This window comes from Rhinolophus ferrumequinum, chromosome 7 (assembly GCF_004115265.2).
Source record: "Rhinolophus ferrumequinum isolate MPI-CBG mRhiFer1 chromosome 7, mRhiFer1_v1.p, whole genome shotgun sequence".
NCBI lineage: Eukaryota > Metazoa > Chordata > Mammalia > Chiroptera > Rhinolophidae > Rhinolophus > Rhinolophus ferrumequinum.
In genome coordinates, this window is record NC_046290.1 from 6692037 (window position 1) to 6835803 (window position 143767).

The 143767-nt window shown below is 47.2% G+C and overlaps 2 protein-coding genes across 2 annotated transcripts; one reads left to right on the top strand and one right to left on the bottom strand.

Moving 5' to 3' along the window:
* Positions 1-4078: 4078 nt before the first annotated feature.
* Positions 4079-70982, top strand: ANKRD33B (ankyrin repeat domain 33B). Its single transcript, XM_033110831.1, has 4 exons — positions 4079-4444; positions 42964-43093; positions 56438-56578; positions 64352-70982. Exons 1-4 carry the CDS (start codon positions 4079-4081, stop codon positions 65188-65190), a joined length of 1476 nt encoding a protein of 491 aa, XP_032966722.1. The 3' UTR covers positions 65191-70982.
* Positions 70983-86333: 15351 nt separating this feature from the next.
* On the bottom strand, positions 86334-135032 carry DAP (death associated protein). Its single transcript, XM_033109954.1, has 4 exons — positions 134842-135032; positions 125050-125146; positions 89541-89583; positions 86334-88230 (listed from the first exon to the last, which is right to left on the bottom strand). The coding sequence occupies exons 1-4, from the start codon at positions 134894-134896 to the stop codon at positions 88117-88119; spliced, it is 309 nt and encodes a 102-aa protein (XP_032965845.1). The 5' UTR covers positions 134897-135032; the 3' UTR covers positions 86334-88116.
* Between the last annotated feature and the right edge of the window lie 8735 nt (positions 135033-143767).

The window sequence follows — 143767 nt, forward strand, 5'->3', positions numbered from 1 at the left end:
ATACATGTACTTCTTCCAAATATTTAACCACAAAGGCAGAAATTCTGCCTAAAAGAAAATGAAGTTCTTACATGGTTACACCAGCTGCTGTCAACTGAATTGAGTTAGGGCCAAACAACAGCTAATCTCTTTAATAGGGAGATCCAAAAATACGCACAGAGACTTTTCGTTGTATTTCTAAGCGGGTCAGAAAGGTAACCTAACTACTAGCCGTTCTGTAGATAGATCTCAGGATACTCTAGATTGCTTCCACTTCTTGCAGTCAACTCAGGGAAATTTGCAGAAACTCCAAGCCAAATAAGTTTGGTTTACTGAAAATGTTTTTAAAAAACCGGTGACTAAGAGACGTCCCATCCCCCACTCACTTCTAATTTTTCACATAGGGATCAGAGTTGCTGGAGGGACGTGCTGCAAACCTGAGGGGACTGAGCTTCTCCAAACTCCATCCTTGAAAATAATTCTCTGAGAGGAAGTGGAAGTGAGAAAGTAGAGCATCTCAACCTTCATGAGCCAAGCCTAGGGTCTCCTCCCTGGGCCCCAGACCCACTCTCCAGGCCCCGCCCCCAGTTTTTTTTTGTTTTTCTTTTTTGACACCAACCCTAGGCACTGGCCTGTTTTCTTTTATCTGTGGTCACTCAGTCCAGACCTTAAGAAAGCAAGATTCAAGCCTACCTGGGGTGCTCTTCCGAAGCCACCAAAGGCAAGCACACACATTTTATTCTCATGTTAACGAACTTTATTGCCACTATTCAAGGGACAACAGGGTTAACAAAATGGATAAAAGTGCTCAGTTTTTTCTTCTCCATTTGCAAACACTCTCTCTATATTCTGGCCGTGCAGCACTCAACACAGGCAGCATAACTAATGTGTTTTCTTCATTTGGCCTTTTACAAAGTACCGTCAAGGTGAATGGATACTTTACTTGCAATAATAATGAAAGTTAACACTTATTGGGTGCTAAATTCCAGACAATAAGCAAAGGTTTAAAATCACTCTCCCATTCAATCCTCACCCAGCCTGGAGGTGGGTCCCCAGTTATTTTGTGAACAGTGGGTGGGTTTGTCCCACCCTTAGGTAACCCCCTCCCCACTGCATTCCAAACAAAGTTTGGGAATGGTGGCTACTACAGGGACCTTCCCTTTTCAGTCTTTAAACACCGTAATTTTGAAAGATCTTCCTATTGTAGGTATTACAGTTAGGCGGCCTGTTCCAGAAATATAACTGAAGTAGTGGATTTTTTTTAATGGCCCAAAGACAAATTTTTCAACTAAATTGTGTAATTGATGTATATGAGACTTTAAGAAGTCATAAATTAAAATAGTTCACTGGAACTAAAAATTCTTGGATAAAATACAATTTCCCAAAATGTTACTGATTTTAAAAGTCATCCTGAGTGCATTGGCAATCTCGATAAGCTACTTTCTCCTTCCTATGTAGATTTTGTACACATAATAAATAAATGTGGACTTCACTAAAAAATACATATGCTTAATTATGTGTTATTTTAGCAATGTTAAAAATTGCTTGTCTTTGTGGTTAATACCGAGGGTGGGTCAGGGGGTGGCCAGATCCAGGTGTGAACTGCTTGGCCTCTACAGCCCGAGCTGGGGTCACCAGGTGCATTTCTAAAGGAGGAAAATGATCAGCTTGGGCTTGGAGTCTGAGCACTCACACATCACTACCTCTTATTTGGTGCGGACTATTCCAAAAACTTATCTTTAAAGGGAAAACCACTGAAGTGCTATTGGGACTCAAATTTCTAAGAAGGAAAGGAGCAAGTGGTGTGCTCTGAAGACAGAGGCTGAATTCCGTTGCTTGGTGACCGGGCAGGCCAGGACCGAAGGAGAGGGCCGTGCTCCACTCTAGGGCTGCTGCAGCCTTCGGAAGGACCCAGGGCGCCATCCGCCCAGACCGGTCACAGCCCGCTGAGCTGCTTACTTTAATACCACAGAGCCCTAGCAAGCGCGACCTTGCCAAAGGAGTGAGGAGGCTTCAACTTGTAAATCCCCTACTTCATTTAACAAGCCTCTGGAAACGCTAAAACAGCTGTCAACCGTGAAAGGGGAAATTCCCGGTGGGAATTTATGTAAATGTGGCCAGTTACAGAAAAAAGTATAAAATGCAACCCATGATTTGGGGTATTTTTGGCTTCGGAAAGAAAGCCCCAAGTGCAGAAAGAAGCCAGTGCGCTCAAGTTCACGTTTAGCTCTGCGTGCGCTCAGGCATGGACGTGTCCTCCAGGTGCTGCGGACGCGTTTCTGGGCCAGCACGAAGGACACTGAAGGCCCTGGTGACCACAAGAGGGGGGCTGGCCCAGCGCCGTGTATCAGAGGGGCTCAAGAGGCCTCACAGCTCACACCTTTCTCTCCTCACCTCCCACCCATCCCGAGTATTTTTGACCGTGTTTCCCACTATGCCTCTCCCCTCGCCTGCCCAGACCTGGGGTCCTCAAGCTCGTGGCTGCGTCCGCCCCGTTTTATTCACCTTTGGGCTCTGAGGGCTGGCAGCTGGTGGGCACGTTGTCAGGAGCGGTGGAAAAAAGGGAAGGAAAGGAAGGAAAGAGGACAGAGAGGGAGGTGCTTCCCCTGTAGTCTCCGCATCACCCCTGAACCCGCGATGCTACCTGTCAAAGATGCAGCACCCCCAATCCAGGCTCGGGGTGCAACCTCACCACTGCGCCCCCAGGCACAGCCTTCCCACGAGGATTTGGCCCACGGTTCACCTTCTTCCCGGAGGTTAGGGGCTTCCCGCGGCAAATCCTCACTCCCAGCACCGGGATAGACCGGTAGAGGCCAAGCTCCAGCCCGGAGGGCGCTGAGAGTGGACCGCGGCGGTCGCCTGCGGCCTTGCTCTCTGCATTTGGCAGCCAGCCGCGGAGTCAGCGCCCTGTGGAAGCCTCACCGGGTTAATCTGCCTCAACTGTGTTTCCCGCACGGTGACTTTGGCCAGGGGTAGGGGAGGGGAAACCCCTCAGCGCTCTGGCCTGGAGCAGCCTTTTCCCACCCAACATCCCCTCTTGAGCCTCCTGGACGCCTCCCCCGCGTCGGTCTTTCAGGAGCAACATGCAAGCCACAGGTGGCCTGGCTTCTGCTTGGCCGGGGGATTGCGGATTCTCCCCTCCGAGTTGGAACTTGGCAGCCCGCAGTTCCCGGCTCCTAACCCAAGGTCCGCAGCGCCGCCTGGGTCCCGGACCCCCACGGTGGACCACACCTCCCTCCGTGCCCAGTGCACCCCGGGGTTCTCCAGTATGTATGTAGGTATATATGTATGTGTGTATTATTTTGCTTCCCCTCCTTTTTTTGCTTTCTCTCTCTTTTCCCCTTCTCTCTTTTTTCCCCCTTTTCTCTCTGTCTCTTTTTTTATTTAGAGATTTTCCGGTCTTAAGCCTGGAGTGGAGATAGCCTTGGAGCCCAGACTTCTGGGGAGGTGACAAATGGGTTCGGTGCCACCGACGCCGAGAAACTCCCCCGCCCCCGCCCGCAGGCCACACGCCCTGGGCAGCCAGCGCCGGGTCTCCAGGGTTTGGATGTTCCCGACGCGCTACGCAGGCTCAGCCTGCGGCGTCCCTCGACCTCCACCTTCGTCCTAATCTTGGTGGCCGCCAGACGGGAGGGCGGGGCCACTTGCCGCCCGCGACACTGACGTTCGGGTTCTTATAGCTTCTAGCTCTCCCGCGCGAGCACTTCTCAGCTCCCGGACAAGGCAGCCGGGTGTATTGTCCGCGCGGTGCCTAAAAGCCCCGGCTACGTTTTTAACTTTTGCCGGGAACGCGCCGCGGGCAGGGGCCGTGGGGCTGGCACCTCCCCTGCGCAGCCGCCCCGCCCGCCTCTCCGCCCGGTCTCCGCCCGCGCCCGCGCCCGCCCGCCGCGCTCGGAAAGCCCCCGCAGCTCCTCCCACCCGCGAGGGGCTCTGTCAAGCCTCCAGTGACTTTAGTTCTCTAGCTCAGCCGCCTGGCGTTCGTTTCCGCCGGCCTGGAGCGCGCAGAGCACGGCCTTTCTGGGGCCGCAGGGGACAAGGGGCGGTGACCTCTGTGCGCTCCCCACGTCCGAGTCTCCCGGCCCGCGCCCGGGCCGCCAGCATGGTGCTGCTGGCGGGGCCCGGGCCGGAGAGCGGCGGGGCGCTCTGCGTGTCTCCGCAGCCTACATCGTCACCTCGGGACGCGCAGGCCGGGGAAGACCCCGCTGAGTACGAAGAGTACGAGGACTTCTCGCGTCTGCCCGACACCAGCAGTTACGCCTCGGATGACTCCTTCTACCCTCCTGTAAGCGAAGAGGAGTACGGCGCCGTAAGCTCCTTAAGCGTCGGGGAGGGAGTCCCGGAGGACGTCCCGGAGGCGGCGACCCTCCTGCGCGCCGCCTGCTCTAACGACGTGGGGCTGCTGAAGGCTCTGGTGCGGAGGGGACCGCGCGCCGAGGAGGTGCGGGAGACGGATCCCAACGGCCGGGTAAGCCTGCAACCCCATGGGGTTCGGGTCCTCTCTGCCTGTCCTCCCATTCCCCGCGCCGCGCCACGCCACGCCACGCCGCTCCACGCGGATCCCGACTCTGTCCAGGTCCCGCGGTGACTTTGCTACTGCAAAGAGAGGCTTTTCCTCGCTCGTGGGCGTGAGGCGCGCGTAGAGCCTTGAGTGGCTTCCCCGTCCCAGGCTGGGGGAGGGGTTTGATTGGTCGGAGGTCACAGTCCCCGGGAGAAGCCCATCGTTCCGCGTCCTCACAGCGTCCTCTTCTCGTCCCTCCACTCCCCACCCCGGTCCTCTGGTCCCTGAATCTCCTCTGGGGCCGGCTGGCAGCCTCTGGGTTGGAAACCTCTCGTTGGGTGTCTTCAACCTGGCCCCCCTCTGACTGTTATCTTCCTCGCCTGCAGGGGACAACCCCTTTCTCCCAGAGCCCCAATTGCCCCCCTCAGACCCTCGCGCTATCCTTTCCGTTACACGTCCCAGCGTGGGTTGGCTCTTGGCCTGACCAGCGTTCGGGGTTTCCTCCCAGATGGTCTGCTTACCACCCCCCACCCCACGCCCGGCTGTGCCTGGTGACCCGTGCGGCGACCAGCCAGCGTGATCTCCCACTTGATGTCCCCACGGTCACCGCCGCGAGCCAGTGCCACTGCCCTCCCTCGCTCTGGCCTGGGGAACCCAGCGGAGGGGTGGGCACCCTCCTGGTAGGGCAGGCGGGGTAGGGAAAGGCACGGCAAAGAACATTTAGAAAAGGAAAGAAAAAGTTGGCTTGTAAAGACTTGAGATGGGCTGGCTCACCAAAAACAGCCCACTAAGCACTTGGAGGGAAAAACCACGAGTGACCACTGTGGTCAAGTGCTGGGTAGTCTGTGCTGTGTGGACAATTAGCGGTCTCACCTGATCGTCACATTCCCCAGGTCCCTAGGGATCTGCGGCCTCAGCCCAGCGCAAATCAGGAGTGCAAGCGCATTTCCTTGGCTTTTACTTGGAAACTTGCGTCACCCTGTGCTTTTGGTTTATCAGGGGCCGGGTAGTTTGTCTCTGACTGGTCTGCGCTGCAGTTAAACATGCAGGAGCTGGGAGTGTCACGCCTGTGTCTAACTTGACATCGCATTTGAATTTGGGGAAGGGCCAGTGCTTGTTGCAATGTGTCAGGCAATGCTGGCCCTGAGTCCCTTAGGACTAAGAGAGCCAACTGGGGCCCTCATGGGCGGCATCATCTTGGTCTTGGGTGGCAGTGACTGCTCCACCCCTGCCCTCCTCTGGCCTTGCTGGGGTAATGGGTTTTGAGCTTCCTGAGGCACTAGGGGCTGTTTCTCCAGGTGTAGTTTCACTTTTTCTAGGTGAGTTTTCTCTCACAGATGTTTATTTCAGAGACCTCTGTTTCCTGAATTCCACAGGGATCTGGAAGAAAACGGGTGGCATAGGTGTCTCCCAAGTCCTGGGCAGCCCTGGGTATCCAGTGGGCTGGGGTGGGCACAGGCAGGGCCTCAATTGCTGAGCCCCCACACTGAGGCTCCACTGGGCTCAGATTTGTTATTTCCATTGGGGATAAAATTTTTAAAGTTTGAAAACAGCTGCATCGGAGCCAACAGAGAACAATGGGACCCATCCCCAGGGGGCTTGGGCCTGACACACTGGGTGCTGGGTGCTTTTGAAAGCCCCTCCCTTAGCATAGTTAGAGGAGGGCAATGGAAAGGGGAGGCTGGCCCCAGCCTCTTAGTGGCTCTCTGCCTCAGTTTCCTCATTGTAAAGTGAGGGCTAACGACAGCTCGTACCTCCAGGGACTGTGAGCATGAGATGCCCTGACACACAGCACTCTGACATGGCCCTTGTTTCCTTTGCCATCTTATCCTGTTTCTCACTCTCCTGCCTTCTCCTTGCTCGGAAAAGTGCATCCTCCAGCTTTTTTCTTTTCCTTCTGCCAGGCAAAGGTACTTTTCTATCTGCTTTTCCTTTTGATTGAGAGCCTCCCTTTGTTTCTCTGCTTTAAGTCTCCTCCTCTCTGCTTCCCACCAAATAGCGATGGAGAAATGGCACATGGGCTGCAAACCGGAAGACCCCTGGGCTCTTTCATCTTCTGATCAGAAGGAGCGAGTCCTGTGTTCTGTGCTCTGAGGAGGGAAGGCGAGAGCTTCTGTTCTTCCCATGACTTCTAGATGCTATTGATCAAACGGTCTCTGTGTTCCTGGAAAACAGAAAGAATATAGTGTCCCAATGTGCAAATGCACAACCCCGTGGCAAATGGAGTGTAGTGAGTCACTGTATAAGTGTTCTTTGCAGACCCACTATGTGCAAGGAACTGATTATGGACTCTAGGAGATCAAAGATGAACCGAACAGTCTCTGCCTTGGAGAGTCTTAACCTTTAATTAGGGTGGTACAAAAGGAATTGCGGTTTAAGAGGTTAATAATTGCAAAAACCGCAGTTACTTTTGCATCAATCTAATAAGGTAGCTGAGACGAGAACTCAGAGCGATAATGCCTGGTGCTGATGGCCAGAAGCGGGATGTCAGAAGCTATGTGGGGTAAGTGTCTTGGATGCAGGGAGCTGAGGACAGTCCTGGAAGCCCCAGGAGGGGAGACTTGGAGGTGGTGGCAGGAGGACATTCTAGTCAGGCAGACGGAGCCAAGAGAGTGATGGCAGTGTGGTTGGTTGTGGCATGGCACATGGGCGAATGTGGGAGCTAAAGCCAGAGAGGCTGACCTGGGCCACGTGATGCGAGACTGTTCAGGAGAAGCTGGCTAAAAAATGGGAAATTGGGAATCGAACTGGTTTCAGCTTGTCCAGCTCTGGGGCCACACGACTCGCTCACTGCCTTCCCTTAGGGGCACCTTCTCTGGGAGGCCTTTCTTCCTACTCTGCCTATGCCAGCAGCACCCGGAGCTGCGTAAGGGCCATCCAGGGGTTCAGGGATTGAGGACGGTTATTTGAGAGGGTAGGTAACGTTGGAATAAAGATGTAGAGAAGGTATGGGGTTGGGGGGGAGCACTCCCTGCAGAGGGAACAGCAAGTACAGAAGCCCTGAGGCAAGAGCCCTTTGGGCCTGGTCTACATGCTCATCACAATTACCGTGTTTTCCCGAAAATAAGACCTAGCTGGACCATCAGCTCTAATGTGTCTTTTGGAGCAAAAATTAATGTAAGACCCGGTCTTATTTTACTATAAGTAAAATTTACTTAAATTTACTTATTTTACTATAAGTAAAATTTACTTATTTACTATAAGTAAAATAAGACCGGGTCTTATATACTATACTATACTATAAGGTAATACCAGGTATAATATAATATAATATAATATAATATAATATAATATCGGGTCTTATATTAATTTTTGCTCCAGAAGACGCATTAGAGCTGATGGTCTGGTTGGGTCTGATTTTTGGGGAAACATGGTAGAGGCAGTTAAAAACCTCCTAGAAAACCCTAGAGCTTTGGTGGGAGTAGAGGGGTAATTGCATTAACTGCGGAACGAACAGCTCACAGTTGCAGCCCCCAGTCAGCTTCTTACAGTGTAGAAGAGAAATGTAAAGGCTTTGAAAAGTTTTCGGGGCTGTGTTTGTTGAGCTGCTGGTCTCTGGTCAGTTATGGAGGGAGTTCTGCCTGAGCTGACAGATGCTTGATTGGGTTTGAGTAACGAAGGATCAACGTGGTTTGTTTAAGAAAATTTGTTCTTTCCTGGTTCCTGAGATTGGTAGAATACTGGCTGCAGCTCAACGCACAGTTTTCCTTCTAAAATATTTATTGTTCTAAAAGGATTACATAATTTAATATGCAACATGTAAATATTTGTCAAATAATTCTCCGGTAACATTCAAAGTGTGTTCTCACTGTCTCTCAGATTTATGTTCCCTTTGACACAGGGACAGTGAAAGCTGCCGTATTCTTGTTCTAATTCTTCTGCTTAAGGCTCTGGAGACAGACCTCAACCAAAGGAAGTGTTTGTGTTGTCTTCATTGTTACAGGGCAGTTTGAGTGTCAGACAGCTCTTGAACCCAATAGGCCCAATTATGCTAAATTTAAAGTGCTGCACTTTTTTCTTGATGTAATTCTTCTGACGCCCTTTAAATTCCAGAGCCTCTGATGAAATTTTTCAGAGGCCACTCCACCCATTTTTTTCTATTGGCTCAGCAAAGCCCATCACACACCCAGTATGGGGTGTGGGGGTGTGTGTCTTCCTTGATTCTTGAGGGACTTAAGTGTTTTTTAGATTTGTAGTGGTGATCAGGACTTTCATCTTGACATGTACATGAGAAATTTTGTGGTTGGTTTTTCGAAGGCCACACAAGATGCATCAACTTTGGAATCACCTTCCCCTAAAATGAGAACCAAGTTGTTTGCAGTTCACAGCTCGCCTTTCCGAATTGACCAGGCCTCAGTATTCATGGCCTGTATGTGTGTAGCATGAGTTGGTTAGCGAGCACAGAAAGTGAATTCTGGCCTCACTCCTTCCCACATGTAAGTTGAGGGCCATCAAGCCCAGGGAAAGCAGGGGAGAAGGGAGAACGAGCAGATTAGACTGGGGCCCACAGGGCTGGAGCAGAGAAGGTGTCTGCTAAAGTGAGCCTCGGCAGGCCTGGGCTTGTGGTGGACAGCCGGCTGGCTGCCTCTTCCTCCTTCCCTGACCACGGCGGGGGCCGCTCTGGGCCCAGTAGCAGTTGAAAGGCTGATGTGGTGTTTTTTTTTTAAAGGACTTAATTGTTTTTAGAGCAATTTTAGACTCACAGCAAAATTGAGGAGAAGGTACAGAGATTTCCCGTACAGCCCTGGCCCCCACACGTACAGAGCTGCCCCATTATCAATGGCCCCCTCCAGAGTGGGACATCTGTTACAAATGATGAGCCTACATTGACACATAGTCACCCAAAGTCCATAGTTCACATGGTGGTTCATTCTTGGTGTTGTGCATTCCATGGTTTGGGCAAATGCATAATGACATGTATCCAGCATTATATCCTAAAAAGTACCCCATGTGTTTACACACAAGTACATCAGTTACCTGTGGCCACAACAATGCCGCATAACAAATAACTATGAAACCTCACGCATGTATACAACGGTACACATTTTGCTAAGGGTGGCCCATCTCAGCTGATCTTGCTGGTTTTGCTTTCACCTGGGGTCGGCCATAGATGGCAGGGAGGGCCAGGAAAGTCTTGGCTGGGTGACTGCTTCGTGTGGTCTCATCCTCCAGGAAGCTGGCCTGGGCTTGTTCTCCACGGCAGGAGCAGGGTTCCAAGACAGCAAGCAGAGCCACTAAGGTTTATGTCACTTCTGCTGAAGCAAGTGACAAGGCCAAGCCCAGATTTAGCCTCTTACGTATGAATTTGCTTTTGTTTGTGTAGCATGTTATTCACTAACCTGAAGTGTTTCTTAGTTTATTTTAAATTTATTTGTATTAAGGAAGATTTCAGATTAGTACCCAACTAGAGGATACCAAGATCCTTCATGTCCTCCCATCCAGCGTCAACAAGCATCACCTCCTGGGGCCTGTTTTAATTGTGATGGGAAGGGTTACCGTTAACGCTGCTGTTGTGTGTGTGTGTGGACGAAGGTTTCAGAAGTTTAGGAGGACCACCGTCACGAGATTTTGGAGCTGGAAGGGATTATTGGCCCCCATCATTTTGTAGTGGAAGAAAGGAAAGTGGGGCTCAGAGAAGAGGGTACCTGCAGGCGTCAGGAGCGCTGGGTTCTAGCAGGACCCCAAAGCTGCTCGTGGTGCCCATTTAAACCCCCACGGTCTCTCCAAGGGGCTTCTGAGCTTTCCACCTTTGCCTTCTGGCTGCTCCTGAGAAATGGGCCAGCTAGAAATGTGGTGGGGTGGTTGGGTGATTTTGAACATGCGATTTCCATCCTGTACTTGTGAAGAAAGACTAAGGGAGAGGTGTTATACAAATCTGAAGTAATAGGGTATATGAACTCTTTTGGAATCTCATTGATTCATCTACAATTCTTATCAATATAATAAGCAAGCTATTATTCAGGACCATTTTGAATGACAAGTTCTGGTAGATAACGGTTACAACATAGGAAAAGCTGTATGATTTAGCTAATTATAAGTTACTAAAATTCAAGCTCTCCTATCAGACCTTTAGGTCAGTAATTTTTGAATGGTTGTAGAAGTATTCAGATTTTCTCTTTCTTCCTGAGTCTGTTATGGTAACTTTTATTTTTCTAGGAAATTGTCTTTTTTCCTAAGTTTTAAAGGCTCATAGTATGACTTTTTTTAGAGTTCTGTTTTTAATCTCTGCTATAACTGTATTATATCCTATTTTTCTATATCTTTCAACTTGTGCAGTTTCTCTTTTGTGACAAATATTGTCAAAAATATCTATTTTATTAGCCTTTGCACAGAATCAAACTTTGCTCTAGATCTTTCTTCACTATGTCATCAATTTCTCTTTTTCTTTTTATTATTCCTTCAGGTTAAATTCTACCTATAACTTGCTCTCAAAGAATCACTTTGGCTTTTCCCACAAGTTTTGGTAGATAGTATTACAGTCATCAGTCTTGCTAGAGGTGCTAATTATCACTTCAGTGGCGATCATATTACAATATATAAGTGTATCAAATTAACATGTTGTATACCTTACATTTACACAATGATAATATGTCAAATATATTCTAATTTTTAAACAAAATTAAAAAAAAATTTTTTTAATTTATTGGGGTGACAATTGTTAGTAAAATTACATAGACTTCAGGTGTACAATTCTGTATTACATCATCTATAAATCCCATTGTGTGTTCACCACCCAGAGTCAGTTCTCCTTCCATCACCATATATTTGATCCCCCTTACCCTCATCTTAATATATATTTTAAAGCTTTATTAAAAGGTTTAAAATATTATAAAGCTTTCAATTTTATTTTAATATTATAAATTATAAAGCTTTTATAATTACTTAACCTAATTCAGAGAATGCGGTCTGTATGATACTTCTTTGAAATGTCCTGAGACTGGCTTTACAGCATGTTGGACCAGTGATTCTAAATCATAACCATGTGACATTTTATGTTTCTCCAAATTAAGTCAAAACAGTTACATATGTAAAACAATATGTGCTTCCCTTTAATTAAAAGAAATAAGGATGTAAAGAAGTTGTTAAAATATGTGAACAAAGAAAACATGTTTCATTGAAGAGAATTGGGAAGTATTATAATCCATTTAGACAGTCTGGTAGACTGATGGTGTGTGTGTGTGTGTGTGTGTGTGTGTGTATGTGAGAGAGAGATAGAGAGAGAGAGAGAGAGAGAGAGAGAGAGAGAGAGAGAGAGATCAGCTTTTAAGATGAAGCAGGATGTTAAGAATCCTTGATGTCATTCAGTGAGTGTATACATAAAAGAATTTGGAAGAGACTGTTTTTAAATGGTGTTCCTGAATTTGAAAGACATTGAAGGTGGATTTCACTTATTTCTGCTAAGTCAGAAGTAAGGAAATTAGGGTAGACGTGAAATCCCAAGTGATTTGGTGGCAAAATTGGATTGGAGTGGTGGGATTTGGGAGCAATTTCAAAGTAAAAACAAATGTGTGCTTCTGGAGGCATATAAACGTCAGCTCTGAATGAGTTCAGATCCCAGGTAGGCATGTGATGGGGTTGGGAGTCTCCTCTGGCTTCTGTTTCTGAGGTTTAACTGACTTGAACGAGCCCACACCTAGCGAGGGAGGCACAGGTAGAAGGTGCGGAGGTGAGGCCCAGGAAGAGGCAGGAACTGTGCTCGTGCAAGGTGCCCAGTAAAGGGTGTTAAATAATCTTATAGTAGCACATTTTCTGAGACAAGGCAGGGCACATAAAGTTGGTTTAAAAATAAAGGAAGGTGGAAATTAGGTTGAGTGGGAAAAGTCCATCTCAGCGGGTTATATGCTGTATGATTCCTTTTATGTAACATTCTTGAAATGATGCAGTTGTAGAGCTGGAGAACAGACTAGAGGTGGCCTGGGTTAGAGGTTTGGGGGGAGGACGTGTGGGGCTACTGTACCAGGGTAGCAGGAGGGAGGGGGCCCTGCGATGACACAGCCCTGCATGTAGAATGTGGTGGTGGTTACAGGGAACTACACGTGGGTTAAAACGGCACAGAACTAAAACTAAACACACACACATGTGCTTGTGTGACTGGTGACATCTGAACAAGCTCTGTGGGTTGCAGCCATGTCCATTTCCTGGCGGTGCTCTCGTACTGTAATTAATTAGGCAAGATTGAAGTTGGGGAGGATGGCAGAAGAGGGCAACTTCCTGTGGGCCTATCCCTAATTCAAAGTCAAAAGTTTAATAAAAATGAAGGAAAGCAACCCTTAAAAATGGTTAAGATGATAAATTGTATGTTGTGTGTATTTTACCACACACACACACACACAAAAACGAAAAATAATGGAGGAAGACATGCGTTACCTTTTTCTCTGTAGCCTTTCCACTTTTGGAAACTAAAGCAGGGTCAGACCTGGTGAATCTGTAGGACTGGGACCCACCAGGAATATTGGCTGTTTGAACCGTTGCTACTAGAGTGGTCACAAAGGTACCCCGTGGTGCAACGCTGGGGTCACCTGGGGGCTTTTCCCAAATGCGGGGTCCCAGCCCCCTCCCTAGATCCGTCGACTGGACCAGAATCAGCACTTTACTCAGGTCTTGGGATGGTTGGCATGTACACTTGTTTGAAGAGCTCCAGAGCCTTTCTTCGAACCTTTCTCCAGAACGCTCCCCACTCACGTCAGGGAGAGTCACTGCGTGTCTCTTCATTCTACACCTTCCAGCTTTTGTATCTGAAAACAGGATGGACCAGAGTCATGTGCTAAAAATAGTGACATAGCTCCTAGGCTCTGAGTTAGGTTTTTCCTTTGGTGTTAGGTCATGGGTGGGTCTCCGGGAAATTACATCCATTTACAGTAGCACCAGGCGGCGGCTGGACGCTGGCTGAGGAGACTCTGAGGCCAGCTGCTGCGCGTGGGTTCTCTTTGTCACTGGGAAACGCAACTCCCTCCTCTGAGCTACATGCCTGCGAGGATCCAGATGGCTGGGGGAACTGTTTCAGCCACCATGGAAAGGGACATGAGAGGCTCCGTGGAGCAGGGGGAGGGGCTACTCTGGTGCGTCTTGTCTTTTGCACATTGTCCTCTGTGGAAGGGTCGGTTGGAACAGGCCACCTCCACCGTCCCCAGGCTCAACTCCAGGTGCTATGATGGGAGGCGAGGCCTTTCCGCAGGCACGTATTGTCCCTCTCCGGCGAACTGCTCCGTCTGCCCTGCTCAGGACTTTCCCATTTTGGCACTGAGACTCCCACATCCTGGGGAATCCCTGTGGCGCCCAGCAAACTGGATGGTTGGTTGCCCTTCCTGGGAAGGCGACCTTTGTGTTGGGAACCGCACGCCAAATGTCACCTAAGTGAGGCTGAAAGACCCACAGACCTCGGAATTCCTCCTTTAGCAGAACCTGGAACCCCTACTTTTGAGGAAAGCTGTTAAGTTCTATTGGGGAGCATATCCCCTGGGAGAGAGCTTGGATGCTTAGACTAGGCTCTTTTATCACATGAGAGAGCCGCCACCCAGGCAGACTCAGGACAGATGCATCGTGGGGGGTGGCTTTTGGGAGACAGAGGAGCCCCTGATCAGGGAGGGCCCAGGGGGGGAGGGCCGGCAGTGGGGGCTTAAGTCTCCACTGCCATATGTGAAAAGAAGGATAAATACATTTCTCTAAAAAAATTCAGTTACTCAAAATGCACCAGGGAAGCTGTGGATTTGTTTTTAATATAAATCATTAAAACTTTTCCTTTGGTGTAAACAAATCTAAATCCATTGGGTTGCTTTAGAATAAGGCACAAGTGTACTGAATTGATTTAAAAAACAGCAACACCTTATCTCATTTGTTACAGGCAGTGACTTACAATGACTCTACTGATAATTTTATTGGATCCAAAAATACTTGAGATACAATCAACTTAAAAATATTTCCTAATCCTAATTCAATGGAAGGGACTTTGAAAATAACTAAAAACATATCAACGTTTCGTTTGCCTCTGGCAAGTTCTATCTACCAATTTGCAAATGGCTTGATTTCAACATAAGAGTTTCTAGCAAGTACATGGAGGCCATGTTTCCTTATCAATAACATGGTACTTTAGAAAAATGTCTCTGTAAAAAGAAAAAAGGCTCTCCTTCCCCCTCAAAGGAATGGATATTCCTGAATGTCTGCTGTTAAAACATGTCTTAGTCCCTTCAGGCGGCTATGACAGGCGGCTATAAGCGGGTGGCTCCTAAACAACAGACATGTATTGCTTATAGTGCTGGAAGTCCAAGTTCAGGAGCTGGCAGATCTGTTATTTGGTGAGGGCAGGCTTCCTGGTGCATAGATGGCTAGCTTCTCTCAGTGTCCTCACATGGCACAGGGGTAAGGGAGCACTCTGGGGTCTCTTATAAGAAGAACGTGAATCCCATCGTGGGGGCTCCACCTTGAGGACCAGTCACGCACCCCCCCACCTCTAGACACCCTCACACCAAGGATTAGGATTTCAATGTAAGACTTTTGGGGGATACACAAGCATTCAGTCTATAGCAAAACAGTATCAATGCTGAAGGAATACTAAAAAAAATTAAAAACTTAACATATTTTAAATATTTTTCCAGTTGCAGAAGAGGCACGTAATTTTTGAGTATCTGAATAGAACTACGTGTGCATGACTTGAACTAAAAAAACCCCAGGGTCTCTACCTGGAAAATTGGATGGACTCACATGTAGAGAGACGATCTCCATCTCTAAAATATGGAATTCTCCTGTTCTGTGATTTTTAAAAACATGTTTAAATGAATAAAGTTAGATAATTAAAGTTAAGTAGTCATAGGATGCCTAGAAATAGAAAAAAAATTTTTTTAAAGAAAGCTTATTTAAGCCTTTAGAATTCTGAGTGATGGGAAATGCCCCAAAATGCAAAATAAAAGGAAGTAATTTGAAAGGGAAAGTGAAGAAAAAAATGAATGTTTTAAGAACAGCTGTATTGATATATCATTTACATCCCATACAATCCACCCATTGAAAGTGTAAATTGAATGGCTTTTAACATATGCACAGATGCGTGCGTGCAAGCATCACCCGTCAATTTTAGAACACTTTCATCACCTCAGAAAGAAACCTTGTGCCCTTCAGCTGTCACCCCCTGTCGCCCAGCTTCTCCAGCCCTACGCAGCCACTCATTTACTTTCTGTACATTATTTATAACACGATTTTTATGAAAGAAGAACCTAGATCCTTGTAACTTCATGTCAACTTGTCTTGACATTTACTCAATAAATGAATATAACATTCAGTTTACCACGACCAAGTGCATGACGTGACATGGGCTGGTTCTACCTCCAAGTGTCCTACCATAAATTTCCTATAAATTACAGTGTGTGATAAGCAATTGTGTTTTCTAAAAATATGCGAGGCCCCAAGCCTGACCCATTGCACGTTGAGTGCTGGGCCGAGTGGTCTCGTATTCATCTCTACTTGGGCACCTGGGAACCCACTCCAGACCCTGAATCTGAAACCCCGGGGTGAGGCCAGCACTCTGTTCCATACACCCTGCAGGGGGTCTGGCCCTGCCCTCCTGTGAGAACCTCTGGTGGACTGCATTTACATCTTCTGGTTACTTTCAGCTCAACCTGGGAGGTTTTCTCTTCTGCCTAGGGTGCCCTGGCTTTTTATTTTGAAGAGAAGGTGGAGCCCTCCAGCTTGTCTGACCCCTCAGCTACCTACCTGGGGGGGTGGGGTATGGGGAAGTAGCTGTGTTGAGAGCAGGGCCCAGCTGGTTTTGCCCTTGACTGGGTCTCGGGGGTTGGGGGTTGGGGGTTTGGGAAGTGCCCAGTAAGAGCTCTTCATGTCTGTATCTCCTGTTGGTTCTGTCTCTCTGGAGAACCCCGAGTCACTCATTTCCTTGGGAATATTACCTGCTGGCCAAGCCCCCCAGGCCTGTACAGCTGATGTCAGCCCTTGGCCCTGTAGCACTTCCCTGGGAGTCAGACTTCCATTCGAGGTCACGTGCAGGATTTTCCCCACGAACCCCCCAGCATCTGGTACTTCACATGTTTGAAGCACAACTCATCAGCTACCCCAGCCCCCACTACGCAGTCTTTCTGTCGTCTCCAGGGCCCGCTCTGTGGAGTGCACTCTGTGCAGTCCCAGGTCCCTGTGCTGAAAAGGGCCCAGGCTTTGGCGTGATACTCTGCTGTTGCTGCCTTGAAATGCATGCTTTTCAACTGGGCACCCTGCGTTTTCGTTTTGCATAGGGGCTGCAAATTCCACAGCTGGCCTTGGTTGCCCGCAGGCCACTAGTTGCCCATATTTGCAACCCTGGAGTTGGCCCAGCCTTTCTCATCTCCCACATCCGGTTACTTTGCACTTTTCAAGCACTAGGCAGTGTCCCGTTGAGGATCCCTCACTTGTGATTGGGATCTCGCTGCCTCTAACTTGGGGTTTAAACAAATGCTGTACTTCCTCTTTGGTCTCCCTGCTGTATCTGGCTACTTTCCAGTCTGTTCTGCTACCATTTCTGCTTTAATTTTTCTTTGTGTGGCTTGTGTTACAACAGCTGCATCTTTGCTAACTCTTCCTTGAAGACCCCCCAAAATAGTGCTCAAAGTACCTGTTTTCCACTGCTTCTCTTTCCACCCGGTCACAGTAGCCGGGTGACTTGCTGTCCCCACAGCCTTGGCAGATCCTTCTTCTCCCTGGAACACATGCCATCCCCTCTCTATACTGCAAGACAGTCTCAGATGTCACCTTCCCCACGAACTTCTGCCATGTCCGTCTCTGGATGGCTTCTCCCTAACTCTGGAGTCCCATTCCAGTTTGCAACTTGTTTACGAAATTCCTTTCCTTCTTGTTGGTTTTGTAGTGACTGGTCGACATTTTCTCTCAGCATGATAAGCTCCATGAAAGAAGATGCTCAGATCATTCAGTTTATGTCCTCTTTAGTCTAGCAGAGTTCGTTGCACATAGTAGGTGATTTTATTGTTGAATAAAATTGGGTTGTGTCTTGCTGCCAGTTATGTACCCTTGATTTTAAAAATACAGTTTTAGTTCTTACATTTAAGTCTTTAATTATTTCAAGTTGATTTTTGTGGTTGGTGTAAGATAGGGGTCCAATTTCATCCTTTTGTGTATGGAGGTACAGTTTTCCCAGCACCATTTTACTGAAGGTGCTATCCTTTCTCTATTGTGTATTCTTGGTGCCTTTGTCTCAAATTAGTTGACGGTATATGCTCGGGTTTATTTCCAGGCTCTCTATTCTGTTCCATTGATCTATGTGGCTTGTTTTTGTGTCCATACTGTACTGTTTTGATTACTATAGCTTTGAAATATAATTTGAAATCAGCAAGTGTGATGCCATCAACTCGGTTCTTCTTTCTCAAGATTGTTTTGAGTATTTGGGGTCTTTTGTGGTTTCATACACGTGTTAGGATTGTTTTTTTCTATTATGAAAAAAGCCATTGGAATTTTGATAGAGGTTGTTTTGAATCTGTTTATCGTTTTGGGTAACACAGACATTTTAACAATATTAGGTCTTCTAATTCATGATTGGAATGAATCTAGCATATCTTCCCATTTATTTGTGTCTTCAATTTCTTTCACCAGAGTTTTATAGTTTTCAGTGTACACATCTTGACCTCCTTGGTTAAATTTATCCCTAGGTATTTAATTTATTTTTTGATGCTATTGTAAATGGGATTGTTTTCTTGGTTTTCTTTTTTGGATAGATCTTGGTTGGTGCAAAGAAATTCAACTGACTTTTGTATGTTGATTTTGTATCCTGCAACTTGACTGAACTTGTTTGTTCGTTCTATTAATAAGTGGAGTCTTTAGGATTTTTTTGTACATAAGATAATGTCTTCTGTGAGCAGAGATAATTTTACTTTTTCCTTCTGATTTGGATACCTTTTATTTCTTTTTCTCTTCTGATTTCTCTGGCTAGTACTTCTAGTGCTGTGTTGGATAGCAATGGTGATAGTGGACATCCTTGACTTGTACCAGATGTTAGAGAAAAAGGCTTTCAATTTTCCCCCATTGATTATGATGTTAAGCTGTGGGCTTCTCATAAATGGCCTTTGTTGTGTTGAGAGTTCTCGCCCTTGGTGCTCCTCACACTTGTGGCTGCACAATTCTGTGTTGTGGGGATCTGTGCTGTTCTTTGTCAGATGCAGCATCCCGGGCCTCTACCTTCCAAATGTCAGTAGCATTTCCCCCGTCCCCCAAGATGTGACAACCAGAAATGTCTTCAGATGTTGCCAAATGGCCCCTCGTGGCAAAAATCATTTCCTGATTGAAAAATCACTGAAATAGAGAATAAAAGCAGCAAAATTGTTTGAGTTATGGATATGCGTGCCTTTTTACATGGAGAAATTCCCGAAGTAGTAGAAGAATCTAGAATATTCAGCATGCCTGGTTGCTCTCTTCTGCCTCGTCTCACTCAGTTTGGTCAGGTGTTTTTTAAAGTTAAAGAATTTATGTGGCTTAGTAGGAAATTTAGTCTACTATCTTCTCTGAGATGCTCCTATTCCATAAAATGAGAAAAGCCTATAAATAGAGTTCCCAGCACTGTAAACACGTCTCATTTTCTCATTTGGAGTATTTGTTAGAATCTTAACATTTGACTGTATTTTTCTTATAAAGAGCACAAATGGTGCTTTTAAAAAATGTAATATGAGATTAGCCCCAAGAGGCATGACACATCCACTCCGAATTTCACAGAATTTGACTCTTCTAGTTTTCATTCCACCTTCATCCAGTGCCTGGAGGACGCATGGAGGGCCTACCAGACGCTCACGGATGTTTAATTGGTAATGAAGCTGGTGAGGAGTCAGGGGTGACCCCTTCATTCTGAGCAAGACTGAGCAATGCACAGTCTACCAAGAAAAGTGCATCTGGTTTTGATTTTAAAGGGATTTTTGTTAACTAATAACACGCAAGCAGTGTGCTGCAGTTCTTCCTTTAGAAAGAAAAAACACAGAAAAGAATTTGCATTGAATACACTTCTTGATTCTGCATAAAAAGTTGCCTCCTTTTCAGTTTAATGGATTCATTTATTTAGTAAATATTTGTTGAATGGGTGTGCCCCACACCCAGTAGAGCGCCAAGAGCAGAGCAAGGACAGAAACTCCTACTCACATGGAGCTCCCAATGCTTTTGGAGGAGAGAAACAATACACAAGATGATTAAGTAAAATGTATGAAATTCTTAGCATGTGAGGGAGTGCTCAGCTGGCAAGGCAGGGGTTCTCAGTGCTGGGCTGGTGCTGAAATTTCCCCTCCTCACTGAGGAAGTGGTTGTCCAGGGGAAGAGCAGTTCCGATGGAGCAGCAAAGACCAAAGGGCCACGAGGTGGGAATGCCTGGAATATTCTGGAATAGCCAGGAGGCCAGAGGGGCTAGAGCAGAATGAAGGGGGAGAGCTGGCAGAAGAGGTCAGAAGTGTTTCGAGATAGCACTTCAAGAGGGAAGGACAGACTTAGGTAACAGTAGTTGGAGGGAAAGAAAAAAGACCCAATTTCCACTCAGAAGTGAAAGTTTTAGTATGTCTTGCTGCAATTGAATGCTTTTTCAAGTGACACTATTCAAGGCCAGAGCTTCTTAAGGACTGGTTACATTAAATTTAGTTGGGTTCATGCCTTTTCAGTATTCATGTAACTGAATCATCAAGCATTGGAAACTGAGGTCTCCAGACTGTGCCCTTGACTGACTGCTGCTGCTCATCTAGTGTCCTTAAGCTTCAGTTTTTTTTATCTGATTTTGAGCGTGGATGGTCATGTCCATTTGACACAGGACATTGAAGAATGTGATCTTGTGAGTCTGTGGAGCTTGAGGCTTTGTTCTTGTGAAAGGAAACCCCGAGAAAAACGCCTAGAAATAGAAAGTACTTCCTGGGGTGCTTGTGGCTTCCTCTGGCTGACCAGAGGCTGCCTGCCTAGTAGGTGTGCTGGGCGTCCCCCAATGCAAGAGAGGTGCTGGGCTGTGGTGTTTGATGGTCATCCACGTGACGCTGAGGGCACCACGTGGCACATTCATGAAGCAGAGCGGTAGTTCTGGGGTCAGGTACAGGGCAGCACCTTGGAGCTTCACTGCGATGGCTGGCCCCTCCTTTCTTGCCTCACCTGGAACAGGTGAATTCATCAATCCACCATTCTCCAGATCTTCAAGGAAGGCTCCTCCATGCCAGGCCTTCTGTGGGAGAAGCCCTGGGGGACAAGCCCTGAGGCTCTGTTCATAAGGAACCCACAGATGGTCACATAGTCTGATGACCCTGAATTCTGGGTTAATGTGGGTCTTGAGAATTTCTCCATCAGCTATCCGGACCAGGTTGAGTGGTAGCTCTTTGTTCCATCATCTGACAGTAATGTAGTCATGCCACCATCTATGAAGGAGAAAGAAAGGGCTGGTGTTGGTGCCACAGCCAGTGGCTCTTTTTACCTGGTTGGAAATCATTGTTTGAATCTGATACACCACAGTGTATCAATGTGTGTGGGGACCCTGTAACTCAGGGTGTGTGTGTGTGTGTCTGTGTGTGTGTGCGTGCGTGTGTATACACTACTTTATTTTATTTTAAGATTTTTATTAAAAACATAGCTAACATACAATATTATATTAGTTTTAGGGGTACACCATAATTATTCAACATTTATATACCTAAAGAAGTGATCACCATAAGTCCAGCAACCATCTGACACCGTACCACACTATTGCACTATTATTGACTATATTCCCTATGCTGTACGTTATATCCCCATGACTTATTTGTTTTATACCTGGAAATTTGGACTTAATACTCCCCTTCACCTTTGCCCCCCTTTTTACATTTTTAATTACAGTTGATATTCAGTATTATTTTGTATTAATTTCAGGTGTACAGCATATGGTTAGACATTTATATCATTTACGAAGTGATCCCCTGACTGGTCTGGTACCCACCTACCGCTATACATAGTTATTACCATATCATTAACTATATTCCCTATTTACTTTACATCCTCATGACTGTTTTCTAGCTACAAATTTGTACTTCTTAACCCCTTCACCTTTTTCATGCCACCCCCAACTCCCTCCCATCTATCGCCCCAACAAATATAGTACGCACCTGACATCACACATACGTAGTTATTACAAAATTATTGACTATATTTGGTATGCTATACTCTGCATTGCAATGACTACTATGGAACAACAAATTTGTACTTCTTAGTCCCTTCTCCTTTTGTCACCCCTACCCCCAACACCCCACCCCTCTGCCAACCATCAAAATCTTTTCTGTATCTATAAGTGTGTTTCTATTTTTTTTATTATGTTCTTTAAATTACACATATGTAAGCAAAATCACATTGCATCTGTCTTTCTCTGACACACTTCACTCAGCACAGCACCCTCCAGATCCATTCACGCCACTGCAGATGGCAGGAACCCATTCCCTTCCCTGGCTGAGCAATAGTCCACTGTATATAGTATGTACCACCTCCTCTTTATCCATTCATCCATCGAGGGACACCCAGGCTGCCTCCACATCTTGGCCATTGTAAACAATGCTGCAATGAACATATGCATGCACATGTCCCCTTGAAATAGTATTTGAATAAATACTCAGAAGTGGGATTATTGGGTCCTTCTTTGTCTCTCATTATAGCCTTTGTTTTAAACTTACTTTGTCTGGTATAAGTATTGCTACACCAGCTTTTGTTTGTTTGTTTGTTTGTTTGTTTTGTTTCCATTTGCATGAAATACCTTTTTCCACCCCTTTACTTTCTGTCTGTGTGTGTCTTTCAACTTAAGTGAGTCTCTTCTAGTCAGCATATGTAAGGGTTTTGTTTTTTCATCCGTTCGGCCCTTCTATGTCTTTTGACTGGAATATGTAATCTATTTACATTGAAAGTAATTGTTGATAGATATGTAGTTATTGCCATTTCATTATTCATAATTTTAATTTTTTTTCTGTCTTAAAGAAGTCCCTCTAACATTCCTTGTAACGCTGGTTTTGTGGTGATGAACTCCTTTAGCTTTTTCTTGTCTGGGAAGCCCTTTATCTGTCCACCGATTTTAAACGATAGCCACTCTGGGTAGAGTACCCTTGGTAGCAGGTTCTTACTTTTCATCACATTGAATATTTTGTGCCAGATCCCTTCTGGCCTGCAATGCTTCTGTTGAGAAATCAGCTGACAGTCTTATGAGAAGTCCCTTATAAGTTACCAGTTGCCTTTCCTTGCTGCTTTTAGGATTCTCTTTGCTATTTTAATTATAATGTGTCTTGGTGTGGGCCTGTTTGGGTTCATCTTGTTTGGGACTCTCTGCACTTCTGGGGCTTGTATATTTATTTCCTTCTCCATGTTAGGAAAGTTTTCAGTCATTATTTCTTCAGATAGGTTCTCAATCCCTTCCTTTATCTCTTCTCCTTCTGGTACACCTTTGATGTGAATGTTGTTATGCTTGATGTTGTCCCAGAGGTCTCTTAAACTAGCCTCATTATTTTGGATTCTTTTTTCTTTTTGCTGTTCTGATCGGGTGTTTTTTGCTACTTTGTCTCCCAAATTGCTGATTTGATCCTCTACTTCATTTAGTCTGCTGGTGACTCCTTTTAGTGCATTCTTCATTTCAGTTATTGTATTCTTCGGTTCTTTACTATGGTTTCTATGTCGTTTTTTTTGCTTACTATCTCTTTGTTGATGTTCTCACTGAGATCCTTGAGCATTCTTATAACCATTGTTTTAAACTCTCTATTTGGTAGGTTGCTTGTCTCCATTTCGTTTAGTTCTTTTTCTGGAGTTTTCTCCTGTGTTTTCATTTGGGATGCATTTCTTTGTTTCCTCATTTTGGCTGCCTCTCTGTGTTTGTTTCTATGTATTAGGTGGATCTGCTATGTCACCCAGTCTTGACTAGGTGGTCTTATGTAGTAGGTGCCCTGTGGGTTCCTGGCAGTTTCCCTGGTCACCTGCTCTGGGTGCTCCAGGAGTGTCCCTGGTGTGGGTTATGTGTGCCCTCCTGTTATAGTTGAGCCTGATTGCCTCAGGTTGATTGGCTGTGGGGTTTGGCTACAACCACAGCTTATGGGCTGCTGTGTATGGGGGTCTTACTCCACTGATTAGCAATTGCCTCAGCTGGCTCTGGTGCCTGTTGAGACTGTCCTTTGTGTGTTGCTTGTGGGGCTAATTGAGTGGTGCTTTGCTGTGGTCTGAAGCCAACCTCCAAGTATGTTGGTTCTGTGGCCTCTTGGGAGGGGCTCCAGGTCACCCATTACCTGTGAGCAGCCAGGGACTTACCTGGTAGAAGCTACACAATGATCCACAGTTGTTTGTTGACTGTGCTAAGTTGTAGGTGCATGGGAGAAGCCACTCTGTGAACCGAGGATATCTGCCACCAGTACCAGGCCTGGGGTAGCTCCACAAAAAGCCAGGACACCACGAGGCCTGCTGCCACCGGCCGGCTCCCTAAAGGTTCAGCCTCTGCTAAAGCCTCCTACAGTATGCTAGTTGGGTGAGACAGGGTTTCAGGGAGTCACTACATGGGAAGAGTTGTGATCACCAGGTTAATGTAAATTTTTTTTTGGTACTACTGCTGAGCCTAGACAGACTCAGCAAAAGTCTCAGAGCACACCTAGGCCAGTCGCAGTCTGCCCAGTTGTCATCTGCCTGGGGCTTGCCGGACTCTGATAAGAGTGTAATGTGGGAGGGGCTGGCTGCTAGCGGTGAAAGTGCCTCTGGCTTTGGGGGAGTTGGGTTGGGCAGGGTCCAAGTGGAGCTCACCAGACCAATCAGATTCAGATTCGATCTGTGGGGGAGGGCTCAACACAGGAAAGATGGAACCCATCTGTGGGCTGCATGGGACAAAGACCCCTTACAGGGAAAATGGTGACTGTCCTCCATCACTCACTATGAAAGCTCACACCTCAGTCTGCCTCCGTATGCCTCTGACACCCCCCGAGTCACCCTCCCTCCACCAGAGCCCAGGGTGAGTGCCTGCGAGTGAGTGAGTCTGTATGGGTCATTTAAGAGGATGTCTGGGTTTCTCGAAGCCTTCTGCCCAACCTGGACTGTTGGAATCCCCACTACTTTTCACAGCCAGATGTTGTGGGGGCTCCTGTTCCCAGCATGAGTACTCTGTGGATTCTTATGTGGGGCTGGGGTCCCTCACTCCTCCAGGGGGAACCTCCGTGACCGAGATATCCCTTTTGGTTCTCACCCACCATGAGGTTTGGGCCTGTCCCATATCTCCACCCCACTTACCAGTCTCGACTTGGTTTCTTCTTTATATTTTTAGTGATAGGACTTCAGATGGTTCTCCAGGTTGATTGTTCTATAATTTAGTTGTAATTTGAATGTGTTCATGGAAGGATGCAGGCACAGTGTTTATCTACTCTGCTATCTTTTATCTCTTGTATACTACTTTCTTTTCTCTCTTTTCCATACAGTTCATAGCAACATTTCGACCAACTGAATGGTTCTCATCTTCAGTCTTTTCATGTGTAATTTTTCTTATGCATTATCTTAATGCATAATTTATGAAATTGTCATTAGTCTCCTGTAGTCAGAGCAGATTCAAATAGGGAAAGATCTTTCCAGTGCAAATGTGGCCCTTTTCCAATACATTTTCGTGTCCCAGGTCATTACTCATTGGTTTCCCAGCTTTTAACTTAACAGCAGTGCAAATGTGAGCCTTTTGCAATATGTTTCCATTACCAGGACATTATTCATGTGTTTCTGGCTCTTGGCAGCAGTGTGTGCTTGGCTAAGAGTTTGGGAGAATCTCTTGCTGAATTTCATAAGGCAATGATGTTGGGGTACATGAAGTGATTGCTGTGGCAGAATGTTTCTGATTTTAGTGATTTGTGAAAACCCTTCTGCATAGAGCTTGATTTTTCCCTGTGAATGATCACACCATCCTCCGATCGTTACTCCTTTATTCTGACATTGAACAGTAATATGTACTAGATATTTTTATTTTTTCCAATGGAAATATTTAGATGTCGAAAAAGAAAAAAGAAAGACCAAGTATAAAGAAGAAAATAAAAACAAGACACCTACACTATTGGTAACCAGAAATAACCAAGTTAACATTTGATATCATCTGTCAGACTGTTTATCTATCTCTGTTTACCTGTGAATAGTTTTGGATCCTGCATTTTTTCATTTACAAGCATACTTTGAGCTCATTTCTATGTTAAACGTACTTTAGAATCTTGATTTTCAAAGCCTGTTTCTGTATACATCATCATTTATTTAATTATTGGACATTTTGGTTGTTTCTGATCTTAGTATACTGGCAGTTTCCTTTTTAAATCACTTCTTAGAAAGTCAAGGCTTCAGGGAGGAGACTTGTAAAGGCCATCTTGCTTTCTAGGAAGATTGTACTAATTTCTTTTTCTACCAGCAGGCTATGAAATTGCCTGTTTTGCCGTATCCTCATCAGGTTGCATACTAATTATTAAAAATATTGAAATGGCTTTGATATAATATTAATGGTCTTTGAAACATTAAAAGTCATATATGCTTACTGTAAAATACTAAGGTACCATAGAAAGGTAAAATGTCAAAGATGAAAATCACTGATCTTAGAGATAATTACATTTTTAAGTATAACTTCAGAATCATTGAATATATAACACAATACATGTAACCTGCTTTTTTCCTTAGCAACTTATTGAGGACATCTCTCCAAGTCAGCAAGTACACAATCGCTATTTTTAATTACTGCAATGTATTCTATTTTCTAGGGTTTTAAAAATTTATTTATTTAACTAAAGAGTTTTTGGTAGTTACTGAGGTTATTTCTAGTTTAAGTAATCCAGCAATTCACATATATTTTTGCACATTGATCTAATGGTTAGGAAATTGTTGGGTCTTGAGTTTGGATCTGGGTCCTGCTACTTTCACATATAATTCTGCCTCTTCCTGGAGCAGGAGAAGTAGGTTTTCTCTCCATAACATCACACTTGGCCAGGCCACTCGATCCGTTGAATTCAGTGTGAGAAGTGACTTGTGTAACTCTGGCCATAAGTTTTAAGACGCAGCATACAAGTCGCCATGCCCTTTTCCCTCTGTGATGAGACTCACAATATTCCATGTATTGGTTCCTCTATCAGCCTGATTCCTAGCCCCCAGGGAAAAGAGCGGCAGCCTACCTGCACTGGACAGACCATGTGAGCAAGGAGACATTTGTCAGAAGCCATAGAACTTTGGGGATTGGTTGTTATTGCTGCACAACTTAACTTATCCTGACATACTGCATAACAAATAACCCTCTAAAAGAGAGGACCTACTTATGCTCACTAGCAAGACACTAGAGTGCTTTTCCTTCCATACTTTGCCAACATGAGTTATTTTCACTCTTTTTAATCTTTTCTAACTCATGGCCAAAAAATGATACCTCACTTTAATATGCGTGTCTTTGATGATTAGTGATGGTAAAGCTTTAGCTATTAGCCCTTTATACTCTTTAAAATGAAACACTGTTGAAAACTGAATATAGCATAGGTCTTTCGTTGCTCTGGACATCATTTCCAGCATTAAAACTTTGCAGATGGGGAAATATCTGTACCTTACATTCCATTTTTCTGTGAATGTAAACTGCTCTGAAAAATGAAGTCTTATTGAAACAACAACAATAATAAAATTTTGCAGGTGAATGTTTGGAGCCTTTGATCAACTTACGTGCAGCTGATTTTGGAAAGACCAAGATGCATAGTAACTCTAAATAACAGACCAGAAACCAGAATGAATTGGAGGCAGCAGAGAGTTGTTCGTAAGTCTGTGACTTACAGGTACACTGCATGCCGTGGCACCTCTTCCTGTGGGTAAATGAATCTTGTGAATGTAAAATTCTCTTTAATAGGGAATTAGGGACTTGGAGTAATGAGTGGATGGAACGCTGACAGGCCCTGCTCAGAAGTGGTGTTTCAGAGGACCGTAGGCTTAGGGGCATGGCGGGTGGGTTTTCCCCGTTACTGATGTGGGTGCCCGTTGAAGGCTGTCAGTTGCCCACACGATTTGTTTCTTTTGCATTTTGCATTTAGCTACTTTAGGAAACATTTATATCGCAGGGTTCTGTCTGTGGAGTATTCATTGTGTTCACTTCCCCGATCAGCTATCTTTTTCCATTTATTAAAAGTTGAGGTTACAGTGCCTGGAAGAGTAAAAGCTAAGCAAATTAGCAGGCATTTTGAATATTTTAGTGCATGACTCAGTTGGATCTTATTTTTGCAAATGTATCAAACAATAGCTGCTACTAGCACCACAGGTGTCAATGACATGATATTCACCGAGGCTGGGGATGGGAGCAGGGGCATCCCAGGGCTTTTCTTCCTGAGGAGAACTAGGGAGTTGCAGGAACAGACAGTTTGAAGCAGAGAGAACACATGCGTGTGGAGGATGGAGGGGAATCAGGCCAGGAGGCAGGCGATCCGAGGGGGCCTTTTGCTGCCATTGTAGGTGAGGGCCAGACCCAAGGGTGGCTTGCTGAGCAGGAGAGGCGGGAAGACATGCTGTGGGGACACAGAGCGAGTGTGGTGCTGGAATGTCGATGTGCTAGTTTCCTAGGCTGTTGTAACAAATTAGCATAAGTTTGGTGGCTTAAACAATAGAAATTTATCCTCTCACAGTTCTAAAGGTTGAAAATCCCAAGTCAAGGTGACAGCAGGTTGGTGCTCCCTCTGAAGATTGTACAGAAGGACCCTTCCTTGGCTCTTGCAGCCTTTGGTGGCCCCAGCCATTCTTGGTTTGTGATTGCATCACTCCAATCTCTGCCTCCATCTTCACATGGCCTTCCCCTTCTCTGTCTGTATCTCACATCTCCAGGATGACCTCATCTCAAGATCCTTAACTTAGTTATATCTGCAGATACTATTTTCCGATATCACATTCACAGATACTAAGGGTTAAGACTTGGACATACCATTTTTGGGGGGCACAATTCTACCCGCAACAGGTGGTAGGAGAGGGAGAGAGGGTCGTAGGTGAGATGCCTGAATGGAGGGAGCCTTCTCAGCGGAGGGCTCTGGGGGGGCAGGGTATACAGAGGGGAGGCCCTGAGCGTCCCTCCAGAGATGAAATCATTCTTCAGAAGTTCATCATTATCTGCAGTGCCATCTTTCTGGACTCATTCCTGTACCCCAATTGGACATTTCACCCCATCTTCTGATTACCTCCATCTGGGTGATTGTGACTGGATTTTCGTCCATTGTCCAGTTCTTGCCTTCTTAATGAATGTGCAGGTGTGACGGCGTGAACTGAAGACAGAGGGAGGCGGTGTGGCCTGTCAGGGCAGGAGAGTCCCTTCCCCTAATTCTGTTCCTCTCCTCAAAACACACAGTATTCTCTGGCTCATGAAAGAATTCGTCTTGTGTGTCCCTGCGGGATGTAATGTTTTTGGCTGAGGCCAGGCAAGCTGTTCCCAGCCAGAAAAAAACAAACCACACCAAAACAACCCAACAACTTAAATATGCACCAGTACCTTAAAAATGAACCACACTTTCCACTGTGAGCCTCTGGTTCAAGTCGAATCTGTCGTGTGTACAAGTGACTCTTAATTGGTTTTAAATTTCCAGGCCTTCGTTTGTTTACCAAGAATACTGGATTTTCTTGCTGTGTTTCTTTTCTTGGCAGATGAGTTGGCTATATTCCTAGGGTCCCAAGTCAAGCCCGTCCCGTCTTCTGACTTCACCCTGCACCTCCCCGGGTCTGTTCTGCCTGATAACTTCTGGGAACCAGCGTGTTCGGTGGCGTTATCTCTCCCCAGTGACTGGTCCGATCCCAGTCTGCTAGTTGGTTTCCCTCCTGCCACCCTGTTCTTTCCACGCCCTTCATAGCACTATCAACACCTAGTTGTGTTTTAACTTTTGTTTTTTTTTTTGCTGACTGCATGTTGTTTATTTGCCGCACACCGTTACCGGGTGACAGGAAGCCTTGCGTGTGGCTTGGGTAGTTAAGAGTGAGGCTCTCTCAAGTTCCGTTTTGGTGTTTTGCTGTTTTGATAAAGAAGAACCCAAGTGCTTCTGCTTTCTGCCGCCTGTCGAGTCTGTGGGGTAGAGCGGAGCGGAGGGATGGAAGGAGGGGCTCCAAAGAGCCTAGCGCCTCTGGAAGTCTGGTGGCTGGTGGCGGCCACTCAGGTTGGGGGCCTGGCCTTGGCTTTGCTGGCTGGCCACCAGACTGCATCCTTGTGGCTTCCGGAGCCAGGTCACAGGTGATAATGCCGCTGGAGGGCTCAGGATATTGCCAGTGCTCTGGGGACTCCATCACTGTAGCCATGAACGGGAGAGTGGACGTGCTGAAAAAGAAGCTCGCCCACAGTGGCCGGTGAGCCTTGGGGAGACTGGGGTGGTGGAGGATGGCCTCCCCAGGGTACTTGGCACTTCCACAGGAGCCGTTAATGGAAGTGGAGCCAGGTGGCGCTGGTAGTAGTCCTGGGATGGCTGCCATGCTCTTGCTTATTGGCCGGTGGAAACCTTGGCAGTGACCCCTCACGGGCCTTGGCACACGATCACAGGTGGTGGTGGGGACCGGGACACTAGGCCGCGGAGCCCATTGGCAGAGGGAGGCCGCTCCACCACGGAGACGCGCGGAGTGGCTTTTTACCCATATATTATGGTAATAGTTTTTTGTGGGATAATATAATATAATAAAGTGCCCAAATTCTAAATGAGCAGCTGGATAACTGGTAACAAGTTCATGCACCTGTGCCATCCCGCCCAGCTCAAGGTGCACACCATTTCCATCACCACAGTGGTTTTTCTCTTGACTCCTTTCTACTTCGTCCCCACCCATCAGAGGGCCTCAGCTTTCTATCCCTATGGGTTAGTTTAGTAATTTTTCCATTTAAGGCATAGAGCTAAATGGTTTGGGGCATATTCCATTATGATTTTTTTTAATGTGGTAAAATATATATAACAGAATTTCCCATTTTAACCAGCTTACATTCACAATGTTGTACAGATGCCACTGCTGTCTGTGTATGAAACTTTCATCACCTCAGTACAGAAACTCAAACCATTAAGCAGTGACTTCCCATTGTCTCCTCCCCTTAGTCCCTCTAATCTACTTTCTCTCTCTATGCTTCTGCCTATTCTAAATATTTTACATAAGTGGAACCATACAGTATTTGTCCATTTGTGTCTGGCTTCTTCACTCAGCATAACATCTTCAAGGTTCATCCGTGTTGTAGCACATATCAGAATTTCATTCCCTAATTTAAAGGATTGATATTCCATTGTATGGATATACCCCACTTTGTTTAACCATTCATCTGGTGATGGACACGTGGGTTGTTTGTTCCTTTTGGCTATTGTGAATAACGCTGCTATGAACATGTGTATGCAAATGTCTGTTCGAGTTCCTGCTTTAAATGCCTGTGGGTGTATACTTTTTTGTGGAGTTGCTGGATCGTATGGTAATTTTATGTTTAGGTTTTTGAGGAACTGCCAAACTGTTTTCCGTAGTGGCTGCACCATTTCTTATTCTCACCACAGTACCGAAGGGTTCCAATTTCTCCACATCCTGGCCAAGACTTTATTATGTTTTGTTGTGTGTGTGTTTCTAAGCAACCATCCTAGTCGGTGTGAAGAGGGTTCTCGCTGTGGTTTGGATTTGGGGTTCCCTCATGAGCATCTTTTCAGGTGCTTATTGGTCATTTGTATGTCTTTGGCTAAGTTGTTTTTTATGCTCTCATTACTTCATTGAAATATAATTTACACTTGGGTGAAAGGCATAACTTTTAAGAGTCAGGCTCAATGAATTTTGACAAATGAATTTGCACATATAAATATCACCCAGATCATTACCCTAGAAATTGCTCTCATACCCCTTTCCAATAATCCCCTTCACTGTTTTTTTTTAATTAGTTTTAGGTGCATAAGACAAAGTAATACTTAGACGTTTATCATTTCTATCCCTCACACTGTGTGAACCCCCCTCCCCCATCCACTATCTCTCTGACATCGCACCGAGCCATCCCATTTTCACTGTTTTTTTTAATCACCATAGATTAATTTCGTCTTTCCTTGAATTTCATTGAATGGAATCAAACAGCACGTTCTTTTTTGTATCTGGCTTATTGTGCTCGATATAATGTCTTTGAGATCTGTCGGTACTGTTGCGTGTTATCAGGATTTTGTTCTTTTTGGTTGCTGAGTAGTTAGTGTTCCTAAGTTTGGGTCTAGCAGACTGATCCAGTCTTTTGATGAGTATTTGGGTTGTTTGTAATTTTTGGCTGCCCTAACATTCTTGTGCACGTATCGCTGTAGACATAGGCTTCATTTCTCGTGGGAATATACCTGTGAGTGGAATTGCTGGGTGGGCAGGGGCAGAACTTGTTTAGAAACTGCTAGTTTTCCAGTGTGGCACTTCCATTTCACACTCCCACCGGCGGGGGACATGCAAGTCCCACACCCTCATCATTATTAGGTATGGTCAGTCTTTTTAATTTTTGTCATTCTGGTGGGTGTCCGTGGTATCTCAGTGTGGGTTTAATTTGCATTTCCCTGATGGCTAATGATATCAAGAAACTTCACATTTGGAAAAGGTTGTAATTAAAAGTTTCACATTAAAAAAAAATCAAGTTAGAAGACATTAATGAACACCTGGAGGACAGACACTCTGGAGCCCAAAATATTACGTTAAAGCCGTCCACCCTGACGGCTATGAGTCACACAGACACATGTCAGTTTCAGTTACATCTTAAATCACACAGGGGTTGCCAAATCAGTTTTAAAAGTGGGGGGACGGGGGCACATACTTAACGAATATTTTGAAAAGAGAAAGAAGAAAATGGCAAGGCGCTCTCTCCTTTCTCCTGAACTCCCACCCGAGAGGCAGGTTTCTCATGCAAGGCTTGCGGCGAGATAATGAGGCTAGTCAGGCGGGTTGAGAAAGCTGAGTGCTTTATTCTGCGCTCGCGGGCGAGGTTCACCGGTCTGCAGACGAGGGCCCGCGAAGTCGCGCCCAGGGTAGGGGGGGAGGCATATATGCGATTTTTGGGGTGGGGGTTGGCTGAGTGAGGTGGCAGATCGCAGATCGCAGATCGGGGTCGAGCGGCTGTGTCCGGAGTTGCTTATCGCACCAGCGGTGTGCTGCCTTTTCTGGGAAACGCCAGGGGCCTCAGTCTCTGTCATGCGGGGAGGGGTCTGACTTGGCAGAGGGGTATTTTTGGCTCCTGGCCGCTGTGACCATGCCCGTAGCTGACCTAACATCTCAGTGTGATTTAGATTTGGGTTCTGATCATGACTTTTTCTGCTTAAGACCTTCAGTGGTTCTTCACTGCCTTCCTTAGCTCTCCATGTCACCCCTTTGTGACTTCATGACCCATCGCCTGCCTCTGTGGACAGCTGGGTGAATCTCCTTCCTCACAAGTCGTCAGCTCTCTCTCAGCCTTTGCACATGCTTGTCTGACTTGGGGCACCGTCCCACCCTCCCTGGCAACACTGGGATTCCTGCTTTTGTTTGGCTGAGGAGGCTCAGCTGGGTGAGTGCCAGCCCTTTCCCAGCCTGAACCAGTTTCCAGTCCTCTGTCCTCTGGAGTCCCCTGGGACGGGGCTGGTTGCATAGTTTGCTTCCCTGTCTCCTTCCACAGACTGAAGGGAAGGGCTGTCCGGTTTCAAAGTGTCTTCTCGACGCCCAGCCCGGGTGCCTGTAGACCTTCAGCACCAGACCTTGTTGGATGGTGACCGAATGCTCATGGGTTGCTGAAGAGAGCGTTCTGAAAGCAGTGTGACCCTCCCTCTTTGGGAGTCTGCTTTCCACTGCATTTGTTTTGTCACACACATTGTAGGGCCAATATTCGTACATCTGTAAGGCAGCTACAAACCACAAAGTCTTGCCCTCTCACCTACTCTTCGTGACCCCTCCATCCCAACCTGTGATCGCCAAAGGCTGGTGTTTGCGCAGGGGGACCAGGGAAGACTCGGGGTGAAGGATCAGGGAGCTGGGTGGCAAACGAGACCCATTAGTTGTTATTTGAGAGGGGGCTGGGCCAGGACTAGGTAAGAACTTCATACCTGCATGACAAAGATTGGGCCTGCCAAGAAAGAACACGCCTCCCCATTCAAAGAAAAACCAATCAAAGTAAAAATTAATGGGAAAAGCAAGCTGAACTCTGTTTCTGGCATCCCTGAGGGGTGACTCAGAAGTTTGTACCCTGGGCTCCTGGATGCAATGTCGGCCATTGATAGTCACTGTCCACCCCTCACACTTGACGTCTTATAGACCATATTTCCTGGGGCTTGGGACAGAGCAGCTCTGATTCACCAGGTCTGGGCAGGGTTCTGCAGTCCTGACCTGCCCCGTGGTGGTGCAGCTGCTGCTGGTCCCCGGTCCCCACTTTGGGTGGCCAGGGTGAAACCTGAACCAATCAGAACACAGGAAATAGGTTGTTTGGAGGAGTAATGCTTATTGTCCATCCACTGGATTGGATTGTACTGAATTATGCCATACTACATGACCCAAACCGGTGCTTGTGCATTGCAGACCCAGTACTTGCAAAAAAAATTGCCCTGAAAAAAGTTGCAGAGTTTGATTTATCATGAGAGGAACACGCTGTTGTCAGAGAGACTGCAGCAGACCAGCTGGATGGGTGCTCTGGTCTGAGAAACACTTGGCTGAGTGGTGGACTGGACATCCAACAAGGGTTTCAACCCTGGAGGCCGACATAATGGACAACTCGGATGCCTCTCTCGAAACTTTACAGAGCATTTTTGTAAGAAATTCAGAAAGCTGATCATAATCTTCAGATCCTGAAAGGTCCAGTTTGGTTTTTCATTTATTAATAGCATAGTTACTTGGAAATTTACCCCCCCAACTGTTTCCAGAAAAGGACAAACATAGCTTTTTATTGTTTTATACTGTTTCCACCCCCGAAACTCTGAACGTGTAGTCTATTGCTTCTGCGGTTGAACAAGCAAGAGATTGAGAAGCTTTATCTGAAATTTTCTCCCTTAAACATTTTATAATTTCTGATTATTATATATAAGTAAGTGTTCACATTAGGGAGTAAAATGGACTTTTAATTTATTACAGAAAAGTATAAAGAAAAAGAAGTCACCGATAACACCATCATCCAGATTCAATCAGTACTGAAATCTTGGTGCATTTCTTTCTAGTTTTTTATTTCATGCATTGTTGATAGATTATTTTACTAACTTGTTTTTTAAAGTGTATACGTGTTTTCATTTTATAATTTAAGCCTTTCCTCGTGACTAAATTCTTCATATACTTTTTTTCTAATATTTTTGATAACATATAAGATTATATAGTAGAAAATGTTTTTAAACTTTTCTTTCTAATTTCAAAAGAACATTTTGGAAAAAAGGAAAAAAAAATAGCATTGTTCTCATGTCTTCTGAGAATGTAGTGAGTCTGATTTAAGCCCAAAGGGGAAATTTTCTTCGCTGTTTGTGGCATTAATTATATCTGTCTCACTATACCTAGCCTATTATCTACTAGATCACAACGGTGCGTTATTAATGAAATGCTGTTATAGTACATTTTACTTAATTGTGTATTTTTTTGTATACACATATATTCAAACTTAATCCAAGGATCCAGATTTTAAGACAAAAACGTAAATTGTTACTGTTTATAGGCTTCAGAAGATTGTGATTGGATGTTGTCAGGAGTCTAGCGTTATGACTTACTGTTCATATTGGTTAATGCTGCATGACATTGCCCCAGAGTATACTGGCTTAAATGAGCAATCAGCATTTGTTTCTGTGGCTCAGGGATTCATTCAGAAGCAGCTTGGCTGGGCAGTTCTGACCCAGGGTCCCTCGGTAGGTGGCCGCCAGCTGTCTGTGTGGTCTGAGGGCTTGACAGGGGCCGGAGGACCTGCATCTGGGTGTGAGGACAGCCTCCGTGCCCCTGCTGTGTGGCAGGGCCCTGCACGTGGGTGGGGGGGTTCTGTTCTGTTTGCCTTTTCTGTATTTTGCTCTGCCAGCTGTTCTCTTTCAAGTTCTCTGTTGACCGTTGTATATCCATCTAAGAATCCCAAGCACTGCTTCAGAAAGATTAAGTGAGTAAGTGGTGAGAGGAACAAGCCATTATTGTAGGCAATCGCTGCCTGCACGTCACTTCTTAGTTAACAGGTGTGGTTTTCTATCACTGAATGCTGGTAAGATGACTACGTGAAAACTGTTGCCAGTATCCGGAAAATTAGACGAGCCTCTGGTACATACAAACACACACACAGTCCCCCATCCCCCACTGGATTGGAAGAGAGACTGTACTTGAACAAAGTAGTTTCTTAAAATGACAATCTAAAATCATAAATCCAAACAACAGGTTTGCAGTGATAATAAAATTTACATTTTATGCAAATTTAATCTAAACGGAAATTGTTCTGAATTATGATAACCTTGAATTTATCGATTCCTTATCCGAAGATTGCTAGGTGGGCCCTGCCTCTGAAAGACTTCTCCTGACATATTTTATACATTTTATCTTTTGTAATGCTTGTTTTTTAAAACAATTTATTACACATCTCTTTATTTGATGCAGAAAAGCATGAATCAAAACACAAATATCACCCATAACCCTGTTGCCAAAATAACTTTATTTGTATAATTAAAAAAGTGTGTGTGCCTTGAAAAGACACTGAGACAGATCCAAAATACATAATAAAACCTTAAAGTCTCCTCTTATGTGTCTTGAAGGTATAGCCAGTTAAAATGTTTATATCTCCTTTTAGAAAAGTAAAAGATCTTTTATGAACAATAGCCACTGCAGGCCATGCACACATTTTAGCAGTTCACACAAAAAGAGGTGATATCATACTTGTATAGACTGTTGTGACCTGTGGCTGTTATTATTGTTGTTTGTGTTGTTGTTGTTGTTATTGTTACTTAATATAACCCCGCAAAGATCTTTTCACATCAACACCTGCGTTCTAGCCTCGTTACTGTTTAGGGCAACATAGAGTCCCATAATGTGTTTAGCCCGTCAATTCTTGATGTCTATTTGGGTTGTTCTCAGGCTTTTCCAACTACAGATCTTTATATAGATCTCTTGACATACTTTTGATGTCCCTGAAGTGAATTCCTCGGGGTGGAATTCTTGGGGCTGCTTCCGTTTTCTTTGCGTTTGGCTGTTGCTTTCACATCTATATTATTCAGCCCCAGATTTGGCCGCACCAGCCTATGGGGACACCGCACGAAAGGCAACTGACTTCTTTGAGGTTTCAGTGGGACCTTAAGTCACTTCCTTACTTGAACGTGGAAGTCACATGAAAAGCTCAGCACTCACGTTACATGTGTCAGCTCCTCAGTTTAGACTAAGCTGAGTACTGTGCTAGGTGGGTGGTACTGCAACATGTCAGAGGCGGTTCATTCATTCAACAAATGCTATCGAGTGTCTTGTAGATGTCAGGCACCAGGGAAACAAAATTAAAAAGATGTGCTCCTTCTCCACTTGGAGCCCGCCTTCCGGCGGGGAGTGGTGTGTGCAAGGCAGCCCCGTGAGCACATCAGAAAATGGGTGTAAAGGGGTTTGAAGCAAGAGTTGGCAGGAGGATCAGACATGTGCCAGGCAGACAAGGCCAGGGGGCTGTGGGTGGGAGGAAGGGTGCTCCAGGTGGAAGGCATTGCACAAGCAAAGCCGTGGAACCGAGCCTGGGTAGCACTGAGGACGGGCGCTGGGGAGAACCCAAACCACAGAGACTTGCAGCAGCCATGTCGGAGGGATCAAATTCCAGTCCTGGGTTTTGCTTTCTCATCATGGTGCCTAATCATAAATGAGATTATTGAAACTATACCGAACACAACACACTTTACGCAACAAAATTATGCCCATACTAGTGGTACACACGGCTGTCTCTTACAAATATATCTTTAGAGGACCAGAATTCCTGAATTCTGTCATCAAGCTGCATAAACATTTTCCCCTTCCTGTAGGTAGTATTTTTATGGAGAAAGATGTTTTATAGAAATGGATTTTCAAGTAACTGAAGTTTACTCTCTTGGTCTCGAACTTTAAAAACTATATTACAAATGAGGGACTTTTCCTCACATTCGAGCATGGCTAGTACCCTTCTCTGTCTGGATGGTCAGGATTAGCTCCTCTATTGTACCATCTGGCTGTGGCTTTGTGTGCTTCTTGGTGTCTCAGTCTCTTCCCTTGGCTGTTGGTCAGCTCCTGTTTCTTCTGCCCACTGCCCCACCTCCCCTGTCCGCAGACGGATCTCTTTTCAGTTGTTTACAGTGGTTGTTCTAAAGCTGTATTTCCTAATGAGAATGCTATGAATGTAAACATCGTGTCGCCTTTCTCCTTCCCCCTTTCTTCCGCCTCCCCACCTTCCCTGCCCACTTCGGTCCAAGCCGCTATTTCTGTTTGGTTGTGTAGGACACAGCTCCCTGGCCCGTGCTGGTGTTAGGAGCCTTGGGGGTGGGGGTTGGGGGGAGGGGTGCGGCCGTTGGCGGTGTCCCCCTGCTGGTCCTGGGTTGACCGCTCACAGCCGGTGTTTCCTTCCTTGTTCTTCATTGTAAATTAAAATCATGTAAGTTCCTTATAAAAAGCTTTGTTTTAAAGAATTCTAACTCTACAGAAACATCTAGAGTAAAAAGTGAAAACAGTTCTTTCAGAGTGTTCCTTCCACACCTACCCTGTATTAATCAGGGGTCTCCAGAGATATACGACCAATACAATATGTGTGTGTGTCTATATCTAACTGTATATAAGTATGTGTGTGTATATCTCCATATATTATATATATATATATATATATATATATATATATATATATATCTCCATACATATGGAGAGAGAGCGAAGGAGATACACACAGATTTATTATATTGTAAAGAATTGGTTCGCACAATTGTGGAGGCTTTGTTAAGTCCAAATTCTTTCGGGCAGGCTGGCATGCTGGAGACCCAGGGAGGAGCTGTAGTTCAAGTCAGAAGACAGAATTAGTTCTTGCTCAAGGGAGGTCAGTCTTTGATCGATTCAGGTCTTTAACTGGCTGGATAAAGCGCACCCCATCATGGAGAACCATCTGCTTCACTCAGCGTGTATTGGTTTAAATGTTAATCTTATCTTAAAAATACCTTCACAGAACCATTTAGAATAATGTTTAACCACCACACACCTCCTGTTGCCACGCCTCTGCAGAGGTTATTATTCTTAATATTTTGGTTTTGGTGTAATCGTTCTAGGAGTTTTTCTATGCATTCTCTCTCTCTCTCTCTCTCTCTCTCTCTCTCTGTGTGTGTGTGTGTTGAGAGCTCTAACCCACTTGGATGATGATCACCTTTCTTCCTTCCCGCCCAGCCCTTTAATCTGTTAATATAATAAGTGATCTTATTAGAATCTTGGTGTTAGCTCATCCTTCCTGCAAGGAATGGGGTTTTGGTTTGTTTATTTTTTTGATGTACAAGGTTTTACAATTTTTTTTTTGCATTTTAAAATTTAATAAATGACATAAAATACAGTATAAGTAAATTCCCAATGGAAATTTAATAACATTTGGTTAGAACTGTAGGCTGATAATTCTCAAAGAAAAAGAACTATGATGATCTTGTTATTCACACAGAAAAAAAATGCAGGTGGGAGAAAAACCTCTCCCAGTGAAATTGATGGGTTAATATAAGCATTTTGTTTCAGGAAGGCAAACCCTTACAGTTTTTTAAGCAGAAATATCTCAGCTCATTTTGTTGTTGTTGCTCTGTCTTTTCTATGGTGTGTAGAACTTGAAAACTAGGCTTGTGTTTTGAGGGCCTAGAATTTCTAGCTAACCTCTAAATAGGGACTTCCATTTGCAGGTAGCTTACTTATTTTTTTCTTAATAATATTTTATTTTCATGAACGTTTTGCTGGTCGTTTAAAAAGCAAACTATTTGCGGCTTCTGCAAGGGAGCCATCTGCAAGTGGGCTACTGTTGATGCAGCAAGTGGACGATATTTGGCTTTGTGATTTATTTATTTATTTTTTTTGACGGCTTAGGTGCATTTTATTGGTTTTCTTTCAGAAGACAAGTCTTTGTTACCGTCTTTTTTGAGCTCATGGTCAGGGGTTGCCAAAGTTAACCTCCCCTTCCATCTTCCTGTTGGGGAGCATCAAGACACTCCAGCTAAAACAGAGTTTAAGCTATGGCTAAACACTAGTTTTAACTATGGGAACGAAAGTCCGACTTTTGGAGCAGACCCCAGGAGGTAGGGCATAAAGGTGATGATTTTTAATAGTAAGTCTCTGTGGGAAGACTAGAAGTTTCCAGTTCTGGGTCTGATACCATTTTATCCTGAGCCCTCAAATTTAGTATTTTATTTATTTATCTTTTTTGATAATCTTCATTTCTGACTTAAGTTTATGCTAAGATTTCCAAGGCACTATCAGTACAGGCCTGCTGCGCATTTGGGGGTCTTACCATAGGTGGTCGGGAGGGGCTGTGGTTCTACAACAGACCCCTCAGTGGGTTGGGGTAGCAGGGAGCGGAGGTGAGGGGGATCCCCAAAGAGAGAGCGGAGGCTGAGTCAAGAGCCCGGTCCATCAGAAGGCCTGGAGAGCATCCTCTGCTGTCTGCTGATGGAAATTCTTCCTTTTAAAAACCCGTCGTCTATAAGTAAAGGTTGGATGCCCTTTGAGATGTTTTTCAAGGACAGGTTTGCAATATGTGTTCAAAGCTTTCTAAATATCTCTTTTAATCCAGAAATACTACTTCTGAGAATGTGTCCTGAGAAAATAAGGAGTGATATGCACAAAGCATTAGATCTAGGTTTTTTTTATTGCAGGTTTTACTCATAATAGAGAAAAAGGGAAACAATCCCAGTGTCCAAGAGTCCAAGGGATTCATTAAATAACTATAGTTCTGCATGTGTAGATTACAACCCTCCACCCATGCTGGAACTATTAATGTACAAATATTTTTATTGACGTGAAAAGATGATGCTGATACATTTCTCACTGAAACTTGTAGCCAATAATCCTATTCTGTGGTTTAAAGAAAATGTGTGTGTGTGTGTGTGTGTGTGTGTGTGTGTGTGGTTTTCTTCTCTGTTTTCAGATTGTTTTCTGTAATAAATTATGAGCTTGTGTAATTATGTAAAAAGGAAGAGTTTACATTGTGTTCAACATGCCTTATTTATGTCAGGAAATTATAGAATACTTAAGAAATACTTCATCCAGAGAAGTTCAAAATGAGATTTTCGTGCTTACCGGGTGCAATCTCAAGTGTCCAGACCATTTATGCAGCAGGTTAGCTGGGAGAACGAAGTGGTGCTAGAAGGCAGTGAGCTCTAGCTATCCGAGAGACTGAAAGCCTGAGCAGCTGATAAATAGAATTGGCCTGGGCTCACTTTACGCCCTTTTCTCTTTAAAATTAAATTATTGTGAGATATTTCCCTCTATAGATGGAATGACCTATTTCAAAGAATGCGTAAATTGGAGCATATTAAATAGCCTTGACTATAGTCACAAAATTATAGAGTTCATTACACTGCACTGTGGCTGTCAGTGTTAAAAAAACACTGGTATTCTCTAAAACTTTTAAAACTCTAATGTTTATGATTTAATACTCTTTTGGGAAAGCAACTAGGAGCCTTATTGAGATAAGCAGGTGGGGTTGCCCATGCCATCTCCTTGTTCCATGAAAAATTACATTCTTATTAAAAACATGGTTAAAAATAGGGCTGGGCCACGTGGAATTGCTCTGAACGGAAGCGTGGGCGTTGCCTGCAGTGCTCAGAGTCACGTGATAATTAACCGCTGCATCTGAGAGTCTTCCCCTGGTTGAATTTTAGCATCTCACTGAATCCTTGTGTGGGAGGCTGTGAACCTGAGCTGTTGATAATTGTCGTTTGTTACAAGGTGTCTTAGATGAGGCAGCTGTAACAAAATGCAGTGAAATGGTAGCTTATCAACAACTGAAATTTGTTTCTCCCCGTTCTGGAGGCTGGAAGTCTGAGACAAGCGTGCCAGCAGGGAAGGTGGGCGGGGGTTCCAGTGAGGGCCTGCTGCCTGGTTTCTAGATGGCTTGTCATCGCCACCTGCCCACCTGCGTGGCATCGGCAGGAGTCCCCTGTGGTGTCTTGTTTTTTCTGACACCAAATCCATGTCATTTCCCACATCAACTCCTGGGAGTCAGCACAGACCGAGCATGTTCAGGGCTCAGTCCCACAAGACTGCCCCCACTGCAGACGCCAGTCTCAGCCCAGGGACCACCCTCTGACCAGCTGGCTGTAAAGTTGGGGGCTTCCCACAGCCCCCCTCAGGGTGGGTAATTTGCTCGAGTGACTCACAGAACTCACTATTCCTGGTTTATTACAAAGGCTGCAGCTCAGGAAGAGCCAAATGGAAGAGATGCACAGGACGCTATGGGAAGGGGTTCGGAGCGTCCACCTTTCTGGGTACACTACCTTCCCAGCATCCTGACATGGTCACCAACCCAGAAGCTCCCTAGACCCTGTTGTTTAGGGTTTTTTTGTAGAGTTTTCACTAAGTAGGCATGGTTTGCTCTAGCTGCCGTATTTCCCCGAAAATAAGATCTAGCCAGACCATCAGTTCTAATGCGTCTTTTGGTGCAAAAATTAATATTAGACCCGGTATTATATTATATTATATTATATTATATTATATTATATTATATTATATTATATTATATTATATTATATTATACCTGGTCTTATATTAAAATAAGACTGGGTCTTATATTAATTTTTGTTCCAAAAGACACATTAGAGCCGATGGTCCGGCTAGGTCTTATTTTTGGGGAAGTAGGTATTAAATCATTGGCCATTGCTGACTGAGCTCAATCTCGAGCCCCTTTCTCCTGGAAGATCTAACCCTTTAATCACATGGTAGTTTTTTCTAGATACAAGTCCCCGTTTCTTGAGTCATTTCATTAGCATATAAAAACAGTGCATTCCAAGGGTTTGAGGAGCTCTGTGCCTGGAACTGGGGACAAAGACCAAATACTTACTTTTTATGATATCGCACCCCCAACTGGTCTGTCTGCTTGCACCCTGGTCTCCTGGAATCTATTTCCCACCCAAGCGCCAGTCACGTAGACAATTGGCAACTGACTGCCCAGACCATCCTGGCCTCCAAGGGTCTATTGCTTCCTTGACTTCCTCCTGGTCCCTGGGTGGCCAGCCATGTCCTCTGCCTGGGCATCCCCTCCTCGTCCCCTTGGCTTCTTCCCTCACCTCCTTCCCATCTTCCCACTATCTCCTCGCTGAGGCCACCAGCACCCTATTTGAGACCGAGCCACGTTGCCCTGCCCTCCGCCACCTCCCTTACCCGGCTACTTTGTCAGCGTCAGTCACTTACTTACATGTCGGGCCTGCAGTCCACGCTCCCCTCGCTGGAGGCGAGCCCCTGAGGGCAGGGGTCTTGCTTCCCTGGTCTCTCCTGGGCACAGCGCCTCACTGGCGGTCAGCGCCCCAGGAACATTTGAGCATGAACAGACAGCTGGCTTGCTCTCAGCTGCCTCTGAGACCCGGGACTCAGGGTCCTCTGTGCACACCCCCGGGGCAGTGGGTGCTCCTGGCTCTGCAGTGACCATGTTTGGGCTCTGCCCTCTGACCCGCTTCCCTCTCTCTTTCTAGACTGCCCTTATTGTCGCCTGCTACCACGGCTTTGTGGATACTGTGGTGGTCTTAGCAGAGTGCCCCCACGTTGACGTCAACTGGCAGGACAGCGAGGGGAACACGGCCCTAATCACAGCTGCGCAGGCAGGTAAGAGCCGGCTTTTCCTCCCCTCCCAGAGCTGGGGCCAGAGAGCAGCTGCCAGGCAGTATATGTGGGTGGGAAGGAGGGGTGGGGGTGTGCGGGGGTCACATGATCTCAGCTGGTGACATTAATGCAAGGACGGAAATTGATCAGAAATCTTGTTCTGCTGCTAAGAGGTTCAAGAAAAGGCTGGTGGGTGTGCTTGCACATTCTCTGTGCATTTGGGGCAGTTTACACACTCGTGCAGAAGTCAGTATTGGGTAGGTCTAACTCTAGAACTGCTCCAGAAATCCGGCCTCGTCATTATTTCACCTAGAGCATCGCACATACCCCCCTGCCCCCGGGCCCCGTTCCAGAGATGGGAACAGAAAGGTACTGGAAACTCACTGGCAGAAGAGACATGACTGTGTATTAGTGAGAGATAAAGTATTAAAGTAGACACATTTGCAAGGCCACCTTGCACTTTGCCTGTAGATGTGAAGAAGAGCCAGGCGCTCCTTGCTGGGAGTGTCCGTGGAACGAGGTGGCACTGTTTGTGAGAGAGCCTGAATGTGTGTCCCACTCAGTGTCCTTCTGCCCAGGTGTGCATTGCAAGAGGTGGTACTTCCACCAACAATGCCAAGTGCACTGTGGCTGTCCTCTTCCAGAGTTGCCTTTGGACATCGAGACAAACATGACACCCATACTTGTCCCTTTGGGACCACCCTTGATTTGTAACCGTGGTATTAACCGGTTTTGTAACTGACCACTTTCAAAATTCTTGGCTTCCAAAAGGACATCCATTGCATAACTCAGGTTCTCAGTTGCAAAGAAGCTGCATCTGGCTGAGTTGGGAAGGACAGGCGTTGGTTTGTTGAAGGAATGCAGCGCCTCACGTTGTTGGGAGTGGTTGAGCATCTGACTTGGTCAGAGCAGGGAGGCTGGGGAAGATGCCCCCAACCACCCTGCATGTTGATTCTGGAAAGCTGATGTCTGCCACTGCCCCCCGAGAAAGACCTGCCTGTTCTGTCTTACATGACAAGCCTCTGTGCCAAAGCCAGCGTGACTGACTCTGAGCCGGGGAAGGCTGGAGAAGCCAGCGTCTGGTCATTTCATTCCCTGTAATGGGAAGCAGTCTTGCACACTGCTTTTCCATCAAGATGCACAAGTGGGGAACCCCCTACCCTAGAGAGGGTTTGGGGCTGTGTTAACACATGTTCACTTTCAGGGCGTGAAGTTTTTCCTCCAGGAGGTTTGCCAGGCTTTGAAAGCAGGGCGCACAGCTTCCTGAGCTGCAACACTGTAAAAGGAAAGATATCATGAGGCGGGCATTGCGTGAGCATGGGCTCACCATACGTCACCTCCCACTGCCAGGAATGGGGTCAAGGGTGTGAAAGTAAAGGGCAGTCCTGCCCTTGCATAATTCTCCAGCTAAGGAGCTCTCTGATGGATCTGATGGAGGGTGACCTGGGTGCCGTGGGATGACAACACCCCACCTAGCCTGGTGGTGTAAGGCAGGGGTTGCGGAAGAGGGGCTTTGAGCAGGGTGGTGAAGAAGTCAGGGGCAGGCCGGTCCAACCGATGTTTTGCACAGCCACGGGGCTAAGAAGGAGCCTGGTGCATCTTAGCAACGGCGTAGCTTAGTGTGGCTGTAGGTCTGGTGTGCCTAGGAGAGGTGAGAGGTGGCCCCATGCGGAGGCGGCAGGGACTAGATTATTAAGGGTCTGGATACAACGTGAGAGAACGCATTGGAGTGGCACGAGGCTGGGTGTGTGTTGGCAAGATCAAATGATCCTGGTGGGCCCAGCGGCAGTTTCAGAGGCAGAGAAGGAGCCAAGTGCAGCCTGGCAGAAAGCTCAGGTCTCGTGGTTGTGGTGTGGACGATGGAGGACAGGTGGGGTCTGGCACGGCTTTCTGCCTCCCGGATAGGGGGTGACGCTAAGCGGAAAAGTTTCCATTTGTGCTCAGGCCTTTGAAATACTGAGACAGCTAAGAGGGCTCGATGGCGGGTGGCTAGTGTGGAGCTCCAAACTCGAGTCTGTGCTAGAGCACAGACGGGGGTCCGTGGTAGATCACAGATGGGGGGGTCCGTGCTAGAGCACAGACGGGCGGGGGGGTCCATGTTAGAGCACAGACGGGGGGACCAGGAGTTTTGAGAGCGGGGTCCGTGGACATGGCCCTGAGTGTGAACAGGATACTGGACGGGAAGGAGATGGCTTTCGTATTGATTGATAAACGCTCTTCGTGTGATAGGGAGAGTCGTTGTGGTTTAATACCCACAGGTACATTCTGAAGTGTTTGTTTCTTTGAAAATGTTTTCATTTTGTATTCACACAGGAATTACAATTTGTCTGTTTTTTTCATTTACTGTTGCAGAGGAATAGTCTGTGTCCTGCCTGCTTTTTGTGTCTTTATTGATACTCTGGTCTTCCTTAGACTTGGAAATCTCCTGCCTCCATCCTTGACATTGAAAACCAACAAATGCACAAAGAGGAGCCAAGAAACCTCACTGCCATGTACGTCAGGCCCCTCTCTCTGTGTTTGTTAGGCTTTATCTTCTCACCTTAGGAAGACTTTTCTGTTACTTCTCTGAATGCTGTCTGCCTTGTTTGTTCTCTCTTCCCAGGGTTCCTCATAGGTGTAGATTAGATCAACTGCGCCCCCTTTTATAACTTCCTTTCATCATTTTTTTTTTCTTTTCTATCTCTTTATCCCAAGATTTGGGGACTTTTTTTTTTAATTCATCAATTTGTTTTTATGAATCACTCGCTGATTCTCACTAGATCTGTTACGATATTATTGGGTGCGATTTACTGACTACCCAACAAAACAGGACTTCAACAGTGAGGAAATGGCCTTTTGCAACATGACATGTCTGAGGGCGCTACGTGCAGGGTTGCTTCGTTGGGCGGCCTCCTGATGTCAGGACCTGCGGCCAGCTTCTCAGAAGCGCTCTGGACCTTTCCCTTCCATCCAAGCTCATGGCAGCTCCACTCATGGCTTCGCGGTGCCACACGCAGGCCTCAGGAAGGAGGAGCAAACCCCTGTCTTGTTTTATTCTCTAAGATGGATCAACATTTCCAGAAGCCTCCAGCAGGGTTTCATTTACGTCTCATGGCCAAGTCATGTGCCCCATGCCAAAACAAGTGGCTGGCAAGCCAGGTGGAACGACCTCATCTGAAGTTAGCCCCCGAATCTGTGTGGTTAAGGAGAATGTTAAAGCACCCACATGTTAATATAATTGGCGACTGCAACTGCGTTGGATGTTTGAGAGTTGCAAGTTCTGGCTTTCTGCAGGACTCACTCAGCATTTGTGAGAATAAACTAGGATGCAAAGGCCTTGATCTGACTGTCACGTGTTCTCTACAAAGTCTAACTTCCTTGGCTACTTAATGCATAATAAAAATACGACCAAATCTGTATTAGGCCTTGCAACGGAGAGAATATATGACAATAAATCCTCAAATAATCCCTAAATCTCATTCAGCTAGTAATTTCAGTTTCTACCATCCGTTTCCTAACAAAAATAAAATAGAAAATAAGATAGCCAAAGCAATGAAGACTAAGTCCCAGGGATGGACTTATGTGTTTACTTTCTCTGGTCCTTGTTCCTCTTTAACAGAGTGGTCAGAGTGTGGTGCAGTGAGAAAACTGAAGGGTTCTTTTTTCTAACTGGTGAGAATACTAAGTCGCTTGGGTATAAGTAACCTCTAGTGCGTTGTTATAACTTGTTGTTCCTCGAACTTACTTTAAAAATTCTGAAGGTGGGCCGGCCCAGTGGCTCAGGTGGTTAGAGCTCCATGCTCCTAATTCCAAAGGCTGCTGGTTCGATTCCCACATGGGCCAGTGGGCTCTCAACCGCAAGGTTGTTAGTTCAATTCCTCAAGTCCTGCAAGGGATGGTGGGCTGTGCCCCCTGCAACTAAGATTGAACACGGCACCTTGAGCTGAGCTGCTGGATGGCTCAACCCAAGTTCTGGAGCGCATCCTCTCAACCACAAGGTTGCCAGTTCGACTCCCGCAAGGGATGGTGGGCAGCGCCCCCTGCAACTAAGATTGAACACGGCACCTTGAGCTGAGCTGCCGCTGAGCTCCCGGATGGCTCAGTTGGTTGGAGTGCATCCTCTCAACCACAAGGTTGCCGGTTCGACTCCCGCAAGGGATGGTGGGCTGTGCCCCCTGCAACTAGCAACGGCAACTGGACCTGGAGCTGAGCTGCGCCCTCCACAACTAAGACTGAAAGGACAACAACTTGACTTGGAAACAAAGTCCTAGAAGTACACACTGTTATCCAATAAAGTCCTGTTCCCCTTCCCCAATAAAATCTTTAAAAAAAAAAAAAATTCTGAAGGAAATGCATTGAGAGCCAGCCAGCCTGGCGCTATTCACGGCCCACTGCTGGGGACACAGTGGCTGTGAGGCTCCCAGGGGTGGCCATGGTGGGCTCTGTCTGCTCGTGTGAGACCCAGTTCTGACCTGGATTTGGGGACGGTCTCACTTCAGAGGAGAATTTACCACCTGGCCAGGAGCCAGGGATACTTGTTTCTTCATGTTATTTATCTTATCTTCTTATCACCAGCCATAATCATGATTTCCGTCTGACTTCATTGTGATTTTTATGGTTTTTTGAAGTGATTTCCTTTTTCTTGGTTTCTCCTCTTTCACTTTAGAAATTAGAACTTGGTAAATCCCTGGGGTTTCCTCACATTCCCTGGCCTTTTCCTGTAAACCCCAGTTTTCAGAGCCCTCTGGCTCAGCACAGCGTTCTTCTCTCTTGCAGGGCTGTTGGGAGGTGATATTTCCCAAGTCAACACTTCCCTCTGCTGGCCTGGCTCGGGAAACTCCACTTTGAGTACCTGGCGTCAAACCAGTCACATCTTCAGACAACCCCAGTTCTGTTAACATTTTTCCATTTTCAGAGCAGAACGGGTTTATTGTGTTTCCTTTCTTTGAATAAAGGAGGAAACAATAAAGAGTCTTAGCCCAGAATGGCTACTCAATGTAATGTTAAATGAATCCCCAGTGGCCATTGCGTCTTAGACGATGTGCTTACAGCTTGACAATGGACAGCTTTTGGATAAGTGTACTTTTCCCAAGAGAGAAGCAGGAATCGCTCCGCCTTTGCATTGACTAAAGATTTATTGAACCTGAGTGAATTGGACTCCTGAGCAGGGTCACGAGGGTGGTGGCTGTCACATGGGAGTGTGGGCCATGGGACACCATGGCTCTGGTGCCTAATCCACTCTTAGGGACCAGGGAAGAGCTTGCATCAGAAGGGATGGCTCATCAGGGAACTGTAAAAGGGAAAGGAGAGTGTCCCCGTAGGAACCAGCATGTGCAAAGGCCACTAGATTAGAAAAAGCGTGGCACACAGGTGAGTTAAAAGGAGAGGTGAGTGATTGCAAAGTAGAGTGGAAGGGCTTTGGGGTAAGAGCTGAGGGGGCAGAGGGGATTTAGGGGAGGACAAATAATGTTCCCCCTATCCTTCTGAGTTCTTGACTGAGACCCCTGTAATAAAAGACAGATTAGCAAGAGAAAAGCAGACCTTTGTAAACACGTATACCTGTCCTGAGGGAAAAATGAGTAACTCAGGGAGGGGGCTTAGAACTCCAGCTTACATGGCATCTTCCACAAAGAACAATGCATTTGTGGAGAAAGGACAAGACAACTGAAAACAATTTTAAGCTTCCATGGGTGGTAAACTAGGAGAGGGTAAACCAATGGCAGATAAGGGCTAGTTAGTGAAGTTTGTTATGTAGGTTGCTCCAGTGCCATCTCCAGGCTGATAATGTCTAAAGTTGTCTCCAGTGATTGACTCTTGTCCTTGGTAGAGCGGGAAGGAGAGAGAGCTTTGAAAATTTAATGTTTTGAGAGAGTAGATCCTAAGAGTTCTCACCACAGGGGGGAAAAGACCCTTACATTTTTTTCCTCTTCTTTTTTTGGTGCCTATATGAGATCACGGATGTTACCTAAACTTGTTGTGGTAGTCATTTCACAATGTATGTGAGTCAAATCATCCTGCTGTATACCTTAAACATACAGAGTGCTATATGTTAATCATATCTCAATAAAACTGGGGGGAAATTTAAAAATAATTAAGTAAAGTAAATTATGTCCTGCTTTTAGACAAATGGGGGAGGGCAGGGAGCTTTTCTTGTATCTGCTTTTCCTCAATTCCCTTCCGCTTAACATACTCCTTATGCCAAAGCTGCACATTTTGGGGTAGCATATTCTGCTGTCCCGCAGAGAGCAGGCCCAGATAAAAAGGAGCTAACTCGGTGAAGATTTTACCTAAAGAGTTGAAACCATTAAGGGTTTTAAGTGGTAGTTGTGTTGGTCAGAAGAGTTTCTTTAAGTTATTGTGGTGGTCATGTGGAGAACGGATGGAGGGGCAGAAGTGGGACAGGGGACAGATAGCAGAGGTGCTGTACCACAGTTGGGATGTGGTGGCCCGGACTGGGGAGTAGAGGTTGGGAAGGAGAAACAGGACAGGTTTGGAAGATATTTAAGAGGTGGGGTTGGCAAAACTCCATGATAGCTTGGATGGGGAAAGTGGGTGGGGGGGAGGGCGGAGCTGGAGACAAAGCCCAGATTTCTGGCGTGGGCACCGAGATAATTGTTGGTGTTCATCGCTGTATCAGGACTGTGGGAGAGAGGAGCAGGTTTGGGAGAAACGTGTGTTGAGTTTGCTTGTGGGAGGCCTAAGGTGAAACATCTAGTAGACAGATATTTAGTTACGAAACTCAGGAAGAGAGACTGAGGTAGAGATAAGAGATGTGGGAGTTTTAAGGTCATACTGGATCCCTGAGAGCGGACGGGATCACCAGTGCACAGTGTATGGGGTGACCAGCAGGCTTAGCCATGCACCCGGGGAACAGCAGCATTTCAGGAAGGAGAGAACAGAGGAGCTCATAACGAAAACTGAGAAGGAGTGGCCAGACGGACAGGAGGGAAATCGGAAGGGTCAGCTTTCAGGGTATCTGCGGAAAGAATGTGTTTTAAAAAGGGTGGAAGAGACAAGGGGTAAATGCTGTGAGGATGGCAAGTAAGATGAAAACTGACTAGTAACCACTGCATGTTGCTACGAGATGGTCATTGGGGACTGTTGGAAGTCGTGTCAGGAGCGTTAGAGGAATGTGAGTAGCAAGAATGAGAGGAGATGACTCTGGGAGTAAGACTGAAAAGGAGTCTCATGATTGATGGCGGGTGGCTGGAGGGCAATGCCAGGTCAACAGGTGTTATTATGGGTCACTGCAGTGGACCGGATGTTTATACCCCCCTTCAAACTCATATGTTGAGTACGAATCCCCAAGTGATGTATTAGGAGGTGGGGCTTTCCCAAGGTGATTAGGTCATGAGGGCAGAGCCCTCATGAATGGAATTAGTGCCCTCATAAGAGATCCCAGAGAGCTCCCTCACCCTTGTTACCATGTGAGGACCCAGCGAGCAGGCGGCCATTTATGAACCAAGAAACAGACCTTCCCTGAATCTGCTGGCGTGGATTTCCCAGCCTCCAGAAAGAACGGTGAGCAATGTTTGTGGTTTAAGACACCCAGTCTACGGTAGTTCGTTATGGCAACGTGAAGGGATAGTCGTATATGTATTAAGATGGGAGACCTTTGAGCATGCATATCATCGTGGTGCTGCATAGCAAACAGACCCCAGACTCTAAAATGTGTTTATCGTTCATACGTCTGTGTATGGGCTGGGGATCGACTCATGTGGACGACCTTTGCTCATGTTTGGTGGTGAGGTGGACCCTGTTCTGAGGTGTGCTTGGGTCCTTCCGCGGGGGCAGCTCTTCTCCAGGCACTTCTCATCCCCTCCCTGGGACCACTGAGCTAGCCTGCGCTTGTTCCTAGGCAGATAGCTGAGACGTGAGCATGAGCGGGAGTCCAGTCCAGTTAGTGCATTTCAAACTTCTGCTTGCATCCCACCGGCAAATGTCCCAGTTCTTGATGGAAGAACTTTGCAATCACATGGTAAAGAGCAAGGTGAAGACGTTGGGCCATTTATGCAACCTGATGGAAGGGCAGGGAGGCAGAGGTTGAAGAGAAAGAGGAGGTCATTGGGAGCACAAGCACTGGAGGGTGGAGATTGGCATCTTGACGCTTCCTTTTCAACAGGAGGGAAGGAGGAGAGACTGCTCGTGGACGGGAAGTTTCTGGGGTGGTGGGGGAACGTTGAGGGGATTCCTTTCTTGTGGTTTCTGTTCCCTCTGTGAAGTAGGCTGTGCGTCATGTCCTGGGAGAAGGGTTTGCTGTGAGGCAGGTGACTTAAGAGTGGGAAAGTTTAAAATTTCCCATGCGGGGCTTGTGGGAGAGTCAAGGGGAAACACAGAAGTGTTGTTGGGCTGGGTTGAGAATCCAGTCAAGCTTGGGTGCCATGGATTTCTACCCCGTACACTCAACGAAGTTGCCATCAGCCACCCAAAGCGGAACCAGACACCGGGGCTGTGGTGGTAGCAGGGGTCATCTTTGGCTTTTCTCTTTTGGTTACTTGGCTCCGCCAATCACTAAGGCCGGTCCATTCACTTCTTCCGGAGTGCCTGAGTCAGCCAATCCCCTCCACCTGTGCTCCTGGGGACCTGGCCACCATCTTCTGTCCATTGCATGAGCTCCCCCAACCCCTGGTAAGGCTTGGGGACAGCGCGGAGAGGATCAACACCCGGTAGCCAGCCACGAGTCATCGTCCCTACCTTGCACTCTTGTCGAGTGGCCCTAAGTTAGATCTCCCTTTCATAAAATATACTTTGATTTTAGAGTCGTCTAGACTTATAGAAAAACTGCAAAGATTCTCCAGAGAATCCCCGTATATTCTGCACCCAGTTTTCCCTGTTGGTAGGATCTTACATTAGTGTGATACATTATTCGGCACAATGAATGAATCAGTATTGATGCATTTTTATTATTAACTCAAGTCCATTCTTTATTCTGACCTCCTCAGTTTTTCATTAATGCCCTTTTTCTGTTCCAGGATCCCACTTTCCAGTTAGTTGTCATGTCCCCTTAGGTTCCTTGGCTGTGACAGTTGCTCAGACTTTATGACTTTGACAGTTTGGGGGATGTCAGGTAGTTTATAGAACGTCCCTCAATTGGGGTTTGTCTGATGTTTTTCTCATGATTAGACTGGAATTACAGGGTTTTGGGAGGAGGACCACTGAGGAAAGTGCCATTTTCATCACATCATATCCAGGGTACAGTTAAAGAAAAAAATACACGATGACCTTTGTTACAGATATGAAGGTAGACATTATTCAGGAGCGTCTTGGTAGGTTGCAGGGAGCACTGCTGTGGGGTGTTGCAGTGGGAGAACGAGGTTGGATTCAACTCCAAATGCAACAAGGAAAGTGGGGACCTGTGACCCAGGAGCAGGGTGGGGTCCATGTATGACAATGAAGAGGAAATGTCAGGGGGGAGGGCTTCTGGCTAAAGTGACCAACATGATTGTTGCTGAAGACAAGTCAGGGTGATGAGTCATCACCTGGGGGTGACAGGGGAGGAGGAGCTTGATCAGATACCAGGGGTGGAGTCTCTGGTGAAACTGATTCAGCGGGGGTTTTGCTAAAGCTGGATTTTACAAGGTGGTGCACAGATGGGCCTAGGGGTAGGTTGAGGGGCCTGACTGAAGAGCAATCAAGCAAAGTGCTTTGTCAGTCCAGGCTGTCTGTGTGGCTTGTCACTGTTGATGTTGACCTTGAGCACCTGGCTGAGGCTGTGCCTGCCAGCCAGGTTTCTCTGTTGTGAAGTTACTCTCCCCTTCCTCCTTCTACTCTGTGCCTGTTACTCTCTAGGCACAATCCACACAGTATCTCCTATAATTTTCACACTTGTAAGGTTGACAGTATCCCCACTTTCCAAATGCAACAGAGACTCGGTGAAGGTGACTCATCTTCCCAGGGTCTCCCAGATTTTAAGTGGCAAGTCAGAAACTTGAACTTGGGTGTTCCAGAGCTCCCTCTCTTAAGTACTAAGCTCTCTATCTATACTGCTGTTTAATCACACCACTGAAGGTATTTCATCCGTAATTCTTATTCCTTGGGTCCCTCATGTCTCTCTTAGGCAGGAAAAGCTCATTGGAGGGGATGGTGTTCTTGGGGTCTGCGTGATGAGCTCACCCTTTAAAAGGGCTTCCTCTGAGGACTTTAGGAAATCCTATTCGGTAAGGTCTAATCTAAGTTGCACTGGGCTTAAACTAGATTTCAATATGGTGCATGCTTGGGTTCTGTTATGCATGGAAGGCTGTGTTCTATCTATCTGTATCTGTCTGTCTGTATCATCTATCTATCTATCATCTATCTGTCTATCTATCTATGTATCTATGTATCTATCTATCTATCTATCTATCTATCTATCTATCTATCTATCTATAGTCTATCTATCTATCATCTATCTGTCATCTATCTATCTATCTATCTATAGTCTATCTATCTATCTATCGTCTATCTATCTATCATCTATCTATCTCATCTATCTATCTTACTAAAGAAAAGTAAAGCTCCTTTTGGTTAATTGTCATGGTTTCTAAGAAGAAAGGTTTAATAATATCTACACATTCTTGGAAGCACCGGGTCCACCCTGATTTCCTTGAATGAGGTCCCCTGTGTGGTAAGAGGTATTATTCTGCCATCCTGGGAAAGTCGGTGGGGAGCCAGGAGTGATTTCCTGAGTCATTGGAAGCTCGTGCCTGCAGTCAGAATGAGTTGACCGTGTGTTGGTTTTCTGAGCTCAACATAATATGCAGAACAGATCTGTATGTATAATGGGCCATTTGCTTTGTGGGTTTTCAATTTTTCCTCTCCTCGCCTGTTCAAAGTGTTCAGAATATATAAGTGCTAAGGACATCGTGCTGAAAATTGAGACAGATACGCTCTTTCACGTTTTTAAAGAAATGGCTCTAAATGAATTGCAATTCGTTTCACTAACTCTAACTGACAGGTGCCACAGAGTGTTTAAGCTGGACAACAAACCTCACTAAGACCAAAGGACCCTGTCCCCGCACCATTTAGAGCAATTAAGCTGTTTTGGGCACTGGCTGCTAGCATTATGCCCTCCCCCGGCACTGTAAGTGACATCAGAGGGCCAAGTGGTGTACATAAGGCAAAAGCATCAGCTGCTGGCTGGAAGCTGTGAGTCAGGGCTGGAGGCTCACACCCGTTTGTTCCTGGCTTGTTAATCTCACAACGTAGTCATATTAGTCCGTGTTTCTCTCCCAGAAAAGCTGCGGTTCACCTTTTAATTTTTGCAGTGAGTTCAAGAGATGGGCTGGAGTCAGTGGTAAGCAGACAACAATGCTTCTAGAAGGGTCCGCACTCTCATGTTTGTTGCTTGTTTGTTTTTAACCTGGAAGTTGATGAGAAAGATTTGATATTGCTTGGGCAGCAGCCCACAGTATCTGTGCACCCCTCAAGGAAGGAAACTGGGTCCCAGCCTCTGTCTGGGTGGGAGTATGAAGGGAGGACGGCGTCTGCGGGCTGCCATGGGAGGAGTTAGTGTTGGGTGGCACTGGCCTGGCTGGGTGAGCCGAGGTGCAGGGGAGCTTGCTGCCATTGCAGGGACGTGGGCGTTCTCCGCATGCCGCTGTGCTGGGGGCCTCAGCTCGCTCCGCCTTCTCAGCAGACGACAGAGCCTCAGGAAGCACCTGTGTCTCCAGGCTGTCCACCCAAGGAGGAGGCCTCACACTTTGGGAAGTCCTGACACTTCCCAAATCTCACGCAGTGCCCTTCCTGAAATCACCCAGGAAGGAGCCTCGTGGTCGGGCTTCTCCGTGGTGCAGAGGCCTCCCCGGGGGGGAGGGAGTGGTACCCGGTTAAGGACAGAGAGGGCACTGCAATGCCCAGGAGGCCCCACACCTGCAACTCTGACAGTGGGGTTCCAAAGGCACATGCTTGTGGGGGGATGACTGGGGGCATTTTAGAGAGCTGGATCTTCAGTGTACAAGGATGGAGACTGGGCACCCAGAACGGCCACCTGGGCCTAGGAGGCGCTTCTGCAGCCTGCTCCCACTCCTCCGGGTAGGTTAGCCACCACCAGCAGGGCCACGATGGAGATGGCAGCTGAGACGGGGCCTGCCGGGTGGGTGGTTGGGGGCAGGGTGAAGGTGAGGAAGAGAGGAAGCTGTCTTGGTGTGGTTGGTCCTGAAACAAAGTCTAGCCTCCAGGGCAGTGCTTCTCAACGGGGCGATTTGGGCACAGTCGGGACACATTTTCGGTTGTCACACTTGGGCAGGAGAAGTGTGGTTGCTACTGGCATCTAATGGTTGGAGACCAGGGGTGCTGCTAACACCCTACAGTGCACAGGACGCCCCACCATGGACAACAATCCTGCCCCAACGTCACTAGTGCCAAGGCTGGGACCCTGCTCTAGGGGACGGAAGTGGGGGAGGGCGGTGTGTCATTTCACACAAGGACTTAGGAAGTATGGCCAGCAGTGGGCAGCAGGCTGCACAGACATTTGATCCAAGAGCGTGTCTTTGTGGCCCAGCTCTGTTTGAGCAACTCTCTCTCTGCATTTTGGCTTCCTGGAGGTGAGCCCGGAAAACCCTGGGAATACTGCTTTTACATGTTCTCCTTTTTCACCCTACCTGCGAGGGTCAGAATGAGCAGAAAACCTGTGCACTTTTGGAAGTTCAATGTGACAAAGGGGAGAAATCTATATTCTCAAATGAATATTCTCACCTGCTTGGGTTTCTGGCTGATGGTGCTGGTAGCAACACTGTGTGCATGAGAGAGGGAGGGAGGGAGAGAGGGAGACAGGAGGAGAGAGAAACAGAGAGAGAGAGAGAGAAAGCGAGAGAGAGAGAGAGAGAGAGAGAGAGAGAGAGAGAGAGAGAGAGGCACTTCTGAGCCGTGGCAGAGGGTGGCAGTGTGCACTGGCATATCCTATTGCTGCAATGATGACTGTTCTCCCTGAAGCCCGGAGCCCTGGGAAATAGCCCTGAGACTCATTTTCAGTGCTGCATCTGTTTGCACCAGCATCTCCTCTTGGGGGCTGACAGCATCTAGGCCCTTCCCCTGACCAGCAGTATCTGCTGAGACTGGCCCAGGAGTTCCACATGCCACCATGCAGCATCCTGGCTACTCAGGTTCCCTCCTTTACAGTGTGACAGGGCAGCTGAGCTCCCAAGTGAGTCGGCTGAAGGGAATAAGAATGAACCAGAGACAGCAATGCGATGGCCAGGCAGGGCCTGGTATCTTCCCATTTCCTGCCGTCTGAGAATTTTTTCTTGTCGTCTGAGAGGCAAACTCACACACCCTGCAGATGGGCTGGTCCTGGAGGTCGGCCATGCCACGTTTCTCTCTCTCGGGAGGCCTCACTGGAAGGAGCACTCTCTGTGGAGTGCGGTCAGTTCATGTGTGCAATTCTCTTCGCAGGGCATGCCACCATCACCAACTACTTGTTGAACTATTTCCCTGGTCTTGACCTTGAAAGGAGGAACGTGTTCGGGTTCACGGCTCTCATGAAAGCTGCCATGCAGGGCCGCACGGAGTGCATCCGAGCCCTGATGCTAGCAGGTATGTCTTCCCTTGTCCTGTGAGGTCCCGGGAACCCGGGAAATGAGGATTTTGCTCCCTTAAAGAGTATGTGTTGAAGGGATGAATCAGTGCTGTAGAAAAAAAACGAGGTGGATGCCACAAAGAATAGCTTCTTTGAGGTGCATGGCTATCACCATTCACGGTGAAACAAACAAAACAAAGGCTGGGGTTGTCACCCTCCTTGCTCCCTGATGAGCTCATCCCTCACTCTTTAGCCTCCTCCTGCCCATACCTGTTCTTCAGAAATGTTCTTCAGAAATGTGTGTTCTGGTCTTGGTTTTGAGAGGCAAGCCCGTCCTGCTGAAGGTGGGCACGGGCATGGCGGAGCTCACTGTGGTTGGAGTCACCTGGTGACCTGGTGTACAGCAGCTTCCCTTTTAATGGTGAGTCACCATGTGGAAAGCTCTCAGGCTGTAGCTTCGGATCAGCAGGACACCACCTTTGCCCTTTATGACCTTGGCATCTTGGAGGAAGCACTTCCTTCTCTGAGCCTACCTGTCCCGTCTCTGAAACAGGATGACTTATTTCTACCCCCCTGAGGATAGACTGTCACAATACTTTGTAAACTCTCAATGGCTATGCAGATTTAATGAAGTACTAAGCTAAATTCCATGAGACTGAGCTCGAGTTCTTTCCTCGCTGGAATCCTGATTATCTGTGGCACCACCTCATTGGATTATTTTGAGAATTAAATGAGCAAATGTGTGTAAAACACACACACATCGAGGGTCTGGCTCAGGGCCAGCCCCTAATGTCTCAATCAGTGTGAGATGCTCCTGTCGCCATTAATTTCATTATTTTAATTTTTAATTTTTTAAAAAATTTTTTCTGTTCTTGGCACTGGGTTCAGCCAATCCCACTTGGCACTGTGAGTTCCAGAGAGGTGGCATCTCCCCTCCCGTCTTAGTGTCCTGAGAACAGCAGCAGAATTCTGAGCATCAGCCGAGGCTAGGAGTTCTGTTTAGACAACCTTTTTTTTTTAAATAGAGTTTTATTTTGGAATAATTTCAGATGTATGGAAAAGTGACAAAGACAGGGCAGAGAGTTCCCAACAGTGGTCAGTTGTCTCCCCGTGTTCAGATCTTCCTGAGAAGCTGATATCGGTACATTACTTTTCACTAAACTCCACGCTTTGTTCAGATTTTACCAGTCTTTCATTCATACCCCCTTTCTGTTCCAGGGTCCCATCCAGGCGCTCACATGTAGTTGTCACGTGTCCCCAGCCTCCCCTGGTCTGTGACAGTTTCACAGCCTTTTGTCCTTGTCTGACTTGGCTGTCTCCGTACTGGCCAGTATACAAGGTCCTGCAGTCTGAGCCTGTTTTCATTTCCCTTGTGATTATACTGGGGTTACCAGGATGTGCAGCTTGCTTTGGGTTTTTCCCCTCTGGGTTTTCCCTCCTGAGGGTTTTAGGGGATGCTATGAAAACAATGAATAAATTCAGTAAATGAAGACAGAGGCTTCAAAGAGGACAGCTTTCTTGGAAATAAAAAAGATCAAAATTAAAGTTAATCCCATTGGTTATGGTTTTGACTCAGCGACAGTTTCAAAAGTGAGACATCTGTTTGAACAGAGTTTAGGGTCTGCCTGACCTGTACTGGTGAGAGATGGCGCGTCCTGATGAAACGTTTGGTGGTGATGACGCTTTTGTGTTTGGAGGCAGCCTCATCGGCTTTTACTCTGGATCTGGTTACAGTTGAGTACAGAACGTCAGGAATTTACTTTTCAACCGAAACCGTATGGGGTCAGTCACATCGGTGCATGCTTCCCATGAATTAATTTCAGTTACAAGGCTTTTTGTTTGTAGGTCAGTTGCCTTCCAGCCACTCTGGCCAAGGCACAGGGTCTGCCTGGGTCTGGTGGAGGCTTCAGCTGTTGGCTGCGTTCATTCACAGGATGGCAGAAACACCTTGCGCGTCTTTGAGAGGTCGGCCTCCCGAGGCGCAGGGTGGTGAATGCTGTTTCCCCCACTCCGTTATTTGGGTCACACATGTGCACCCCTCCCTCCTCCATGAGCCCCGCCCCCTCGAAGCCTAAAGTAATCCTCCTGCAGACATCGAGTGTGTCCATCCTTGATAGGTGGCCAGAGCAGAGTGCTCAACAGATGTAGCTCGGAAGCCGGGACCCCTGGTTTCAACCTTCAGCTCCTCCACTTACCGGTTGTACCCAGGCCCAGCCACTTAACACTCTGTCTGGGCCTCAGTTTCCTCTTCTGTAAAACGAGGGAATGACAGCAGCTACTGCAGGAAGTTGTGAGAAGGAGCGAATGAGCTCACATGTGGAAAGCCATTGAACGCATGCCTGGCGTGGGGAGCGCCCTCGGTCAGTGTTGGTTGTTTTGTTATTGGTGAATCTATGTGTTCAATAATAATCTGTTACCTGAACGAAAAAAATATGGTATATTTTTCCCTTTGAAAAGTATCTTTGTGATGAGATTCCTAAACTTTCTTGTTGAGGTGAGTTAAAAAGCATGTGACTTGGGATTTCTTAATCTTGACACTATTGACATTTGGAGCCAGGGAATTCTTTGCGGTTGGGGGCCATCTTTGGAATTGTGGGATGTTTAGCAGCCTCCCTGGCCTTTGACAAAAGGTGACATAGCAGCCCACCCCCAGGCTTGACAACCAAAATTGTCTCCAGATATTGCCAAAGGTCCCCTAGGGGTACAGTCACTTCCCAATGAGAACCACTGATGTAACTAAAATGGAAAATGTGAAAAGAATTTTTTCCCTCTTATATGCATTCTTTTTTCCAGCTTGTTTTATATTCCTTCTTAAATTAAAAATCCGACTGGTGAGATTTCTTTTCAGGGAATTTTTGATCTGCCCTGTAAGGCTTTTGCTGTCATGTCTAACTTGTAGAATATTTCCATTTTCTTTTGTTAATACTAAGTTAGTTTATAGTTCTTTTTCTCAGGAAAGTGAGTTTCATTTTTCTTTTAACAGTAGATGTGTGTGTATGGTTTAAAAGAAAAAAAAGTCCTCAAATGTCCTCGCTGGGGTTGGTGGACAGCAATAAGGATACTTATTGAGGTATTTAAAAAAAATTGCACAAATATTTCTGTCTTATTTCCATTTACATATATCAATATTAAGAAAATGCCTTTAAAGATGCGATTGCCTGAATGTCTCCTTTGGACTGGCGTTTATGTATAGCACTGGGAGGTGTTTTGAGAGCTCATCACAGGATGGTTACCCTTAGGTCATTCTAAAAGCAAAATGCACCAGTATTAACACACATTAATGGATGGGGTGCAAGTGTGTATCTCATTCTCATTTTTCAAGTACAGTATTCTGTACCTGAGTGTATTTTTGCACCTGAGTCAAATTTCCAAGTGGCAATTTCATTATATTCAATAGGAACCATTTCCTTTTAGAAATGATGAATCATTGAACGGGATGGCCCCTCCTAAACTCTTTACATTTTCCGGTAGTTCATAACATACAGACACCTATCCGCTCTTATCTTACCTTTCAGGCAGAACAAAATAATGTTAGAATTATCATAACTTTGGATTTTAATAAATATAACTAGGTTTTGAGAAGCTGATCTGTTGGCCCTTTGGTTTTTGACTTCCCAAGGAATGTCAGCTCTGCTACTGAGAATCACAGGAGGGCTGTGGAACCTGTTCATTCAGTGGAATATTAATGCCCCAAAGTGACAGGTCTATTTAAATAAGTGGCTCTGGGAAGCCGTTCAGAGGACGTGATTTTCTCTGAAGAGAGACAGAACTTGGAAGCTGGCAGGTTCCAGAGAGCTTAAGAGAGCTGGCTGTATACCCGCAGAGTGCTGTAACAACTGCAGCATTTGGGGAGCAAAGCCAAGCAAACGAAAACCTTGAATCCTCCTGGGATTCCAGAGAACAAAGCACAAGGTGTGGGGGGCTGTTTGGGGAGGAGCAGAGAGCACAGGCTCTGGCCTTGTGTTACTGACCGATGGTCTTTCTATCCTAAGCAAGCCCTGACCGTGTGCTTCTGGAAAGCCAAAGAGCATACTAGCACGACAGAGGTTCTTTCTGTTTATAAGGAAAACGTGAATGCCCCGTGAACTGAGAATTTGCCACGTTGAAATAGTTTCAAGTTACTAAGCAGAAAATGGGCTAAAAACCAGGCATTCCATACCCTCGAGGGCAGCATCTTAGCTTGGGAAGCATGAAAGCAAACCCCGAGGCAAGGACTTGGGGACAAGTAGTTTTTCTGGAAGGTGACCCCAGGAAGTGTTGTGAGGGATGAGGAAGTGAGACCCAGACGACAGGAAAGCTAGTCAATGTGTGCTGATGTCCTGGTTACCCTTGTGGGCAGCCGGAAGCCCTGCCCAGAACCTCTGAAAGATGCAGCCCAAGACATGTCAGAAATGCCTTGTGCAGGTAAGGCAGGGGAGCCAGGGTGCTTCTCCTCCAAGGCGGGCCCCTCGGGGCTGGGGCGCTGTGGGGCACACTCACTCTTTGGCACGTGTGGCAGTCTGCTGTCTCCTCCCTCCCTACCCCACGCAGGGGGCTGGAGTGTCGACGGTCTGATGCCCCATGAGGGGCTCTTTCCTGTGACCTTGTACCCTGATTTGTCATACTCATTATACCCCAAGTGCCCAAGATACAGCCCAGAGGTAGAGGAGGAGGAAGCCTGCAAGGACTTATCCACAGTGGCCCCGTGTGACCGGAAAGGCCTCTGGGGAGGAGGGAGACAGAGCTGGGCTTTGGAGGGTACGTAACATGGGCATGGGATGCTGGCGGAGAACAAGGAAAGGGAGTGACGCATCCTTGGCTCTGCCTGTCTCCTGCTGGCCCATGGACCTGTCCACGACTCTGGGAGGAAAGCACCCTGAGAGTGAGTCATGGAGGGAGCTTGTTTTTCTTCAGCACCTGTTTCGAATGCTTTCTGCCGCAAGTAACAGAAATCCTGACTTGACAGTGGCCTAAAAAAAACAAGTGTCTATTTTTCTTACCTCATTAGAAGTCTTGAGGTAGGCAGGCACCAGGTAGAGCTGGCCCTGGACTCCCTGAGGACATCCAGGCCCAGGTGGCTCCCCACTGTCCACTTAGCGCCCCACCCCCAGATTGTTGACTGGTCACCTCGTGACTGCATGATGGGCATTAGAGCTCTGGGCTGCAGATCCCTGCTGCTGATGGAAGCACCCTGGTCCCTTTCAGCAGGATGCCTTCTCTGCTGAAGGGCACGTCGGTCAGCCGACAGGGAAGCTGGGAAAATGGGGAACAGGGTTGCAGTCACGAGGTTAGACATAATTCTCATTGTGAGCGGGTGGTGGGGTTTGGGCCTCAGGGGACATTTTTGGTCTCTACAACTGGTGGAGTGCTACTGGAATCTAGTGGGTAGAGACCAGAGATGCTGTTAAAAGTCCTACAAGGCACAGGACAGACCGCTCCACAAGTTATCTGGCCCCAAATGCAGAGAGTGCCGAGGTTGTGAGGCCCTGGGCTAGACCAGTCAGAGTGCGTTGCTTAGAGTATGTTGCTCCCTTGACTGAAATAGAGGATTATGTGTAGACAACTCATAGCGCTCAGCATGACAGCAAACGGACCCTGTGGCAGGCGCCCAACCATTGTTTGCACGACTGGAGCCCTGGTCGGAACAACATGGGGTAGGAGGTGGGCCTGGGAGGCGAGCGGGCCAATCATCTCGTGGGGAGACGGTGGATGCAGTGGCCTTGGGGAAGTTTTCCGTGTTCTCTGAAAGGAGTATGTGTGAAGTGTTCATCATCGGTAGTTGTCTTTTATGTTTTAATTACTCACCCGGGCCCTTATATTACCCTTAAATAGTAATTTCTTAAGGAAGTGAATCCCTGGCTCACAGCAGACTTAGATCTTCGTGCTGTATTACATTCAGCGTGGTCTTTGTTGTTTAGAATGTATTTTCCAAGTTCTTCTTGAAAAGGTGTAAGAAGAACCGGAAGAGGCATGCTAAACTTTGGACAGCTGTTCCTTTAGTTTTCCATTAGCATTTGAAAAATGTCTCTTTTCAAGCGGCGTTCATTAAGGTTTTAATTTTGCAGTTTGTTCTTTTTTAAGTGACATGCAATTAATTAAGGTTTAGTGTGTCATCTATTTTTTGCAGTGACACTTTTACTGCCCCCTTTTCATTTCAGTCCGTTTATAAATTGTATTCTAGCTAATGAGTTCCATCCAGATTTCCAGTTCCAAATAATTACCACTCTTCTAATATGGCTATTCTTTAATGTGTCACAGAATTAAGAGCCTTACCAGCTGAAATCAGGTGAGCTGGATGTGCCTGGGCCATGGGGCCCCCGGGGGCTGCTGGGGCTCCCCTGCTCTTCTCAGTTCAGCACTTATTGACCAGATATCACATTTCAGACACCTGAGGCTGTGCGACATATAAATGCAGGAGCCTCTGCCAGGCCTGCTCCCCGGGGAGCTCGCAGACCAGATAATTGCCCCACTTCTCCACATTGCTTTGCCAGGAGATACATGACTACTGAGACTTGAAATCCTGAATGAGTTTTAACTGTATATGGAGCTGAGATTGGACCAAGATGAACTGAACAGCAATTTCTTATTAATTCTCATTTTACTACTAAGTTGAGATTTATGAAATAGTAGGAGGGGGTAGAAGGTGGGTGGGGGAGATTTATGAAGGAAGAGACTAGTGTACGGGCGGCCGGGAGGATGCAGGAGTCAGGGTTCTCCAGAGAAACACAACCAATGGGTGATAGATACTAAAAGTTTCCTTCTATGAAGACATTTACTGTAAGGAATTGTGTTATATGCTTTTGGGAGTTGGCAAGCCCGAGATCTGCAGGGCAGGCCAGTGGGCTGGACACTTGGGTGGAAGCTGATGATACAGTCTTGAAGCTGAATTCCTTCTCCAGAAAATACAGCTTTTGCTTTTATGGCCTGCAGCTAACTGGAGGAGGCCCACCCACATGACATATTTCAGGTAATCCCCTTGACTTAAAGTCAGCTGGTTGTTGATGTGAACCACGTCTACAAAATACCTTCACAGCACACCTAGATTCGTGCTTGATTAAATCCCTGAGTACTAGAGCCTGGCCATGTTGTCCCAGAAAACTGTCACGAGTGCATGGGGCCGAGAGGCAGGAGACCTTCTCTTGTCAGCTCCCAGGCCTTGGGCAGGCCCTTTGGCCTCTGTGACGCCCATGTGACCACCATCCATTCGGTAACAAACCTGTATTAAATGCATGCCTCCTTCCAAGCAGGCCAGTAGGTGTTGAGGAAACAAGCGAGATGCAGCCCTTCCTGGAGAAGCCCACAGTCTGGTAAGGAAGACAGACCAACTAACTACCCAGCATAGAAACTTTTCTGAGACATAAGAACCGTAGTGGTCCTCACGAGAGATCTGTGAGGAAAAAGTAAGATGATCAATAAATGGGACACAAAATGCTTTGCAAGTGACCGTTACTGTTAGTATTTTTAGAACATTCTAGTAGCATCAGTCAAGTGTTCACAAAGTACCTTTGTGTCAAGTCATCTCTCCATTGCTGGCAAGCCAAGAAATCTTATTTCTTTAAAAATTCCGTGATTTAGGTGCTGAGTTCATGCAGTTTTATTTAGGAAAGACGAGCCATTAAATGGTGGGCTGTGTTCTAACAGGAATCATGGTAGGTGACTGTCAGATGCAGATGCCTCCAGCGGGCTGGGGGTAGGGACTGTGATTAAGTTTTGGAAGTTTGACGGTTGCTTCATTCCACTGTACTGTGTTTTCTGCCCACGGAAGGAAAAAGCTCTGGTGGCCTCTACTCATTCCTGTTTGTGTTTTTCAGGGGCAGATGTCCACGCCAGGGATCCCCGCCGCGGGATGTCTCCCCAGGAGTGGGCCACTTACACGGGGCGCGTGGAGGCGGTGCGCCTCATCCAGAGGTTGCTGGAGCGCCCCTGCCCGGAGCAGTTTGGGGTCAAGTACAAGCCAGAGCTGCCGCTGTCCCCCGAGGGGGTTCTGAAGCCGGCGAACTCCAAAAACTGCTTGCAGAGGCTCAGTGAGTTTGTGCGGTCCACCATGACCTCGCGCGCCCGCTCACGCCAGGGCCTGGAGGATGGGGGTGTCTTGGACCACATGGTCAGGATGACCACTAGCCTCTACAGCCCCGTGGTGGCCATTGCGTGCCAGACCGTGTGCCCTGAGAACTCCCCCCGTGTGGGGAAAAGGCGGCTGGCCGTGCAGGAAATCCTGGAAGCGCCTGGGAACCTGGACACACACGCCCAGCAGAGACACAAGGTGGAGGGCACAGAGCAGCAGCCCGGGGCCTCCCAGGTCGGGGGGCTGTCCAAAGAGGGGGCCCCGAGAGCCAGCCTCCCGTCTCTCCAGCTGCCAGGTGCCCCGCGGAAGGCCAGCCTCCTGCCCCTGCAGCTGCTGAGGCGGAGCAGCGTGCGGCCCGGCGCGGCCATCCCCAGGGTGCGCGTCAGCAAGGCGCCCGCGCCCACCTTCCAGCCCGAGCGAGCGCCCCCGAAGGGCAGCACCAAGGACAGCGCCCACCTGCAGCTCCCCAAGTGGCGGTACAAGGAGGCCAAGGAGGAAAAGAGGAAGGCGGAAGAGGCGGAGAGGCAGCGGGTGGCCGCGGCGCAGAAGGAAAGGCGGGCGGTGCGCTGGCGGAAAAGGACGTGAGGAGAGCGCAGCCGGAGGGCATGTGGCGCCGGGAGGCTCCGCGGGGAAGGACGCACCCGCCTCCCGTCCTCGCCGCTCCAGCGCCGCGCATCCCGCGACGGGACAATATCCTTTGGGGACTCTCAAAACAGACCATGTTCAGGCTGCTGAATTGGGCATAGCACACATCGATTTGCCTACAACCGGTTCCCCTAGCAATTAATACATCTAGTGGGCTATATGCCTAAAAGGCTACCTTTAGAACCTCAGTTAAGAAATTTTTAAGATCAATTTATCAAAGGGCAATTTCGGTATAATTTTGTATTTTAATTATGGTCAAATTTGCAGCATTTTACCGGTTATGGGGCTCTTTGTATTTAAGACAGTTTTAATGCATTTGTCGGGAGACCCTTTGTTTAAAATACTGTTTCTAGCAATAATTATTTGCTATCTCTATGATTTCATACAGAATTTGTGAAACTTTTCACAGTCTGTTTTGGTCTTGCCTTCTCATTGTGGATGTGCAGACCCCTGTATGTGCTTATTAATTAGATTAAGTGAGGCCAAATATATGTTTCTATTTGATGGAGACATTTTTACAGCAAAATGATCAAGTGAGACACAGGAATCGGATTTCCTTGTATCTTATTTTTTAAGCTCTCCTATCTGTTCAGTAATAATGAAGAAAAACCTTTTGTCAGAGTATGCTAGACCAAACTCATTTTAAGTGAGGGATTTTAGATAAGTTGGATACAAAAGCTTTAACATATTCGAAAACAGATACAAGAGGAAACACTATTTTTAATAAAATGGAGGCAAACCTAATAAATTATTACTAGAAATACAAAATTAAGTCCTATGTAGTCTTCGATAAATTAGATTCAGATATCCTTCAAAATGTAAAGAAGATGCAAAAATAAGGAACCCAGAGTGAAAACCACTGAAATAGATGGAGGTAATTTTTAGAGGAACGGGTATTGGAATGGACTATTTATTAAGCAAACTTGTTTTGGGCAAACTCTCCTGGAGTGGTTTGGGCGGCTCCCTCCTCCAGACTCCGTTCCAAAGATTCCTCGGTGTGAAATTACTTTTATTTCTCCTTTGACAACTGCCCAATGTTCAGTTCATCCTCACTCTGACTTTGTAGAATTTCCACAATGTGGGGACTTTGGCAGAGCATGGATGTGACTTGCCCTGGCCCCGAGCTCTCAGCGGGCGTTTTCCGTCCGTACTTTATATCTGCAAAGCACTGAGAAATTCTAAGGCCTCTGTGGCCATCTGGGTTGTAGAGTATCTGTCATATATGCACTACTGACAGCACTTTATTTAAAGAGTGTCCTACTTGGAAGCTGTAGATCAAACATGTTACAGTTTGGAAGCTCTTTATTGTAACCATGGATTTGCAGGTCAAACCCTGCTCCCTGGTTTTTCGTGACAAGCACCCCGCTGAGTCGTGGTGCACGTGTGTGGGCAGGGTGGCACTGGTCACTCCCTATTCCCTCCCACTCACACCATCTGGGATTGTGAGAATCTGGGATCTCATACTCACCTCTCCAAACACTCAGTGTCGTATATTGCGAGATAGGTGTGATAGTAATTCAGCTTTTAAAGTAGAATTGTACTGAGTTTTCCCCTCATTCCAGAAAGTCCTAAGAAGATGAGAACAGAGGTCTGGACCCACTTTGAGGACCACTGGTATTGGTTGGCGGCAGGTCACCTTTGTGCCTAAGAGATGGGATTGGCCAGATCCCCTTGGATGAGAGGAGGGCTGGTTCTCGAGGTAGAAACACCCCTAGTCTCCTGATGGTCTGATCTGGCCTCTTTTAAGATCATTTTTCATGTTTATGCATTTTTGTTGCTTTGAATGGCTGGCTGCATTTTCTCACTCAGGGAGGGGTCACTCCTTGCCCCTCTCCTCCAGGCTCAGTCAGGGGCATTGACGGGCTCCTGCTCTCCACGTAGCCCCTCGGCTTTGTCCCCACATTTGTTCCCTGCCATCCCCTTCTCCTCCGCTCTTCTTCCTGCGTTGCCTTTTCTTCCTCTGCTCATTTTCTTCTCCACATTAGGCTACATGCTGGCCCCGTTATTCTGGGTCTGAAAAGGGCAGCAAAGCAAGGCCATCAGGACGGCAATGTGGTGTCCTAGCTGAGTGATCATGTCATGCCTTCTAAGAGTAAGTGAATGCTGGATTTCTCCAGCGTCTGTGCAGGTAATTTCGAATTTTGGCTCAAAGCCCTCCTCCTGCTCCCCTGATTTTTTTTAGGGAGGGAGCCCTAGTGTGTTCTCCTGACAGATGACAGCACCCCCATACTGAGCAGGGTGGGGGGTGGGGAGTCTGGTGTCTGCTTGCACCCCTGATGTTTATTAACTGTAAATAGTGAATTTCAAGTTGACAGGTACCTTCTCAGGGATTTATATATAAACATAGTTAGAGGGAAAGTTGAAGTATATTTTAATACTTTTTAGTGTTTGCTTGAATTATGGTTAAACTACACAGAAGACACGTTGCTAAGATGACGTCACTGCTGCTGTTTTAGAGGGCGATGTCTGGGAATCGCCTCTCAGTTGAGATTTCCTGGTTATGGAAACCCCAGACCCTGGTACCTGAACTGGCTCTGGGGTGAACGTGAAGTCACTTCCGTGCCTCTCAGTTGCCTCCTGTGCATGTGAACTCTTGTATTTCATAAAAAAATAAATTCACCCTGTATGTGAGTCGTGGTGGCTGTGATAACACAGATGGGCCATTCGTCGCGTTTATCTCTAGAACTGGCTCCTTCCCGTCTGATATTGGGGTGTGTAGTGTGAAATGACAGCTTTTCTGCTTATGTCAATCGAGTGTGCTTCCGCTAGCCCAGCACCAGGCTCACCGCTGGGTAGAAGGAAGGAGAAGCTGAGAGAGCGAGTTCGTCTGGACTGGCTTCGGTGTTCAGAGGCCACGCTTGCCACGTCTTTGGCTACACTAGAGGAAGTGCAGCACTTAACATCAGGGACCTATACTTTTCCAAAGCAACTCCCAACAGGCTCCCAGCAGCACGAGGCACCTCCAGAATATGAACATGGGACATTGCAATACTTTGTCACCTCAACTGCTGGCACTCCTAAGACTCGAGGCTCATTCTGTGGAAAAGGACAGATTTCATGATGTCAGTTGGAAAATGGGACTTGTGGGTGCAGAGGGACCATTCCAGGCTGCCACTGCTCACTTCCTTCTGTGGTCAGGGAGTGACCAGGCTCTGGAAGTCCAGCGTGAGTGGAGATGAATCTGTGGTCTGTGAAACTGAATCCCACGAGGTGGGGCCAGACCCCAGTCCTGCAATGGATGCAAAGCCTGCTGTCCCCACGGAAGATTCATGGGCACCAAGCTATGAAGAAAATTATCCCTGAGAGGTAAATAAATGAGCCAAGACTAAGCAGTGGGTATGATTTGTCTCTTGTAGCTTCTGACGAGAGCACTCTACATCCCCTCTTGTCCACACTACATTCAGAGAGAAGACCTTCTTTTCATCATTTCACTAAGTTTGCTCTGCGACATGAGTTATGGCACTACTGTGAGTCAGGTGTTGATCTTTCCCCGGGGTTCGCCTGGAGATTCACGCTCCCTCATTTTCCATTCTAGTATAATACAGTTGTTCCCTGTAGCGTTAGGATTTATCATAAACTCTTGTAAGCTCCCCGTCAGTCAGTCCTTTATGTGATAAAGTGCCAGCACTTTTTCTTGTTTACAGTATTTGGGGAAATCCTAACTTGCTACCCTCAGTCCCTTTCCACCCATGGTGGGAACTGCTTGGATTCTGCACTCGGCTGTGGGGACGTGGCGTGCAGACGCCCTGCAGGGCCTGTTCCTGTGGGCCTGGGCCTTGGTTTCCCCTGCAGCAGACTCCCATCAGCCCCCTCTCATCCAGGCAGCTGCCTGGAGGGCCAGGGTCTTCTGGAAAAAAAAAGGTGGAAGGTTGGTCACAGTTGCTCCTTATACAACAACAAAGTCATGTTTGTGACAACAAGCGGAATTGGGAAAAAAATCATCACAGCAGGTCTGTTAACCACAAAGTACTTGCAACAGACACGGTTCTTCTTAGAATGCCGAGTACCGTCTTCTCCATCTCGCACCTCGAGGCATCGAGAACTTGATTTATTCATCTGTGTAGTTCTATAGTCTGGTACTCACGTGTTTCTTCCCTAAGATTTAAAATAAGGGGCTGAAAAATTCCTCTGGAAGTTATTTTTGGAAAGAAATAGAAAAGCCCACCCTCCCTGGAACACAGCTTCCTCGCTCTGACCCAGCCTGACTAAGATGTACGGGCCAGGCGGGGCCCTTGTCGTGCGAGCACAGCCCTCAGCAGCAAGCTGTGCCAAAGTGGACAGTGTGTGCGAAGGTGTGTGTGCATGTGCACAAACACTCGTGACCTGAAAGGAGACCAGGCTTTGTGCTCGCAAAGGTGACTGCTGCCATGACTTCGCCGTGGCTCCCAGGGCTGTCAGGTGTGATCTGCGTGGACGGTGTGTGTTTGGGAGGACTGGAACCGCCCAAGGCCCACTGCGAACACTTTGGCCAAATGTGACCTGGGACATAGCCGGCATGCCCTAAGCCAGGTGTTTTTGTTGAGAGGTGGTGTTGGCCCCGGTGACTGATATAGGAGCCCCTCGGTGAGGTCCTAGAGCCAGGTCTGGGTTATTGCTAGTCACGGAGATGTGAGCGCCACTAGGCATCCAGCCTGTGGCCACGGGAGGGGCTGAATCCCCTGAAATTTGGCACCAAATTAACCATAGAATCCTGAGGAAGTCCGGGGATTTTCCTGAGTCTGCCTAAGTATTAGGTACTCTAATCAAAAGGAACAGCTTGGGTTTTGAGAGACATTGTTTCCTCATCATGTGGCACCTTTATGTTGTTTTTAAGGGTAATGTAGGAGACAAGAATGAACCCAGCCATTCCAGGTAGAGCCGTGGCGTGTGTTGGCTTGATGCTTTCTCCAGTTTTGGGAGGTTGTATTGAAGCACTTTAACACCAGTTTTGGAGCAGAAGTTCTAGAAGCTGGTTGGGCATTGCACAGCTGTGTAGAATTTGATGAAAACCATAAAAGGATGCTCTACACCCAGAAATGTTGTCAGTAACCCGTGGAGCCCTTGGAACATTGTGAGGGATTTGAATAATGCACCCCATTTAAATAAACAGCTAATCTCATTTCAATTCTCTTCATTCGAATCATTGTTCTGCATGGCAGTTAGCAGGTGTCTGAGGGTGTGAACGGGCTTGCACTGGGTGCCAGGTTCTAAGGTACGTTTCATCGTGGTATAAGCTCTGTTTTCTGAATGTAAAGCTATTTTCCTTGTCATTTCTAAAAAACTGGTAGGTTTCTGGATATTGTAAAAACATTGACTACAGATATAATTCTGTACATTCCATAGTGTTTTATTTTGAAGTGAGAGTTTTGTTAGTTTATAAGAGATATTTTCCTATTTAGACCTCAGGGCTATTTTGGGACCTACAAATAAATGTGACCCCAGCAGCTTCAGTTCTTGATATCCAAAAGGTTAATAAATCTTTAAGTTAAACATGATATACTGTTCAGCAGAAAGAATGTGTCTTTCCCTTTTCAATGTTTAACAAGTTCTGTACTTAATGTTTAAAAGTATAGAAAAAATGTGATAATGTAAAAATGTGGGGAAATTGTGGCTACAGAATTAAAAACCACTCATGAAATAAACATTCTTATGGTACAATAGTGTGGTATTTGAATAAACCTAAGTGTGTATAAATTAGAAAATGAAACCATGTATACCAGTATTTTTAATGTCACTTACTTTGATTGAAATAAATGCACACTTTCTTTTTCTGATACACTTTTACTTGATTTTTCAATGGTAACATTTTAAAAATCGTGAGTTACCCATGAATACTTTCTCATGCATTTACGTAATGTCTTTATAGTCCACCTCTTCTCAGAAGTACACACTGACAGGTAGGCATCCTTCAGCCGTGTTTCCATGTGTTTACATATGTAAGGGGAAACAAAGATAGTTTTGTTTATGTGTGTACTCTTTTACCTGAATGACACAATGTAAATGTTCTTTGGTTTCATGTCTTTACTTAAAACATGTCCCTGGAGAGCTTTTTAAAGAATTTAAAAATTAATTTTCTTTTAACAGCTAAGTTAGTAATGCTCAAACACGAGAAATCAATCCAACACTGTAAAAGGGTCTCCAGTGACAAGGGACTTAGCCTCCCACTGGGCAGTCCCTCAGACCGATTCTGTATAAAAACATCTTTAATGTTTTCTTACCTTGATGTGTTATACAAATGAGATCCCACTGTCCATACAGTTCTTTCACTTGTGTTGGGGAGAGTATGTGTCCATCCCTTCTTTCCTGTTGATTGCTGTGTTTGACCATTTCTTTATGTTGGACTATTAACTGTTTTTGGGTCTTACCTCTTAGAAGTGATGAAGAGCCTCGGACTACCTATTTGTACACACAAGTGAATATTTCTCCAAGACAAGTGTAGAAGTGGAATTTGCCAGGTAGGAGGGAAGACATCTTTTCATTTCAATCATCGTTGCCAAGTTGCCCTTTCCACAGGCTGCTGAGTACTGGCCCACTGGCCCTGGGCAAAAGAGGTTATTTCTCATCTACAGCAACATTTGCTGTTCATCCGACTCTCGACATTTTTTTCTTCTATATGTTCTTCTGATTTATATAGTACTTCGTTTTTTCTTTTTAGCTCCCCAAAATGACATTCACACACAATTCCTCATTGAGGTTTTATGTAATGGGGCTGAAAACAAGCAGCTCCTATTTATTCGGAAAGTTCTAGTCCGCATTTAGGAAACCTGAAGTCTGATGCACTAAAAATCATAATTCTACTCATCAAAAATCATCATTTTTAAGGGAGGACCTAAATAGGAAGTCAGGTTTTAAATAAAACGTTGTTCTAGGTCAAGATTGTTATTAGAGATTATTTGTATTTGTGAAAGAGCAAATGAGGTGTGTGTGTGACGGGTGGAAATATTAGTAAATAGGAAGGTAACATACACGGGGTATGAGAACTCTTTAAAAAGTCTGAGAACTGGGGCATGAAAAGTGAAGGGGGTGGAGGGGAGGTGGTCTCTGTATTTCTCCGACTGAACCTGCATGAGCTCAGTGAGACTGGAAGTTCCCTGTGGAAGCCGGGATGAGGGTGGTGTGGGCCTGAAGTGTTCCCTGGGGGCGCCCCTGTCTGAGGGCTTCTGGAGCAGCCTGTCCTCACCGGACAGTTGTGTGGACTTCTGCATGCAGCCCTTGCCCTTCCCGTGGTCACTGGCTCCCTGAGGGTCACTCCTGCTGCCTCTGTTGGCGGCGACCGGGCGGGTTTCCATCAGGGACATGAAAGGTGGCCTGGAAACCTCCAGCCTGCTGACAGCACAGACTTTGATGTGCAGGAGGTTCAGGTGCATTGTTAGCTGCCTGCAACATCCCATCCCAGGTCACGCTGTCCCTGTAAGAGTCGCCAGAGACAGGTCTCAGATCACTCTTCCTCACATTTTCCTGGCTGAAAAAATTTAAATTATGTAAGTCAAACTCAAATCCACCTTAGCACTTCAAAAGCGTTATTCAAAAAGCAAGACAATCAAAAAGTCGGCTGCAAAGATATGATTTCAATTTTTCATTAGCTCTTCTTGCAAAAGCTTTATTTAGTGCCAGGAGCCTAGTTTGGAAGCTGGACGGAGGGTCCCTCTCTAGACCTCCAGGCAGGAGGGTTCAGGGACCTGGACTGTGGTGGGGAGACTGTCACCTGGTAGTGAAAAAGGTTATAAAATGTCCTCACTCCTGAGCAAAGGATCCCTGAGCCATTCCATTGCCCCTCACCCCTGTCCCTAGGCCGCCTTCGGGAGGGGGGCCCAGTTTTTACCTGCTAACTCTCCTCAGTGGACATTGAAAGGCGCAGACTACGTCCTTCCTGGCCAAACCCCATCAGAATGGGCTTCCCAGGCCCACGTCTCATCAGAAATACATGTGCTCGGGCCCCACCTGTGTTAGTTTCCTGTGATGGCAGTAACAACCGTGTTTCCCCGAAAATAAGACCTAGCCGGACCATCCGCTGTAGTGCATCTTTTGGAGCAAAAATTAATATAAGACCCGGTATTTTATATTATATTATACCTGGTCTTATGTAAGGGTCTTATATTAATTTTTGTTTCAAAAGACGCATTAGAGCTAATGGTCTGGCTAGGTCTTATTTTCAGGGAAACATGGAATTTGTCACAAACGTAGATGGCTTCACAACACGAATGTGTTCCCTCACACTTCTGGAAGCCAGAAGTTTGAAATCACAGTGTCTGCTGGGCCACGCTCCCTCTGATGGCTCCAGGGGAGGAGACTTCCTGCCTCTTCCAGCTTCTGGTGGTCGCCACAATCCTGGTGTTGGTCGGCTTGTGGGAGCCTGTCTTAACTCTGTCACCACATGGCCACCTTCCCTCTGTGTGTGTCTGTGTCCACATTTTCCTCTTTTTATAAGGACACTAGTCATTGGATTAGCACCCACCCGAATCCAGTATGACCTTGTCTTAATTACATGTGCAAAGATCCTATTTCTAAATGAGGTCACATTCACAGGTACCTGGGGTTAGGACTCCAACATATCTTTTTGGGCGAACACAATTCAACCTGCTACATCACGCCAGACAGCTGAGACGCAGGGAGCCTGGGTGTGCCTGTCTCCCCAAACTGCACCCCTCAGAGCCCCCTTCTCAAGGCTCACTCTCCAACACTCTCCCACCTCTCCCCGACCCAACGGCTGGAAGCCAGTTTCTTCCTCTTCTCTGGGCCACCTCAACAGCCAGGTGTCTTGAAACGCCAACTAGGAGCTGTTGACCAATTTAGGTCTTTAGCTGTGACCTTGCCGACGAGTTGTAGGTCAGGAGCCTACAGCCCATGAGTTCAAATCCAGCCACTGCTTGTTTCTGTGAATCTAGTTGTACTGGAGTATGGCCAGCCCACTCACTGCCACATTGTCTATGATGATTTTTACCCTCCACGGGCACAGGTGAGTAGTTGTGACCGAGGCTGTTGGCCCACAATGCTTAAAATATTTGCTGTCTGAGCCTTTGCAGAAAAAGCTTGCTGACAAGCCTAGGTTCCCGTCACACAAGGGATGAAGATGTCCATCTGGGTGTGGAGTAGGTGCCCAGTCCGAACATGTGCCAAGGACAGCTCTTTTTTCAAATTCAGATATAATTGACATAAAACGTTATACTGGTTTCAGGTGGACAGCACAGTGACTCAATATTTGTACATATTGTGAAAGAATTACCACAGTAAGTCCCGTTAACATCTATTACTCTACATAGTTATAAAATTCTTTTTCCTGAGATGAGAACTTTTAAGATTTACTCTCTCAGAAACGTTCAAATGTGCAATACAGTGTTATTAACTATAGTTGCCATGCTGTACACTCCATACCCATGACTTATTTATGTATTTATTATTATTGTTTTTCATAATGCAGTTCCACATGCCTAGCTTGGGTCATATGCCTGCTGTCTCCCATATTTATTTTATAACTGGAAGTGTGGACCTTTTGACCTGCTTCACTGATGTCACTCTGAATGTCCCTAACCCCACCTCTGTGAACCACCAGTCTGTTCTCTGTATCTATGAGCTTGGTTTTTGGTTTTTATTGGTTTGTTTTTGTTTTTAGATTCCATATATCAGTGAGATCATATAGTATTTGTCTTTCTCTGTCTGACTTAGTTTACTCAGCATAACGCTGTCAAGGTCCATCCATGCTGTTGTACATGGCAGGATGTCTTCTTGTGGCTGAATAATATTCCATTGTATCTAGACCACATCCTCACTCTCCATTCAGCCATCGATAGACACTTAGGTTGTGTCCATATCTTGGTTATTGTAAAACGTGCTGCAATGAACATAGCAGTTCAGATACCTTTTTGAGTTAGTGTTTTCACTTTCTTCAGATAAATACCCAGAAGTGGGATTCCTGGATCATATGGTAGTTCTATTTTTGATTTTTGGAGGAGCTTCCATGCTGTTTTCCAGACAGCCCTTGATTTCCTCCTCAACTTGTTTCTTCTTCAGCCTCCCCGTCACAGTGAGAGGCCTCGCCTTCTAGCCAGGTGTTCAAGCCAAAACCTCTGCTTTCATTACCCTGCCTTCTGGCTCTTTCCCACTACCCCGTTTACTGCAAATATTATTGCCTGCATTGTTTTGAAGGCCTCCTGCAGGTATTTGCCTCATTGGTGAGGGACGGTTCTTGCCCTAGAGTTATAGGGATGGCCCAACAGCCGGCACTGGACAATTGGGATGCTGGCAGGTCCTGCCTAGGGGTGGAGCTCTGTTCCTGAAGATGAGCAGGAGCTGGAGAAGCCCCAAGCACACCCAGGGCTGACTCCTCACTTCATCTGCCCAAGAGTCAGAACACTGACCTGCCACCATCTGCTTCCTGCTGGCTGAAGGGGTAGTGGTGGCTGGCCTGCTACCAAATGTCTCTCGAGCTGTTGCTGAGGAGGCCATGTTGCTGAAGGTGTTGGTGTTAGAGAAGGAGGACGTTACATGACAGTGGAAACCAGCTCAATCAGCTCGTTGGAAACAGTGGTGTGGAAGTACTCAGCTTTATTAGACTCACCCTGGCTCTTCTCCCAGAAAAGCATACGGGGAAGAAGCGGCTCGGCTTGCTTAATGAAACCAAACAACACCGTGCATATCCTAAGCTGTGTGGAGCAAGGTCTTTGGAGACAGACAGGTCCAGTCCTGGCTTTGCTACATGTTTTCCTTGTGGTCCTGGCAATGTTAGTCATTTCCTTGAAGAAGAATGAATCTCTGAATGGATGCTGCACACCCTGCCTGGGGCCAGAACACGGAGACGCCGGGGGCCACTGAGCACAGACTCCATGCTCCTTACCTCGATTGACCGTCCTCGGGGTCCTCCATCTCTTCTCTGTCTCCATGCCCTCCAGGTGACCAGGTATGTCTCTCAAGAGCCCCAGCGATTCTCCTGGGAGGTAGATCAGCATAACATGGCCGGCAGTGGGGATGAGGACAGAAGTGTGTTTTAAAGGCCTTCAGAGCTGTAGTATCCTCTACTATGAAGTGTTCCCACAGAGAGAGTCAGGCCAGAGCCCTTCAGCCCCAGGTCCTGTGTGAGCCCCAGTTCTGGAAAGCTGCCTTAAACCACACGTGGTCCAGCGGGTGGAAAGGTGTCCTTGTTCTTTGCTCCTGGTCTGCAATGCAAGCATTGCCTAGTGGCCTCTGTCATTTGTGCTTGGCTTAGCTGCTGTGACGTTCTCAGTGCCAGGAGCAGCACCTCAGGCTGACTGGGTCAAGATCTTTCCAACCGCAATGAGAAGGAAGAAGGGCAGCCCCCTGGAGAGGTCCCTCATTTCTCCCAGAGTGTAGAGTGGAGCTTGGCTAAGAGGCCCATCCTCAGGCCTTCTGAGAAGAGGGGCCCCTATGAGGTGGATGGTAGCTGCTAACCTGTCCTCCGGCCATCCAGACACTTAGAAGTTAGAAAAGTAGGCAAAGGAGGAAAGTGGACCTTCCATGAGACAGTGAGAGCCTTGAGTCTCAGCCCTGTCATGCTGAAAGTGCCATCTCAGCACCATAACCCAATAGTCCTGAGCTCTGGCCTGTGCCGGCATCCTCAGGATTTGACCTCAGGAAGGTGGAACCGGACACTGCCCCGAGACATTGGAGAATGTAACCAACAGACGTGTTTCATTACTTGGATCTCTTTTCTCTGTTATAAGCAGATAAAAACTATTCCACTTTCTTCAGGAAGTTATGGACACAGGGTGCTTCAGGAATCAGGCTGAGGAATGCACACTGCATGCTCCTCAGACAGAGCCCGTGGCCCGTAATTTCCCTGCATCCTTGATGAACTGAGGGGCACACTGGGGTCTTATTTGGGTCTCTTTATAGACCAATCACATAGAGTGATGGCTCCCTAACCTTCAGAGGGCATCTGTTCCCCTGAGAGAAGGGCCTTGGTCAGAGGCAGTTCCATAAGGAAATGGGGGCCAAGGTGACCCAGGTAGCCATTTGATGCCTGGGGTCCTCATCTCTGTCTCCTAAAGGATTATGGGTGCAACTGGTACCCAGAGTTTGCTGAACTGTGAGGTATGATGGCACAGTTCCCAAGACTGCTCTCACTTCTGACACCAACTGCAAATTTGGGGTGTGGGGGAGTCCCAAAACCACCCACGTTCAATAATTCTCTAAAAGGGCTCACAGAACTCATTGTAAGCTACTTTACTCATTTATTACAGGGAAAGGATGTATATTAAAATTCATATTAAGCCAAAGGAAAAGATGCATAGGGCAGAGTATAGGAGAGTTCCAAACATGAAATTTCCATTGTCCTGAGGATATGTTATCCTCCCGTCATCAGTGTGTGACAGTCTGCATGGAGTATTGCCAACCAGGGAAGCTCGCTCGAGCATAAGTGTCCAGAGTTTTTATTGGGGCTGTATTACATTGGCAGGCTATCTTTGAGGCTCCAATATAGATGTTTGGCAACCAGAGGACTTAAGTGTTCCTCCAACTTTTGGGACCCTACTACCACCTGGGATGACTTCTGATGGTTGATGGGAGCCATGTAGGCAGAGGAAGATATGAGGTCTTGGAAATACAGAGAGCACTAGAGATGGCCTGGGTGGTCAGAGAGTGGGGATGGGAATTAGATGGGTGGGGATGAACTGAGTGCAGAAATGACAGTGGAGTGTCTTCCCTTTAAAGACTGGTGGTGGAAAGCATAGAACTTGGTGTCAGATCGATCTTAGCTTTACCACCTACTAGCCATGTGAATTAAGTAAGTTGTTTTACCACATCAAGCCTGTTTCCTCCTCTGTATAACAGCAACGATAACAACACCTACCAGACAGAGTTGCTGTGAGTAACTGGCACATAGTAAGTGCTGAATAAATGTGAAGAGGAGAATGATGATGGTGGTGATGGTAGTGGTGATGGTGATGATGGTGATAATCGTGGTGATGATGGTGGTGATGACTATAGTGATAATGATGATGGTGATGGTGGTGGTGGTGGTGGTGGTGGTGATGATGATGGTGATTTAGGTCCAGAATCTACTCCTGTGGGAAATCTGTCTACTTTGATGCCTATATGATTCATGAAAAATAGTGTAACTCTATTTAAATTTATAATACTTTAAACAAAGTTTTAATTCACAAATGCCCATTTATCATTGTCTTATTATGTTCAGGTGATCTAATTGTCCCTGAAGAAAACACTTGCTTATCAAACTAATGTCAGCTCTCTTTTTTAGACATTGCAACAGTTTTGTGCCTGCAAAGTAATAATCTTTTGGTTTTGTTTCCTAGGATAACTTTCTTTTTTTCTCTGTTATTTATTTTTTCAATGTTATTTTATATTAATTTCAGGTGTATAGCATAGTGGTTATACGTTTATATAATTTAAGAAGTGATCTCCCTGACTAGTGTAGCACCCACCTGGCACTATACATAGTTATTACCACATTATTGACTATGTTCTCTATGCTTTACTTTACATATCCATGACTATTTTATAACTAGAATGTGTACTTTTCAATACCTCATCTTTTGCACCTTGCCTCCCAAACCTCTCCCATCTATCACCCCAACAAATCTAGTACCCCTCTGACACCATACCTAGCTATTAAAATATTATTGATTATACTCCTTATGACATACCCTATATCCCTGTAACTACTTTGTAACAACCAATTTGTACTTCTCAATCCCTTCCCCCTTTTTTAGCCACACCTCCAACCCACCTCCCATCTGGCAACCATCAAAATGTTCTCTGTATCTATGAATTTGTTTCTGTTTTGTTTATTTATTTTGTTATTTGGATTCCACAGATAAGCAAAATCACATTGCATCTGTCTTTCTCTGTCTGACACTCCACTCAGCACAGTACCCTCCAGGTCCATCCATGTCACTGCAGATGGAAAGAACCCATTCCCTTTCATGGCCAAGCAATATTCCATTGTATATATGTACTACCTCCTGTTTATCCATTCATCCATCAACAGACACCCAGGCTGCCTCCACATCTTGGCCATTGTAAACAATGCTGCAATGAGCATATGGATGAAAACATCTCGAAGTAGCATTTTGGATTTCTTCAGATAAATACGCTGAAGTGGGATTATTGGGTCCTTTCTTGTTTCTTTTTATAGCCTTGTTTTAAAGTCTACTTTGTTGTAAAGTCTGGTATAAGTATTGCTACCCCAGTTTTTATTTTATTTGATTTACGTTTTCATGAAATATCTTTTTCTGTCCCTTTACTTTCCATCCGTGTGTGTCTTTCAGTCTGAAGTGGGTCTCTTGTAAGCAGCATATGTAAGGGTTTTGTTATCTTATCCATTCAGGCCTCCTATGTCTTTTGATTTAAGTATTTAATCCATTTACATTGAAAGTAATTGTTGATAGGCAGTTTTTGCCATTTATTATTCATAATTTTGATATTTTTTCTTTTTCTTTCTTTCTTTCTTTTTTTTTCTGTCTTAAAGATGTCCCTCTAACATTCCTTGTAATACTGGTTTGGTGGTGATGAACTCCGTTAGCTTTTGCTTGTCTGGGAAGCTCTTTATCTGTCTTTTGATTTTAAATAATAGCCTTGTTGGGCAGTTGTAGGTCCTTGCTTTTCATCACATTGAATATTTCTTGTGTATCCCTTCTGGCCTGCAAAGTTTCTGTGAGAAATCAGCTGACAGTCTTATGGGAGCTCCCTTATAAGTTAGTAGTTGCCTTTCTCTTGCTGCTTTTAAGATTCTATCTTTGTCTTTAACCTTTGCCATTTTAATTATAGTGTGACTTGGTGTGAGCATGTTTGGGTGCCTCTTGTTTGGGACTCTCTGTACTTCCTGAACTTGTATGTCTATTTCCTCCTCCAGATTAGGAAAGTTTTCAAGTAGGTTCCCAATCCCTTGCTTTCTCTCTTCTCCTTCTGGTACCCCTATGAATGTTATGCTTGATGTTGTCCCAGAGGTCTCTTAAAGTATCCTCATTTTGGAGGATTCTTTTTTCTTTTTGCTGTTCTAATTGGGTGTTTTCTGCTACCTTTTCTTCCAAATCACTAATTCAATTCTGCTTCATCTAGTCTGCTGGTGATTCCTTCTAGTGCATTCTTCATTTCAGTTATTGTATTCTTCACTTCTGACCAGTTCTGTTTTATGATTTCTATGTCCTTTTTTATGCTTGCAACCTCTCTGTTGAAGTTCTCACTAAGTTCCTTGAGCATCCTTATAACCATTGTTTTGAATTCTGTATCCGATAGGTGACTTTTCTCCATTTTGTCTTCCAGTTCTTTTCCTGGAGTTTTCTCCTGTTCTTTGATTTGAGACATATTTCTTTGTTTCCTCATTTTGGCTGCCTTTGTGTTTGTTTCCATGTATTAGGTAGATCTGCTATGTCTCCCAGTCTTAGCCAAGTGGCCTTATGTAGTAGATGCCCTGTGGGGCCCTGGCACAGTCTCCCTTGACACCAGCTCCAGGTGCTCCCGGAATGTCCCTTGTGTGGATTGTGTGTTATAGTTGAGCTTTTTTTTTAAAAAAAATTTTTATTGAGGAATATTGGGGAACAATGTGTTTTTCCAGGACTTATCAGCTCCATGTCAAGTCGTTGTTTTTCAACCTAGTTGTGGAGGGCGCAGCTCACTGGCCCACGTGGGAATCGAACTGGCAACCTTGTTGTTAAGAGCACGTGCTCTAACCAACTGAGCCATCTGGCCATCCACAGTTGAGCTTTGATTGCTATTGACACATCAGTGAGTGGGATTGACTCTCAGGCTGATTGGCTGTGGGATTTGTCCACATCCACAGCTTATAGGTTGCAGTGTGAGGTGCTTACCCTGCTGAGTGGGATTTGCCCCAGCAAGTTCTGGTGCCTGTTGGGACTACCCTTTGTGTGTTCCACTTGTGGGGCTAATTGGGTGGTTCTGTGCTGTGGTCTGAAGTCAACCTCCAAGTATGTTCATTCTGGGTCCTCTTGGGAGGGGCTCCACGTCACTTACTGCCTGTGATCAGCTGGGTACTACCTGGTAAGAGCTACACAATGATCCGCAGTTGTTCCCTGCCTGTGCTAAACCTGGAGGTGCATGGGAGAGGCCAAGCTATGAACCAAAGATGTCTGCCATTGGTACTGGGCCTGGGGTAGCTCTGTGAAAAACCAGGATACCCCGAGGCCAGCTGCTGCCTGTTTACGCCCTTCAGGTTCGGCTGCTGATAAAACCTTGTGTGGGTATGCAAGTTGGATGAGGCAGAGTCTCAGGGAGTTACTAGAGTGGGACGAGTTGTGGTAACCAGGGTAATGTAAATTCTGGTTGGGTGCCAGTGCTGAGCCCGGAGGTATCAGCAAAAGTTTCAGCGCACACCCAGAACAGTTGCTGTCCGCATGGGGCCTGAGGAGTCTCATAGTTTTCCTGGAAAGATTGCAGTCTGGGGGCGGGGCTGGCTGCTTGCGAGAAATTACCTGCGGCACTGAGGGAGTTGGGGGGGTGGGGATCTCAGTGAATCAGCAGGATGGAGCAGCGGAGCTCACCAGGCCAATCCGATTCAGATTTGGCCGGAAGTGTAGGGGGCGGGCTCAACACAGGAAAGATGGCGCCTGCCTGCTGGCTGCATGGGAGCAAGACCGCACACTGGGAAAATGGCGGCCATCCTCCAGCCTTTGCTTTGCAGCCACACACTTCAGTCTGTGCCTATATGTCTCCAATGCCCTCCGAGCCACCATCCCACCGCTGGAGACCACGGTAAGTGCCTGCAAACGAATGAGTCTGTGCATAGGCTGTTTAAGAGGATGGAGCTTTCCGTCCCACCCAGACTATCGGAATCCGCACTGTTTTTCACAGCCAAATGTTGTGTGGGCTCTTCTTCTCAGCACCAGTACTCTGGGCTACGGAAGTCAGTGTGGGGATGGGGTCTCTTGCTCCTCTGCGGAGAACCTCCATGGCTGAGATATCCCTCCTGACTCTCATTCACCACACACAGGTGTGGAGCTCATTCCACATCTCTGCCCCTCCTACCATACTCGGTGTAGGCTTTTCTTTATATCCTTAGCTACAAAACTTCTGTTCAGCTAGACGTCAGATGGTTTCCAGGTTGATTGTTCTATAATTTAGTTGTAATTTTAATGTGTTCATGGAAAGAAGCAGGCACAGTGTTTATCTACTCTGGATAACTTTGTTTGGGATCCTTTTGATATGCCAAGAGCCTCTATGAAGACAGTTAAATAACTTCATCTATTAAGTTGAAAACAATCAGCATTAAGGCAGGGAAAAGAACTTTAGCTGTGAAACCCAAAAGATAAACATATGAGAGACTTCATTAATTATTTTAACTGGTGTGAGGGCCTTAGCATCATCTTAGGGCTGTCAAATATCTATGACGTGACATTACCTGTAATTTGAATGGGTTTTCTTTCTTATGCTTTATGGAAATCTGATTCATGGTCACTCCACTGTTTCTTAGGTTTTACTTTTATGGTTGTTTTGTGGGGAGGATTATTGTTTTGTCTAGAGATCCTTTCTACTCCCAAGTCTCCTTCTTACGCCCAGCTTACACTTGTCTGGGAGGTGGCACTTGTCAGGGTATGGGTTTCTCATACTGGTCCCATTAGAGGGGAGATGGATGTTCACCCACACTGCTCTGCTTTCCAGTTAGTAGATACATTGAGAAGGTCCTGGAACCACAAACACTTTAACAGCCTTTCTGGGTCTGGTATGACACAAGATCTGATGTTTGTTAATTTTGGTGACCAGAATTAGGCTGTCTTAACCTAACCGAAAGTGGGGCTCATTTATACTGAATGACTTCTATAGTCACACAGGGCTCCCCCAGTTACTGACAGCACCCTGAAATAGTGCTTTTTGAGAAGATAACTGAACCAGATTATCTTCTCGCCAACTGACGTACAGAGGCAGGGGCACCTTTTGCGCCGAAGGCAGAGAATGTTATGATAAAGCATGTGACTTGTGCAAACTTGCTCCGTCTCATGTCCTGAAATGATTTTTATATCCCATGTGATGTAATTGAGTTGTACAAGTTGCAGCTATTAAGCACAGCTAACGCATTGGGCATCTTCAGTGTCTGAGGGATACAAAGGGTGTCAGCACCCCAAGTCTAAAATAGCTAGTGTGGGGTGATGGGGAAGCCCCAGGGGCTTAAGAAATGGCTACGTTCCCAAAGAATTCACAGCTAGGCTTTGCTCCTCCTTCTGTGACGGAAACAAGGATGTGTGCAGGGGCTGCGTGGGGGTGGCGGGGGGTTGCTGTGCTAGGAGACAGGGCTGCAAGGTGAGCTGATGCCGCTGGCCTGAAATGCTTTACACACAGGTGTCATTCCCCTCTACCTCTTGCTTAGCTGCTCGCTCTGCAGAGATGCTCATTTTCCTCTCATGCTTCTCGTTTGGCCGCGTGGACTGATAACTCTGAGGTTAATAAGCTTGAGGCACACACGGTCCATTTTGGAAAACAGGCTGCAATCGTTGTGAAAGAGGTTTCTAGACCTTCTGAGAATATTTAAGAAGCTGAGCCAAAAGTCTGTGTTTGTCCTGCCTATCTGGGTGAGCGTGCTGGGGAGGCCGCGGAGGGACCTTCATCTCCGCTCTTCTTCGTTTTGGTGGCTGAGAAAACAACCGTGATGCTGTAGAACCATTGCACACTCTCCCTGAAGGGAAAGGCTTGCTGTATCTAAAATGTCCATTGCAGCCAGGAGCAAATCTGCGTTGTAGCAATTTGCTATTATCTGCTCCAAGGACCGAAAGGCAGACGGAGTTTGAGCTCCTTTAGCTGCTTCTACTTGAGCGTCCCTGTCACTAAAACACACATATTTTTTTCAAGATTCCAGCATGAGCGGAACTTGCCTTTAATTGTTTAGTTGCATTATTAATGAGTCATGGACTTCCAGAACAGGACTATTAAGGTTTTTCAGCCGCGGCACTGCTGACAGTTTTGTGTGGATACTTATTTGTGGTGGGGACTGTCCTGTGAATTTTAAGATATTTAACAGCACCTCTGGCCCTTGCTACACACTAGCACCCCTCCCCAAGCCCCTGGAGTCACAACCAAAGATGTCCCCAGACATTGCTAAATGTCCTCTGAGGGTCACTTTGCCCCAGGTGGAAACCACTGCCCTAGAGATAATGGAGATTTGTATTAGAACGCTAAGCACATTGCATGTTCTCAAACCATCTCTATTTAAAGAATCACACAAGTGGGTTTCTGGCAATTTGCACAGAAACCGAGCCATTGTGCCACCAAATGTTGGACTCTCTCTTTTAGGTGACCCTTGGCAGCACAGAATAACAATGCTGAAATGTCATCAGAAAGCTCATCTGGGGCTTCCGTGCAGAGTTCCAAATCCCGCAGATTCTATCAGTTCATTACATTAGATCATGTTGGGTCTTTTCCAGTTGAAAAACTGGATGTTTCTGAAAGGATGGCAGTGGGATTCATAATATTTAGGATTAAAGGGGAAGATGAGAAAAAATTTATTTTCTCGTCAGGAATGCGCTTAATTTTAGAAAGTCTGTCTGAAAGAGCCAGTTGAATGTTAGACAGAATGTTGTGAGATGTGCCTGTGGTCAAAGTAAAAACAGATCCCAGATGCTTTGAGGGTCTCAAGAAAAATGAGCTGCAATGAACCTATGTTATGTGTCAGCTTGGCTGGGCCACGGTGCCCAGATATCTGGTCACACATTCCTCTGGAAGTTTCCGTGCGGGTGTTCTGGGTGGGAATGAGTATTTAAATCTCATTCTGGGTGGGAATGAGTATTTAAATCAGTGGACTTTGAGTGAATTATAGTACTCTTCATAATGTGGCTGGGCCTCGTCACATCAGTTGACGACCTTCATAGAACAAAGACTGACCTCCCCTGACCCCTTCCCAAGCAAAAAGGGAATTCTGCCAGCAGAGGCCTTTGAACTTGAACTGCAACCCTGGCTCTTCTCTGGTCCGCTGGCCCACCCGGTAGACTTTGGACTTGCCATCTTCAATAATCACGTGAGCCAGTCCTTTAAAACAAATACCTATCTATCTATCATCTATCATCAGCTACCTACCTACCTACCCGCCCACACCCTACTGGCTGTTTCTGGAGAACTCTGGCTAGTACAACTATTGAGGACATTTCCAGTACTCGAAGTTTCCTGGATAACCACCTCCACCACCCACTCACCCCCCCGTTTTTCAGGAGCATATGGCTATATCCGCCTCCTGGGAGGGTTACGCAATGGCTGGCTTTTGCTTTGTTTTGTACTGCAGAGGCCAGCAGGATGCCAAGGATGCCTGGGGAAGAAAAGTTTACTTGGGTTTGTAAGATGAAGCATTTAACCAGCGCAGCTGTGGAGTCAGAAAAAGCTGCAGAACACCAGATAGAGCACCACAGGCCACCAAGGCAGGGGGCAGATGTTTTAAAATTAATTACAAACCTACTGGGTCTGGCAGTGTCTCCCCTGCCCCCCAGGCCCTCCCTCCAGCCCTGCCCTTTCTTGGGGTGCCTGAGCGCGGTGTCCCCACAACGGGTCCTCATTCAAGCTGCGGGCCTGCCACAGCCTGCAGGTTTGCTCCCACCGCACACACGGGCTCACCTGCGTCCACACCTAGCTCATGAAAGAACCGGGACCAGCGGCAGGCAGTAGCATTGTTCCGCTTTTGGTGTGTGCTTGTGTGCCTGTGAGTCAGCATTTGAGATCGTAACACAGCCCTGGTCCTCCCGACCAATGGGGCACCGGGTGAGAAAAGCTCCCATCTGTGATGATTCCGGATCTCGGGGCTGAAGGCTTGAGACTATTTTCGGATCCGACTCATCTGGGGTACAGGAGGCCTTTGGGGAAAGGCAAATGTCTTGTCAGAAGCGGCTTGCCTCCCCACCCCCCCGGGGCTCATGACTAACGATTCCTTCTCAAGTCTGTCCCCAAGGGCCCACCTACAGAGCCAGCTGCGAGGCCCTGGTAAGACGTTTTCATCACTTGCCTTATGCTTTTCCATTTTAGGACATTTCAAGGTAGATGACTACACTTGAGGTGCCAGGTGTCCATAGTTTGACTCTGTCTGGGAACAATTTGTGCAAATACCCGTCATGTATGTGTGTTCGCATTTTTACTGAAACCATCTGGCAACCCTTGTAACATGTAAAAGAAAGATCTCTAAAATAGAAGAAAAAACAAACCACAAGAAGAAATGCAGGGTCTTTATTACAATCTCTATTAATCTTGAAGTTAACAATTGATAAAATCATTCAGGGAAACATTTTGCTTTCAGTGACCTAGAGCCCACAGGCACGTGCCAGATGCTGCTAAAGGTACCTGAGAAATACACCTTGGGAAACAGCCTGGCCGTCGCTGCAAAGCCAAGAAGGATCACTGATGTGTCTTAAGTCCCGTAGCGGAGGGTGCAGGGCTCACAGGCCTGACCTGGTGCTGTCTGCTCTCGGCAGCCCTTCTGAGACACAAGCTCCAGGAGGCGGCCGGGAGGCCGCATCTCCAAAAGCCAGCCTCAGTTTATACCAACATCCTAGTGATTAAGACACACACCCCATGTGACGAGGCAGGGCCTGGAGGGCTCCGTCCCGGCTTTTGAAATGGGGTGGGAAACCTAACGCTGCCCTCAGAATGGAAGTGCAGAGCTGCTCCCTTAGGGATGGGTGAGAGGGGGTCTGCCTACGTATGTGTCACTGTGACCGGTCGGCAGCTATGGAGTTGATCATGGCGTCAGAGGGGCCGGGGGGTGCACCGGTCACAGCACCACTGCCAGCCTGCAGCAGACACCACTGCTGGTGATGGGGCAGTCACCGCGCCCTCTCCAAAGCGTCTGCTCTGCAGGAGGTTAACTGCTGAGGAAAGGAGCCCCTGGCTTTTCAGAAAGCTGGGCATCTACAGCTGTGAGCCAGAGAGGCGTCCAGGCCGGCTCTGGGCAGTAAACGGGTGCAGAAAGTGGGGTAACCCCACCGGCCCAGGCAAATGTGCATGCGGGCAGGAGCTCTGGACAGCTGGACTGACTGACAAACAGGTTTTAACTCAAATGGAATGTGGTGTTTCTACGTTTCCCTGGAAACACAAAACGCAGGTTTTCATCTGGTCTTTCTAAGCATCCACCGCACTTGCTGTAGCGTTCCAGAATTCGCTGTGTGCCTGCTCCTCTACCTGGTCAGTAAGCACTCCCAGAACTCACAAACGGCGCTAGAGCTGAGCACTGAACAAGGCAGGTTTGCCTGGCTGTCCTGGGCGGGACCCGTCTGGATGTGGCAGCAGCATGGACGTGGAACCCACCCTGAGCTCTCATTCCAGAAGTACTCCTTTGGGCAAACTGCCTACTTTCTAACTTTGTAGCACTATGACTCCTGGAGTGACAGAGCCATTTCCAAGGTGCGAGCTTCTCTTCCGCTGTCTGGGGAGTGCCTGGTGCCGCTCTGCACTGCGATCCCTCCGATCCCTCGTCACAGGGAGAGAAACTCAGTGTTGCTGTCGTCTGGCTCTCCCTGCTCTGCCTTCTAGAACACTCCCCCGCGATTACCACCCTCATTCCTCACGCTCCCTCAGGTGGTAAGACTTTACTATCCTTGGACTAAAAATTATGAAATTATCGAGCTATCCCCCTAATCTTAATCTAATCCACCCCCCCAAATTTGTGCCCTATTGGTTTTAAGACCACAGGCAGGGATGTTAGGCAATTGCTGAGACAAAACTACAGCTAAACTGAACAACTTTGTTTTATTCAGGGCTGGCACGTCCTCCCAGTGGCCCAGTGGGCCTCACACACCAACCAGGACTCCTGGAAGCACGGCTTGGGGTCTATTTCTAGTTTCCAACACGGAAATGTAAGGCAAAGGAAGGCGGTTTGCTTTGCCTTAGATTTCCCAATGCAGCAGCGTTTTGAAGAAAATGCGGCTTTCTTTGCTGGGGAAATACAAATATTGGGGAACCAAGGCATGGCTGGGGAGGGCGCTGGGTCCTCGCCGGTCACTTGCGAGGCTGCTGGATATTCTGGGTCCTCGGGGAAGAGTGCTTGTCCATGGACGCGTGGGGCTTCTGGTGAGCCACCTGGGCGGCCGCCGGTGGGAAGTCTTTGTCACCCTGTCAGAAGACATAGAACAGCTAAGGTCATGCAGGAGCAGGGCCACGACCCCATGCCCACCGCGTCCCTGTGGGCAGGCAGAAGCCTGTGTCCTGGGGCAGCGTGGGTCCTGAAACCCTCCGGGGAGGGGAAGAGGCACTGAGACCCAGGCACCATCCAGAAGGTGAGAGTGTTAGCTGTCTCTGCCCCTAGCACGAGATCAGGTCACCACACGGCTTACTGGGAGCTAGGTTGGGTGGCTTTCTTCTGCCAGAACGGTTCTTGTAGTCTTTTGAACTGGGGGCAAGACAGACCCAAACCCAGGCTCTTAAATTCAGCTTTGCCACCACAGCTGTGAATGGGGGCACCAGTTGGGAAGGAAACACAGGGCAGGGCCGAAAAGCGTGAGACAGCGCCTGACAACCTGCCAGGCCTCGGAGAAGGTCCCGAACTGTTTCTCAGGGAGGCACAGCCTTCCTGTGCCACAGTGCACACGTGATGGCTGGGCCAAGGCGCTCCGGCTGAGCCGACGGCCACGGTTGACTTTTGGACTTGTATTGACTTTTGGACATGTAGTAGATTTCCCACCCGTCTGTCCCAGTCTCTGGACGGCTGTGGTGAGCTGTCCCTGGCAATGGCGTTTTCTTTCTACATCACATGCTAAGTGCTCAGGCGTGCTGACAGCCAAGGAACCATGGATGGCATCAGTATGCCATCCCCAATGAAAGTTTGCTGGTAGGAGGTCTGTGGTTATAACCAAATCCTGGGTCTCACCAGAAGAGGGGGCTTTTGAAACGTAAAGGTGTGACTAAATCCCATGAGTTTAGTCCAGGGCTCAGCACACATTTTCTGCAGTGTGTCAGACAGTGAATATGTCAGGCTCTGCGGGTCATACTCTCTGCCTCAACTATCTGACTTGGCCACTGTAGCATGAAAGCTGTCAGACAGTGTATGACTGTGCCATGAAAACTTTATTCGTGGGCACTGAAATATGAATTGCATACAATTTCCGTATGTCACGACATAGAATTTGTATTTCGATTTTTGTCAACTGTTTAAAAAAGGTAAAACTATTCTCAGCTCACAGGTCACCCAGAAACACTTGGCCTGTGGGTAGTTTGCGGAACCCTGGATGAGTCTCAAGAGAAGGGCACGGGTGAGGGAGGACAGGCGGCAGCCGGCTCACACCGCACGCTGCGTGGCCAGTTCCTACGTCCCTTACTGCGCGCTCCATGGACACGAGACGACAAAGCGCCCCTGGCCCTGGGCTAGGAGAATGGGGTTTCCTAAAGACAGAAGGAACCAGGAGGTCACACGCGGAGGCTCTTACCCGGGCGATGACACCGGAGATGAACACGGTCGGCTTAGGTGGACTGCAAGGCAAGGAAAGGCGGTTTAGAAGAAAAGTCACAGAGCGCGCGCGGCACAGGACACCAAGGTGGATGGATGAGGCTGGTTCCAGGGGAGGGAGGAGGAAGCAGGACTCAACACTCTTCCTCTGTGTCATTTCATCACAATGACCGCCTGGCTGGGGGCTCAGAACACAAGAGGAGTCCACCTCCTCCTGAGGTGATTCAAAGAGTGAGAGGAAAAGACTGTAGCCAACAGCCCATGAGCTGCTGAAAAGCACTTTCTTTTTGCTTTTTGGTTCATCCTCTGAATGTAACTATGGGCCAACTTATAGTTACGGTTTCAGGAAATTATGGACACAGGAGCTGCTGGAAGCCAGAAAACAGGGTCACACTGGATGAACCCGGGCACTCCAGTGAAGGAGCTGCCCGTCCTGCAGGCCAGGGGGTCCCCATCCACTGTCCTCGTGGCTTCTAGCAGCTTCTAACGGGTGAGATTCCGGAGTCTGTGCAAAGCTCCTGGCTCCTACGGGGACTCAAGTAGTAAAAATGTAAGGTCCCTGTGAAGCTACTGTCATTTCTTAACATCTTAAATCACAGCTGGCCTACATCACCACCGAAACTGAGGGGACAGATTACAGGACCAGCGTAAGGTATGTGCATGGTTGAGAAGCCGACAAATCAAAACATAGGCACTGTTAGCATGTTGGCTATTCTCCTAGACTTTCCATCTACGGAGAGGCAGACACTCTTGTTTTCTCATTAAATTCGATTTTTCTTACAAAAAGAGTCAGATTGTTTTGTAATCTTCTTTCTGTACTTAGGATACGGTGAGCACACTTCCATGTTATTGTATGCTCTTCTGGGCATTTTAACAATGGCTGCACGTGTCGTACTTTTAAAACATCAGAACAGTTTAGGGAGCATTCAGGTGTGCACACCCCCGGAATGGCTCGAGCAGAGGTCAGGAGACCCGGGAGCCACAGGTGACCACAAGGCGAGTCCAGGAGGGGGAGTGCGATGGCAGCAGCGGGCGGAGGTGGAGAGTTTTGTTTCAGGATCGTCTCGCCGGGCTGACGGCGGATCCATTCTGCGAGCTGCCCGTCTGCCCCCATCAGCGCTGCTCTGGGGTCCTTGGAAGAGAAAGGCTTGTCTTAGCTGTGTGTCACTGCAGGCAAAGTGCGCATGTTCTGAAAGTTCACTGTTTACCTCCGAGTTGAGCACAAACACCTGGAAGTCCCCAAGTAATTTCTGTTGCTCCATGAGATGAAACTTCAGTCTTACTCAGCAGCACAGAAACGTGCCCCCCTGACCCTGGTATCACTTAGCAGCTCTCGGTGTGTGGTGAACGGACTTGGATTTTTCCTGTTTTATGATGTGGCCACAGGATCAATAGCCAGCCAGAGAGGAGTAGGCTCAGCTCCAGTGTCACCGCTGTGTGCGCCTGGATTTGTCTGAATCCCAGCACGTCCCGCAGTGACTGCCCCACACCCAGGCTCGGCTGGGCACTCACGGCCAAGGGTTGGGAACCGTGTTCTGGATTCTAACTCTTTATAAATGTTTGAAGTAGGGATGGTTTGCTTCTGATAACTAATTACGCAGCATCACCTCCAGTAAGGCCCGGCCGTCTTTATGTGCCATGAGCTTGGGATTGCTTCCAGCATTTCCATTTTTCATTGGTTTTGTAACCCAAGTCAAGGCCCTGTAGGCAGAAACAGAGACACTCCCTGTATTCCCCCACCCCCCCCCACCAAGAACCTGATGAGAAAGTCACCTACAAGGAGTCCGAATAAACACACAATAGAAGAGATTAGCTCCTCCACTGCACTGAGCCCTAAAAGACGGCCCAGGAAGCTTGGGTCATCATATATGTGTATATACACACACATATAAAATATATATCCCTCCCCCAGATACACATATAATGTTCTGTGTATTGTTGAAAAGCAGACAAGCAAAAAAAAGTTACAATCATTTCTAATTCTGTGTTCTATATGTAGAAAACACACACACACTTCTCACAGAACTGGACTATAAAAGAACTGTAATGGAATCAGTAGGTTATGCTCCCAGGAGGCGGCGCGTCTGGCTCCTGGGAGAACAGGTGGCCAGCAGCAGGCACAGCGCCAGCTGCAATGGCCACGCCAAGGGTCTGCTCCCAGCACCTGTCCCCGTGTGTGTGGAGGAAGGGCCTCCAGACCTCAGAGCCCTGTCGATGACAAGGGTCCCACACTTCCACCGATGGCCTCTGTGTGTCACAGGTGACCCTTCGCATTCTGACCCTGGGTGTCTCCTACATTCAACACGACGAGGGTGGGTTCTAGATCTCGACTCGAGTGCGTTTGGGAAGTGCATGTGTGGATGGTTATGGTAAGAGGTCACAGTGACCTTGCTCCAACCCTGACATCAGAAAATGCAGCTAGAAGTCGCAGCCTTGCTTCTGTGTCCGTGGCTGTAGCAGGTACGATTGTTATTCTCCTGGCGCCCACTTTAGTGTCTCTTTCCAACGAGCTTCTCAAGGAGACTGACAGCATGACTGCTGAATGGCCGCGGGGACTCTGGGGGCTAAAGGAAATCCCTCCCCACCGCCCAGTCCCAGCTCAGTCCTTCAGAGGGTCAGGGGCGGGGGACAAAACCCAAGGGCCCACATGGAGAATGAAGATACTTCTCTAAGGAGAAAGCCTGCAGACCAAGCACATCTGAGGGGAGGTTCTTGCTCTAAGATAGCACTTTTTTTTTTTTGTAAGAACACCAAAGAATTGTGCTGTACTTGCAAAGGCTTATCTAGGCTGCAGAGGAGACTCCGGCCTGCGTTAGCTCGGGTACACGACCCCTACAGAGAGCAAGCTCTCCCCTCCCTTCCAAGTTTGCTTCAAAACGCCAGCTAGGTCAGCAACTAAGTTTGCAAATTTTTTTTTTTACCTTTTAAGCTATTTTTAATTGTACAATTCAGTGCCATTAAGTACATTCCCAAAGTTATATAACCATCAACACTAACCATTTCCAGAACTTTTACATCATCCTCAACAGAAACTCTGTGCCTAGTAAACAACAACTCCATGCCCTGCCCCTAAACCCGGTGACTGCTGTGCTGCCTTCTGCCCTAAGAACTGGACCTCTCCAGGACCTCAGATATGTGGAATCATACGATATTTGTTCTTCTGTGTCTGGCTTATTTCACTGAGCACAGTCTTCCAGGTTAATCCATGTTATAGCGTGTGTCAGAATGTCCTTGCTTTTTAAAGGCCGAATAATATTCCATGGTAGGGACAGACCACCTTTTATTTATCCATCTGTCTGTTGATGGACATGGAGGTTGTGTCTGCCTTTTCGCTCGTGATCAGTGACGCTATGGATGTGGGCGTAGCGGTATCTGGTTGAGACCCTGCTTTCAGATCTTTTGTGTGGATACTCAGAAGTGGATGTGCTGGGTCATGTGGTAATTGTATGTTTAATGTGAGGAACCGTCAAACTGATTTCCAGAGAAGTTCTACTGTTTCACTTTCTGCCAGCAATGCACAGGACCTCTGCGTCTCACAGCCTCACCAACACCTGTCACTTTCTGTCTGTCTGTCTGTTTTGTACTAGTCATCCTAATGTGTGTGAAGTACTATCTCATTGTGGTTGAGGTTTAGCAAATTGTTTTTAAAGAATAAGCTTCTTTGCATGAAGGAATAGTGACCATCAATCCGAACGGATCATTCATTCAAGGTCTTTAGGACACAAACACCCCCACTCCCGACCACCGCCGTAATCGAAGTTAAGGACATGTGGCAGCCACCTGTGAAAAGATGACAGGAAGCCGGCCTCTCGGATAAATAGATGCGAACAGCGGTATCTCTTTTCACAGAGCTCTTAGTTTGCCCGAGCACGTGCTGCAGTGCAGGTTTTCATCAGGCTTGGCCAAAGGACCCCCGAGCTCAATGCCTTTTTCCATTTTCAATTAATACCATCACAAAGTGGTAAACGATTATTACATTTATATAGCAAAAACACATTTTAAACTCCTTGAGATATCGTAGCTTAAACAAAAATTCACAAACGAGAAACCCTGGTAAAGAGTCTGCTCACAAAGCTGTGTTTGCAAAAACACGTGTACTTTAAATTCCATTAGGGATCCATGCAAAGCATAACCTACATTTCCAAGATTCTAGAAACTGTGATCGTGTCTTTGAGGATTTATTTAATTTCATAAATACCATTCTGACAGATGCTGTTTTGAAGATGCAATGTTACTTTCAAGAAACAGAGACAGTGAAAAATATCACTGCTGCCCTCTCCACATCCTCAAACCTCTCCAGTTTTTAAAAACCACACTTATTTAGAACGAAAGGAACTCTAAGCATAATTAGCAGGGAGTAGAGTCCAGGTACCACTTCCTATAGATCAACAGGAACTGCAGCTCCGTCCCACCTGCCTGGCACACGCGGCCCCTGCCTGCGCCATGCCCGTAGCTTTCCAGTGTCCACCTGTTAAGGACCACAGCACATCTTAACAGGGTCATTTATTGGTCACTCATCCTGAACAAAAGTTTCCTATTACTTATAAACTTCCTTGATGGATAAAGTTTATGCCTTATTGGCATTCCAGACAGGCAGGATGAAATGGCTGAAATTCTTAGTGAACGTGACTCTGGGGAGTGCAGACGTCCTCAGGACTAGTCTGCCGGGCTCATCTTTAAATGAAAATCCTCAGTGCCGAGAAACGGAATTAATATTTTTAAAACTCCCCCCAAAATCTAAAACAGCAATTATTGAAATAAATATCAATATATTTTATTCAACTCAATATATCCAAAATAGTACCAGTCCTCATGTAATCAACAGAAAAACGATCGAGATTACAGACTTTCCATTTTGTGTGTGTCCTAAGATTTAACGACCTGTCAGTGCAGGTCCCAGGTGATGTGACATTTTCTGCCCTCTCTAGGCTGCAGACTGTGGCTGGTCTAGCCCCCCCCCCCCCCCCCCCCCCCCCCCGGGGGGGCCCATCAGTAGCACTGAGTCATCCAGAAAAGGCTACAGGGGACCTGGGAGAAGTCAGCACACGACACTCCCTCCCCGCCCAGTAAGAAAGCACGAGTGCTCAGAAAGGGACTTCTCCCTAGAAATCTCCCTGGAAGTCCAAGCTGCCTGTGCGTCGGGGGAGGCGCTCGCATAAACACTCAGGCCCGGAAAGCTGTGTCGCAGTCTCGGTTTCATTTTCCAACAAGCAGCTAACAGTGCTGTGAGAAGGGGCCTGTCTCTCCTGACGCCCAGCCCCAGGAGCTCCGTTTACCCCGCAGCCTATCACGAGGGGGGCGGTGGGGGGGGAGCTGGGGGCCCCCAGACCACAGGCCTTCCAGGCTATGTGTGCTTGCCCAAAAGGGGACAGAGGCTGCCAACCCCCCAAATCCAGCCACACTAATGGAAACACTTACGGGGCCCCCCCCCACCGTGGGCTGACGGCGAAGGGCTTCCCTGTGCCAGAGTCACAATCACCCACATACCTCAGCTGTGCTGACCGGGCCCCACTGGAGCCAGAGAGAGAAGCAGCCACTCACCGTCCTTGGGGCGTCACGCCAGCTAGGAGTCGGGGTGCTGCGGTGTGGAATTATAAATGGGGACCGTGCCAGGAAAGAAAGGGGTGGGGTGCTCTGCTAGGGCACATTTGGGGGCCTGAGTCGCGGAGGGCGGTCAGTGCTGACCCCGGAAAGGTGACATTCAAGCTGAGATGGCAAGTGTACACACGCATGTGCTGGGAAGAGAGACACGACGCCAGAGCGCAGTGAGTGGACGGAAGGGGTGTTTGCTTTGTTAGCACAAAGCCAAAGAGGTCTAAGGGGGCCCTCTTCTCTCACAGTGATGGGGGCGGGGGTGATTTGGGGTGTGCTCGGCTCGGGTGACGAACACCTGGGAAAAGCCGTCTTCTTGCTGACCCTCCCTATGAAAGGACAGAGCCCTCACTGCGACCTAGAAGCAGATTCTGCTACTCTATTGTGACTTTGCTCTAAGCTTGTGGCTTTGTGTTTTCAGAGAGTTTATGGAAAAATATATTCCCACCTAGGGTGACTTTAAATATATTTTCTAGTAAAGGGATGGAAAACAAATCCTTTCTAGCCATTTCAGTTCTTGAAATATCTTTCTGGCTTGGTGTTAATTTATTTGGGTTATTAATCTTCTAGACACCAAAATAATAATTAGTGTGGCTGGTGGCCAGAGGGGAACATCTCACTTGACTGCACCCAGACATTTCTTTGCAATGTCATTCTTCAGAGTTTGACAGTCAAGGTTGTTTCTCTCTTCAGCTGATTTCAGGAGCCGAGAGCTTCCCCACAAGATGGCACTGCTGGTCCTTTTATTAGCTGGTGGCTCTCGGGGCAAAGCTTTGGTCAGCGTGGGGCGGGTAACTGGGAGCGGACATTCCTTGTGGGCAGGGGCTACTGGCGCCCTACAACAGGTGTGTCCCCGTCTCCCTAAGCAGCGAGTAACTGTCCGTGAGCGACATTTTCAACCTGAGCGGGGGCGTCTTCACTTCCCCTCGCGACGGTCCCAGAAGGCTGCTCTAGGCCTCGTGCTCTTCACACACAGGTGACCCATCACGTGAGTCGCGGCTCGTCCCTGCTCTCTCGTCCCTGTGCTCTGGCCTCATTCTCCCTCCTTCCCGGGACGCAATGACAAATCCCTTCTAAAGACTCAGCTTGCACCTTAGGGATTTAATTCATGGGGGTCACCCCGGGCCGGGGAGATGTCCACATTCATCACAATAGAGGGGCTCGGCGTGTCTGATGGGAGGACCCAGGCCACGCTCCCTGACAGGGCACGCGTTGTTTGGAAAATCTGCCTCATTCTGCTCCATCTCTGTGGAGCTCGGGGAAGATTCAGACGCACAGAGGAAAGCTGTGTTAACGGGACTTTGAGGGCTGGGCTTTCGAGACGAACGGCTCTGGGTTCCAGCCTCAGTTCCGAGGAGCGGCCTCCCCGAGCCCGTGTCCTCCTGTAAAACGCGAACAATCCCTGTTCCACAGAAGAGTGGGGAGTTTCAGTGAGATGATGGACACACCGTACTTAGAATCCTGCCTCCACTGACGAAGTCACACAGAGCGGTAACGAGTACTAACTGCCTATGACAAGTGCGGAAGTGGCTATTTTGTCTTCTAAAGTGTAATTTAAGAATTCTTTTCTTTTTTCTAAAGACTAGAGAATCCTAGGGCTCCTCTGAGCCTCTTTGAAGAATGATAGGGTATCCACCTTAAGTTTTCTTATTCTTGTTCTAACACCGTACGGTACCAGGGGGCACGACCCGAGGGCATTACAAGCAGAAAGGGGGGCCCCCGGGGTCAAAGAATCTGAACCCCTGCCCACCCCACCCAAGGCCAACTGTGTAGGGCAGAAAACTGACAGCTTCCTTTACGTCGCTGAATGTTCCAGAAAAGGTACCTTTTAGGAAGAATGTAGGTTATCATTACAGGCAAGGGCTAAGCTTTAATATTAAAAAAAAAAAAAATTAACCTGTGTGAGTTTTACCACGTGTCAATGAGGAAGATACTGGGAAAAAAGAAAACAAGCCTGCCTGCTGGTTAGCTCCAGAGCTAACGTGTTAGAAGACACTAGCTGTAGGTGGGCCCGCTCTAAACATGCAAATTCAGGCAATACTGGCTGATGCTCGGAAAGGCTCCCAGGCTCTGCCAGGAAGTGCCTGCCCTCTGCCGCCTCCGTGACAGTCGCCTCCGTGACAGTCAGCTCGTTACAGCCGGGAAACCCTGGTCTCCCGCACAGCCCGAGAACACGGTCCAAAATGATCAGACAATCTGTGTAACTACCATAGATGTAGTATAAATTCCAAATGTTACTTCGTTTCAGCAGGTAACTTTTACACTTAAAACTATCCCGTCTTTGATGCTGAACACATTTGTTCTGGTGTCTGTCTTGCATTTCAGTTATACGGAAGTGCCAATGAATAGTTAATATGACTATACAGGTGCTAAAAATCAGTGTTTATCATATGTATCGTGATAAACCAGATCTAGTCGGCTGTCTTCAGGGTCAAGGGTTGGGTGTTACTAGGCCACGACTTTTAGGAGGAGAGTGTCCATGGTTCAAAGTACAAACTACGTATTATCTCGAGGATGCGTATTATACCTTTAAAAAAGGAAAATCATTGTGTAAGTAGAAAAAAATCTGACAAGACAACTGCTAATAGAATTCCTATTAGAAAGAAGTACACACTGATATTAAATTGAATTACAGACACCAAAAGCTTACCTGGTCTTGTCTACTCCCATCTCTGGAAGTACAGGTGGCTGACCTTACATGGGACCAGCCACCATGAGGATGGTTTGTGGGGAATCTGGCAACAGAAGAGGAGAGGTGCCAGATTTCACGTGCTCTCAGGAGACTCTCCCTTAGCCACGGGAGCCCTGCATCTAGCAAAAGTCAAGACATGGCCTGGGAACACTACGCACGGCTTAGATGAAAGTCGAGTACGTGGAATGATGGACAAGAGCTGCTGGATTTCTGTGTTGCTGGATTCGCCAGTAATTACATCCTTAATCCACCCTCCAAACGCATGGCAGGGAGGGATCTGGTGTGCTGAGGGCGACCAGCCAGCAGCAAACACGCTAAGCCGCCCTCCTCAGTGGTCTCTAGACCTGCAAACTCGGCTGCTCCCCAGCTGCGTGGACCCTCCTCAGACCGTGCCATACCCTCATGCCTTTCCAGGATTCACAGAAAAAGAGGTGCCACGTACGCAGAAAACTAAACCCACTGCCAATGCTCTTCCTTTCTGAACCAGCTAGTGAGTTAGGATGACTTCCCTTTGATCCGAGAGCCACCCCCACCCACGTTTAGAGCAAGCCTCTAGAATATTTGGATAGCACGGGAGCACAACAGGCTGGACGTGACACAGACGCATGTCGCCGTCACCTGAGGTGGCGAGGAAAGCACTCTGAGGGCTGGTGGAAGTGTTCCCTCCCTCCCGCCCTCCCTCCCTCCCTCCCTCCCTCCCTCCCCCCCTCACTCGCTCCTTCACTCCCTCACTCACTACTGAACAGTCAGGATGCTTGGTCTCTGGTGACCGGGTCACTTTGTGTTTTACTCGTCTATTGGGACCGATTATTTATTCCCCGTAGATATATATCTACTGAGTGCCGAGCACGCCTCACAATTAGGAAGCATTTCGTCACATCTGAGCACCTCCTGCTTCCTGCCTGTTCCGTGGCTGCGGGGACACTGGCCGCCGCTTCTCATCACTGCCATCCTCTTCCTCCCGTCCACTCATACACACCTGACATTCACCCACTGTACAGGGCTCCAGGCAGGCTGGGTAAAGACAGGAGACGTCAGAGAGCTGGTCCCAGGGGCCAATGAGGTTTACCAGAAGCTAACGTGGAAACAGTCACCATGATTTCCCAGAAACTGACTGTCCCTGTTTCAATGTGGCTAGTGTTGGTGGCAACCACAAGAAAACTGAGCATGTCCTTATGGACAGAACTTCCACAGGCGATCTGCCGTCAGGGCTGTTCCTGACATGCAGGGAACCCGAGACTCTTCCTGAACTTGGCAAATAAGGGTTTCAAGTGAAGAACAGCAGAGCCAGAGGGGAGCACGGGAAGAAGCAAACAGCCAATGCGTGTTGCACGGGACCCCAGGCCTAGTGCTCTCCTTACCACTCCTCCCCTCTGGGTGTCTGCTTCCATAGGGCCCTTTTCCTTGCTTGCCGTGGGCACAGCCAGATAATCTGCTTTGCCACCAAAGAAGCATTCAGTGTGCCTTGTTATTAAAAAGCGAGGCAGATAAATGAATGGCGGCGACGCAGTCCCATGGAGCTGAAAGAACAGGGCCGCATACAAAACACGTATTCTGCGAGCCGGTGGCCATGGGTTCTGGAGTTGAATTGAACCTGGTTCCTTATCTGAAATGGGGACCTAATTATCCCTCTGGCGCTCACAGGATTTGAGGAAGATCAGACAAGCTCCATGCGTTAGGCACACTGCACACACAGGGTGACTCCAGGGGAGCACTCTAACAAGGTCCGCATGTAAATGGAAGCAGGTTTATCTCAGTCGCATCACAATGGGGAGGGAGGACGGCTCCCATCAGGAACCTGAGGACCCCATGGGACCTGCCAGGGCTGTGGGGAAGGGCTTCAAGTAGTGACCTGGAGGTCCTTACTGGGCCTAGCAGCTCCTGGAGAAATGGTCCCATGGCCACAGCCACAAAGAGAGCAACCAGGAGGAGACCCCCTGAGCTGGCCTCTCCGTGGGCTGGCCATGACATGCTTCGAGGGTATTAGGGCTAAATGCAGACTTCATGTTTAAGAAACCAAAGGAGAACCTGTATTTATAATCTTCACTATGAGATGACGTTCACGAATAGACCCCCACACCAGAACCTTCCTCCTTCCACCACGGGGAGCAAATAAATCCGCATCCAAGGCCCATCTACTCCAAGCGAGCGATGGAAGGTGTAAGAAGAGCACGGCCACAGCTCACAGGAGTATGAGAACCTCCACGGTTAGTGACATCAGTGAATCACCACCAGGAATGTAAATGATGTGGAATGCCAATGAAGGTTGGGGGTAAAAAGGAGCTGGGGGCCTTTCCCCGACTTTTAACACTTGCTGGCCCTGCAGGGAGGGGAGTTTTATTCGATTGGAAGAGGAGAATATTTCAGTGGCAGAGCTGATTCTGGCTGGGGACTCGACCTGGCACAGCTGAGCTCCAGGGCAGCACGGATGCCCAGGGCACGGCAGGTCCATGCATGTGGATCCCTGCATGTCAACACCGGGCCCGGGCCTGTGCATGGAATAAACATTTCCTGAGCAACCACCGGCGCCAGCCGCAGGGCGGGGTGCTGGGGACCCGCCTGACCCACATAGACGGGAACTGCCCTCCGAGCCCGACTGCATGAGGGTGCTGGGCTCCGCAGGGTGGCCTGGGACTCAAGACAGACTTGACCTCCTTGCTCATGAAATGAACCCAGGGCCCTGGTTTCTCTGTGTCACGTGCTATTGTTTTGTTATCCGGAATCAGAACACTCTGCCTGACAAACAGAAGTCCTCGTGTGGACAAGGGGAGAATATTTGAAACCAGAACTATTCCAGCAAATCTGCAGAAAGCCTGTGCTCGCACTGTGCCGTCGCCGGAGTTAATGCACCCGACGACCCAGCTGTCACCTTGGAAACCAGAGGAAAGGACTCTCAGGAACGGAGACACCCAGGAGGAAACCTGGACAGGTGTGGGGCACGGAGTCTGCCTAGGGCAAGTGGGTGCACAGTCTCCCTTTGCTGTGAGGCTTTCCCAAGGAAACCAGTAGTGCAGTGTTTCACGTGAGATCCGTGAACAAAGCAGCCAGATGAAAATCGTTGGTGTTTCCATTTGTTTCAGAGCGGCAGCAGGCATGGGATGGGAGTACTCGCACGAACAGTCTTAAGAGAAGTTCTGTCAGGTACGAAGACCCCCAAAGAGGAGTTCTTCTCAAGCTCCAGATGCAATTTGTTGCTTTTCCTTGGCATTTACCTCAAAAAGGTGCTGATCCGAACATAAAGAGAAAACCAGCATCTTTATGGTGCAGTAAGAAGGCTGTGAGAGAGTCTGAAAATGAGTATCGGGGACCTAAGTACAAGCATTTTTGCATTGCGGTCTTCAAAAATGATGACAATGGCAGATGGCACTGTATTTGCCTTCCTATCCTTTTCTGGGAGACACACAGCAGGTGGCCCCCCACTGCCTCTTCTCTGACCAGTTACCCTGGGATGGCCCTGTGTACATGACTCCTTTGGGACCCTCAGGTTTAGGCCTTGGTCCCTGTGTAATTACCATCAGTGACTCTTTTCACTCTCTAAAGCATACCAGTTTAAATATGTCACACGGTCCCTCCAAGCCGAGACACAGAATTCTAGAATGATCCTCAACGTTCCTGGGGCTCTTAGGCGTTTCATCTTGCATGGAAGAAAACTGTTGGTGTTCCCTCTGCCTGTATGACCTTAATCTTAGCCAGCCAGTAAACACCAGCTCAAAGAGGGCTCACAGGTGATCTTTCCGTTGCTTTCCCTGACCTTTCGCCCAAACAGTCTTTTCCCCAGCTGTGTTCACACAAGAACTTCCCACTGTCACAGTAACGTGTAGGCTCTTGCACGCCCAGCTCTCCTTCAAGGTCGAGGACGACGGTTGAATTTGTTGTGTTCCCAGCACCTGGCATGGTGTCAACAAATGCTGTCAGCACGGAGACATGTCACCAGCATGGTCTGTGAAAGGAGTGAAGTGACCCCGGGGATTAATTCGGGCTGCCTGTGGCTCATGTCTCAGGAATGCACGTGACTCCTCGTGCACGGAGCCTCAGAGGCTGGCAAAGGAGTCCTCAGGGACGTGTGGATGAAGTTCTGTTACCGACCAGTGTGGCTGGGCGGGAGCTGCCGGCGAAGGGGAGGTAACCTGCAGTTCCCAAGCGAACGGCTCTTCTCCAGTGTTTGCCGGGCTGATCTTAAAGACTAGAAACAGGTTTTCTCAATATTAAGAGAGAGCTCAGGCTAAGAGGTACTTCTTCAGATCGTCTCAAGTCAAACTTGAGAATGGCGATGGAATCATGAGTTGAATCTTAAAAGTTAAGCACAGATGCTGAGGGCACAGGAAGAGGCGGGTGAGGGCCTTACTAAGACAACTTTCAGGAGTGTGAATGAACAAATTTAACAAGAAAAACCCCGTCAACCTTCTATATGCAATTCCCGGCAGCTGCCAATAAGGGCTGGAGGTCTTTGCAGGACTCTTGCCCTATTTCTCTAAAAATCTGCAATGGTTCAAAAAGCACAGGTGACCAGACTGAGGCATAAGCTGGAAGGCAGCCAACTCGGTCGGTAAAGAAGCGGCATCTTCCTCAGGAAGTGTGACTTTACTCCTGACAAAAACACCCCGAGTCAATGCAAAAGGACTGTAATGTCCAAGGCGTTTTCTCCAGGCTCGGAGAAGACAGACGCGCGCCGTCACTACCACACCCTGGACACGGACAGTTGACCATGCTTCACCTCTGCAGCTGGACTCTCAAATACCTGAAGGATCCAGCTCTTCCCTTAGATATTTCCTTCTCTTGACCTATGGCCATCCCTGATTCCTGGCTTTGATCACCTGCAAATATTAAGAAACAGGAACCGCTTCCGTCGACTTTCATTTGTCACGAGCACCTAAGAGCACGAGTGAGGAGCAGGGCGAGGAATGGCTCGGTCTGGGGTGGCAGCCACATGTCACGCGGAAGCGCGCTCCAGATGCAGGGCGGTCACTTGTTCGCATGTAAGATTTATTTTCCCCGAGAAATGGTATTACTATTAACGATGCTTAGGTCCCTATTCGGTCTCCTAATCCATGTAACCCACGTAGGACACTAAACGCCAGTGTCCGTGTCTCAGGGCTGACCAGTTTCCGCAGCCCTGGCAGTCCTGAGACACGGGCAGGGAGGTGAGCGCCGGCCTCCGGGCGGGTTGGTCGATTTGCTGTGTCGGGCACTTCACACTTAGCAACAGTTGTGTGGATTCTGTTTTAGAATTCAGGCAGCATCCCCGAGGGAGTGGCCCAGTGAAGTCAGCTCTAAAAGGACTCTTTTCCCTAATAATGAAAGGAATATACCAAAGGATCCAGAAGGGATAAGTAAATTATTAAACTGTTAAGACGTTGCTATAAATATGCAGTGCTAATTCAATAATTCATAGTGGACTGGTACAACAATTTCTAAGGCTCATAAAATACTGCCGGCTTTTGGTGGTAGCTAGCATCGTGGCGTGCGTGCCAACTGTTACTTCACCTGGCGGCCTGGGTGTTGGGGTACCAGGGACCCTTCTCCCCGGCTGGCCTCCAAGGAGCCCTGGTGGGGCAGGGAGCAGGGCCTTGCCCTCCCCACGGCCGGCTGGGGGCCGGGTCCCGGTTTGTCTCGGGGCGGGAGGAGACAGGGAGCGGGTTCCGCAGCACCTGTGAGGCTTCTCGCCAGGCACCTGGGCAACGCTCCGCAGTCCCAGGGTGTGGCCGCTGCTCACCTGAGCCCTGTAACAGAACAGTCTGTTCCGCCAGCCCCGGACGGGCGTGGGGACATGCTCCTTCACATGTGCCTTTGTGCCTGAGAGTTTCCATTATGGCCCCTGATCTCTTACTCAGAACCGTGGGGTCAGGTACGTTTCAGATTTTATAAAGGCAACACGTTGCACAAACTGTATATAATGAACACCCTGGAGGGGTCTGGGGCAGTACCCTGTATTCAAGCCCATTAATATTTTGTACAGCAAAATGCATGGAGATTACACTAAGTAGGATAAGTAAGGACTATAAATAGCCTACATCAGTTCCGTTTTTGCCAGCGTATGGGTTTGAGCATGAAAATGTGAAAACCTGTGCAGTTTTCTGAGCCCCCTGGACTGGACAGCTTGCTCTGGGGACACTAGGGCACTTTCCGCTTCCTGCCTCCTCTGTGGCTGCTCCTATTTCCTCCAAGAAAGAAATGGATTTGGATTAAACAAGATGGTATAGCTCTGAGGGGGCAAGAAGAACCACAGGCATTACTCTGGGCTTACACGGAGAAGCTGCGGTCAGCTCTACACATTTATCTCTATAGAGCAGAATCTGATTTATGCACGTAGGCAAAACCTTTGGCAAGGCAGAATAAAACAAAAGCAAGCGGGATTTCTCCCCAGTGGCCGGCGCCCTCCCCGCAGCCCCCAGCCTGTTCAGGGTTGAGGGAACTGTGCGCTAACAGACGTGGGCACATTTGTAGGCCTTCCCCTGATTTCAGAGCCCGCCTGCCCAGGTTCCAGCAACCCGCTCCGTGAGGCGTGCAGGGTGGGCAGCACACAGGTTGCACTGGCCTCCTTGTGTAGAGATGCCGAAGCAGAACAGTGACAGAGGAGGCATGTCACCCGCAATCACAGGGCTGGGAGGAAGTGGAATGTGGACAAGAACCTAGGCCCTCAAATCCTCCAACAAACTGCTCTCCTTACACCGGCCACACACAGCCCTCAGGACCGCGGTCCAGCATTGTTCTGCCCCACGCTAGTCCTGCAGCCTGGTGTGAGTAACCTGGGTCAGCTGAGCTGTGGAAACACTGCTTCCAGGAGGCTTAAATGTCCCTTAGTGTACTAGAGCCCTGAGCCGTCATAAGGAAACCAGATTAACCTCATTTAACCCATGCTTCCTGAATGCATTTGAACATGGAACCCTTTGGCCAGAATTCCCGTCAGCATCGACCACTCTGGGACACCGAGGAAAGGCAGTTTCAATCGTGTCCCAGGTTTTACATCGAGTTGAAAGCGGCTTATCCATTCGGAAAGCGTTTTACCTGGAAGGCTAAAGGAGCAACCACCACGATTTACAGAGACCCACCTGAGGGGATCCACTCTCCCGCCCTCTTCCTTCTTGTCTGCTTCTGCCCGTCACCGCGGGGCTGCCACAGCCACAGCCTGCACTCGCTTCACTTCTGTCCCCGAGTGAGGCAGTGCACCAGGCTCACACTCTCCGCTGTCTTGTCACTTATGGTGAAGCAGGAGCACCCCACTGGGGCCCAATGCTGAGGAGCAACGCAAAGCACCACGTCTTCCCCAAACCACGTAACCTTGGCCAAGTGATTTCTCCTTTCTTCACCTGGATTCCCACAACTGTAAGATGCAAGGGGGGCGTCCAGAACCCACACAGAGAAGTCAGAGGGGATCGGCTTGAAAGAGAAGCCCGTGATCTGTTTCCGAGGCAGCCGGGGCCCAATGTGAAACAAGCGATGAGAAACTCCTGGCAGCCTCCACTCAGGGGCAGGACGGGCACGCTGATGGGAGTGTGTCCAGCAGGGGCCGCAGGACCCGTGAGGTCTGGGCTGAGCTCTGGAAGGCGAGCAGTCAGCTGAGCCAGGATGTGCATGTGCCTGTCCAGTGAGGTTCTGGACAGACGAGCACCAGACACACGGCGGGCCGGTGCCGGGGCGAAGACCAGGGGCAGTTTCTGTCCTCTCTGCAGCAGCACACCTGAGCTATGCCAAGTTTAACATTCAACACACTTAATTACCATGACACCCAGCACTGACCAAAGCGGGAGATGGGACACTGGCAGCACAGGCACTGGTGGCACCTGCCCTACGCACAGTCCTTTCTCCACGAAGCGCACCACTTTGGTGCATCACTACCTCCAAGGGACTCTCACGCTTGTGGAGCCCTGAGAGCTGAGTCAGCCTTTACCAGTGCAAATGAATTCCACTGCTGCCACGCCACTTAGCAGGCAGGTGACACAGGGCGCGGCCAGGGCACAGAAATGACTCGGAGGCAGATAAGGCCAAATGATAACTTCAAGGAGGAAAAGTTTAATCTTAAGTTATTAATTCTTCTCTACTCTGCAATTGCTTAAAATATTTTCTATCAAATGGCTTTCCCACATGTGACCATGACTCTCAATGAAGACTTGGGTCATTTAACATTGTGACCCAGCGTGTGCACAGACACACCTACAGCAAACAATTCCGACTCTCACAGCCGGGGATGCCCTCTAACATTTCCTGCTTGATCTTACTCCGTTAAAAGAAACACACGGGTCTCCACCCACGGAACTGACTTTATGACCCACCAATGGCCCACAGTGTAGTTCGGAAACCACAGTTTCCTCTGAGGAAACGGCAAATGTTCCCGAGCCTTCATCTTTGCTCTGACCAGACAGCAGGGCACTGAGGGCAGCTTATGTGTGTGATCAGGTGAATCATTTTTCCAATGGAGTAAAACCTTATTTAGTCAGATTTCACTAAGCTGAGGTTTATGATCCTTAGAAGAAAGGTTGGACAAAGAGGCAACATAAACAAGGTGGTAGGAAGTATATGACAACACCTTAAAAAATAAGCTTTGGGGAAGAAACTCAAAAACCCTACAATGAAAATAATACACAAATAATTGATATGCTTATTACAAATAATTCTTACTGACACATTGAGTGTGTCTGCTCTATGTGGAATTTTACTGGCAACATTCGAATTACACAAGTCTGGGTTATAGTACGGTCACGAAAGTAACAATACCACATTCCTTTATATTTTATAACTTGGAATTTTAAAAAGTATATCATACTACCATTCACTAGAATGAAGACAAATCGGTGATGGTCCACTGCATGAGTTTATACTTTACAAGTGCTTTTTAGGTTTGCCATTCAGAATATGTACACACATTCCTATAAAAAGTTAGGCCAATTACGTGGGATAGCAGACAACAAAAAAGTCCAATTTCGCACGATCCCTCAACAGTCTAGTTAAGACAGTGTCCCTGTTGCCTAGGGAACAAGACCCAGACGGAATGTCCTCCCAGAGAGGACTAAGGCAACGTGCTAAAGAAATTCCACACTGGAGAAGGTGTCACGTCCACCCCATTGCCCATGTGTGTTCATAAGCTTCCCGCTGTGCAGCCCAGAGGGCTGAAAACGGGTCTGGCAAAAAATGCCAGGTTACACGGGCTCATGTGGCTTTGTCTGCGGCCGGGCCTCCCTGGCCAGGCCGCAGACGGAGGTGCGTTGGGAACTCCCTGAAGAGGGCCACAGGAGGACGCCTGCCCGACTTCTCTGACCACAGGGCTCTTTTTATCAGGCAGGACTTCATAGGGCTGGCATGGTAGGAGGCAGGCTTTCGAACTGCTCCTGCAACTCACAACGGCACTGAAAATGCGGCCGATGTAAACTAAGCTGACATTTAGCTACTTGTAACACATCCCAGAGGACGCACTCAAAAGGGAAGGTGGTTGTGCTAAATGAAATCTATCAATGTCTCTGTCATATGCTTTACGGCAGTGACTCAATGTGGTCCCCAGCAGCCTCAATTCACCCGGGACCTGGATGGAAATGCACATTCTCAGGCCCACCCCAGACCTACGCAACCAGGAACTCCGGGGGCGGGGCTGGCCATCTGTTTCCCCCGCGCCCAGGAGATGCTGATGCAATAAGCAGGCTGTGCCCTAAGGTGCAGAGCTCATGGGAGAGGCGCAGCCCCAGGAGGGCCAGTCACCTTCACCTTCAGAAACAAATCAGGGAAGAATCACTACGGCACGCTGGGGCACCTGACACAAGGACACAGCTCTAATCTGCACACACGGTCAGAACTATCCTCCCGCCTCTCCCACGCCCACTAGAACGACTCCGTCCAGAGGCTGTGGCGGAGGGGAACGTGCTGGTATGCCCTGGGTGTCTGCCAGTGGCCGGGCATCACGCTGACGCCCTGACCAGACTTTATCACATTAAGTCCTCTCAAAAAGATATGACAGCCTCATTATAAGATGGAAAACAGGCTCAGGGCATTGCAGGTATGTGGCCAAACCACAGTGAGGCTCTGGGCCTTACCTTGCACAAAGAGGGTGTGCTTCCACTCTGTGAGGGGTTATGATTTTTGCCCCTATTTTATACCCAGAAGTCCAGGCTCTAAGAATTTAAGTGTTTGAACGATCACACAGGCAGCGGGTCACAAAGCTGGGCCTGAACCAGTTTTCTGACCCAAACTGTGCTCCCTGCCCTCTTACCCCACTGCAGAGGCGATATGAAGCAGGACACCCTAAGGTGCTGTCCCTGCAGCCTATGGGCAGCCTTGGGGTGTCTGGAGGGAGCAGAGCCCTCACAGGGGCGCTGGCTAAGGCATGAAGACACGCGGGTTTTGTAGAGAATGGTGAGTGGAAAATGCAGAGGTCTGAGGGCTGAGCATCAGGGAACATTCATCGCGGGAGGGGAATCTCATCAGTCTGCCCTGTGTGTTCTCATTACATTTGAAAAATGAAAAGCGTAATTAGGACTGGCAGTGATGCAGGCGTGCAGTCAAATCACTTAAACTAAGCCGTGCATTCTTCCTACACTGGAGGCACATATCCCCGGGGTGAGAACCGTGAGAATCACGCTGGAATCCAGGCCCTTGAAAAGTTGTCTGATGTGAGTAACACTGACACGTAAGTTTAGACACGTGTTTTGGTATCGCACAGCTCTAAGAAGTATAGGATGAGGGTTCTTAACCCAAGGGGCCCAGAAACAGAAATTAGGGCTGCTGTAAGTTAGTTGAGGGAAAAACAAACCAACCAACCCTATACATTTATTTTCATTAACATCTATCTGATAATTAGCTTTCTCTTTCCTTAGGAATTCAGGCAACAAACCCCAGTGGCCTTAGCAGTATCTATCTTTTATATCACATCAGCGTTATTGCAGGTTTCATGAAATATTGCTTGCATTCATCACTACGTCAAAGTGACAGAAGTGATTAGACCTATCATGAAATCTTGTTATCAATCTTTAAAGAAATAAATATATCATGATTTAACATTCTGATAACTACATTTCATATTTCTCATGGCCAGAAAAGCTGCAATATGAGTACACAAAAGCAAAATCAGGAAAAATAGAAAGAAAAAATTCAAAAGGATGTGGAAAATGAGGAAACAGATACGCAGACTGGAGGAGCTATTAAGAGATCGGGGTTTCCCGTGTAGGTTCCTCTAGTTGAGCCTCACATGTGGCTGTAAACTTCCTGTCCCCACGGTGGACGGACTCACCTGCACAGTTGCTCAGCAGCTGTTTCTGGTGGACAGGGAGGGAGGCCCCAAATGTCACACTCTGCAGCGGTTAGACATCCTAGGCCGATGTCCCTGGCTTGCTCCTCAGAAGGCTGCTGCTGCGTCTGATACTACAGAGCACCCAGGAAATAATGGGAATGGCTCTACACGGCATGGCGGGAACCTCCAGCCGGTGCACTAATGCTCCCACCACCTGCAGCTGACGCTCGGGTGCCTGCCCCACAGTCCCCATGGGACATCGAGCAGAAGCCTGACTCGTCAGTGGGTTCTCACAGCAACATCTGCTGACCTTGAGCAGCTCAGGCAACTGGCAGTTGTTTGCCTGTATTGTGGGCCATTTAACGGGCAGCTCCTGAGGACCCAAGTAGGGTTTCCAGGTGGGAATTCCTGCCCGTTCTCAGGAATTGTTTTCCCTTTCCTATTCCCAAATCCCAAGATTTAAACTGTTTTCTGTTCTCTACGGTGAATCGTTTCCACAAAGTGACGGCTGATACTACCAAACACCTGGGTTCAAGGAGCCGATTTTCCTGATTTCCCGAGCCAATTTTATCACGATTCGGGAACGGGAAAGCAAAAAGCATTCCTGAGAACGGGCGGGAATTCCCACCTGGAAACCCCAGACCCAGCAAATGTGCTTATGAAATAGGTGCTGGGTCACATAGAGGCAAACAGCAAGCACCCCATGGAAGCAAGTGACCAGAGTTCATCTGGGAGGAAGCAAAGGGAAAATGCTAAGAATTAACACAGCTGTCGAGAAGTGATGGGTTCCTGAGGGTTTCTCGGCAAACGGTGCTCCAGAAAGAAGCAGGGCAGGCTGCTGCAGGAAGGATGCTCTCCTGCCTTGTCCATCATCCATGCCCTTGGCCACGAAAACTCACCCTGCAATTTGAACAACTGCACCGAGGTATTTATCACCTTCTTTACATGTCAGCTTGTCACATGTCACAATTAGTTTGATGATCCCAAATTGGACCTGACAAGCTGCCTCTTGATACGGTTTGCCTGGATTCAGCAGAGATGAACACCGTTTTAATTTCTCCAGCCGAGGATGCGAGGATGCAGCCAGGGCTGCCTTCATCATTTCCACGCCCCTCAGCACAGGGCCCACCTCACTGTGACGCTGCCCCCCCACTGCGAGTTGTGGCTACTTGTAAGAAGCGTGGTGTCTCAGCGTCGCTCACTGAGCATTGATAGTTTTCAGAGGTGGACAGGATGTGAAGGGGAGAAGCAGAAACTGAGCGCCATCAGTGGAGAATCAGTGGGAAAACAATGAGACTGAATAAACTCTGAAATTATGTCGATAGGGAAATAAAACTTGATTGAGAGAAACTGATTTACAAAGACAACTGTGCCAGGTATACACCCTCTGAAGTCCGGACATGTGTGGGTAACAAGAAGAAGTCTTTTCTCCTCGACCCCTCCAGCCCTCCCACAGCAGCTGCTGAGTCTAACCACGGTCCCAAGTGCATGTGCGTCAGCTGCTGGCCACCATCCCCCAGGCCCAGATGCCACGGGGATGTACTGCTTACCCGGCGGAAAACCATCGGGGAAAATGATGTCGATGTGCCGATGCTTAGCCACTGACAACAAACCCTGCTCACACCCACCACGCAGCGGCTGCTACTCAGGCCACTTCTTTCTTGCAGTTACTATTCCCCACCACCCTTTAAGGACTGCAGTTATGAAGGAGCCTGCGGAACCGAATGTCAATCACAGAAACCACACAGCGAGACCTTCAGTGTTCGATACACTGAGAAATCCTCTTTACACATCTTTATGCTTCTGGCCACGGCAGCATAAAGAGTCCTGGCCATTAGAAGGGGCAGCCATCCTTCAGAACCATGTCCCTTGATGAAATGTTAATGCTAAAGAAATACAGACAGATAGACCCAACATATCGGCCACCGTGCCTCCTTCTTGTCATCACAGTGTCCTCCAAAAAGAGTCAAGCAGCTAAAACAAGCGCTCACCAACATTTAACCCCTCTAAAACAGCACTTATGGTAACAAACTCTTAAGCTGATTAGAAGAGGGAAGATACTGTATTAGTTAGCCCACCAGACCAAAAAAATTAGAAGAATGTTAAAAACCATGGAAATTAAATCAAGCCCCCCCACCCCACACAAGGTCACGCAGCTACTGTTTCCCCGAAAATAAGACCTAGCCGGACCATCAGCTCTAATGCGTCTTTTGGAGCAAAAATTAATGTAAGACCAGGTCTTATTTTACTATAAGACAGGGTATAATATAATATAATATAATATAATATAATATAATACTGGGTCTTATATTAATTTTTGCTCCAAAAGACTCATTAGAGCTGATTGTCCAGCTAGGTCTTATTTCCGGGGAAACAGGGTAGCTAGTGGTAGAGCCAGCCCAACTCTTGTCTCCTAACTGGGTCTTTCTATTGTACCCTGATGCCTCATGAAAACAATTTGGTGGCTACAGAACCTTGGAAAGTACACTTAGCTCCTCAGGGTCATCCTAACAACACTATTGTTAAACCCGTTTCCTGGGGAGGAAATAACAGATGAGGAATGGAGGCACATATAGGGACGACCATTAATACCCAGGCAAGAGATAAAAGAAAACAGTTCTTGAGCATTTTTAGTCAAGAAAAAGACAGCAGCCACAGTCACTAATTAACACTAGCACTTTACAAGGAGAGATTATACTGTGGGCTCCAGGCCAGATACCAAGGCATAAGAATAGATGTGTGAAACCAGGCTCCCGCCTCATTAAAACCTTGGTGAGTTGGCTGTATGTTGTATTATGTGCCATTATCTTCATCCTCATTGTAATGCTGAGCTGTGACGCCTTCGGATGTATGAAATACATGGCTCCTAAGGATGTATGAAAGGAGACCCCGACTTCCTCTGGGCCTTGGGGGGGACTGAGTGTCATCCGAGTTCAGGTGCCAGGTGTCCACCTGGAAGGGGAGTGAAGCAAAGTCCGAAGTACAAATGGTGACTTGTTTGGGTGCAGAAAAAAACGGAGAGTACGAAAGTACACCCCAGAGATTTGTTCAACAAGCCACAGAGCACAGACAGTCCATTTCCTTGTGTTATCCTAAAAGTCATACAATAATTTCTAGAACCGACTCTAAGATGATTGAAAGCACAGCACCTTTGGTCCTGTTTAAGCCTGGGGTGACTTATCACCACCACACAGGAACCACGCTATCACCAGGGAGCGCAGACGCCTTGGTGAGGACAGAGCCATCTCCCCAGGTTTCCTGAGGACTCTATTCCGTTTTCCCATCTCCTCCAGAGTCTCGCGAAGTTCCAGCCTCACAACAGGAACTCCGTAAGTGTGTGCCTGTTATCAATCCAAGTGTGCTTTTACTTCTCTCCAGAGCTTGCAGGTGTTCATTTTTCCTCATTCTGCTTTCACCATAAAAGTCCCGTAAGAGAAGTAGACTCCTCTACAAACCTCATGTTACAGATGAGGAGTCAGCCCCGAAAGTTAGTGCTTTACCTGGGACCACCCAGGAGCCACCAGCCAGGACCTGGGGAGCCCTGGCTCTGCCCCCCAACGTGGGACTTTCCCATGCTAAGCATGCTACGTGCACATTTCAGGCCAACAATGGAAGGCTGAGTCTTGGGAACTATGTGTACCTAAATGGCTTGATTTTGCAGTTATAAATGTGGTCTAGGACAAGAAAGAAAGCTAAGAAGAGTAACAGATAAACTAACGGACAAAAGGCCCAGCCTGAGCTGGTCAATCTCAGCACTTATCTTTTCTGGTTCCTTGTCCCCTAAGGGAGAACTGCCGACTCAGTGACAGAGGGAAGAGCCCTGGGGCTTACCCCAGGCCTGGGTCTCTAAGGACGCTCATCCAGGGACGCCAGCTGTGGGCACAAAGTCAAGCTCTGAAGGCCTAGAAGATGCTCAGGCTAGAATTCCCAGGAGGAGAGGTGGGGGTTCAGCAGACACCAACTGACCTGAGCTCTCCCCTCTCCTTTCTCCCCTGCAGGCTCCCCTCTGACCCAACAAAGTCAACAAAGCATTTCTGTAGAAATCCACCCTGTAGGTTCAGCCTTGCCAAAGTTGGAAAGGGTTAGCATTTGTTTTTATCTATAATCACATTTGGAACCTCTGGCAAAATGAAAACAGACTCTTCCATTCTTTAACAGCATTTGTTTTGCGCCCATGTGGCACCACCCTTCCCATTTAAGACTTATTATTTCTTTTTTCCACTTAAAGTCATAATGAATTTAGTAGCCATGAGTCATTGGTTTTACACTGACGCCAACCTCCTCTAATTGTACTTTTCTGGTCTGATCTCCTTTCTTGGCAGCTGACTTTGGGAATCTCGGATCCATGGCTTCTCAAATGGAACTGGACCCTGTCTTGGTGCCGTGTGTCTCTGACACACTGGACTGGGTAGCTCCCAAGTGGACGGTCATTTTCCTGGCTCTGTGGCTCCTGCCATAGAGATGTGAAGGCTTCCCAGAGAGCGGCTGCTATTATTCAGGCTGTTGGGCTGCCCTCGTGGAAGCCTGTGCCACTGCAGTTACTCCAACACTGCAAAGCTTGTACCACCGCAAAGCTCGAGTTGACAATTGGGGTAGAAGGAAACTCACAGAAACTTTTATCCGAAATGAGCTTGAATGGAAACCAGTCTTTAGTAATACAATCCTAGTGTGGAAGATATGTCTCTGAATTTTGAAATTCTAAGTAGAATTTTAGGCTTTCTTTTCAATAATTTCTCCCCAACTCTTTGGGAAAAGAAGGCTGGTTGCCAGAATATACGTGGTGGGCAGCAGAGTGGCTAGTCTTTGGAGTCAGATTAAGATTCAAATACTACGTCTGTCAGTTCCTATCAGAATGACCTTCGGTATGTCGTTAGCCTTTCTCAGCAGAATTCTTCATTCATAAAATGAGGGTCTACCGCCTCCCCTGTAAACCATGAAGACAAAATAAGACTATATACAGAGGATGCCCCCCCCAAAAAGATATACACATTTTAAGAAAGGAAAAAACTGTAGTAAAATCGTAATACTCAATGTATACTGGTAACAAAAGATGAACACAAGTCACGTGTATACACTTTTTTGGCACCCTCTGTATATACAGCCCCTGGTCTAATGGTGGCTTATATTTGTCATTATTTGGCTCTTGGCCTGTCTGAATGACGCTGAATTGCTTATTTGATAGCAGGGACAATCTTCTAAACTTCTCATTCCTCAAAGACCACTTACGATGAGACATAACCATAAACTAAGAGGCTGAATGACAGATACCTTCAAAACAGATGAAAGTGCGATGGAAAAAATGCTCCATGCTGCCCTCTGATCAGTTCGGGACATCACTTGCTCTGCCTTTGCCAGAATGTCCCTTTACGCTGCCCCCTGACCAGCAATCTCCCCATACGAGTCTGTCTATCAAAATTCTGTAAGTGCTTCTAGATTCAGAGAGTCTCAACGTTTCCACGATCATTTTATAGCCTGTTCATCAACAACATTCATGTCATTTATTGTCCTAGTTTTTCCCTCAACTCACTGAACGTATCCAATATGGTCCAAAAGACTCATTAGAGCTGATTGTCCAGCTAGGTCTTATTTCCGGGGAAACAGGGTAGCTAGTGGTAGAGCCAGCCCAACTCTTGTCTCCTAACTGGGTCTTTCTATTGTACCCTGATGCCTCATGAAAACAATTTGGTGGCTACAGAACCTTGGAAAGTACACTTAGCTCCTCAGGGTCATCCTAACAAGACTATTGTTAAACCCGTTTCCTGGGGAGGAAATAACAGATGAGGAATGGAGGCACATATAGGGACGACCATTAATACCCAGGCAAGAGAAAAAAGAAAACAGTTCAACCACCCTTTCTCCAGAGTCTGCTCTCCACTGAATCCAGGTGTAGCAAAGGTTAACCTTAGCTGCAGAGGTCAAGCTACCCTGTAGGTAGGAATGTTGTTAAATAAATGGAAGCAATTAGTATTCCTATAATAAAACTTAAACTTTATACGAAACTGCCTTCCTTGAAAACATGTGCCCACATCAGAACTTGCATATTTCTACTCTATCATCTTAGCTTTCCTCCCCTTCAATCCTACCTCCCACGACACCCACCTAAAGAGTAAGCAGCAATTACTTCTCTGCATTCAGTTACACTGGCCCACGATGCTCTAAATTTCATTATCACCACACTGAGAAAACCTGCTACAAAGGAACACTTAACAGATGTCATTTATAATCTTCACTCTCCCACTTTAAATCTTTAGTCCTGACTTATATAAATTCAAAGTTATCCAGAATAAAGGTTAGTGGTGGCAGTTCCAACTTTTTGGACAAGTTCCTGCAAGACCCCAGACACTCTTTTTTCTAGTGGCCTACATCCTCCCCGGAAGGCTCTGCTCTGTAGACTGCCAGGGAGGCCACAGCCCACCAACAAACAACCTGTAATGATTGTGCCTCATTTGCAAAATCCTTAGCCTCAGGCTGGACCATACTTCCTAAAGCCATTTGCACATAGATTCTTTTCTGGCAGCAAATTCATCTTTCCAGTAACCCCACATCAACAGAGGAGCAGAGAGCTTGGTGATCCTGGTGATCAGCACTGAGCGTGACTAAGTGAGTGATCAGCTCGTGGGGACCTGGGGACACTGGCAGTTGTGCTAGGTGACAAACCAGCATGCATCTTCATTTCCTCTCTTCTCCTCCAGTGAACGCCTCAGGCCAACTCACTCTGCAGAGGGCCCGGGCTGCCACCAATGTGGTTAGGAACATCCTGTTGGGCTGTCCTCCAGGTGCTCCACCTGCGGTTTTCCTAGGAGAGGAGGACTCACCCCCAGTCACATGACCCAGTTTTGGCCAATGAGTTTGCTAGAGGGCTTCTGGCAAAGCTTTCCTTGCTCCTAAATAGAGACTCAATAAGATATGCCTGTTTCTTCCTCTGGATACCACACGTCTGGACTTGTTGGCTGGACCTGCTGCAGCCACCCCACCACCCACCTGTGGAGAAAGCTATTCCAGGAGTGAGGGAGAGCTATCAGTGGGCCCAGAGGTGGACCTGGCAGAGGCTGGGGCAGCCATGTTGCCTGCAGCCAGCACCCCCACCCCGACCTTCTTCATAGGAGACAGCCCAAGTCCTTGCTGCCTGGTCCACTCTGAGCTGCATGCACTGGAAAGCACCTGCCCCTGCACCCCAAGTGTCCTGGTGTCCCGAGTACTGCAGACAGGGCCCTCCAGGGAGGCATTTCACTGGTGGGCGCTTCCACCCTCCAGGCTAAGAAAATGTGGGGGCTGGATCCATGCAGAGTTGGATTTCCCACCCTGCATTCGTGAGGGCTCCTTTCTACAACTGAGGTGACATTCACATGTGATGTAATTCACCATGTGAACTACTTTCAAGTACAGTTCAATGGCTCTTTTAATACACTGTATGCCACCATCACTCCATCTAATTTTAGAGCATTTTCATCATGCCGAAAAGAAAGCACTCACTCCCTCCCCATCACCCCAGCCCCGGGCAATCAGGAATCTGCTTCCTGTCTCTTTGGATTTGCTTATTCTGGACATGTCATAGAAATGGAATCCTATGATATGTTGCCTTTTGTGTCCGGCTTCCTTCATTTAGCGTGATGCTTTCAAGCTTCACCCAACGGTGCAACACGTGTCACCACTTCATTCTCTTTCATGGCTAATATTCCACTGTATGGAGAGACCATGTTTTGTTTATCTGTTCATCATTTGGTGGACATTTGGGCTGTTTCCACTTTTGACTACGGTGAATAATGAAGCGATGAACATTCATGTCCAAGTTTGTGTCTGGACACCCGTTTTCAATTCACTCAGGCACAGCCCTAGGAGTCAAACTGCTGGGTCCTGCGGTGATGCTGTGTCTGTTTCCGAGGAACCACCAAACTGCATTCATAGCAGTAAGTCTTTTTTTGTTTGTTTCTTCAACAGAACTTTTTTGATTGTGATAAGAAACATATCATAAAATTTACCACCTGACCCATTTGTAAGTGTACAGTTAGTTTAGCAGTGCTAAGTATGTTTACAGTGCTGTGAGACAGCTCCAGAATCTTTCCATCTCGCAGAACTGAAACTCTATGGCCATTCAACAACCGTTTTGCTCCCTCCCCCTGCCCCCAGCAACCTGCATTGTACTTTGTGTCTTGACGAATCTGACTGCTTCAGATGCAGTTTTGTCCTTTTGTGACTGGTTAATTTCACTTAGCATCCATTTTGTAGCACGTGACCAGAGTTCCTTCCTTTTTAAGTTACGTAGTATTCCACTGCACGGGCATACTGCATTTTGTTGATCCACTCATCTGTCAGTTGGCATTTGGGGTGTTTCCACACTTGGCTATTGTAAATAGTGCTGCTGTGAACATGGGGTAGCAATTACCTCTTGAGACCTTGCTTTCAGTTCCTTTGCAGATATAACCAGAAGTGGGCAAAGACTTCTTTTTAACATAAAAATCTTTGTGGATCTCTACCCAGTAGGTGTTCTGCTTTTGGTATCAAACCCCTTTAGGTCTTTCGTAAAATCTGACTCCCCGTGGAGCGCCTGGGCTAGGTGACCTCCCAGGTCGAGTGCAGCTCCAAAGCTGATGGTTCTATGAGAACTGCTGGATTGTAACACCATCCTCATGACTCCAGTCCATGTTCATTTGACATGAGTGACTGCAGGCCTGCCTGAGAGGATGTACACAACTGAAAACCAAAGCACACAGCCTGTCTAGAGAGCGCGGAGGGCCCAACAGAATATGCCAAGAATACTTTTCTTCCTCCACACCGACCCTCCCTCATTCATCTCTTTCACCAGTGGGAAAATAAGAAATAATCAAGTCAATAAGTTAACTATTTTACTTTTAAAGAATCCAAGTCTAAGCGAATTATTACTGATTCACCAAGTATGGTAGTTGCCCCTTACCCCAAGGTTTCACTTTCCACAGTCAGAAAACATTAAATGGAAAATTCCAGAAATAAGCAATCTATACGTTCTAAATTGCATGCTGTTCTGAGCAGCGTCAGGAGATCTGACACTACTCCACTCGTTTCCCCAGGGACGGAGTCATCCCTTTGTCCGCGTCTTCACACTGTGCTGTCCGATACTGGCATTGGTCACTTGGTGGCTGTCCCAGTTACCAGCGGGACTCCGAGGGTCATACTGTTTGTATCCAGTAACCCCTTTTACTTAATAATGGCCTCAAAGCCATTCATTACTTTTATTACAGTATACCGTTACAATTGTTCTATTTTATTATTAGTTATTATTGTTCTTCTCTTACTGTGCCTAATTTATAAACTCAACTTTAAATAAGTCTGCACGTATAGAAAAAAAGCATAATATGTATAGGTTTCGGTACTATCCATGGTTTCAGTCATCCAGTGAGGGTCTTAGAACGTATCCCCCACGGATAAGGGGGGACTAGTACTGTATTTTCTGAATGCTCTGCATTCTGAGACATGGAAGTCAGTGGAGTTTATTTAAACAGAGGGTTTCAAAATTTTCAGGCATAGTAATTTTAATGTATTAAACTCAACAAAGGGCTCTTGTTTCTATGTAGTTATTCTTACATGTAGCATGATTCTATGAAGTTATTGTTACATATTTCATTCTATAAAATCAAACCACTGGAGAGTTGATTTAAATTCAGTTGACACATTTATGTGATAAGAAAACACTCCTGATAAATAGTGCCACCCTCTGAGTAATACCATAAAAACAAAAGAGTCATCTGTTCCGAGAGGCCGACTCCAGTGCAGATGCGCACACCGTGTCTGGAGGGGAAAACTGATCGCTCCATTTCCTTCTGATAAAAGGGGCTCTCCCGGGGTGGAGGGAGTGTGACAGTCTCGGAGGGGCTGGAGGCTGGTGCAGGGAGAGGGAGCAGGCAGAAGCCCATCAATCATCCCTGGTTTCTGCATCCGTTCTGGAAGCAGATGTCGTGCCAACACCGCTTCTCAGCCAGTTACCAGCAGCCCAGGCACTGGGGGCAAGTGGGCCTTTGGCACTTCCCTTCTCACCCCAAACCGAAGGAGTCCAGCTGGCTGCTGTGACATCTGGATGCCCACGTGCCCCTCCCTGTGCGGAGCAGCGAGCCTTTGGTTCGCCACCTGTCAGACTTGTGCCTTCCTCTGGTGCCCATTGGTGTGAAAGGAGAACTGAGAGACCGCGTTCCAGGCAAGGTGAGTACTAATGCCCATCACTTTCAGGACACCAAAGATGCCCGAAACTATCAGGTCGGGGACAGATTCTCCCTCACGGCCGTGGTGGCACTTTGATCTTCCAGCCTCCAGAACAGAGACAGAACGTTTCAGTTATCCTCAGCCCCCCAGTGTGCAGTACAGGTTATAGCAGTCCTATGGTGGGTAACACAGCAGCCACGTAGCGTGTTTCCCGCACATAAGACCCAGCCGGACAATCAGCGCTAATGCATCTTTTGGAGGAAAAATTAAAATAAGACCGGGTCTGATACTACGTTATGTTATGTTATATTATATTATATTATACCTGGTCTTATATTAAAATAAGACTAGGTCTTATATTACGTTTTGCTCCAAAAGACGCATTAGAGCTGATGGTCCGGCTAGGTGTTATTTTCGGGGAAACACGGTAGTAACAGCTGTTTTGGGCGAGAGCCGTCAGTGGGCTAAAAGTAGCAGGAGAAAGTCTGATGAGGAGCAAATCCGTGCAGCACTGCCACGGTCGTTCTCAGACATGCGCAGAGCAGCAAAAAATGATAGCCACTGACGCGCAAGTTCCCCTCGGAGGGGGGAACATGACCTCCTGCCTTCTCATTTCAGCTTTCAAATGGCAAACAAGTGTCCTTTTCATGAGCTCCGTGGTACAGACACTGCTGTACAATTAATAAACACATTGGGGGAGACACTCTGAGACGGTGCAAATATCTCGTTTCTCCTTAAACGTCACCCACTAATGGCAGCATCCATTGGGGACCTTGTCACCATCACTGTGCCGTCTGCCTTGGGGCGATATTCTATTATCCTCCTTCCTGACACATTTATTAATTGGATTCTTCTCTAAAGAGCTGTCCCTTCTCCTCATGTATGTGTGCAGTGATTTACATCAGGATGAACTCATGGATGTTCATTCTACTCTACGGGTTCTAATCCGACACCGCCATTTATTTGGTTGCCCCTGTGCCAGGCCTGGCCGTTGGGAGCTCCTTCAGGTTGGCCTCTGTGGTGGGCTGACAAATCCCTGTCCTGTGTGGGGTCCCTCTTCGTGTTCTGGCACTACAGGGGTGCCAGGCTCGGTGAGCGTTTTTCCTGCTCTGCCTCTGGAAGTAATTAATCGCCTCTTCAGGGAACCCTGGTTTCCTTGATTGGGGAATGGTGTTTAGAAACCAAGCCCTGGGCGTCGGGGGTGCTGCTCGTGGCTACATGGGTGTCAGAGTTTCCAGGTCGTGTCCGTGAACACAGCCAGGAATATACAGTCCTAACACAACACAAGTACGGTGCAGACACTAACGCGCCCCATCTGTATTTCTGTATGTATGTGTACGTCGGTATGTATCTGCCATCCATCCATCCATCCATCCATCCAAACTACGAGTTCATACCAATACCTTCAATTCTGACTCAACACCACAAAGTTCATTTTAGTCTTCCTTTCCAATTTGTAACCTTTCTCTGACATGGAGAAACTTGGCTCTCACTACCCACAATATACTTATGTGTTCAATCTTATTGTACACATAAAGTAATTTCAGAACTGCTAACCCATACTCCTGTAAGAAACACACTGACTAACTGGAATACGGCATTTACATCCAGTTTTTTGTCTTTAGCCTTAGAGTATGCAGTCAGAATACTGTTTTCCAAAGTTACTTAGGTTAGGTCTTTTCTTCCCACTCTTTTCAATGGGTTATGTTAACCATTTGTATTACAATTAGGTTCATCTGTTACTATTCGTATTCCATTTTGCGCATCTCCCACATGCTGGGTGGTTTAAATTGTGGGCTTATTTTTCAGGTGTGTGGAACAGGACCAGGTTGTAATCAGAGGCTGTACTCAGCTGAGCTCAGAGAAGGGCTGCTCCCTCTGTGCCCCGATTACCCGCCCCCATTTTCCCCTCCTCTACCTCTTTCCTGCCCACCCCAATCCACACCCAATTCCTACTTACTTACCCAATTCCATTCCTACTTTATTCTTCCTATTACCTATCCTTTTTAGTATCTGTACCAAGCACAATTCATGGTAGGACCTCAGTATGTGTTTGACATTATACTGTTTTCTTTAGTGGCTCCTACTGAATCCTGAAGTCCATTCAGTGTCTGCAATTTCTCCTTTACATAATGAAACTGGGTACTTCATCTCAACTCGCTGAGAAAAGGCTTTGAGGAAAATCGCGCTTTCCCTAACTGGGTCGGCTCGAAGATGGCCTCCAGCAGCCGCTCAGGGAAGTATTAGTTAACAACAAGGAAGCCTATTTCTCTCCTTGGATACGCGTATGAAGAGTGCTAAGTAACTTGAACTCAGCTTGATGAGAATTCTTGGGCAACATTTCCGAATTTCTGCTACATTCTTTCCCCACCCCTTTAAAAAAAAAAGTAGCATCCCTAAACAATTTGGCAGCATAGGAAATTTCTGTAAATCTTGAGAAAATTGCAAGATTAAAGGGATTAAGAATAGCATAAATATCTGTAAGAAAAATAATCCCAAGTAAAAGTTGTGGTTTTTGGTGTTTTGGTCACATAATAACCTCTACATTGCTCCAGTTGTTCATTTTCTCTGTAATCAGTACTTGATTATCAGATTAATGAGGAAGGAATTCACCAGAGGTGAGTCAGTGAATGTGAAGCCAGTTTAAAAACTTTGGGAAGGAAAGAAAGCAAAGAGTTTTACCAATGCAGACAAAGGAGGGAATTGGCATCTGAGACTATGCACTTATTTTCATATTGCGAGAACACTTGGATCCAAATATGAAAACATAAAACTTTAGGACTAGGACTAGGATAACATGGATGTTGACATCACATGCTGTGACATTTCCAAGAGAATTAAATGTTTGACAAATTCTGCAAAGAAACAGGTCTTTCCATACGTAAAGTATTTGCAGTCTCCTGAGGCCTTGTTGTAAATGGATAATTAGACCACCTACTGATGGCGAGGCTACATGGGTGGGATTATAAGCTGGGGAGATGTGGAAAAGGTTATGGGCAACCCCAGAAGCAGTCTACGTCGACCCTAAAAATACCCTGTCAATTCAGGGAGCTTCTGCAGCACATTAGAGGTACTGGCTTCCCAGTGAGGGCAGACTCAGGGCTGAATCGCGGCCTGACCACTGACTGGCTATATATCTTTGGGCCGGATAACTGCTCTAAGCTTTGGTTTCTTCATCTCTATAACGGGCATGGTACTACCAGCTTACAGGTAGTGTGAGCTGTAAGGCGCCATGTGAAGCACTTAGTGGTGCCCAGCACAAAACAGGCGCCCGACTGCTAAGCATGGCCTAGTGACTAAGAGCAAGGACTCTGAGCCCAGCTGCCAGTGCTAGAATGCTGGCTCTGCCACTCATTTGCTATGTGACTTTGGAGAAGTCACTTAACCTCTCTGAGCTGTTGAAGTGGGAGTAGCAAAGTGGGATGGGACAATAATAAATAACCAACTCTGAAATAGGGATGACAACAGAGTAATTGCAAGGAACAAATGAATTAATATATGCAGAGCACTTAGGACAGGGCCAGACTCACTGCCCTCTAAAATATTAGTGATGATGATTAACTAGAATTATCAATGAGCCCACCAGAAAAATGGGGAGTGGCCTGGTAGTGGAAGCAAACGAGTCTACGGAGAAGCAGGCCCAGTGCAGGGGTTTGGAAGGGGCTGTGTTGGCAACATGTGTCAGTAGCTTGAGTCCACAGAGGCTGCCACATCTGTCCACAGTGTGTCAAGAGGCCTAACCCAGAGCAGTCAAGGGTGAAGCCAAAGTCAGGAGGACACGAGCTAACACACCCATGAGGAACACAGTACAGCCACGTGGCTGCAAGGAACCAAGACAGCCCTGTGCGGTGTGTCCTGCAGACCCCACGCTGCAGTCAGCCTGCTTCCCGATACTTGGCTCCATAGAATGCCGGGAGCTCACTCCTTTCTCTTACAGTCCTTCGTCCTCTGGTATTTTAATTTAAATGGCACATCTTTGATGAATGCTGTATTTCACTCACGAAAAAAATCACAGAAAGAAAATGGACCGGATTGTTCTGTCCTTATTTCTAAACGTGCTAATAAAGTATCATCTCTCACTGAGCTGACACAGTATTACACAGGAAACATCTATCTGTACCTTAGTCCACTTAAACTCACGCAGAAGAGCGTGTTTCATTAACCTTCCAGGAGCTTTTTTTCCAGGAAAGGCTTTGTCCCTCATTCTTTGTCTTCCTTCTGAAGGAAACAACTGAATGAAAAAGAAACACCGCAGGGTTCCTGGAGGACAAATTACCGTAGGCCCAGCTGTTCTCCTGCCCGATTCTGACGTCAGGAGTTTTCTGAAAGCCGACAGTTTCCTTGTAACTCGTGTTACAAGGCACTGCTGACCTGAACTGACCCAAGTCTGTAAGTCTGAAAACCGTGTCTCCCTTGGTGTGAGCAGCACGCAGGTGACAGTGTGCTGCGGGGACCTCCGTGTGCAGCGGGATGGAACGTGCACTGCTTTTTCTCCAAAAATCTGTGTCACTCTCTTAAAACCTCTAAATTTCTCAATTCTGAAATAAATCAGGCCCCAAACTTCACAGATACAGGGCTGTGGCCCTCTCGGTGTTACTGATGCTGTTACGGTCCAAACACAGCTTTGTGAAAACAGCCAGGGAGAAACATAATGCTCGAATTTTCTTTAAACCGCCTCTTTTCAAACCAGAACGTCGACTTGAACCTTCAGGTTGCTGATCTCAGATTTAAAATGGACAACAATCACCCAGAAACTTAGCCTCAAATTCTGTCCGCGCCTCACCTGGTGGCATGGTAACTCCTACCATCTGAGGTTCCGCAGAAAACCCCGGGAAGAGCAGCACACACGGAAGAGGACCCGTGGGGCCACGCAGAACACGCACCTCCTATTTAGGGGGCACACGTTCACGCGAGCTACTCTGCAGGAAGCCCGTTCAGCTCCGGACCCCAGCAGACCTGGGTTTCAATACCGGCCCCTTAACTTGCAAGCGCACGACGTGGGCCAGTTTATCGCCGCTGTGGACGAGTTTCCGCGTGTACGTCAGGACACCGCCGCCCTGCTCCGGACGACGGGGCCGAACGGACTGAATGCACGGCCCGCGGATGCGCGGGTCCGCAGCAGAGCGGCTGGCTGCTCTCACACCCTCCCCACGCTTTCTTGGCTCCTCCGGGGGAGACACCTGAGCACAAGCTTAGGCAGAGCGCTTACTGTTCACTTTCTTCCCAGTGGACAAGCTCACAGAGGCGCCGGCAAGTGCACAGGTTTATTACAAGGCGGACGGAAGCGGATTCGCATCGCGGTCCGTGAGCCAAATTTGACACCAGAACCTCTAAGGCAAACAGGTCATCACAGAGATGAGGGAAATGCAGGGAGAGGAGCTGTCCAGGACCAGGGGCGCTGGCGGCAGAGATGTCCTTTCAGGACACCTGGGGGTGGCCGCGCTGATTCTCCATATGGCTGAAGAACTGAGAGAGCCCAGGAGCTGGTGGACCTTTTACAAATCAGTAGTTCTCCACCCTGGCTGCACGGAATGCCAGCCCCACCCCCGAGATTCACCCAGAATGGCATTTTCAAAGGTCTCCCGCCTACTGGCCAGACTGACGGCATGGTCGGCTTTACTCAGGGAGCAGGGCGGGCTCTCAGGCCCCATCCCTCCTGTCTGGGAGCAGCACCGCCCCTCACCGATTAGGGAAGGAGAAACACACAGCTGGGCCGTGCACAGCCCAGGGCTTATCAGAAGCACAGCGCAGAGAACAAACGTTAATGTTTAACACAACCCGGTTACTGTGAAACGCGCTCACGATTCAGCAGAAATCTCCCACCTGGGACTTTCCCATTCTTGCTCGTCCTTCTCTTTCTCTTCTTTGGTGTCTCCAGAATGTGGGTGTTTCTGCACAATTCGCATTCCACCGGCTTTCACTAGAATGAAAACAAAGTGGGGGGTGTGAACAGTGTGGAAAGGGAACCACCAGAGGACTAGGGGAACCAGCTCCAAGGTTTTGGTTGCCCACGGCCACAGTGAGTCCAGATAACTTGGCAATGACAATGACTAACTACAGAAGGCCAGTGTTGCTGGGGAAGATTCAGGGTGACACGGCCCTCAACCATCTGTTTTACTCCAGATCCACGTAGAAACTCCCCAAGGCTCTTGTTTGTTTGGTCCTCTTATAAGTCTGTCAGAGAGCAGTGTCACCAGAGTACAATCCACGTAAAGAAATTGGCTGCCTACTGTATGTTCTGCGTATTTTGGTGCAACAAGGCCCCACAGAATCCCTGCCCTGTGGTATTTTCTCAAACCCTCACAATGCTCTTCCTTTAAATCCTGAATTGTCCTGCATTATTATTTTTAAATTACAGTTGACACACAATATTGTATCAGTGTCAGGTGTACAGCACTTCTATTCCTTACATGAAGTGATCACCACGATAAGCCCAGTACCCATCTGTCACCGTACTTATGACAATATTATTGACAATATTCCTTATGCTGTACTTATATCCCTGTGACTTACTTTATAACTGGAAGTTTGTACTTCTTAATTCCCTTCCCCTTTTCTGCCCACCCCCCACCCCTCCCCTCTGGCAACTATCTGTATTTATGAGTTTGCTTCTGTTTTGTTTGTTCGCTTGTTTTTTCAGATTTCACATATAAGTGAAATTATACGGTATTTGTCTCCAACAACGCTTCTGAGGGGGCGATACAGCCACAGGTGACACGGGACAGTTGCTGTGCCAGTCAGAGGCCACTCAGATGGCAGCCAAGGTTTCTGCGGCAGCCTTTCCCAAACCTTAGCGTTGGCAGATGTTAGTTTTTTAAAACAGCCTTCACATATAATTCATACACAAGTCACCCATTTAGAGTGTATCATTCAATGGTTTTGACTATATTCGTAGTAGTACAACCAATGCCACAATCAACTTGAGAACATATTCATCACCCCAAATAGAAACCCCAAACTGGTCCCAATTTCTCCAATGCTCGCCGACACTTGTTATTATCTAGCTTTTTCATTATAGCCATCCTAGTGGGTATGAAGTGGAATCCAATTGTAGGTTGATTTCTATTTCCTTAATGGCTAATATGTTGATATTGTTCTACAAGAAAAAAGACAAAAAACGTGGATTCTAGGATCTATTAAGTGTGGCAAATGCTAGGTTAAACACATTAAATGGGTTTCCTCAAGACAGATTTTCTCACCCTTTCGTGAGGGGCACAGAGCACGCCATCTTTCCCAAATGCATTTGGCCACAGGACTTTTTTCTTTTGCAGTAATGAGGGTGTGTGTGTGTGTGTGTGTGTGTGTGTGTGGTCATCCCTTAGGACTATAGTGTTCTATGGAATAGAGTTTGGAAATGCTGGCCCCATATCTGAAAAGCCGATGTTCTTTGGGGTCAGCAAGCTACTCCATGTCCTCAGCTAGATGGTCTCAGACTCGGCCCCTTAAAGCCTCACTGCATCCTGCAAAGCAAGGGTATAAGAGAAGCACCCTAAGACTGAGACGTTGAAATGAGAAGAGGCTGCAGAAATCCCAACCCCCAGTATGACGGTGTCTGGAGATGGGACCTTTGGGAGGCGATTAGGTCACGAGGGTGGATCCCCCATGAATGGGATTGGAGCCCTTGTATTGGGACCCCAGAGAGCTCTCTCGCCCTTTCCACCATGTGGAGACACAGAGAAGATGGCCATCTACGGTCACCTGCTCTTATTAAGGAAGAAGCCCTCACCAGACACGGAATCTGCGGGCACCCTGATCTTGGGACTTCTAGCCTGAAAAGCCATGAGAGATAAATTCCTATTGTTTATAAGCCACCAGTCTGTTGTATTGTCATAGCAGCCTGAACGGGCTAAATGAGAAGCGTTTGGGAGCTTCCTGGCACAGGTTGAGTTCTCGGTAGAAAGTAGAGCTGTGTCAACTGTACTCCTCAGCCCCCAGGCTCACCACGCCTCATCTTCCCTTCTCAGGATAGCGACTCCCAGTGTTCTGCCATCACGCAGCAGTCAACGTGTTAGGCCATGTCCTCTGGCATTTCAAATTTCAGTGGGACCCTGCTGAACTAGCAAAGTCCAGAACAAGTTTCTTTAGATGCTAAAGAGCAGGAAGGAGAATGTGAAAACCCCCTCAGGCTCACACCCAACTGTTCACTAGTTTTCAGTTTCCCGGGGAGCGTCTGCCAGCCCCCCAGCTTCAGGAAGCTGACGATGCCTGCTTCATGGCCAAAGGTACTTAGCAACAGTCTATCAGAAAAAGGCACAGCAGGGTCTTATTCATTTCCCTTTTATATATTTAAACATATTAGACATACTTGTCTTATAGGTGTAGATCCAACGACTGTATTATCTGACATCCTCGGGAGTCTAATCCACTGTCTGTTTTTGCCTGCCGACTCACCCTTACTGGGGTGACGGTGAGCTTGTCTTCAGTAGAGCTTTATCTGAGGGGTCCCTCTGGGGCCCAGCATCAGGCAAAATCATTTTGGAGAAATGCTATACATGCTCCTGTCAGGCCAGGAGTACAGGCACCTGGAAACTCTTTTTTAAGTCAGATTCCTCAGGAATTGCCAAACAGTGTAAATTTGAACCCACAGCCCCCATCAAGGCAGGCCTGCATTCACAAATTCTCAAGAACACTTTTTTCTCCATCTGGAGCCCAGGCTAAAACAGGTCAGCTTTCTCCCCATCCCACTAGCCACATTTATTTCCCCTCCCCTTTCCCCATGGATTTGGCCTCTGAGCACCCAGCTTTCCGCTGGGGTCTTGGGTTAAATGAGGGCGTTGGGGTGGGCTCTGATCCAGGACTGGGGTCCTTATAAGAAGAGGAAGACACACCAGGCCACTCCCTGCCTCATGTGGGCCCAAGGCTCTTACTAACTGCTCTGAATTTCAGTTTCTTCTTTGGGTGTGGTTCCTAGGGATTTCCCTCACTTTGGGCTCAGATGTTTTTCAAAAAAGGAGAAGAAAACAAAAGCACCATTTGCAGGTGGTTTATGAAGATTTCTCAGGTTCTACAGTATGCCAAACCTTAAGAAATGGAGACTGAAAATAAAATTCTGTAGTACATTTAAGATGATTCCCCACTCTACTGAAATGTAAGATTGGAGAGTTCTGTTTTTTTGTTTTTTTTTTTAGCCAAAGGAGGAGGCTGAGAGAACTGTACCACTAAACGTTATTTTCTTAAAATTCATGCTGCCCTCTCATCTATCCCACTCCCATCCCATTCCCATTAGAAATGGATTAGAAGTGCTGCTAGGGGCTTCCTCCAAATGCTTACATTGCAGCCCAGGAGCTCAGAATACGACCGCATGTGGAGACACGACCTCTGAAGGAGGGATTAGGTTACAAGAGGCTGTTTAGGTGCAGCCCTGATCCAACAGGACTGGTGTCCTTATAAGAAGAGGAAGAGACCCCAGGGATGCAGGTGCACAGAGAAAAGGCCCCAATGGGACACAGTGAGAAGCCACGGAGAGAGGTTTAAGCTCCTTGATTTGGACTTCCAGCCTCCAGAACTGAGAAAATAAATTTCTGTGAAGACTCCCAGCCTGTGGTATTTTGTTGTAGCAGCCTGAGCTGACTAATACAGATACCCATTTAAAAATGATCTCCTCATCACTTCAACTTGGCAGACATAAAAGTTTAAAACTATTACCCAGATGTTTTCTATAAACTAAAAGTTAAAAAGGGCTGTGCAATTAACTACAAAGAAAACTGACGATAAATATCAAGGTGACATTTGAAATAATCGTCATCTGAAGCTCACAGTGGCCTGTCTACTCCTCTGTTGAAGCAACCACACGTGTCAAGGCTGTCACTCTGCACTAGCACTTCATTTAACTGCGTTTATAAAAACAATTAACTCTATCAATCCCTCACAGTATGTATGGTGATTCATGCAGCAATAAAAAGTGGCAATAATAATAACTCAAGGCTGAGACAGATTCATTTGAACTTGCAATCCTGCCAAAAAGTATGATAGCACATATTTCATATTTATTGTGATTGTTTCATCACTGTCTCTAGAACTCTTCATTTGCGAAAATACAAAGGCAGAATAATTTTTGCAGAAATCTTTGCAGAATATTCGCAAATGTAAGTATTTTTAAGAGAGACAGTTGAAAAAAATCTTGGAATTTTGTTGTGTTGGCTGTTACTCAAACGAGAGCTTTACATTTATGCTCTACGGTCAACCTACTCTTATTAAAACAGTTTTAACAAACTGGCACCTGGCACTTAGAGAGACCGCCAGTCTTCAAGTCCTTGGTGCTTCACTCTCCGCTCACCCCCGTGTCCTCCTGCGTCACATGGGGACGACACCAGGACTCAACTCATGGGTCACGCAAGAGTAAGTGAGACACCCTGCAGCGTGCCCCCCACTGTGCGCTGCACTGGTGGGGTCAGCTAACTGTCACCAGGACAGTCGTCAGTACCTCATGTAAGTAAGGAAGCTTCTGGAGAATCGCAGATACTGGACCGTTCTTTAACTTGCTGCTCTTTTTTCATCTCGCCACGTGCAAGGCAGCATTCTAACCACCGGCCCTACATCCTCCCACTTTACAGTCACCCCATGGAGTAGACCCCCAGGCATGAAGAGGGGGAAGCCAGGGGTCACAGGGCTGGATGTGACCCGGCGGCCGCACCCTCAATCCTCCCCTGCAGGCCTTTCCTTCAGGAGACTCAGCATCATTGCTCCACGGAGGAACAAAGTGACGCATAGGGCAGGCCTGGTTACTCGCCACCTGGGCAAGGGAAGAAAATATGTTTGATGTTCCAAGTTCTCTGCAGAGCAGCTTCCCGTCCAAGGGGCAAAGGGAGCGAAGGAAGCGTCCTCCAGTCAGACCCTGTCAGGTAAGAAATATGAGGAAGCCACTGACTCCTGTGTCCAGGTGTCAGGGTGCCCTCTGTGCGAGGGCGGCACCGCTCAGGCTCAACGGCAGGCTAGGAAGACCCACTGCGGGGCAGGGGGAGGCGAGGGGGCGTCCCCGGATCACTCGTGACTGGAGGCGCCCCAAGAACCAGGGCCGGGTTTCCAGCAGGGAGCGAGCAGGGCTGTGAATTCACACACATATCCATCCGCCAAGGACTGCAGGCGCTGGAGCCAGACTCGCTAGGGTGTGCCGCCTGTGTTTCCGCCCGAGAGGACGGAGCTCAAACCTAAAACACGCCTTTGAAATGCTGCGGTCCACCCTGACTGGAAGCTTTTGGAAAAATGCAGTAACTAAAAGGGTCTCTCTTCTTTGTTGGCATGTCGAGAGCAAAGGCAGACAGGCCTCTCTCCTGTACCTTCAAACGTTGACCAGTGATTGGGCCGAGGGCACTGGGGACACGGTTAGCAAACCTGTGACCATTGGTTATTACAACACAAAACTCATTCGTCTTCCATTCCTAGCGTCACGGTGGCCTAGAGAACATCAACACCTTCCTGCAGAAGATAATTCAGGCAGAATTATCACTCGCAACCTTTAAAAATGCATCCTTAACTCGTGTCTGATTGATTAATATAACTAAGAATTAAATTATTTTGAAATGACTGAAGAAAGCAAAGTGGCCTATTTCTCATTTTACCTCCAATAGATACAATTGTGCTTACATTTTCATTTGACTCGGTTCCAGAAGGGACGTGAAGGCTACTTTTCGTAAGCACACATAAAACTAGTAATGCTCAACGCTACCACATGTTAGATTTACGAGAACTTTACTGACATGTGGCTTTGGCTTCCTTGGGAAATGGAGGGAAACGGGGCCAGCAAAATGTGTTTAACAGAGAGATGTCATCCACCTCACTGCCACCAACCCAGGAAGACTGGCAGAAATGAGTAACTGCGGCTTATAATTCGTCCCCCTTTCTGCTGAGGCGCCCCAGCATTGCTATTAGCTGAAACAGAACCTGACTAATTCTAACTTTGCTATTCTGTAGTTCCAACAGCGCTCATACAACACGCAGTCTCACCCTGTTTCCCTGCAGATGTTTTGTGGTGGAGAGCAGGGGGGAGCTCTGAGATCATTAACACGTGACGACTTTTCCAGCACACCATGCTGTGTCACCAGCGCCCAGCCCCCATGGGTAACGGGACTCTGCATTTGCACAGCACCTTTCCTCCACCTCCCCAGAAGCCTCAGGAATCTCACACCTTGGGAGGAGACACCGGTGATGGGGCCCCCTGTTGAGAAGGGCTGCTGAGGTTCCAAGAGGCAAAGGTGCCACAGGCTGGTCCCCCTGAAGTCACTGGCTCAGGGGAATCAGCAAGGATTCTCCAAACAGTTTGGGTCAGTTTATAAAAATGGAGTTGTCCCCTTTATCCCAACTGTAAGGTGACTGCTAGTTAAATAAGTGAGTAAGTGCCAAGTGCTTAGAACGGTGCCAGTGAAGGGGAGCAGAATATGCCGCCCCAAAGTGTGTTATTTTGAGCTAATTAAGAAACAGCCAATTAAGAAACAGCAGACAAGGAAAGCTCTGGGGAAAAAAAAGAGAGAAGCTCCCCTTTTGGAAGGGGCATTTCCATTTACCACGGAAATCTCCATTTGTAAACGCCTCCCTCTCTGTACCAGGAAGGGAAGGATGACTCAAGAGAATCAAATCTGCGTAACAACCTTCTCCCGGTTTACCTTTCCCTGGAAACCTCCCGTAACTGGCTCCCCACTCCCCAACATTTTTCTTTTGCCTTTAGTTGAAATTGGTATTTAAGGTGGTGGCTTGGAGTATTTCGGGAGTTACTCAGTTTTCCTGGATCTCTCCCATGTACAGAGGAGGCAGACATGTTATTAAACTTCTGTTTGTGTTTCTCTTTTTAATCTGTGTTTATTACGGGGTGGCGGGGGAGGGGGGTCTCAGCCAAGAACCTAGAAGGGTAGAGGTAAAATTATTTTTCCTCCCCTACACCAGGCCCACTGCAACACTCAGCAAATGTTAGTTACTAGTCGCACTGTTATGATGCAGCCTAAATTGGCCGAGAGTCCCACCTGCATCACTAGAGCACACTGGAGTCAGCTCCTAAGTAGGGGGACACTGCAGGGCCCCAAATGCTGCAGGGAAGTGAGAGGTGCTAAGAGGCTTTAGAGAAACTCACTGAGGAGCTATCTGAGTATTTTGTGCCAGGCACTGTGCCAGCCTCTGGGGATGAAGACAGAGATAAGCCGAGCCCTGGAAGCAAGGAGAGGAGAAGCAGTCAGGTGACAGACAGTAAGTGTGATACGTGTGATAAGGAAATGGGAAGTGGGAATGCACAGGAGAGTTCCTGGCTTAACAGTAATAACGAGAAAACACAAAAGAACATGAAGACAGTCAAGGAAGAGACTTTTATTGTTTCCGATTGAGGATTTAAGCACAAGTCTGTGTTTAAGCACTTAATGAAAGCGTTCCTGAAGTTTTCAAGGCTGTTATTTTGATTTAAGAACAGTGCTCTTGGCTATCCTTGATGATTATCCTTTATTATAGTGGGTTTTTACTTTTCAACATCTACTCTGCAGAACTGCCTACTCTCTCACCACGCCAGAGTAAACAAGAATACCGTCAACTTTCTGTCAAAAGGCTTTCCCACAGGGTCCTCTGTTCCACAGGGTAAAGTACATCTGAGGGGCAGTGATGGGAGGCAAAATACTGCAACTGACAAAAGGCCCCTTTCTAACCTGCACCCGTGGGCCAGGATGCCAGGCTCTTCCTCCAACTCTGGCCCGGTGGGAACGGCCTTGGAAAATGGGGAATGACAGAGACAGCTCCTTAAGCAGCTCCTGCGTGAATGGGGCCCCAAAGGCTAAATAAAGGACCTGCCCTGACGTCACTTGAAGAGTTTATCTGTGGGATTAACTGCCCTTGGACTCCAGTTCTGATGGATGGAAGGGATGGAGCTCCAGTGAGAGTTATAGTGGCAAAGGCAGCCCAGCTCTGTGACTTTCACAGAAAGACCATCTGGCCCAAACCTATCATTGCATAGATTAGGAAAACGGAGCCCTAGAGAAGTGATGGGCCTCAAAACTTAGACCACAAGTCACTGCTACACCAGCACAAATTAGTTGGCTCCTCTGTCCTCTGCATAAATAAGCTATTTTAATTTGTAATTCAGAAAGCCTAGCTGTTCACAACTCAAAAAAAACCAGTCCTTCATGAATTTTCTCCCAGGGAGTTCCTATGTACAGCTCATGTCTCTGATCTTAAAAATCTCCATACAGGTACGTCTCTATATGCAATTTTGTTACAACTACTTTGATTTGGTATCACTCCAACACATATGCTTTACTGCCACTCATCACCCTGGCACAGGGGAGTATAAAAGAAGGGGTCCTTGCAGAGCTGCCCAGGTTGTCAGGCAGCTGGACACGGATCACTGCTGTGGTAGGAATTAAAGATCAGAGTTATCTCTAAAGGAAATCTCTTTGAGGTACTTTTTTTCCCCTTTTAAGTAATGCAACACAAAGGCTCCCAAAACCTATTTTCTGTTACAGTGGAACTACTTTCTAAAATCCTGTGCCTCTTAAGTCCTCGGGCATTAGTTGGCCATTTTTCTTCCCTAGTGCCAGTTAATTTTCTTGTTCTTGTTGAGAGCTTCTTTCAGCAGTAAAAAATACTACCATGGAATGCAACATATATAAGGAACTGCTCTAGTCACCATGCTGAATGAAGGAGGGAATTAGTGCCCTATAGCAGGGGACGGCAGATGGAGATTTCAGGAGTCTTTACTATAGTAAGGATTCATGCCACACAAAGCAGCCACGTTTCACTAAGGCTGTCGTTAGAAGAGTGAGTTTCTAACACTAACGTGTGCAATCAAGACCCGAACGGAGCCCCCCGCATTGAGGTGACGTGGCTTCTGGGACCCTGTGGCCTTTCATGCTCTCCCAGGGTCCTCCCATAAGTATCCATTGTCATTCCCAAGGTGGGAAGAAATGGAACTTGACCAGTTGGAACAGACTCCAAGCGCAAACAGGAACTGTGCTCGGAAAGGGGAGGAGGCCCTATGAACAGAAAGGTTACGCAGATTCAGATTTTCTAAGAAAGATGACGCCTTCCTGGATTTAACTTCCTTGGCTCAGAATTCAGAATTTGGAAAAAAGAAAAAGAAAAGAAAAAGAAGAAGAAAAAGGAACACCCAAAACACACATACAAACATCACGTTTGAGAAAAAGCTGGATGTGAAAGGAACTGAGGGGAGAAGGTCACATCGAGTGATTGGCGATAAAAAGGACTTCCGCTCCTTTGGCCGTCTTGTCAGTATGAAATGCTGTCAGCCTACAATTAATCATCAGCGTGGTATTAAAAACACCGACGTGTAATTGTTGCAGCTACTCGTTTTTCCAAAACATGTGCATTCTGTGTTCACACCGCCCCCACTTCTTTCTGGAAGTTGTGCAACTGGGCTTATTCAAGTGCTGTCCTTTGCAGGCAGCTGCCACAGGCTTGCGACGTCCTGCACACTTTCAAGAAATGGGCCTCCCCGCGCGGGGCTGAGGAACTGAAAACCCCACGAGTGGCCACGTCCCAGGCTGGTGGGGAAGCCCCCGCGCCGCGTGCCGCGTGCCCCGCGCCCGGGCAGTGCGCCCGGGACTCCCCACCCGGCGCCCCACACCCGCGGGTTCGAGCCCGCCCGGGGGCCCCGCGTGCGGAGAGAAAGTGGAAACGAGTCAGTACCGGCGGGCGGGTGTCCAGCTTTCGTCTCTAGCTTCCCCTCGGGAGGCGAAGACATGGCGCGACCGCGTTTCCGAGGGACAGGGACGGCGGCGGCGGCGGGCTCGCGGGCCGGCAGGGATATGCGCGCGGGCGTGAGCGCCAGCGAGCGAAGCCGGCGCGCGCGTGGGGTGGCGGGGCCGCGCGCGGGCGGGCCTACCGCGGCCGTCGGAGGGGGCGCGGCCGCAGCGCGCCGACGTGGCGCGGCCTGCCCGCGCGCGACTGCGCGTTGACGTCACTGCGCCCGGCCCGCCCCGCTGGTCCCCGCGCGCCCCGTGTACTGAGCCTGCGCAGTTCGCAGCGCCACGTTGGACGCCTGCATCACCGGCGGAGGAGGAGGAGGGAGCTGCGGGGCGGGGCGTCTCCGGTTAGGAGACGGGGGCGGATGCTGGCAAGGGCTGTCGCGTGAGGTTCAAAAGGGCCCATCAGGAGGGTGACAACTCCGAGGGAGCTCGCTCCACCAGCCCCGCCAGGTAGATGGTGACGGCGGTGGGGAAGCTGAGCTGCCATAGGGGCATCCAGGGGACTGATGTATGTGGTCAGGAAACCGTCTGCCAGATGTCCTCGAACAGCTCACACTTGCAGCGACTAATTAAGTGCGGAAATGAGATCCCAGGGGCCCGATGATCGCAGGGATTTGTTAAAATTGAGCGGGGCAGTGCTGTGAATCCTGGAAACCTGGACGGAGTTCTCGGAGGGTTGCGTCCGTGCCCACTCTCTCTGCCATCTTTCTGTTGCGATGCATCATGATTCTGTCCAAAGCTGACCCTATGCTTTGCTCTTGTGCCCTGGATTGCATACCTCTCTCCTTCTCAAGCACTTTGCAACTACAGTTATCCTCTCCTGAACCAGCAATCCCGTCTTGGTGGGGTAGCATTCAAACATGTGCAGTATCTTTAGAAAAGGAAGCACCACCACCTCTCTTGGCTATACATCTACCTTTGACAATGCAACTGCTCGAAGAGGTTGAACACCTCACCACCTTTCCCTTCTCAACCTAGTCCAATCCATCTGGTTATCCAGCTAGCTACGCAGAGGCTGCCCCCAACCACGGGAAGTCCTTTAGTCCAGGACGCTCATGAACTCCATGCTGCCCAGTCCAATGGTCAGCCTTCCACGCTCATCCTCGACCTCAGCAGCCTTTGACCTAGCTGTTCCCCCCCCCGCCAGCTTCAGGCATGCCACATCACTGCCTTGACATCCAGTGTTGGAACTATCTTGGCTGTTAACTCTCAGTCGGGTTGGTTGGCTCCTCTTCTAGATTTCTGAACATCTGAGTATCCTGAGGCTCGGTACCAGCCCTCTTCTCCATCTAGACTTTGCTTCAGTTGTCACATGCAGGCCCACGGCTATGACTATCATCCAAATGCTGGATGCCAAGTCTGCAAACCCATTTCACAATCCCTGCCCCTCCCCTAAGCTTTATACTCACATCGCACCCCACCTTCTGGACCTCTCCACCCAGATATCTAACACAGCGCTGCCCAGCTCCATCCTGGTGCACATGGAAATGCACATACCATGCACTGACCCTGGACTTCCCCCCACATTTCACTACCATTAATGGCGGGATAGCTGTTGGCCAGGCGGCAGTAATGAACGGTCGTCATCGTCTTGCATTCACATGAGAACTTGGAGCAGATGGGTGTCAGCAGCTTAGAGGAAAATCCTGACAGACTCAATAATGAAGCACTCTTTTAAGAGACACTGTATGACCAACACTCCACCCTCGAGGTAGCAGAGCAAGACCATTTACAGACATTGACTTCGACTCTGAATGGAAAGATGCTTTAAGAAAACTGATTAATGTAATAAATATTTTCCTTTTTATGTATGTACACGAGTGCTGTGTGGTTAGAAAGTCATGTCTTCATAAGTCTAAAAGAACTATTTCTAAGAAGTGTAAAGTGAAAATCCTATGTTAGAAAACATTGTCTTACCCTTAATTGGCAGTGTTTTTTCGCTGGTGGCTCATAAAGTTGCATGTTATGAGTGATGGCATCGTCTATTTAATGACACACGGTATTGCTGATGAGCCCTGGGACAAAAGAAGGAAACTTCTGAGGAAGAAGTCAAGCTACCCAAGAGCTCTGGTGGCCTCAGACACCCCTGGGCTGTCCTGAGGCCTGGGAGGATCCTTACCTTTACCTGAGACCTGTTCTGGGACTACAGTGGTAAGGATGCTGCTGTAACAGCCATGTCTGATTTTAAAAGTTTGAAGCAGAACTCCTGATTCACCCATCAACCTACAGATAACCTTGCCTTTCAGAATAGATTCCAAACTTCTCACTACAGTGTGGTAGGCCTTCTTGTCAATAATATTCCTATTGAAGAAAATACTGTTGTTAAGGAATTTAGCTAGGAAAACAAACAAACAAATAAACATATTTCCCAGCCTCCCTTGCAGCGAGGGGTGGCTAAGTGACACAGTTCTGGCTATTGAAATGTAAGTGGAAGTTAGCAGATATCTGGGGAAATTTTGCATTTTGGATTATGAGGACTGCTTTTCCTCCTGTTCACTTCATTATTTATTCCGCCTTGAATTCAGACAGAAGGCAGAAGACAGAGCAATCATATTGTAACCATCAGGCAACCAAAGACATGAACGCAAAGGAGGCAGAGCAGAAAGATCAGAGGCAGGTGGGACTTTGAGTAGAGGCTCTGCATAGCAGTGGACCCCACCTTGAAGCTGTTGTGTTGTGTGTAAAATAAACCCGTTAGATTAAGTTCCTGTGGTTGCTGTCTTTGTGTGCAGCCAAATGCAAGTCCTAACACCTGTGGCCTTCCCAGGTCCTGCGTGGTGGGGGCCCTGCCGACCTCTGGGAGCTCATCTCTCCTGGCTCCTCTGGCCACAGCGGCCTTTCTGGTGTTCCTCAAGGGTGACAAGCCAGTTCTTGCCTTTGGGCCTAGCATTCGCCATTCCCTCCTCTGGAACCACCTCTCCCAGACTCTTGCACAGTTAACTCCTCATGCTGCAATCAGCTTTCTAGAAGGCCTACCTGACCACCAAATCTGAAGAAGACAGCCCAGGCAGTAGACTCATCACTTTGTCTTCACAGCACTTCATTCTCATCCGAAATTTCTCATCTATCATCTGAGTGTTACTGTCTTTCTCCTCTGACTAGCACTGGTCGAGCGCCAGCGCCACGAAAGGAGAGACCTTGTACACCTTGTACACCTTGCCCACTGCATCCCCAGTATCCCAAACCAGGGTGGGCACAGAAGCAGCATTCAGTAGAGATTCTTCCCGATAATTCTGGAGCACTGTTTAATTCCTCACACTGTTCCCTAAATGAAGAGCAGCAAGTGAGAACAATGAATGAAAAATGTAGTACATAGTGACATAGTCAAGGTTACGAAATAGACCCGTAGACAAGAAAATATGCATTTCCTGTTTCTTCTTTGAATACTTTTTATACAGATAGCCACTAATCCTTTCTGACATTTACTTTCACTTGTGAGCATATTTATGTATGCGTGTGTGTGTGTGTGTGTGTGTGTGTGTGTGTGTGGGTGTATCCAGCCCAGTCCTAGATGCTGAGGGTAAATATCAGGCACCATCCATTGGATGTTTCTATGTGGGACGTGCACATTTAATAGATATTATCAGAATTGCTGAGTGAATAATCTTACTGGAAGTTCACTATAACTCTCGGAGGAAGGCAGGATTAACTCATTTTACCAAGAAAAACAAAGGCAAACAAACCAATGGGAGAACAGGATCATTGGACTTATGTAGGACACAATGCTGTTGAGTGCACACTGGGACCAGAAGACAGATTTCCAAGCCCCAATCCCATTTTTCCCCACTGTTGGCTGCCTTCAAAGTAGAATTTTGGAAGTTGTTTCCCCTTCTTCTTTATGTAGGCTGTTTTCTACTTCCAAATGGTGATGAAAAACATGGCATTGAATCTAAGATACTGTTTGATGTAAACACTGTAAGCATTGGAAAAAGTATTCGAAGAAGAAACAGGAAATGCAGATTCTCTTGTCCACGTGTATATTTCGTAACCTTGACTACATCACGGAAATTTTCTGAGCCTCAGTTCTCTTATCTGCAAGTCAGAGATGTGAACAGTAACCTCCTTCAGGGCTGGTGTGAGAATTCAGGACCAAGTGCTGACTGCATGCACGGACAGCTCTGTGACATCCCGTTTACTCTCCACGAGATCCTGAGATACCGAGGAAGGAACCGAGTCTGTGAAAGGACAAGCACAAGGTCTGGAGGGTAGTGTGGAGAGGCCAGAGAGAACCCAGCTCTCTCTACTGTCCTGGTGGCCCATTTGGAAGTGCTTTGTAAACTGCAATAGACTATAGAATGTATTCTTATTACTGCAAAGGAGTTTTCATTAGCATTCATGAAATACACAGATTGGTCCATGGTTTATGAAAATAACCCCGCCTATCAATCAGGTTGATGAACGCTGCTTTTTCATTCCAGTCTGGCCCATACGTTCTATCTTCTTGTGCTATTGTCTGATGGATGAGAATTTTTACATTCCTATTCGCTACACAGAATTCTCGCCCATTGTTGATATTGCTCAGAAAGGGAGGGCAGCAGTCATTCTCAACTTTGCTTTGTAACATCCAGGATATTTCTTAGTATGTTGTGGAGGTTTTAAGTAATATTATATTAACTATCACTTATTTAACAATCACACACATATAATACTTGAACAGAATATGCATGTCCCAAAGTCAAATGTAAGTGTAGACTATCACATGTCTCTCACACACACACACACACACACATGCACACACGCACAACACACACACACGGGGACTCCTTTGGGGTTCATTTGGCTTCAACGTGTCAGTCAGTCACAGGGTAATTGAGAAGCACTGTGAGGCATTTTTCAAAAGTAATTCTATGCCTAATAAAGGACATGGAGGTCAACTTTAGACACATAGGAGGTTATCCTTGAGCTAAGAGTATTTGAAGAAAAATATAACCAGCCTGAATTGTGGCAAAATATTCCTCTTATCTTTATTTGGGAGTTAGAAAATAGAAACTGTAAAAAAGATGAGTGCTACAACTGTGAATACTGATTTCCTACAAAATTGCAAATGCTATGTAAGTTATTTATGAGAAAATGTGTTTTAGCAGAGAAATGGGGGTAAACGAGGGATCATTTTGTTTCTGGCTCTTTCAGTGAGTCATTATTTGACCTGTGCATGCATGCTACGTCCACACTCTGTGACTGTGGTTCCATAGTGCAGGCAATAACACCGATCTTACACGGGGATTCAAGTACTTATTCAATATTATGTCTTAGCATTTATCTCTGTGTATAAAATTTCTTACAAGAGTATATGAATTGCTATAAGTATAAAAAACAAACATGACAAAAACATCAAGAATAAAGAGACTTTCAGCAAGATAAAATCATCTCAAGGGAGTCTGAAAGCTGAAATTGAAAAACAACATATTTTTGTTAGCTTTTTTTTTTTTTTAAAGACTCTATCCAGGACTCAGTGGTACTGGGCCATTATTTTACCTCTTACCCCTTAACATTTTTTGAAAGGCTCTTTAAGTGTGAGTACCATGTTTCCCCGAAAATAAGACCTAGCCGGACAATCAGCTCTAATGTGTCTTTTGGAGCAAAAATTAATTTAAGACCCAGTCTTATTTTAGTATAATATAAGACCAGGCCTTATATAATATAATATAAGATAAGATAAGATAAGATAAGATAAGATAAGATAAGATATAATATTGGGTATAATATAATATAATGTAATATAACGTAAGGCTGGGTCTTATATTAATTTTTGCTCCAAAAGACTCCTTAGAGCTGATTGTCCGGCCAGGTCTTAGTTTTGGGGAAACACGTTATGTCGTATTGGAAGAGCGTAAATGAAAGACAAATGGCAGAAGGATGTTGCTCTTGCCTTTTCAGGCCCATGAGCCTCCACTCAGACTTTCCTTGGGGGATCAGTCTGGGAAGGAAGGAGCATCTGTAAGTAATTGAGTCCTGGTTTTGAGGTCTCCAGACCAAGGTTTGAGACCCAGCCTGATCACACATCAAATGTGTGACATCAGGAAACCTTCTGAATCTTAGCACCTCCACCTAAAAATGGAGACAAGAGCACGTCCCTCTAGAATGTTTACAAGAAGTGTATGTGATGGCATACTGAAAATGCTGCTTCGACTTTGAAGAACTAAACACAAGTCTACCCAAAGCACATTGCTTGTTGTTAGAGATTTTAGAGAAACAGCAGAGTAAACCTATGCTTCAAACACAAGGCAGAACATAAGAACTGTTGTAGAACAGTAAGAGATTCCTAGTGGTTTGAGGGTGGGTAAGAATAGTGAAAATGAATGGGTTTCAAGGGTTGGGGAGTGTGGAACTGAGCTGTGACGGCTAAGCAGGACACTTTTCCTGTTGACAGGCAGCAGGAGGAGGGCTCCATACAGAGCTATTCCTCTGTGTGAGGATGAGCATGGAGGCAGGAGGCGGTCCACCTGCCCCCAAACAGTGATCTGCCAGTGTCAGCTGAGGGTAGGATGGACCTGGAATGTCACAGAGGACCAGGGGTGACTGGTTTAAGGTCTGGCTGAAGAGAGCTGAGTTCTCGTTTGGGCTACTATATTCATTTTCTTGCAATATCATGTCATGTAGCCTCTGGGAAACTTTCCTGTACAGTCGAGAGAGAATGCAAGTGGAAAAAAGCAAATAACATTTCAGTATCATTAAAAAAAAGTTTTGATCTCACAGACCCCCTCAATGGCTCTAGGGGTCCCTGGACCACACTTTGATAATTGCTATTGTAGATCATTCTTTAGACACTTACTGATTTAAGATTAAGGGAAAAAAAAAAGGATTTGGATTAAAAAACCACCACCACACTGTAGTCAGCGGGGATGTCAGCCCTACAATAGGATGGGACTGCAATGCCAGGTGGCGTCACCCCAGCAGTGGCCGAGGTCAGCAGGGGGACTCTCTGGGGCTCCCCTCTTCTAGCCTGACTCACTGTCTGGGCTTCCCCACTCTCCACAGCTATTTCGATTCACAACTTCTTTTTGCCGTGTTGTTTGCCTTCTAAAAAGGTAGTTTGAGCAATCTTAAGAGTTTTGTTCGTATTACTGACAACCGTTTTTCAAAAGGGCTGTTTACACAGGGTTTTTATTTTTTTAAAGAGATATAATTGACATATAACACTGTGTAAGTTTAAGTTTTACAAAGTGTTGATTTCATACATTTACATATTGCAATATGATGACCACCTTAGCACTTCCTAACACCTCTATCTCCTCAAGTAAGTACCATTTCTTTTTTGCGGTGAGAGCAAGTAGCTTTGAAGTTTATAACACAATAATTATTATGGTGTGCATTAGACCTCCAGGACTCATGTATCTACTAGTTGCAAATTTGTACCCTTAACATCTCCCCATTTCTCCCACCCCCAGCCTCTGAGAACCACCATTCTATTCTCTATTTTTATGAGTTCAGCTTTTTCAGATTCCACTTTTGAGCGAAAGATCCTACAGTGTTTATCTTTCTCTGTCTGACTTACCTCGCTTAACATAATGACCTCGAGGTCCACGCCACTCACAACACCATACAATACTAAGGAATAAATTTAACCAAGGAAATGAAGGATCTGTACAGTGAAAACCGCAAGATTTTGAGGAAAGAAATTGAAGACACAATCATATGGAAAGATAACCCACGCTTATGGATCAGAACAATTGATATTTTTCAAATGTCTGCACTACCTAAAGCCAAGTATAGATTCAGTGCAATTCCTACCAAAATTCTAATGGCATTTTTTTCACAGAAATAGAAAAACAATTGATAGGCTTTTAAGTGAGGAATGGCCAAAGATCTTAACCAGGAAGCTGCTGGCCATGTGTTTTCCTCGGAAGCTGCAATAGGCCACATGGGTGTTTTGACCACTTTCAAATAAGACACATTTTTATGAATACATTTAAAAAAATACTAAAACAATACACTTTGGAAAACCTATGTAGCAATGTCCAAAGAAGAAAGCAAGTCATTGCTTCTCAATGATCCTACCAGCATTCAGCATTTACTGCTGATAATGTTCTTTGTGTGTCCCTCCAGGCTTCCAGAAAAAAAAAAAAAAAAGATAAGGATTCTTTTTATCTCATTTTGTAGCTTGTCCCTCAATTTACATTTGTCTCATGTCTTTCTCATTGTTAAACAGGGGTTATGGTTTTTTGGGAGGGAGGCCCCAGAAGTGAAGTGTCGTTTTCATCACTTGATATCAATCTGATTTATCATTGATGATGTTAATTATCTCTCCAATAGAAAGGATGTAGAAAGGATGTTAAGTATGATTATTTTGTAGATTTCAGGTAGTTTCTTGGTGTGTTCAGCTCCTTAGCAGGAGTCATTGTGAACAGGACTAGATTCTTTGTGTGATAGCCTTGAAGTTGTTCAATAATTGATAAGCATCTATATTAATCAGCATGTACCCGGTCATGACTTCTGGAAGATACCTTTGGGCACTTCTCACCTCAGTTTTATTCTTTGTTATATTCTGGGCTTATAGATGGCAGAAACTTCCCCTAACAAATTTAAAGCCTATTCTCCCTGCTGAAATGACCTGGGTTTCTTTTTAAACCATCTTTCTTCTAGTTTAAGTGATTTCACATAATTGATTAATTATTCCATTCCGGCTGAAGTCCGTGTGTGTGACGTTGCAGGCTAGAGTTGTAAATAATGACTTCAGTCGGCACCCTCGTTCTCACCGTGTTTGCAGAAAAGCCAGTTCTGTTCTTGCTCACTTTTTAGAAAAGGTTGGAGCTTAGGAAACACGATGGCTGTTAATCCAGATAAGAAACCCCAGGCCCATCCTTCAGGTTTGGAGGGACCCTCTGGGGCACCATTGAGAGATTTTTCATTGACATAAATTAATAAAC

Excerpts from the sequence above, each read along its gene's own strand:
- ANKRD33B (XM_033110831.1), top strand. The coding sequence starts at position 4,079 with ATGGTGCTGCTGGCGGGGCCCGGGCCGGAGAGCGGCGGGGCGCTCTGC. Across the intron at positions 43,094-56,437 it reads AATCACAGCTGCGCAGGCAG|GGCATGCCACCATCACCAAC; the intron begins GTAAGAGCCGGC and ends TTCTCTTCGCAG. Across the intron at positions 56,579-64,351 it reads CCGAGCCCTGATGCTAGCAG|GGGCAGATGTCCACGCCAGG; the intron begins GTATGTCTTCCC and ends TGTGTTTTTCAG.
- DAP (XM_033109954.1), bottom strand. The coding sequence starts at position 134,896 with ATGTCTTCGCCTCCCGAGGGGAAGCTAGAGACGAAAGCTGGACACCCG. Across the intron at positions 125,147-134,841 it reads AGCTGGACACCCGCCCGCCG|TGAAAGCCGGTGGAATGCGA; the intron begins GTACTGACTCGT and ends TTTTCATTCTAG. Across the intron at positions 89,584-125,049 it reads CAAGAATGGGAAAGTCCCAG|TCCACCTAAGCCGACCGTGT; the intron begins GTGGGAGATTTC and ends CTTGCCTTGCAG.